The following is a 144,179-nucleotide window of genomic DNA, read 5'->3' as shown; positions in this document are numbered from 1 at the left end:
GAGGGGCCACGCTGCTTAAAGTCTTCCTGAGGGACCACTGCTTCCCCCGAGCCCCAGCCCAACAGGCCCCTCATCTGCCTTCTCTGCAGGGACTTTCTCTTCTGGGATTGGACTTTTACTCATAAACCTGCTAAAGGACTTTCATTGAGCTGAGGGAATAAAAACCAGAGAAGTAGTCAAGATCTTCAGGTGAGAACAGCTCAACAAAAACAAAAGGAGGCGCTGGGGCAGATGGAATGGAGCTGAGAGGACAGAGGTACCTGGGCTTGACACCCAAGAAAAATAAGTAAGAACATGAGGCCCTTTGTTGTTGTTGTTGTTGTTTTCCAAAGATATGATCAGTTTAGCTCAAATCTTGCTGATTTTCACATCTTTGGCCCCATGAGGTTTGGAGGTTTGCTGCCTCCCCTGGCATTAGCCAGGACATGGTCACCCGCAGAGACCTGGTGGTGGTAAAATCATTGCATAGCCCAGTTTGGCCTCAGAAATTAAGCTGTCTGGGCAGCGATTCTCATCTGGAGCAAATGTGGCAGTCCCCAGGGGACATGTGCACTGTCCAGGGACAGCTGGGTTGTCACAACTGTTGATCCTACTGCATTGAGTGGGTAGAGGCCAGGGAGGCTGCTCAACATCCTACACAGCACAGGACGGCCCTCTCCCCAAACAAGGAATTATCTGGCCCCAAATGTCAATAGTGCCGAAGCTAAGAAACCCTGGCTTGGGTGTCTAAGAGGCTGATTGGGGAATAAGGGGCTGTCTGGGGGTATCCAGGATCCAGGATGACACATCTGCACACAAGCTGATGTGGGTACCAGGGACCAGAGATGAAAGCAAAGGCAGAAAGGAAATGAGGGGGCGGGAAAGGCCATCAGGAGGGCACAGCCACACACAGACCCCTTTCACAAGCGAAGAAAGTGAAACTCTGAGCGGCGCGGTGACTTTTCCAAGGTCATGCAGACTTGGAACCTGATTTCAAGGTCAATGGCAACCCCTGACCAAGGAAGCAATTCTGCTTTCACTTGGCAGTGCCTGGCCCCAAATTTCCCCGTGGTGGTTACCAGCAGCAAAGGGCTGTCGGCGCTCAGGATTTTACAATAAGCCTCTTCCCAAGCCTGAAGCTGCTGTCCTTCCCAGCAGAAAAATTGTGTCATCCGGGAGGGCTCTAGAAATTGGGTGTCATCATCAGTTTCTGAACCAAGGGAGGACGACACGAATGAAGCGTTCTCTTAGAATATGTAACATCTGAAGAAACCGTGACAACACAGACCACAACCAAACTGCCCAAGAAATCCGTCAGTTGGTGACATTTAGGGTTCCTGAGGATGGCATCGCTGCCTTCCTTTTCTGACTCAACGTTCTTTCTCAGTCTTACACCTTGGGGTGCCCGGCTCGAACCTGTCTGACCCACTTCTGAGACACCTTTCAGCCTCTTGTAGAAAGCTGGACTGTTCACTCGGGTCCCTATTTGTGGATGTGGACTCAGGCGTGTGCCTAGTGTTCAGAGATGAATAGGGGCTGAAATCCCCATAAGAGGTGTAGGCGCCTTGACAGGATGATTTGAAAAGCCACAGTGAGCGCTGAGGTACACAGACGCACATTAGGAACAGCTTCTCGGCACCACGGTCGGGCTTCCAGCAATCACCTCCCCGAGGGGAAAACTCACACCGAAGAGTGGCCCCAACCTCTCGGGCACGGCCTGCCCAGTGCCGGACTGTCCCCCCCCCCCCCACCACCAACCGAGATGGAGAATTGGGAGGAGGGTGAGGGTGGCCCAGAAGCTTCTAGGAGCTGGGACTGGAGGAGGTTTCTCAGGGTGGGAGAGGTAGGAGAGGCTCAAGGTGAATGGACGAGGTGGGCAGGACAGAATGGTGGGAATTCTAAACAAGCCCTAAATAGTCCCCTCTGTGGTACTCGAGAAAGACAAATAGAGACCTGGAGTTACTCTGAGATATGCAGCAACAGCTGCTCCACAGGATGGGACAGACCATGGGCTGAGTAAAGCCCTTTGCTTTTTCTCTTTTTTAAAAGATTTTATTTATTTATTCATGAGAGAGAGAGAGAGAGAGGCAGAGACACAGGCAGAGGGAGAAGCAGGCTCCACACAGGGAGTCCGACGTGGGACTCGATCCCGGGACTCCAGGATCACACCCTGGGCTGAAGGGGGCGCTAAACCGCTGAGCCACCCAGGCAGCCCTAAAGCCCTTTTCATAGGCTAATCTCCCCAGGGACTGGCAGGCAGCCATGGCTACTGGGAGGAAGCTTTCTGCACCTGTTAGTGTCTCCTAGAGAGCGGGCCTGAACCCAGCTTTGAGGAGGTATCTGAGACCTGTGTGTGGCTCTCACTTTCCCCATCCTTGATGTGGCCTGGAACCCGAGGGGGCCTGAAGGGCTTTTCTCCAAGGACCCAGAGCAGCATGCTAGGGTCACTCACTGGAGCACAGTAAAACTATTCACCACATTTTTAAACCTGACACTCCACCCTCAATACGTAGATTTTTTTTTCAAAGTTTAAAAAAAATACTTTTTTTTTTTAAACTATATTTACTTTTTTTCCTACGTTAACCCTGCAGAACATAGATCCCCATTACTGTGATGCCCTCCCTGGAAAGAGATGAGGAATTAACAGCAGAGCTATTGGGACGCCTGGGTGGCTCAGCGGTTGAGCATCTGCCTTCCACTCAGGGTGTGATCCCAGGATCCGGGATTGAGTCCTACATCAGGCTCCCTGCGAGGAGACTGCTTCTCCCTCTGCCTCTCTCTGTGTCTCTCATGAATAAATAAATAAATATTTAAAACAAAACAAAATGAAACAAAAAACAGCAGAGCTATTATTCATGTGCTACCCTTGGGTCCAGAGAGGACATTCCCCTTCTACAGTAGGACTGGGCTGCATTTCCATTTTCCTGAACCAGCCACCTGCGCCCCCACACCTCCATGTGACCAATAACACTAGTATGTAGCTAGTGACCGGAAAAGTGTGGACTACAGCTTTGGGGTCTATATATGGATGGAGTCACTGTCCTGGCCTCCTTGAAGCTGTGTTTCTTCAAGATTGGCCTTGACAAAAAAAAAAAAAAGATTGGCCTTGACAAGGTGATCGGTCAGTGGTGGGTAAACTTGATATACTCTTCTGGCTCCATCGAGGCAGAGAAGGGAATGTTCTCCCATGGAGGGACTGGGTTTCAGATCAATTAGCCCCATTTCCCAAAAGAGCACCTCGCATAATTGGTCATGTGACACAGTGTATGGACCCCAAGAGAAGCTAGGAACCCTACAGAAGGGTCCCCCACCACAGTTCTAAGAGGAATGAGGCAGGAGTAAATGTGGTGCTACCCCTAACTTCCCCAGGCATCTGGCTCATTTGGGTATCAAATCCAACAATGACAGATACTGAGAGAAACTCATCTTTTTTGACACTGTAGTATTTCTGCTATCTTCTTATGTAGGCAGAGTAAGGGCTTCCCAAAGATGTCTACATCCAACCTCTGGAACCTGTGAATATACTACCTTATGTGGCAAAAACAAACAAAAAAACTTGCAGATGTGATTAAGTTAAGAATCTGAACGTGGGATCCCTGGGTGGCGCAGCGGTTTGGCGCCTGCCTTTGGCCCAGGGCGCGATCCCGGAGACCCGGGATCGAATCCCACATCGGGTTCCCGGTGCATGGAGCCTGCTTCTCCCTCTGCCTGTGTCTCTGCCTCTCTCTCTGTCTCTGTGTGTGACTATCATAAATAAATAAAAATTAAAAAAAAATTAAAAAAAAAAAAAAAAGAATCTGAACGTGGGGAGATTATACTGGATCATGTGGATGAACCCAATGTAATCACAAGGGTCCTTACAAGTGAAAGAAGACAGCTGGGTGGTCCAGTGGTTGGGGGTCTGCCTTGGGCTCAGGGCATGATCCCGGAGTCCCGGGATAGAGTCCCACATCGGGCTCCCTGTGTGGAGCTTGCTTCTCCCTCTGCCTCTCTCTGTGTGTCTCTCATGAATGAATAAATAAAATCTTTAAAAAAAAAAAAGTGAAAGAAGAAGTCAAGAGTCAAAGGAGATGTGACAATGGAACAATGTCAGAGTAGTGCAGCTTGACAAAGGCTTAACTAGCCAGTGCTGGCTTTCAAGATGGAAAGGGGACCACACGCCAGGGAATACAGAAGCCTCTAGAAGCCAGAAAAGGCAAGGAAACGGATTCTTCTCCGGAGCCTCTGAAAGGAATGCAGCCCTCCTGACACCCTGATTTTAGCCCCATGAGACCCATTCCAGACAACTGACTTCCAAAATTGTAAGATAATAAACCTGCGTTGTTTTAAGCCACCAAATTGGTCAGAATTCATTAGAGTTCATAGGAGACCATATACTTGCCTCAAAAACTCCTATGCTTCCAATAATAGGAATGAGAGCTTACTCCCTCTCTTTGTGATCCAGCAGCAAGGCCCTGCCTACAGTGGTGCTAACAAATATTAGTGGAATGAATCTACTTGCCCTCACTCCATGGAAGGAACACGTGTGTGTTATGGATAACACATGTGTGTTATCTATGTCATTTAGCCACCACCACACACATAATCACTTCGGACTTACAACTGAGTGTCCCCTAGTGTTTTCTTATATTAATGCACCTGGCTTCGATGAGAAGCTTCCTGAGGGGAAGGGCAGACGGGGTCTGAACGCAGGGCCAAGTGCTAACTGAGCCACAAGTGCCCTCTGGGATTTTTTAGTAACATGAGGCTAAAACCTGGACTGCTTCAGGATCAAGGAGAAGGAAGAAAGGAAGCAAAGGACATTCCAACTCTTCTAGGGAAAGTTTACCGGACCAATACAGGCTGGGAAGGACCTTCTCTGGCCATCGCCACAGTATTTGTGTGAATTACTGAAATTAAGTGTAGTGCATCACTTATCTCTTTTTTAGGGCCCAATCTCCCTATTTCCAAGGAAAGAGGCTGATGTTTATGAATTATGCCCACTGTTGAATTTCTATCTGGATCAATGTGCATCCTAAACCAGTTCTCAGTTTATTAGGAAAGGGTTTTCAGAGATTGTTGTTCCCCCTTGTAACACCTCAGTGCCTGCTATGCTGTCGACACCCCCAGAACAAGCTGAGACAAGCTATGCCAAGACAGCAAGCAGGGAAGTGCTAAACTTAAGTCCTCAATTACTTGCACCCATCCTGTGTAAAGATGAGAGTTCAGAACTGTCGCTCATTTTTGGCACGGATCCTTGGGCGCCTCTGAGGCCAGTTCCTGATATGAAGCAGTTCCCATGTCCTGGCTTTGAGATTTTGTGGGATTATGCATAAGGGTAGAAGAAATTGGAAGAGTTTAGGATAAATCCCAGGTTCCTGATGTGGGTGATGAGAAAGGGGGCGAGCTCCATTAACTCAGTGTGAAGACAGAAGAAAGAGTCTCAGAAGAAACACATATCACCACCATGCTGCATCCAAGCAGCCTGCAGCAGACCCATTTGGAAACATCTAAGCAGACGCTGGAGATATGGGGTGAAGGCCCCGGAATGGAGGTCTTGCATGGAGTAATCAATGTGGGGAGCTAATGCTGAGAGAACAGGTTCATAGATCAAATCTTCCAGGGTGGAAAGGCTAAAGGGCAGAGTCTGAATGCCTGGTCAACACCAACATTGCAGAAAACTGACAGAGGAAGAAGGTAGCAAAAGAAACTGAGAAGTTTGGTGTGTTGGTTAAAAGGGACAAGCGAGAAATGTGGTCTTTTAGAAGCTGAAGACCTTGAAAGAACATCTCAGGAAGGGGAGGGTCAGTGGTGTCGAATGTTTCAGCAAAGTGATGTGATGGCTGATGAGCCTAGAAAGAAGCCCCTGGACCAGACAGTGCCAGGGCACTAGCGACCTCTGCAGGAGCAGCTTCCATAGGAAGGGGGTGTGTGTGCGCACATGTGTACTCACGTATGGTCATGTACGTGTGTGTGCATGTGTGTGCCTGCACGTGTACGTGTGTGGGTGTATGTGCATGGCTGTGCACATGTGCATGTGTGGGTATGTGAGTGTACATGTGGATGTGTGCATGGCTGTGTGCCATGTGCACACACGTGTATGTGGGGGGTATGTACATGTACATGTGGGTTGCATGCATAGGTGTGGGTGCACGTGTGTGTTCGTGGGTATGGGTGCATGCATACGTGCATGGGTGGGGAAGGGCAGCAGAGAGGCCAGCAGAGAGGACCGGGGAGTAAACGGCACTGAGGCCAGTGGAAACAGCAGGATCTCTTGAAGGAGTTGGAAAGGGAGGAAGGAAAGAAAATCAATGGGGCAGTAGCTTGAAAAAGAATTGAGATGGAGAGGAGGTTTTGTTTTATTCTGTTTTGACTTATAAAAGGAACTTGAGAGTGAGAAACAACCACTGGATGAGGGAGAAAGATGTCAGTGAGTGAAGAATCCCAACACTGGGCTGGAAGGACACAATGAAATGAGACGTGAGTGTCCAAATTGGTGGCGACCAGGACATGACCTTGGGGCCGCCACCACAGTGCGAGAGCGGAGGATGGCTCCTCTCGGGGGGGGGGGGGGGCCCTCATGTGGCTCTGCCCCAACCACAGGCTCACCTCGTGGAGTTTGTCAGCCTTCTGGGTCTGCTTCTTCCGACTTCTCTGAGCAGCAACTCTGTTTTTTTCTCTCCTTCGGACCTTCCGATCATCATCCTCGGGACTCTGGGGGAAACGTCTGGTTAGGTGCATTGTCTGGCCCCTTCCTTGACCCTCTTCTGCCCTCTTTCCTCAGCATCGCTTGGCTTCACTATTTTATTTGCAGTCAGGGCCAGTGCTTGTTTCTTCATGGGAGGGACAGCAGTTCAGGAGCACTCACCACGTGTTGGGCTGGCCTTACATGTTAATACCCATGAGCACCCTCATGAGCACAAATGTGTGGTGTGACTGCCATTTAAAAGATGAGGATAAGAAACTCAGAGAGGGTAAGGAACTTGCCCAGGTATCACAGCTTGTAAGTGGGTAAATGGGAAGTGGAACTCAGGTCTGTTGGACTCCAAACCAACGTTCATAAACCTCTACCCCACAGGGTGTGTGCCTGGAAGAGGTGCGGTGTCAACGTCCATCTGAGAACAAGGAAGGCAGAAGGCATGTGCTATCTGGAACTTGCTGCGTGCCAGGACTTATGCCACCACACACAAACAGGTACTTTTGATGCCGCGTGCAAATATTACGCTTATAACCAACTGCAAACACACAACTCTACCAACACATCCAATGATCTTAAACACCACCTCATTTGAACAATACATGATGGACATTTTGTTTCACGGGTCAGAGTGAATCAGAAAGCAAGCTGATGAGGTGTCTTGAAAGCTCTCAGCTTTATATGAGATTTAACCAAGCCTAGTTGAATCTTTCAAGTGTTCTGAAACAGGCAGGCTAAAAAAAAAATGTACCTACCAAGGTAAAAACATTTCAGTCATAGAAAAACATGGAGAAGTAGAGTATTTGTTTTCCAGAATCCTGTGAGAAGGTACCAAACGGGTGAGGAGGGGGTATCCTGTTTTAAAGAAATAGTTTAAGAGGCAAGAGGTCGGGATGCCTGGGTGACTCAGTGGTTGAACGTCTGCCTTTGGCTCAGGGTGTGATCCCGGGTCCTGAGATCAAGTCCGGCATCGGGCTTCCTGCGGGGAGCCTGCTTCTCCCTCTGCCTGTATCTCTGCTTCTCTCATGAATAAATAAATAAAATCTTTAAAAATAAATAAATAAATAAATACCAAGAGGTTAGTAAGATACAAATACAGGAAAGCTACTTAAGTATTAATATTAATGGAAAGCAAATATTAATAATATGAAATAATGAGTAATTTCAGTTATTTTATCTGGTCTTGTATTCCTTTTTTTTTAATTTTTATTTATTTATAATAGTCACAGAGAGAGAGAGAGAGAGAGAGAGAGAGAGGGGCAGAGACACAGGCAGAGGGAGAAGCAGGCTCCATGCACCGGGAGCTCGACGTGGGATTTGATCCCGGGTCTCCAAGATCGCGCCCTGGGCCAAAGGTAGGCGCCAAACCGCTGCGCCACCCAGGGATCCCTGGTGTTGTATTCCAAATAGAAGAGGCACATATCTTCTCCCCAAGTTCTGATGGGTAAGGAATTTTCAGTATGTGGAGAAATGTAAGTCTATAGAAGGAGACAAATAAATAACATATATAAAAATAATACAGCAAATGGATGTGGTCTGGAAGTAATGCTTAAGGGACTGGCACAAGGTGTTAAAATGTAGTTTTTTAAAGGCAAAGAAGTCTTGGTTAACATAACCAGAACACCATAGGGATGAAATGTGATGTACAGGACAGAACTTTAGCTTTAGAAATACATAGCCCCCAGTTTTTTCTCTTACTGTCAGTATAGCCAGGGGGAAATGGGTTAATTTTTCCGAATGCTCAACTTTCTCATTTATTGTAAATGCGAGTCATTCATTCTTTCAAGAAGTATTAGCTGAGTACCTGCCATGTGCCAGGCACTGGTTTAGGACTGGAGATGCATGCCCTGAACAACTGATCAGTCATCTCTGCAGCAATCATTCTAACGGCCTAATGCTTAGGACTAGCATAGGATAAAATAAGATTTTTATCCTAAAGCTCCCAGGACAGAGTATGCCCTTAGTAACCTCTGTAGAGGTTGCTAGTTTTTGAGTCTCCCATAGTGCTTGTCACCAAATCATGCCTCTTCGTTCACAACCAAAAAGTCATAGGACACAAGAAAACAACCTGTATCCTGCCCTCTGAGAGTGGACACTCAAAACTGGATTTACCACCAATCCATATGGCCACAACCTGATAACCCAGCAGTAACATTTAAGCAAAACAAAAAGCGGGAAGCAAAGTGTTAAGACAGTCATAAATTATTAAGCATATCTTCATCAGTCCCCATAAAAAAAAAAAAAAAACCATGAGAGGTTATTATTATATTCATTTAACCGGTGGGGAAACTGAGACTCAAAGAAGCCAAGCAAAATGCCCAGAGCCACTCAGCCTGTGTGTGCTAAAGTAACCGAGGTCCAAACTCAGAAATGTGTGACTCTCTAGCGTCACCTGATGACACGATGTGCCAGGCACCGAAATGGAAAGGGGGGGCGCATAATGAGCCCGATGGGAAGTGCTCCGCTGGCCATCCCCGCGGGCCAGCTCGCCTGTTTCCGGAGCACGCAGCTGCACGTGCCGCCGAGGGTCCGCCGGGGCTGAAGTGGGCCGAGGGGTTTCGCCCCACTCAGGGCCCCCACCCTGCACCCTGAGGCCGACGGGCCCCGGGTTCCCCATTCGGACGGTAGATGCTGGAGTGCAGGGACACGAGCTGCCCCTCGGCGCGAACGTCCCCTGCGCGCACCCCGGCGCCCAGGGAGGGCCACGCGCGCCGGCGGGGGGGGGGGGGCAGCGGGCGCCGCGCAGGGATGGCGACGGCGGGGCAGCGCGGGTCCCACGTGCGGGGAAGCGTGGACCGTCTGCGCCCTCCCGCCTCCCCGCCTCCCGGGGCGCAGCAGCCGGGCCGCCGTCCGGACGCCGCGGGCCCCGTGAGCGAGCTGGGGACCCTCCCCGCGCCCCCCCTGCGGTCTCCGGCCCCCGCCGCGCCGCACCCCGGAACCCCAGCCCCACGTCCGCGTGCCCTCGGCGCCCCGCTCCCCGCGCCCCGCTCCCCGCGGGCCTCCCGAGCCCCGGCTCCACTACCTGCGGCTGCGGCTGCGGCTGCGGCTGGCTCCCGGGCGCCGCGACGCTCCTCTGCAGGACGCTGCCGGCCGCCGGGAGCACTTGCGACATGCCGGGCGCTCCTCCGGCCCGGCCCGCCCGCCCGCCGCGCAGCCTCGCGGAGGAGCGGCCGCGGGCCCGCCGCGCCCTGCACGCGGGCGCTGCCTACCGGCGCTCCCCGGGCGCCCGCATCCCCGCGCCCCCGCACCTGCCGCCTCCGCGCCCCGTCCCGCCCCGCCCCGCCCCGCCCGCGCGCTTCCCGCTCTCCCCCAGCCGCCGCCGCCGCCGCCGCGCCACGCGGGTTTCCCCACCCCGGCCGGCCCGCCCCTCCCTCTCGCCCCCGCCCCGTTTCCTCCGCTCCCCGCCCTCCCGCGCACCTCGGGGTCCCAGATCCCACCCAGGCCGCGGCTCCCCCCGCCCCCCGCGCTTCGTGGAAGTCACGTGGTGGCTCCGAAACCCGGGAGGGAACGCGAAGCCCCCGCCACGGGAGACGACGCTCGGGCGGCCGGGGGGTCGCAGCCCTCGGGGAACTCGGGCTGAGAAACCCAGGTGGGCGGCCTGGAGGGGGCGGCGTTTCCCGGACCCACCTCGACGTCTTCCTGCGCACCCGCCCCGCCTCTCCCTGGCGCCGGGGTCACGGTCTCCCGGGACTGTCTTCGCGGCGGTCGGTCACGCAGGCTCCACTCCCCGTCCGTCCCGGCCCGCGAGGGGCAGGCCAGGGCCGGGCCGCTGCACCCCCCACCCCAGAGCCGCGGCACCGGGGGGCCGGGGGGCCGGGGGGCGGGGGGGCGGGGGGCGCCTGCGGTGGGAGAAAGCGGGGCGGGGCGGCCCCGGGGTGAACTCCCTCCGTGGGGGCGGGCGGGGGGGAGGGGGAGGCTGTCCTGAGAGCGAATCTGCCCCCGCGGACGTCCCAGTAGCGGGTTCGGGGCTCTGAACCTCAGATGCCTTTTCAAGGTTAAAGTGGCAGGTGCTCTGCCTACAAGGTGAGATGCGAGCCTTGACGTCAGCCTGGGGACAGGGCAGAGGCACTGGCGGGCCCCCCTCCAGCTTGCCTGACGGTGCCAAGACACGAAGTACTTGGTCCCAGCAGAGACAAAAACCAGCGGTTTCGGGTTTGTGGTCTGCACACTGTGAGCCCCGGGAAAGAAACATAACCGCGAACCTAGAAGGGCGAGTGGGAACCAGCACCGGGAGGTCAGACGTGCCTTCCGACTGTGGTCGCCCCCGTCTTCAGGCGCTGGGGCGGCAGCGGGGGGCGGGGGCGGGGGCGGGGGGCGCTCCGGAGTCTCAGTCCAGCGCACTTGGCTCTCCGCCAGGATTCAGGACCCTGGCGACAGCTTTGGGTGCACTTGATCGCCTGGCCGGGAGCAGCAAAATAAGCGGACGATCTTGTCTGTGCGATCAGGGGCTGCCCAACCTACGGAGCCCAGGGCTGAGTGCAAGGCAGCGGGAGGACTGAGATGGGCGCGACCCCTTATGGGGACAGTGCTTACCCGCATAGCATCAGGGCCAGCCACACAGCGGAGCCACCTCTACATTCGGTTATCCGCCTACAGTTCTCTTCTCATCTCCTGTTTATCCTTTGCATCACGCTACATCGCTCACGGTTGCCCCGGAGCGATTACTTTTGCAAACCACACAGGTACACGCAATGGTCCTAGTACAGCGCTGCGCGCGCGCGCACACACACACACACACACACACACACGTGCGCAGTACAATCATTGCAGTAGGTCGACGGAGAGCCCTCAATTCCTGGAAACATAAGAACTCTAGCAAGATAGGAAAACTTCTGGGTCAAGTGGTCTTGAATTTTCAGAAGTGCTTTCATACCCCAGTGTTGTTTAGGAAGGGAAAGGGTGAGGTGAAAGCACAGCGGACATTTAGGTGCAGTCCCATCGTGCCTTCTGGGTATTGCCGCTGGGCTGTTCCCACGGAGCCACACCACACCCTAAGTCCCCTGGGGCTGTACCTTCTCACTCCCCACAGAGCCTGGACCCAGCAGAACTCTTCATATAGGCATAGGCCTTCTCTCTTAGGTTATCCAGGGGTCTCTTCAAACATATCTAAAGGAGGAGGCTTGGTTAACTAGTGAGCATTTAAGGAACAAGTCAGTTTGACCTACTGTCACATATCAAAATGAACAGATTAAATAATTAGATGCAGAAAACAAAATCAGGGAGATAAAACAGAATTAAATTCTTTATTAAAGCCCTGGGATAATACATCATGGAGAGACTTTTCTACGACAACATATGACAGGAGATAACCCTTGGAAAAATCTGAACTATACAAGAATGTTAAAGTGCTTTAGATGAGAGCATGCCCAGAAATTACAAAGACATGGGAAAAAATATTCTCAATAACTGTGATAAAGGGTTAAAATCTCTATCATATATACAGTCCGTAAAAAGGAAAAAGAAAGGGTGGCTCAGTGGTTGAGTGTCTGCCTTTGGCTTAGTTGATCCCGGTGTCCTGGGATTGAGTCCTGCATCAGGCTCCCCTTTGGGAGCCTGCTTCTCCCGCTGCCTGTGTCTCTGGCTCTCTCTGTGTCTCAAAAGTATAAATTGCACAAGGGACATGACCTGGCATTTCCCAACAGAGGAAATATCAGGGAAAATAGATATAGGAAAAAATATATATTAGAATAAAAAATATGTTAAAATACTAAATTAGCAAAATAAAAAGTATCAAATATTGGTGAGAGTATGATGAAATTGCTGCTTTCGTATTTCATTGGTATTGTAAATTGGCACAAATTTATTGGAAAGCAAATTTATTGTCATTTTTAAGAACCATGAAATAATCATCACCTTTGACTGCATTTTCCTTAGAAAAGTTCTAGAAAATCAGGCAGCCCTGGTGGCCCAGTGGTTTAGCACTGCCTTCAGCCCAGGGTGTGATCCTGGAGACCCGGGATCGAGTCCCATGTCGGGCTCCCTGCATGGAGCCTGCTTCTCCCTCTGCCTGTCTCTCTCTCTCTCTCTTTCTCTGTGTGTGTGTATGTGTCTCTCATGAATAAATAAATAAAATCTTTGAAAAAAAAGTTCTAGAAAATCATCACAGGAGGCTCATTGTAAATAGTAAAAGAGAAAAATACTATATGTACTGAAAGCTCATAATAGTTATTTTTAAGAGTAAAAAATGGTAAGCAACATAAATGTCCAATTATAGGGGAATGACTGACTAAAATATGTTTTAGTCATGGGGTGGAACAGTATGCATCTTCAAAATGACAGGCACGCAAAAAAATTGCCATTTGGAAGATTTATTGGATATAAGGCAAAGTGAGAAAAAAATCAGGTTACAAAAAGTGCAAGTATAACACGTATAAAAAGAGGTGTGTGTAACACTATGCTGTACTTTACACTTAAAAATGTCTAAAATAGTAAATTCCATGCTGTAGGTTTTTTCTTTTTCTTTTCTTCTTTTTTTTTTAACCACAATAACAGAGTGTGTGCATAAGAGAAAAAACTGGAAGAGAATATACCAAAATGCTAGCTTTTCTGCTGTGGTGGTGGGATTTTAAGTAATTTTCCTTTTCCTTTTTTTTTTTCTTTTTAACTTTTTGGAAAATATTTTGCTATATTAACATCGTAAAAGATTTTATATGTACAAGCACTAACTATTGCCTTCCCTGACTAAGCTCATTTGCCACACCAGAATGCCAACACCTCTTTGACCAGCCTATTTTCTTGCTTTTCTGGAATATTTTTTGGTTCGTTTTATTCTAGGTCAAGAAAGAGAGAGAGGAAAAAAAAACAATGAAAATGAAGGAAAGATAAACAAGAACAGACATTTTGAGTGTCTCCTTTTCTTCTTTTGCCTTTCTTTTTTATTCATAGTTTTTCCCTTGAACTGGGAGAAGAAATTACATGGTTTGGCAATTTCCTATGACTATCACAGTGACCCCGAATTACATCTTTCGGGACAGAGGAGAGGGTGCCAGAGAGCTAGAGCTCAGTGATCAAATCCTCTGGTGATTCACTTCACACGATGACAGTTCTTTATAAAAACGAGTTGCTCAGGATGCCTAGATGGCTCTATGGTTGAGCATCTGCTTTTGGCTTGGGGCATGATCCTGGGGTCCAGGATGGAGTCCCACATTGGGCTCCTTGCAGGAGCCCTCTGCCTATGTCTCTGCCTCTAGGTAGCTCATGAATAAATAAATAAATAAATAAATAAATAAATAAATAAATAAATAAATAAATATTTAAGAAAAAAAAGAAAGAAGCCAAATTGCTCAAATGCTAGAAAACTAGGTCACTACTTACTTTCTTTTAGGGAAACTGGCTTTCCAGTAACTCTGTTTTCCCTGCTTTTTCTCCAGAAGGGGTCCTGTGGGCTTCGGGTGACGCTAGAGGAAGGAAAGGTTAAGGCAGAGACCCCTGTGTTTACCAGAAGTCAGTCACCTGTGTCAGGCAGTGGACAAAGCAAAGATCCACACCTTAGGGAGCTCACATTCTAGAGAAGGGAGACAAACAATCAGCAAAATGTAGTAGTCAGGGAGAAAATATAGTATTTAGACGGTGGTATGTTCTATGGAGAAATATAAAGGAGGGATGAGAAACCTGGAATAGTGAAGGGAGGCCAAGCAAGGCTCTCTGAAGCAGGTAAAAGAGGGGGCCATGTGACTATCTGGGTGGGGTGGTCCAGGCGGCACACACAGCGAATGCAAGAGCCCCTTGGGAGTGTGCCTGACCATTCCAGAAACGATAGGAGGCTGAAGTGCAGTGAGGAAGGGCTGTGTACCAAGAGGTGAGGTCAGAAAGGCAAAGAGGTAGGCTTTTCCTCGAAGTGAGATGAAAAAACATTGGGCTTTTGAGCAGAGGTGCGACATGATCTAACTTTTTATGGGATCCCTTTGGGCAGGGTGTTTTTAGACAGTCCAAAAAGAGTAAGGAAGAAGCAAGAAGCGATGGCCATAATCCAGGAGAGCAGGGATGAGAGCTTGGAAGATGCTGAGAGCATTTGCCAGGAAGTCAATATGTGTAGGCTTTAAAATTCTTCACTTGGGCAGGCCTCTTTCAAGACCCAGAAGGGGTCTCAGCAAAGTGTTCATATGGTGATAGGCTATAGTAAAATTTGCAAAAGTAGGATATTTTAACGACAAATGGTTAGTACCACTGTCTTTTTTCACCCCAACCTCCTCTCATTGCCTTCATGTTTGGTGGTGTTGAACTCGCTGTGGTCATGTGGGGGACTTTGCCAAGGAGGGTTCATCAGAGCTGTACTTCTATATTGGGACACACAGAATATGTATGTATGTAAACCAAATGTACGTGGTTTGCAGTAGCTTCTGTGTAGAATCATATTATTGCTAGCTGTATGGCTGCCAGGAATATCCCTACTGACCCTCATGCTAACTCACCTGAGAAGGTTCTTCGTACTGAGAAATGAACATTTTCACACTGCCTAGCACCAAACCAATGTGGAAGGTGGTGGAGAAAAGTGTGAAATATATAGCCCCAGAAGCAAAACTGAAAATTCTTCAGATCATCATACATGCAAAATTGTAAGCAGGGAATCGAGTTCTTGTGTATGTCCAGTCAAAATAGTATCTCTCCTGCCAGGAATGAAATCCACAATACAGCCTACACAATTATAAATATACCCTCAGGGGTTTTTTTCTTTGCTAGGTGGCATATTTTATAAAGCTTGATTATACCATTTTAGTTGCTATTTGGAAATGTGTTCTGGAGTATTTTCAATAAAAGAAAATACAGACTCCTGATCTGTCCATATGTGCAGGGCACCATCCTTTATCATTTCTGAATGTATTTATATATTAAAGAACTGAAAGAAAAATATATAAAATTAATGAAGTGTGGAAAACAGGATAAAGATAAGCAATTAAAATCAATAGAAAATTTTCTGATATGAAAAAGCAAACTGTAAAAACAAATGTCAGATTATACTAGAAGCAAAGATGTCAGAAGAAAAGATAAGTGTCAGATGGAAGCAATGAACAGACTCTTATATGACCTGATAATGCAGTAATTAAGTAGAGTGGACCATGCCCATGATGGGAAAACACAATTCTTGCTGTTCTTATGGGAAATACTGACATTGACAAGTATAATGTATCCCTACTGTAAGGACATCGGTAATGATTGCTTGATGGGTGTCATCAGTTCTAAGAACATTTAGGATGAATCAGTGGAAAACAAAGGAAGTGCCCTTTGAAATATTATAACTTACACATTACAAAACTTAGAGGTTCATCCAAATGTGATAATTCTAAAAAATGACATTACTAATAATGCTTCGTAAAGGAAGTTATCTAAATATTTTTAAGTCAAATTTTCATTCACATGGAAAGACTGAATTATCTTTCTACTCCAGTTACAAAAGCACTATGTTACAGAAGCATTGTCTTAAGAGGAGAACAAAGAGTATACAGCTTAAAATTGTAAGAAAAAAAGTATTGTAGAGGTATGTCAGCAAGACAGATAATAATACGGCATTTTTCTGCTGGTTTTGGTGTTTGTCATTTTTTTAATTGATGATTTATTGTACATTTTTTGGGAATGAGAAAATTTCTTTCCTAATGTCAGCCCTGTTGTGCAACAGCCAGTGACATTGTAGTAAAGGTTAGCATGTAGCTGGCTAATAGCTAGCTGACTTTATAACCTTTGATACTTTTATGATTCTTGATAATGATACATGATAATAAAATCTAGAGTTGACTGAAAAGCATAAAAAAAGAAAGACTTCCCATTATCCATGCACCCATACAGAGATGACTATTAATATTTTGGCATATTGTGATAGTCAATTTTATATGTCAACCTTACTGGGCAAAGGGACACCCAGGTAGCTGGTAAAACATTATTTTGGGGTGTTTCTGGAAGAGATTAGCATTTGATTCAGTAGAATGAGTAAAGAAGATCCTGCTTCACCAGTATGAGGATTGTCCAATCCATTGAAGACAATCCCAAATGGAACAAAAGGGTGAATTCTCTCTTTGAGCTGAGACATCCACCCATCTTCTCCTGCCATTGGACATCTGAGCATCTGAGCTTCTGAGCCCCTGAGCTCTTCAATTTCGGTCCTTCCACCTCTGGAACTACTTATACCAGCAGCTCCCCATACCACCCTCAAACCCTGATTCTCAGGCCTTTGGACTCTGACTGAATTTTACCACCAGCTTTCCTGATTCTCCAGCTTCAAGATGGCAGATTATAGGACTTCTCAGACTCCATAAACATCTGAACTAATTCCTATAATAAATCCCCTCTTCTGTATCTCTCTGTGTATATCTTATTCCTTTTCTCTGTAGAACACTAATACATGTATATTATTTTCCCACATTTTTAAATGGAAGTATACACATATATGTGTTTACATGCATAAAACCATACTCCAACCTGCTTTTCCTCTCGAGAACATCATAAACCTCTTTCCATGACAATAAATATGCATCTACATCATCCTTTTTTAAAAAAAGATTTTATTTATTTATTCATGAGAGACACACAGAGAAAGAGAGGCAGATACACTGGCAGAGGGAGAAGCAGGCTCCATGCAGGGAGCCAGATGTGGGACTCCATCCAGGTACTCCAGCATCACGCCCTGGGCTAAAGGCAGGCGCTAAACAGCTGAGCCACCCAAGGATCCCCTACATCATCCTTTTAAACAGACATAACACTCCATTGTAGAGATATACCACAGCTGATCTACATATCTACTACTTTGCTGTTTTCAATTTTTCCTTATGGGTAAACAACATTGTTATAAATATCATTGTCTTAGTCAGCCAGGGCTGCCACAACAAAATACCACAGACTGGGTGATTTAAACAACAGAAATGTATTTCTCACAGTTCTAGAGGCTGGAAAGTCCAAGAACAGGTACTCATTTGAGTTTCTGGTGAAGACTCTTCCTGGCTTGTGGATGGCTGGTTTCTCACTGTGTCCTCCCATAGAGGGGAGAGAAGAAGAGAGATAGTCTCTCTTTTCCTCTTTTTATAAGGCCACAGTCTTATTAGATGGGGGACCCACCCTTATGACCTCATTTAACCTTAACTACACTCTTGAAGACCCAATCTCCAACTATAGTCACATTTGGGGTTAGGGCTTCAACATATGAATTTGAGGAGGGACACGATACAGTCCACATCAATCATTGTACTCACACAGTTTTGCACCTCTCATTATGGCCTTAGGTTTAATTCCTAGACTTGCTACCAAAGGAATATACCTATTTTCAAGGTATTCCACTTGTATTGCAAAAGGGCCTTACCATTAAAAGTCTCGCAGTGTATGAAAGTCCTACTAATTAGGGAACATTTTTAAGTGGACTGTGGTTCAGGGTCAAGAAGACTGAACTTGTTTCTCAGGTCACTTGTTGGACTCCTGGTAAAGAAGAAAAAGAAAAACAGGAACAGATAAATATAAGATGAGGACCTGCCCCAAAGAACATGTCAAGTGTTATTTTTAGCAACTTCCCTTCCATAGCCCCTTCTAGAAGGGGCTATCTGTTCCCTGGGGCCTCAGATTCCCCCAAGAGGCATGTAGCCGAAGACGACACTCTGGACTTTGCAGCCCAGTCCAAAACACATCAGGACATTTCCTCCAGGCAAATTCTCACCCCTCAGGCTTTTCTCTCCCTCACTTCTCAGAGAGGAAAGACAAAGACATCCAGCTAACCTAGGTGTTCATACTATCTCTACTGAAGGTATTTCAAAAGGAAAAAGTATTGATGATGCGTTCACACCAAGGACAAATATCAACTAGTGAAATTGTAGACTCCCTAACTCTATAAGTGGGAAGAGATTTGGGGAATGTGATTTAAAAATCACACTGTGTTAGGCTATTACCCTCTTACTCCTATGTGTAGAATTGGCACTGAAAAAAAAGAGAGAGGGTAAAGGAAAAAGCCAAAGAAGAAAAAGGAGGGAAAAGGGAGGAAAAGGAGGAGGTACTTATGTGGGATGCCAGTGAGTGACTCTAGAAGATTCTGGAATAGAGGCTGGGAATTTTAAGTTACTGGTTCATCATCCTCTCTCTCTCTCTCTCTCTCTCTCTCATCTCTGCAGCTCTGCCGGCCTCCTAGCCAGTGCTACCCTGAGCTCCATCCTCCATCCTTGGCCCTGTTTCTCCCATTCTGAGTCTCTCATTGATGGCTTACACGCTCCATATACTCTATTATATATATTTTTTTGGCTGTGTGCTCTTTGACCACCTCTTCTTATAACAATATATAACAAGGGCAGCCCCAGTGGCCCAGCGATTTAGTGCCGTCTTTGACGTGGGGTGTGATCCTGGAGACCTGGGATCAAGTCCCACATCAGGCTCCCTGCATGGAGCCTGCTTCTCCCTCTGCCTGTGTCTCTGCCTCTCTCTCTGTGTGTCTGTCATGAATAAATAAAGTCTTTAAAAAAACAATATATAACAATGCTTTTGGAAGTTATTTTCATAGAGAGAATAGAAAGATCATTCAATCTTTTCTTTGATACTATGTTATTGATAGCTGAGATACACAAATCACGTGACTCTACAGCGTGGTATATTTGCGGCTCACATACTCAAAATACAGGAGATCTGGTCAATTCTATTGCATCGAAACGTTTATTATGCATAGGGGCACCTGGGTGGCTCAGTTGGCTAAGCATCCGATTCTTGATTTCAGTTCAGGTCATGATCTCAGAGTTATGAGATTGAGCCCATGTCAGGCTCCACTGCTTAAGATTCTCTCTCTCTCCCTCTGTCCCTCTTCCCCTAAAAAAAAATAGGTTTATATATATATAATTGTGTCAGCTGCATCATCTGGTATATCCTGAACAATGAGGACTTCCTTTTTTAAAAAAATAATTTATTTATTTGACAGAGAGAGAGAGAGAGAACATGAGCAGGGGGAAGGGCAGAGGGAGAGGGAGAAGCAGACTCTCCACTGAGCAGAGAGTTCCAGCCGGAGCTCAATCCAGGACCCTGAGATCCTGACCTGAGCCTAAGGCAGGTGCTTCACCAACTGAGCCACCCACTGAGGTGCCCCAACGACTTACTTTTTGACTAAGGGTCCATGAGCACAGAATCTTCCATTGTTATAGAGCTAATAATTAGAAGGCTTGGCCACCAACTAGCTTGGGCTGAGTATATTTCAACCATCCACTGCCTGCTTACTTCTGATGCCAGCACCATAGGACACATTCACATCACAACAAATGCTGCCCTGCACCTTTGCATGTAAGGTGAGTTGGCATGGTGGGTATTAAGAGTATCCTGGAAGCCATTCCTACATCAGTCTCCTACCAATAATGACTCTACTCTGAAACTAAATGTATACCAACCCAGTTCCCCTTCGCTGTCTCTCAAAAAATGTACACAGTAGTCCCAGGGCCATCTGATGGGAGAGGAACTATGCCAGAGAGAAAGTTGGGGTGGAGAGAAACCACAGTCTTAATTAACTGCAGTTAAAATATCTTTCTTTTACTAATTTTATGAAAATATGTGACTGAGTGAACATAATGCTGCGATCCCTTGGAAAGGTCTATGTGATGGACTCACACTTCACGGGCTTCAGAGTAAATCCATCTCTGCTTCTATCTCCAAACTTCTCTGGAATTCCTCCCTCCTTTCATTTCCCCCTCCCACACATCCTCTTTCACCTGGACCATAGAACAGCCCTGTAATAGACTTTCCTTCTCCTGCTCTCATGGGCCTCCAGCCCACCTAAAAATGCAAGTTTGCCACATGACTCTTATATCTAAAACCTTTCCTTGTCACCAGGATGTCCTTTGTCATCAGGATGAAGCGCTACCCTTCTTGTCATCAGCACTACTCTTCTTGGCTTCCATGGCTCCCTCCATCTCTCTGACCTTCTCTTGTTTCTTAAGCCGTATCACCCCTTGTGCTCATGCAGTAGGACAGCTTGGGATCTTCCAGACCCTGCCAAGTGCCCTCCACTCTCTGTGGCTTTTGTCTTTCTGCTTTCATTTTCTTTTTTCCAAATGTAAGCCCTTCCCACTCCTAACTCAGTTGGCTGAACATCTACTCCTCGTCCATGGTATAATTTAAGCATCTCTCCCTCCATAAATACTTCCTTTGACAACCAGAATTAACCGAATATCTTTTTATTCTACTTCTCTTTTTTTTTTAAGATTTTATTTATTTATTCATGAGAGACAGAGAGAGGCAGGCTCCCCTCAGGGAGCCTGATGCAGGACTTCACCTCAGGACTCAGGGATCATGACCTGAGCAGAAGGTAGATGCTCAACCACTGAGCTACCCAGGAGCCCCTTAACTCCCTTATGAAGTTCAAATGTTTAAATTTACATAACAAACACATGGATACACTCCCATTGAAAAAAGGGGAGACTCAAACATTATGGATAAATTGAGAGTAATCACTGAATGACCCCAGTCATTCATAAAAGTGGCAGAATGGGCATTCAAACTCAAGTAGTTCATGCACCTACTAAAATTTTAATTGGTTAATATATAATGAATACCCACATTGGGGTGAGTTGCATTTGGGTTAGAAGAGTTGCCCTCAGAGAAGGTCCACTACATACCATCAAAGCAGATGGGAGTGTGCTTAATGACTTACGTAAGCACCATGGTAGCACACTTCACCAAAAATTAAGTGTTTGCGTTTTCTTTTTTCCCCTCCAATTTTGTTTCCTGTGGAAAGTCATCCAATAAAAGTGTTTTACCAGTTGTATAATGCTAGTATCGAGAGCAGCCCTAAATTATAACATAGCATGAGAATTATAATAGCCTAGTATCTGAAGAGGTTGCTCATTATTCTCTTTAAAGCAACGAATGAGACATTTGTGACTCACTTTTCAAAATAATTTCACTCATTCCCTTTACAATCTACCACTATCTACAACTAATTTGTAATTTCCTTGGGGGAAGCTCTAACTTCTTGTCGTGTCTAGCACAGAGCTGGGTTCAGAGTGCTAGTCCCATATCTGCTGAATGAATAAGCTATGAATGACTCTCACTGACTATGTGGTAGATTTCACTAGAACAATAGTATTGATATCCCCCAGACCTTCAAGATGAAGGACTAGGGTTGTTCCAAGAAATCTCATTTCTCTCTTAACAATCACCCATGCTCTTGGCTTGTTTAGGGTTCGAAGAGCCTTAGGTTTGTGTAAGAAAGCAGCCCAAAGTGTGTTTCTCAAAAGAAGTTTGTCAATTCCCTTCTGGACCTCAAATACACAAAACTGGATTAACCTTTATTCTTGGTTCCTTCTACTCTGTCATCACTGATTCATCAATGGACTCTTTTCATTATTTATTATTTTTTAAACTTATCAATAATATAGCAAATATCTCTAAATCCACGACTTAGGGGTGCCTGGTGGCTCAGTCAGTCAAGCATCTGACTTCAGTTCAGGTCATGATCTCAGGGTCCTGGGATCGAGCCCCATATTGGGCTCCCTGCTCAGTGGGGAGTCTGTTTCTCCCTCTGCCTTTCCCCTGGCTCCCACTCAAGCTCTCTGTCTCTGTCTTTCTCTCATAAATAATAAATAAATAAATAAATAAATAAATAAATAAATAAATAAATAAATTTTTTGAAAATCCACCACCTAATCCAAGAACCATACACTGACCATCTTTTTCATTCACTTTTATGTCTCTCCCTCTTCTCTCCCTTCCCCCTTCACTATCCTAAATTTTGGGTTTATCATTTTGCTGTTTTTTTTTTTAATTAAGCGTTTTATTTGGAGTTATTTTAGATTTGCTTCCAGTGAGATCCCATGTACCCTTTACCCAGTTCCCCCCAGTGGTAATATCTTATGATACGGTACCATATCCGATACTAACACTGATGCAGTCAAGATATAGAACATTTCTATCACCACAAAGATCATGAGTGCTGGCAATACCAGCTGTAGTCACAACCACCACTGGCTCATACTTGGTTCACTCCATTCTTAATCCCTGGCAACCACCAATCTGTTCTGCATTTCTAGAATTTTGTCATTTCAAGAATGTTGTATAAATGTAATCATACAATATATAATCTTTTGAGATTGACTTTTCTGCACTCAGCATAGTTCTCTGGAGATTCATCCAGGTTGTTGCCTGTATCAGTAGTTCATTTTTGTTGTTGTTTTGGTGAGTAGTATTCTATGGTATGGCTGTACCACAGTTCATTTAATCGTTCACCATTGAAGGGCATCTGGGTTGTTTCCAGTTTTGGGCTATTATGAATAAAGGCGTTATAAACATTTGTGTATAGGAATTTGTGTGAACGTAAGTCTTCATTTCCCTGGGAAAATGCCTAGGTATGCGATTGAATGTTGCATGTGGTTGAATGTTTAGTTTTTCAAGAAACTGTCAAAGTGCTTTCCAGAGGAGCTGAATCATTTTAAATTCCCACCAGTGATGTAAGAGTGATATCCTTTCTGGCATGCTCTCTAGCATTTCATGTTGTCATTATTTTTTATCTTAGCCATTTTGTTGGTGAGTAGTAATAGCTCACTGTGACTTAAATATGCATTTTCCTAATGGCTAATGATGTTGAATATCTTTTCATGTGTTTGCCATCTGTATGTGCCCTTCAGTAAAATAGCTCTTTATATCTTTTGTCCATTTTGTACTTAGGTTGTTGTTTGTTGTTTTGCTGTTAAGTCGTAAGAGCTCTTTATATATTCTGGATACTAGTCCTTCATCAGATGCATGGTTTGCAAACATTTTCTCCTACTTTGTAATCTGTCTTCCTATTCTTTTAACATGGTCTTTGCAGAATAAAATTTTTAATTTTAGTGAATTCCAACTTACCAATTTCTCTTTCTATTGATCATGCTTTTGATATTAAGTCTAAGAACTCTTTGACTAGCCTTGGATCCTATAGTTCTCTCTTATTTCTTTTTCTAAATGTTTCATAGTTTTTGCATTGCATTTTATACTTAAGCATGTGATCCATGTTAATTCCTCTGTAAGGTGTGAGTCTTAGTTAGGGTCTTTTATTTTTTTAAGTCCATGGATATCGGATTGCTCCAGCACCACTTATTGAAAAGGCTGTCTTTCCTCCACTGAATTCCTTTTGTATCACTGTCAAAAACCAGCTGAGCATATTTGTGTGGATCTATTTCTGGGTTCTTTATTGTGATATATATATCACAATATATATGTGTATATCTGCCAATACTACACAGTCTTGATTACTAAAGCTATATAATATCTTAACATTTGATAGACTGATTCCTGGCAGTTTCTTCCTCTTTTTCAAGATGGTTTCAGCTATTCTAGCTTGTTTGTTTGTTTGTTGTTTGTTGTTCCTTATAAATTTTAGGATAATCTTGTGTATATCTACAAAAAAAAAAAGTCTTTCTGGAATTTTTATAGGAATTGCCTTAAGCTTATTTACAAATTTGGGAAGAAATGGCATCTTTACTAGATTGAGTCTTCTAATCCATAAGCACAGTATGTCTCCCCATGTATTTAGATTTTTTTATTTCTTTCATCAGCATTTTGTAGCTTAGCATACAAGTCCTATATGTGTCAGATTAATCCCTAAATATTTCTCTTTTTGAGTTATTATAAGTGGTATTGTATTTTAAATTTTGGTGCCCATGTGTTCATTTGATTTTTGTAGGTTTATTCTGTGTCCTGTGAACTTGCTGAACTCACCTATCAGTTTTAGGAATTTCTTGTAGATTCCTTGGGATTTTCTATGTAAACAATCATGTCATCTGCAAATATGGACAGTTTCATTTCTTCCTTTTTGATCTGTATACTTTTTATTTTACTTTCTTGCCTACTACACTGATTAAATATTCAGCACTATGTTGAATAAGAGCAAACTTTCTTACCTTGTTCCAGATCTTATAGGGAAACGCATTCAGTCTTTCACCACTAAGTATAATGGTAGCTGTAGTTTTTTTCATAGATGTTTTTTTATCAAATTGAGGAAATTCCCTGTTATTCCTATTTTCCTGGGAGTTTTTATCATGAATCATTGTTGAATTTTGTCAAACAGTTTTTCCACATTAATTGATATGTGTGATTTTTCTTTTTAGTCTGTGAAGTAGGTTGTATTGATTAATTTTCAAATATTGAAGCTGATTTGTACCTCTGGAATCAACTCTATTTGGTAATGGTGTAGAATGCTTTTTTATATATTGCTAAATTCTATTTGCTACTATTTTGTTAATTTTTTCAGCCTATGTTCACAAAGTACTGATTTCGTCTGGTTTTGGTATCAGGATAATACCAGTTTCACAAAATGAAATGAGAAATGTCCCATCTTCTGTTTCCTGGAAGAGATTGTATAAAAGTAGTGTTAATTCTGCTTTAAACATTTAGAATTCTCCAGTGAAACCATTGGAATCTGGAGATTTCTTTGTGGGGGATTTAAAATTATAGTAAACTTCTTTAGTAGTTCTAAGGCTATTAAAATAGTCTGTTTCTTATTGGATGAGTTGTTGTAGTTCATGTTTTTCTAGAAATTGGTCCACTTCATCTCAGTTGTCAAGTCTGTGTGTGTATAATTGCTCATGGTATTCCTTTATTATTCTTTTGATGTCTGGAGTTTGTCTAGTGATATTCCCTGTTTAATTTCTGATATTGGTCACCTGTGCCTTTTTTTGTTTGTTTGTTTGTTTTTTACCTGTGCCTTTTTTTTTAAGATTTTATTTATTGGGGCGCCTGGATGGCTCAGGAGTTGAGCGTCTGCCTTTGGCTCAGGGTATGATCCCAGAGTCCCAGGATGGAGTCCCACATTGGGCTTCCTGCATGGAGCCTGCTTCTCCCTCTGCCTATGTCTCTGCCTCTCTCTCTCTCTCTCTCTGTATATTTATTTATTTATTCATGAGAGATACAGAGAGAGAGGCAGAGACATAGGCAGAGGGAGAAGCAGGCTCCTGGCAGGGAGCCTGGCACAGAACTTGATTCCAGGACCCCAGGATTATGACCTGAGCCAAAGGCAGACGTTCAATCACTGGGCCACCAGGCACCTCTTCTTTTTTTTCTTTGTCAGTCTTGCTAGAGGTTTGTCAATTTTATCGATCTTTTCAAAGAATCAGTTCTTTGTTTCAGTGGTTTTCTCTATAATTTTGTTTTTAATTTCATTGATTTTTATTATTTCCTTCTATCTTCTTGCTTTTGGCTTATTTTTCTCTTCTTCTAGGTTCTTAAGGTGAAAGTTTGAAAGATTTCATGCTATAAATTTCCCTCTTAGCACTGCTTTAGCTGTGTCATGCAAATTTTGATATGTCCTATTTGCATTTCATTTGGGTCAGGTACTTTTTAAAATTTCCCTTGAAATTTCCTATTTGACCCATGGGTTGTTTAAAATCGTATTTAGTCCACCTATTTCAAGATTTTCTTGTTATTGCTCTGTTATTGATTTCTAGTTTGATTCTATGTCGTCAAAAAATACATTCTGTATGATTTGAATTCTTTTTTAATTTGTTGAGGTTGGTTTCATGGCTCATCTTGCTGTATAGTTCATGAGCACTTAAATAAATATGTTTCTGCTATTGTTGGGGGGGTGTTCTACATATATCTATTTGGTTGGGTTGGTTGATGGTGCTGTTGACTTCTATATCCTTGATGATTTTTGTCTAATTGTTCTATTAATTATTGTCAGATGTCTTAATTTTTACTTGTCTAATAGGTGGAAATTGTTATTTTGTGGTCTTGACTGCATTTCCCTGAGTTCTATTAAAATTTAGGGTCAAATTAAATACTTTTCTTCCTCCCAAATTGCATTTTTTAAAACTTGTAGTTGAGACTCTTTACCAATTATTCAAACTTGTTTTTTTTTCTCTTATTTTTGTTTCGTGTTCCTGTTTTTGTTCTTACATATGTAGTGACCCTGGTGATGTGTCTGAGTAGAGAAGTCAGGAATATATCTCTGGATAATTCTTGTGTATCTCCATCTGGCATAGTGCCACAGCAATTAGATACATACTTAGGTCAAAAACCTCCAATGACTTCTCATTTTCTAAAAAAAAAAAAAAAAAAAAAAAAAAAAAAAATGCAGTCCTAAACCTTTACCTGGCATCTAAAGCCCATATGATGTACTTCTGATTTAATTAATCCAACTATATCAATGCCTCACTGTTCTCTAATAAGTTGGCCTCTGCCTCCACCCTTCTGCCCATGACTTTCCCTCTGCCTAAGATGTCCTTGGTCAACCAAAATCCCACCTATGCTCTCAATGTGGCTCAAATGCTCCCTCTATGGAGATTTTTTTTATCATTCCATCTGGAAGTGATTGCCCTTTGCATTGTCCTATATCATGTGTCCTATGATGGTGTATAGCTCGGTATCATAATGCACATATCTGATAAACCATTGGGTGGCTTCACGTCGTGATTCAGACCAGGACTGTGCTGTTGTTACTTTACATCTCTTTCTTGGCTTGCAGGCAAAGTGCCTCTCCTTTATTAATATTCTAGCTCACATGGTGAACATTGTTAAAATTCTATCTAAAACGACCAAATTCACCAAAAGTAGTATATTAAGCAAACTGCCAATTTGCTGAGCAGAATAGAAGAATAAATAATTTAGAATACTGATAAACTCATGCTCTGAAATGATTTCTATATATACACCAGCTGTGGGACATGTACTACCAAACAACTGAAAAATGTATTTTTAAAAATCTGATTTGTCTTATGGATGACACTTGACTGAGTTTTGAACTTTTGTTTCTTTAAGCCAGGTGATAGTTTCAGTAGACTGTTAATATGACAGGACTTAAAAAAAAAAAGTCTAGATAATACCCTATGTTATTTTTAAGGTAAGAAATTCAGACAACTTATCTACATAAAAGTAGCTGTGAAATTTCATATCTCACATTTTCATACATAGACAATTCCAGTCTTTTTTTTTTTAATTTTTATTTATTTATGATAGTCACACAGAGAGAGAGAGAGGCAGAGACACAGGCAGAGGGAGAAGCAGGCTCCATGCTGGGAGCCTGACGTGGGATTCGATCCCGGGTCTCCAGGATCGCGCCCTGGTCCAAAGGCAGGCGCTAAACCGCTGCGCCACCCAGGGATCCCGACAATTCCAGTCTTTATCAAAAATCACACTAGGGACACCTAGGTGGTTCAGCAGTTGAGCATCGGCCTTCAGCTCAGGGCATGATCCCAGGATCCAGGATCAAGTCCCACCTTGGGCTCCCTGTGGGGAGCCTACTTCTCCCTCTGCCTATGTCTCTGCCTCTTTCTCTCTGTGTCTGTCATGAATAAATAAATAGATCTTTAAAAAAAATCAAACTATAATTTTTTTAAGTCACAGAAGACCAGAAGAAATTTTTTTAGGAATTCTTGTGTTGGGATCCCTGGGTGGCGCAGCGGTTTGGTGCCTGCCTTTGGCCCAGGGCGCGATCAGGAGACCCGATCGAGTCCCACGTCGGGCTCCCAGTGCATGGAGCCTGCTTCTCCTTCTGCCTGTGTCTCTGCCTCTCTCTCTCTCTCTCTGTATGACTATCATAAATTAAATTTAAAAAAAAAAGGAATTCTTGTGTTACCATAAAAATGAAACCCATTTATTATAGAAAATTAGAAAATAACAGTGATAATAATTATTATTGATAATTAAAACTATTAGTATTTAATAAATAAATAATTAATGTTACCAACCATAATCTCTTTACTTGGTGATGACTATTGATAACATAGGACTTTATTTTTTTTTAACTATAGTGAAGATTTATTTTTAAATAATTATGGAATTTGTTCAGGGATACATAGTGTGTGTACATGAATATTCTAATTTTTTTTTCAATGTAATCATCTTGTGATATATAAATCTATGCAGTACAACAGTGTAATCAACATGTGCTGGTTGTTTTTTCATTTTAAAGACAAAGCCAAAATCAAAACCTTTGAACTTAATTATGCTTTTCAAACTGAAAGAATCAAATAGCTACCTTTCTAAAATAGCATCAATAAATCCAGTATTTTTCTTGTAAGGATCAACAGGCTATACTGAAACAAGGTAAAATATAGATACCCTACTCTGTACTTAATTTGAAGTGTTACCACTGAAATCAATTACAGATGTTTATTCTGAGATGCTACTATGAAGGCTGTAGACTCAAATGCTGATAATGGTAATCAAAATTAAATTTATGGAATACCCAGAAAACAGGCTGAATTGAAACCTGTACACTTTTAAAATATTCATTAACAAAAATTTCTGAAAGACATTTGGAAGGCTATTGTTCTCCTATAAATTGGGACTTTTAAAATCATCTCCCTTTAGTGTTTCAATTGTCACATGACCACAAACCAAAGACCAAATCATTTCAAATGATCACAAATACTATTTAGGCAAAAATTCTTATGTGTCAGTACTTTTAATGTTGTATACATCAAATTATAGTAAAAGGATGACTATAAACAACATGCAGCCCCTCTATTTTCACAAACAGCACAACAGATTATAATAAACGGAGTTTATATTCCACCATCAACTGTAGTTCTCTCATTAGTTCACTTTTTTTTAAAGATTTTATTTATTTATTCATGAGATACAGACAGAGAGAGAAAGAGAGAGGCAGAGACACAGGCAGAGGGAGAAGCAGGCTCCACGCAGGGAGCCGGATGTGGGACTCGATTCCAGGACCCCAGGATCACACCCTGGGCTGAAGGCAGGTGCTAAACCGCTGAGCCACCCAGGGATCCCTCATTAGCTCACTTTGTGACGGGTCATTAAGAAGATCTTCAAATCCAATAGTCTCATCATTACCCCTCAAAATATCCAGTGAAATGTTTGAGTTTGGAAGAAATGGAAGACGCTGGACCTGCTGCACTGCCTTGAATTCTATTTGTAATTTTAGTGGAGCAAACAGACCCTGGATGTTTCTTAGTGTAGAAAAATTCATTTTATCTTGGTTGAGCTGGAAATTTTTTTCTGATAGTTCAAGAGGATGACTGGGAAAAAGTTCATTTTTCACACAAGGGAGACCTTTGCGAAGAAGTTCATACTGCCCAAAAGGCCCACTTGCTGAAAGTTCAGTAACTGGAATACTGTCCTTCAGCTGAGATCCAAGTCCTCTGGCATTCACTGTCACTTGCTCTGTGACACTTGCTTGGTCCTGTTACTGTCAGCCGGCCCCATCACTCACTTCCCGGTAACATAGGACTTTGGAAAGGTGGTTCTAAATCTTTTTTGGTTCATGTTTAGACAAGACTATAACTGTTAGATTTTTTTTTTCTTTCGGTGAAGACTCTATACCTACCCTTGATGTTCCAGGACATAATAACACTGATGGTTGGCAGTGCTTCGTGTTTATTTTCAGTTCCACATGCTGTTCTGCAGACCCATTTCCTCTTGCTCTCTCCCCAGCACAGGCAGAGAAGTGTTGACCTCTCTCTTCCGCCTCAGAATCTTCCACAGAATGAAACCACTGCACCTCCAACCTGCTTTTCTCCAGGGTGAATCAATCATCATTCTCCTTGACATATGAGTCTTGTTTTCCAATTGTTTTATCATTTTGAAGTATCCCCAGAATCTTCTAAGGGCTGAGAGCAAGGCATAGTTTTCCTAACAACTAACTGACTTAGTTATTTCAAATTTTCTTTCCTGAGAGCTGGGGAACTGGATAGATGACTTTTGGGGCTTACTTTCCCTTGTGACTTCATGCATCTTCTTATGGTGCCTGAGTTGAGGATTCTACATGTGGCAAATATTTAGTAAGCCTTCCTGGCTGTCTGACTCAAGAGTGTGGTTCCTAATAAGAGCCACAAATGGTAAGAGCAGTTCCAGGAATTTGCTGGTTACTCAGCAGTGTTGGATCAAGTTGGGAAAACAAGGCATGCCTCTTGTCATTTCCCAGCCACTTCTCCCCACATTCATTGTGAAATGGAATGGATGATCACAAAGAATGATCTGAGGAACCCCACATTGCCCCTGGCAAGGTGTTCCCTGGCAGGGGACATGCCTTGCAGATTAAATTCTTCAAGGAGCTCGGGTTTCATAGGGAAACTTTACTCAACATGGAATAGAGCTCCAGGTCGTTGGGGCTCACCTGGCTTCCTCCTTCTGGTTTCATTTTTTCTTTTCAAGGAAGCCAGTTTTAAATGTGGTGTTCTTGAGGCTGTCCATTGATGCACTCTGGTACCCCTGAACCTGAGATACAGCCATGTTCATCCTGTGCCTCAATTTGAACCCTTCAGAAATGAATGGGAAGACCAAGGGAGCAGGAGCCCAAGCAGTGGAGTGGCAATGACAAAGTGATCTCTTTCTAGAGTCTCAGACTCAATAAATGTTCACTTTTGCAAAAGCGTTTCAGGCGCTGGAAAGCTTTTGCAGAAAATGCCTGGACAATTGTCAAACACCTTCCCAAATTGGCCCTCCATTCTTTGCAGTTATTCACCAACCCCTTTATCCGTCTTACCCTTGTGTTTTGGATTTTTCTTTTAGTTCATACTACTTGCCCAGAATATCCCCAATCAACCTCTATCTTCTCCTATCATTCAAAGGGTTTCTGAAACCACCTCTTCCAGGAAGTCTTCCCTGACTCACTAGAACAATGAAACCTCCTGGCCTCCCTCCACACTAACCACTATCCTCAAAGAACTTCCCCTTTGTTTCCACAGAACATAAATGCTGCAACTTATTTATTAATGTGTATTTTGAATAGATTCTCAGGAAAGATGCCTTCCTGAGGCATAATAATAGGTGATGCCTTCCAAGAAGTAGGATGCCTTCAAAGAAGTAGGATGGTATCTAACGGATGTGTAAATGACTCCAACACATAAGAGCAGCAAACAAGCATTGCTCTAGGTATAACTTTGCAGATAGTGTCTCAGACTTTGCCTCCAGAAATTGAACTATATCTTCAGTAGTGCTGCTTATCTATACAGTGTTATTAGCCAGATGCTTCAGTAGTAGCCATTCATCAGATGTGTGCTGAGAATCTACTATGAGCCAAGCATTGTGTTAGACACTGGAGATAGAGTGTAATGCCTATTGGAAGTTTTTTTTTTTAATTTTTATTTATTTATGATAGTGAGAGAGAGAGAGAGACAGAGACACAGGCAGAGGGAGAAGCAGGCTCCATGCACCGGGAGCCCAACGTGGGATTTGATCCCGGGTCTCCAGGATCGCGCCCTGGGCCAAAGGCAGGCGCCAAACCGCTGTGCCACACAGGGATCCCCTATTGGAAGTTTTTAAGACTACTATGATGGCCCATAAATGTGGTGGTCCAAATTGGACCATACTTCTCAGTACTCATGCCTTTGTGTAGCCCTCACACCCACCCCTTCTTGAATCTGAGTGGACCTATGACCTGCTTTAAATAATAGAGTATAGAAATAATGTGCCAGTTCTAGGTTTAAGCTCAAGAAGATGTGTCAGTTTCTGTTTTTTTTGTGGTTTGGGGAGCCCTGAGCTACCATATGAGAAGTCCAGCTACTCTGCTGGAGAGATCATGTGGAGATGCCACTTAGAAAGGTAGAGGTCCTGAGACAACAAGGAGAGAGACGCTCAGCCATCCTGAGTTCTGACTGAACTCAGCCTTCAGCCAACCTGCCAACTGAGTGTAGCCACATGATGTGACCATCACTAAGACCAGCAGAAGAATCACCCAGCTGAGCCCAGCTCAGATTGCAGACCTATGAGCAAATAACCATGCGGTTATTGTTTTAGGCCACTTTTGGGGGATGATTTATTTTAGAGTAATTGACAACTAAAGCAAAACAAAATAAAAAACAAAAACACCAGTTGTTCCTGGAAATAGGGGAGTACATGATCTTCCAAAGTGGCATTCTATGTTGATAGATTAAATGCTTCCAAATTTAACAACCAAGTATAATCATAGTAGCAAAAGATTTTTAAAAACAAGCCAATAAATTAGCCCATACTTAGTTCTTGGATAAGAGTTAACATGTTGGGGATCCCTGGGTAGCTCAGCAGTTTAGCGCCACCTTTGGCCCAGGGCATGACCCTGGAGATGGGGGATCAAGTCCCACATCAAGCTCCCTGCATGGAGCCTGCTTCTCCCTCTGCCTGTGTCTCTGCCTCTCTCTCTTTCTCTGTGTCCCTCATGAATAAATAAATAAAATCTAAAAAAAAAAAAATGAGCTATAAAATTAGTGTAATCCCAAAAATCACCAACAAGATTTTTTTTTTTTGGCTAAATTTCATGTGAGGAAATAAACAAAAGTAGCCAGGAACTTTCCAAAAAAATAATGATAATAAGTGGAGGAAGAGGAGTCTTAAAAGAGAATAAATATATCATAAAACTATAAAACTTAAAGCAATTTGGTGTGGGCATATGAGTATAACAGAATAGAAACAGACCCGTAATAGATACTAGATTTTATTTTAGATTTTATTAAATGGAAAATGTGGTATCTCAAATCAGTGGGTACTATTAAATAAATAGTGTCAGGACAGGTAGTTAGTGATTTGAAAGAAAATAAAAGGATCAGATCTTCCCTGTAAACTACTATTCTGTTGGGTGGTAGGAGAAAAAAAACCCACTAGCATTAGTCCAAATCTAGTTTTGTTTTGTTTTGTTTTTAAGATTTTATTTATTTATTCATGAGAGACACAGAGAGACAGAGAAGCAGAGACACAAGCATTGGGAGAAGCAGGCTCCATGCAGGGAGCCCGACGTGGGACTCGATCCCGAGACTCCAGGATTACGCTCTGGGCTGAAGGCAAGCACTAAACCACTGAGCCACCCAGGGATCCCCTGAAAATCTAGTTTGATTCAATTATTTAAAGACTTTTTAGGAGATAACTCTGGCTCTTCTGGATAATTTAGTATCTATTTTTCCTTGTTTCTCACTAAGATTGCATGTGGATGTGAATGTAGAGGGAAGAAGGGTTTCTTTTTTAAAAAATATTTTATTTATTTATTCATGAGAGACCCAGAGAGAGAGAGAAAGGCAGAGACAGAAGCAGGCTCCATGCAGGGAGCCTGATGTGGGACTCAATCCTGGGTCTCCAGGATCATGCCCTGGGCCGAAGGCAGGCGCTAAACCGCTGAGCCACCCAGGGATCCCCTGAAGAAGGGTTTCTAGAGCCATCCGTGCACGTCCCTATACTTTCTTTGGCCCCTCTGGTTTCCATGATGATGATGTCCCTGTCTACCTGGTCTCTGGGCATATCTGACATTGTGGGGTTTTTTTTGTTTGTTTTGTTTGCTTTTTAAAAATTTATTTGTAAGAGACACACAGAAAGAGGCAGAGACACAGGGCTGCACGGTGGAGCACCATCACAGCATTGATTTTACCCTCCTGTCTGATCATGGTTAGATGAGGGGCACAGGGTCAGTGTGCTTCCCGGCTGTGTCCTCTCAGAGTCCCTTCATTCCACTTTAGTCTGAGATCACTCCCCAGGAATGGGAAGTGGGGCTCTGGATCTACCAGCTTCATCCTTTTCATCTTCCCATAGTTCATCCCGGGCCAGAGGGGTGACAAAGAGGAGACAAAGGTCTCCTTCCTCTCCTAGACTGTGCTTTATAGTCAGTCTACAGATCTGGCTCTTAATGTGTGACATGGAGGTTAATAGAATTTTTTTTTTTAAGATTTTATTTATTTATTCATGAGAGACACAGAAAGAGAGGCAGAGACACAGGCAGAGGGAGAAGCAGGCTCCTCACAGGGAGCCCAATGTTGGACTCGATTCCGGGACCCTGGGATCACTCCCTGAGCCAAAGGTAAATGCTCATCCACTAGCCACCCAGGTGTTCTGGAGGTTCATGGAATTTAGAAAATCCTTTTATTTATGAACAAGAGAGGGCTTTCAGAACTTGCTTTGATGCCCAGTTGTTCCATGTCCCTTTCCTCCTAGCAGGGCCCATGGACCTCTGCTCATTACTGAGGGGCAGTAAGCCTCAGTACTCTGCCTTAGACGTGGAAGGCCTGGAGGGAACAAGGGTAAACTAGGGAAACAAAAATGAGTCAGGTCAGCGTTTTCAAGAGATCATTCTTGTAACAGGGCATAAATTTGGAAGACAGAGGGACGCCTGGATGGTTCAGTGGTTTAGTACCTGCCTTCGACTCAGGGCGTGATCCTGGAGTCCTGGGATCGATTCCCACATCGAGCTCCCTGCATGGAGCCTGCTTCTCCCTCTGCCTGTGTCTCTGCCTCTCTCTCTCTCTGTGTCTCTCATGAATAAATAAATAAAATCTTTAAAAAGAAGTTGGAAGACAGTTACAATTCTGAGCATCATCAACTAAAATTATTTCTTTTATAATTTAGATAAATATCACAAACATGCCAGCAAAGAGAGAAATGAATTAAATGTGTGGCACAGGGCAACCCTGGTGGCGCAGTGGTTTAGTGCAGCCTGCAGCCCGGGGTGTGATCCTGGAGACCCGGGATGGAGTCCCACGTCAGGCTCCCTCCCTGCATGGAGTCTGCTTCTCCCTCTGCCTGTGTCTCTGCCTCTCTCTCTCTGTGTCTCTCATGAATAAATAAATAAAAATCTTAAAAAAATAATAAAATAAAATAAAATAAATGTGTGGCACATAATTCCCCCCAAAACTTGATGACTCAACGTCTGTAAAGTTGCTTTAAAACCTTATCAATTCTCAGTTTCCCAGTTCAGAATTGTTTCTAAGTGTAATTCTGAACAGACATGATGGTTCATGAGGGAATGGTTGGCTAAGATGCTTTATACTTTTCAAGAAATTGACAGCAAAAGGACATACAGTGGCTCTGCCTTATCCTCAAGGGATGTGTTCCAAGGCCCCCAATGGATGCCTGAAACCATGGATAGTAGAGAATCCTAAATGCACTGTTTTCTTTCTATACATACATATCTGTGATAAAGTAGCTTAAAAATTAGGCACAGTTGAGACACCTCAGTGGCTCAGCAGTTGAGTGTCTGCCTTCAGCTTGGGGCCTGATCCTGGTGTCCCAGGATCGAGTCCCACGTCGGGATTCCTGCAGGGAGCCTGCTTCTCCCTCTGCCTATGTCTCTGCCCCTGTCTCTGTGTCTCTCATGAGTAAATAAATAAAATCTTTTTTAAAAATTAAGCACAGTAATATTATTAGTAGTAATAACTAATAACTAATAATAAAATAGAACAATGATAAAATACACTGTTATAAAAGTTATATGAATGTGGTCTCTCTCTAAATATCTTACTGTGCTGTACTCCCCTTTTTTCTTGTCATGATACACAATGCTAAAATGCCTATGTGATAAGAGGAAGTGAAGTGAATAACGCAGGCACTGTAATGTAGCATTGGTCAACTATTGACCTTCTGACAGTACACCAGAGGGAGGATCCTCCACTTCAAGAACATAGTCATCCACAGATAACTGAAATGGACAAAAGCAAAACCACGGATAAGGCGGGGGGAGACTACTGTATTGAATCTCCTTCAGATAATCAACTGCTTTAAACCACTCTGGGCAATTTCTTAGATGCTGCAATGAATCTGGCAATGTTAGCTCTTCATTAAGTCCTGGAAAATTGAGAAATGTTTGCTGTTAACAGATGTTATCCTAAATCATCAAAGAGGAGGAGAAGAAAGGGGAGGAGGAGGAGGAGGAGGAGAAGAAGAAGAAGGAGAAGGAAGAAGAAGAAGAAGAAGAAGAAGAAGAAGAAGAAGAAGAAGAAGAAGAAAGAAGGAGGAGGAGGAGGAGGAGGAGGAGGAGGAGGAGGAGGAGAAGCCTTTCAGAAGAAGAGGGAAGGAGGAACCAGTAAGGTGGCTGTGGTGTCATGGCACAGGTATCTGAGATCCAGGGCAAGGGGCCTTTGCTGTGGACCCCAGGGAGAGACACAGGCAGGGCTTGGAGTCACACAACCTTGCCCCCTTGTGAGATTCTGCAGACCCTTGGGAAAGTTGCTGGGTGTGCATTTTCTCTCCCATCTATCTCTGCATCATGAGAATGGAGATGCTCGCCTCTACCTCCTGGATTGTTCTGAGATTTAATGAGATGATGCACGTGAACCTCTTAGCATGTTCCTGACACTTAGGAAGCACGCCACACATGTAACTACTAGTACTTTATTACTATTAGCTTCAGCAAATAACTTTACAAGACTGTATTTAAACAGTCTTCATAGGAGATTCATAGGAAAGTATTTTTGTATAATCCTGGGCATATAGTGTACACTTCACAAGATTGTTTTAAAAATACGCTGCTTTCCATAGTTCTACAATTCACACTATTTATTAACGGACTTTCACCCAATCTTGCAGCACGGTTACAGTTGTGGCTTCACGGAATCTCTTCCTTTACTTTGGATTATCTTTATCTTTAACTCATGGTTGCTAGAACAAATCTGACACTGTGGGTTTGTTGAAACAATTTTTTTCAGATCAGATTTCTAGGGAGAAATGAAAGAGAAAAGGAGTTTGTTAGAGAAAAACATGGTTTCTGAGCATTCTAAGGCACTGAGCAGATGTAGTAAATAATGAAGGAAACCACAGGTTTCTCTGCACGTTGCATATACCACCTGATGAGCCCCCTGCCCCCAGAGAGTTTACCACCTTCACAGACAACATAGAGGTACACCTGACGACAGCCTGTGTTCCCACATCTCAGCATATCCCTCCTCCGTTTCTGTTCTCTGCGACTCACATAACAGCTGGGGGGTGGGGAGAAGGGGGTCTGGGCAAAACCCCCAGGCAAATTAAGTCCAGTATTTCAGGGAGGGCAGCAGGGAGTGCTGGGGTCAGGACAGAGGTCAGGGAGTCCATCACCCAGGCAGAGAGAATGCAGCGTTTACTTATGTTCTTGAACTTTTTCTTCCCTTTGAGTATAAAGGACAAAAGAAATGAAGATTCATTTTAGTAAGAAGTACTTCTAGAGAAGTAATCATTTGCCAAATCTGATGATTTCTAAAAGAAAAAGTCTTGGATTGGGTTTCTAACAAAGAGAAATTGCAGTATCAAAACTTGCCAGTAAAGTACCGGAATTATTTAATACCCCATCATGGTTGCTGAAACCAAACCAACATCTTGCAAGCAGATAATTCCTCAGAAGTCTCAGAAACCTGTGGGTTTCAGTCTCATCTTCCTTCTGGGAATCTGGAACCTCAGCAACAGTAAGATGTGTGTCCCTTCCACCCCCACCCCCACCCCCATTGCTCCCCCTTTACCCACTGGATTCTCCAGTGACCAACGGTACCTTGCCTATGGGCAGGGTCTGTGCCTTGGTGTACAAGGGCCTCTCCATGCACACCTTAGCACACTATTTGGATTCACTGAGGATTTGTGGAATAAAAGAAGGCGTGTATGAAAAATGATTTTAAAACATCGTGTGGCAGGGACTCCTGAGTGGCTCAGCGGTTGAGTGCCTGCTTTCGGCCCAGGGTGAGATCCTGGATGGAGTCCCAGGATCGAGTCCCACATCGGGCTCCCTGCATGGAGCCTGCTTCTCCCTCTACCTGTGTCCCTGCCTCTCTCTCTCTCTCTCTCTCTCTCTTTGTCTCTCATGAAGAAATAAATAAATAAATAAATAAATAAATAAATAAATAAATAATCTTTTACAAAAATATATTGTGATAGGATGCCTGCGTGGCTCAGTGGTTGAGCATCTGCCTTTCGGCTCAGGCCGAGATCCCAGGGTCCTGGGATCGAGTCTCACATCGGGTTCCCTGCAGGGAGCCTGCTTCTCTCTCTGCCTATGTCTCTGTGTCTCTCATGAATGAATAATTAAAATCTTTTAAATAAATAAATAAATACTGTATGGCACGTGAGTGGGAAAGACCACAAGGCTCTGAGGCTGGGACCTAGAGCAGAGGTGTCCTACAAGTTGCCCAAATGTTATTACACTGCTGCTGTCGTCCCCTAATCTCTACAACCTCACAGGTTCAGAGGGAGGCGGATGCCTGGCATATGTAGAATATGACAAATCAGTGAAAGTTCATACCCACCCTTATTTTAACCTCTTTTCCACCTTTTTTTTTTTTTTTTTTTTTTGATATGGGAGTGAAATGAAGCAGGATGCACAGGTAAAGCATCTCTCTTCTCCTTTTTCTACTTACTCTTCTAGTAGAGATGGTCAGCTGTAAACTGGCTCAAAAGAACAGGAGGTTCAAATGCAGGGACAAAGGAAAAAAAGCCACCAAGCCAACAGTGCAGCCAGGGGGCAGGGGAGGTAGGAGTAAGAGGCGGTTGGGGTGATGCAGGCAGCTCTGGGCCCTGAGGGGGGAGGGTAACCACTGGCTGCTTCATGGGGGAAACTAAACCTCAGAAGCGTTTGAAGGAACAACAACAACAAAAAAAGTGAAATGCTCTTTTGTATACTTATGGGCTGGTGAAGAGGGGCATGGAGGGGATTCCCATCAAGGTGGCACCCGGGGGACAGAGATGGACAGAAGGGCGTTCAGGTGCCATCACAGCAGAAGCGGGCTGCAGGGCCCCACTTGTGGGCCGCAAGGGAGGCCTTCAAATCTGATTAGGGATGAACCCAAAGGCCTGGAGCGGTTCCCTGAATGAGGCTAGTCAAGGTGAAAACACAGACGGCCTAATCCTTCACAGGCACAGGGACCAGCTGGAGCAGGGGACTCTGAGGAGCCTGGTGTTCTTATCTGGCTACATCAGGCCACCCAGAAGTCAAAGGAATGTAATCAAAGGAAAAGAGGGCCAGAGGGAAAATATATCTGCTAGAACCCTGGAGTCAGTCTGAGAGGTGTGAATGCCAACCTCTGCTCTGATGTCCTCAGGGATATGGGGATCAGACTCCAGCTTCAGCAGCCCAGAGACTCAGCTCTAACTCAGGCCAGTTTCCCAGGGATTTAGATCCCCCTTCCCCCACCTCCCATCTCCTGCAGTACTAAGCCCATCTTCTAAACTCAAATAACAATGAATATGAAAAAAAAAAAAAATGAATACGAGTGCCAAGGCGCTAATGTCTGAGATTGTGATCTAGAGGGAACTGACAGGTCAGAAATTGGCACTATGAAATCATTCATTCATTCAACTAATATTAGCAAAGCGCCCACAGGGTATAAGCAATGATTATGGGAAGACTCTTTAGCCCTAAAGTTTCAAATGTATAGGAACATTGGTTTCCCCCAAATTCTTTCATAAAATCACTACAACCTCTTCATGGTTCTCTAGAAAGATACTTTTTTTTCGTCCTTTTTGTACATAGAGGCTTTATAATAGAATCTATATTTAAAGCAATAGGTCAGGGGGGGAAAAAAACCTTCTGAAGAAACCAAAACTAAACTCTCAGCCAAAAACAAAGTCTCCAAATCTTATCTGAAATATACTGAGAGAATGGAACTGAAACCCTGCGAAAGCCTCTGGGGTATAATTTGTTTCTTAATTCTCAATGAAAGGAAGAATGGAAGATAGAGTCAAAGATTACTCATATTCACTTGTGTATTGTGTGAGTTTTTAAATCACTTAAAAGTCAAATTTATTTTTATGCAAATATTACATGCACATTAAGAATCAAATCTATACGGCGTATAACAGAAAAATATCAGTTCCTTGGCCAGCTTCACCCACCTAGGTACATTCACTTTTCCACTCTCTTAGCTGTTTGTTTGCTTTTCTGGTATTTGTCTGAATAATACCCATATTGTACTATTTTTTGATTCAGCTATTTCAGAGATTATTCACTGGCTTTTAATTGTGGTGAAGATTTCACTCCCCAACATTCCCATTTCATGGCCTATTCAGATGGTTAACAGTTCCAACCATAGGAGTTATTTCGGTATTACAAAATGGACTTCTGTGTTAGCTGGTACAGAGTTCCCTCCGTGTCCCCATCCCTGTCACCCTTGCTGCTCCAGTTCCTGCCCTGGGACACCCTGGACTTTCCCTGAAACCCAGCAGTTAAGGAGGAACCCTGAACCCAGCTCCAGTGCTTTGACCACTACCCGCCCTGACTGCTGAGTGCCCTTCCTCTACTGATTAATTCGTCTTTTCCAATATAACAGTTCCAGCTTTTTTTTTTTAAATTATTATATTCAGATTTAGGGTGTTCATTATTATGCCTATATAAACACTGGTCACTATAAAGCCGATTTGTAACTATGACTACCTTTCTTTACTTGTACAATTTTCTGCTTTTACTATAGTAATTGCCTGATTTCTTATTTGGTTTGTTTCTCCCAACATCTGAATGCCACAAAATATCTCCTTTATACAGTTTTCCAGGTGGTTAAAACTATCACTCATTTTGTCAGTTATATTTCCTCCTCCTGAAAATACTTCTTTTCAGATCCTGCGTATTCATAGTCCAACCTGGTCTGACTGGACTCCTCTCTGTTTGCTGACTAGCATCCTGTGGACTTGAGTTTGCTGCTCTCCCATCTTATAGCTGCTCTTTGCTAGATCCCACGGCTGTTGCTTTTTTGTTTACCGTGTGGAGTGGAGCACATCTACTAGGAGTGTCCCAAACAGCATGTTTTGGGGGTAAAATGTACATTTTTTAAAAAATTTTTTTAAAGACTTATTTATTTATTTATGACAGACATAGAGAGAGAGGCAGAGACACAGGAGGAGGGAGAAGCAGGCTCCATGCCGGGAGCCTGACGAGGGACTCGATCCCGGGTCTCCAGAATCGCACCCTGGGCCAAAGGCAGGCGCTAAACCGCTGAGCCACCCAGGGATCCCCAAATGTACATTTTTAAAGGCCGCACTTATTTAGATTTTGCGTGTCTGAGAATGACTTTAGGTTTACCTCTCACTTGGTTAATAGCTTGGCTGGATACGGATTCCTAGGCCGCAAATCATTTCTACTGAGAATTTCTAGGTTGTATTGCTCCAGAGACTTCTACATTAAAAATTACTGTTTAGGGGCTCCTGGGTGGCTCAATTGGTTAAGCATCTGCCTTCAGCTCAGGTCGTGATCCTGGAGTTCTGGGATAGAGCCCTGTGGCAGGCTCCCTGCTTCTCCCTGGCTCATGCTCTCACTGTCTCTCAAATAAAAAATAATAATAATAAAATAAATATTTTTTAATTACTGTTTAGTAATTTGATGCCATGCTAAATGCTCTTCATTTATGATCTTTCTTAGTGGAAGCTTTTAGAAACTTCTAACTTCTCAGTGATGTGCCCTGTTGGAAATGATTTTGTGGGTTTTTTTTTTAAGATTTTATTTATTTATTGAATTTATTATTGAATTGCTGGGTCACATGGTAACTGCATTATGTTTGATAATTGTGACTCCTTGGTTCTTTTCTGTACTTTCTGGAAAGGATACCAATCAGATATTGGACCCTCTGAATTTATTCTCTTTATTATCTTTTCTAATTGCTCTTACTCTTTTTGTTTTTACTTTTGGGAAAATTTCATATTATCTTCCAGCCTTCCTACTGAATTTCTTTCAACTTTTACACCTTTAATTTTCAAGAACTCTTTCTTGTTTTTCTTTTTAACAAATGGAATTATCTTCTGTTATCCTTGGGATAGTAATTATTCTGAAACTCATTTATCTGTAGGTTTTTGAGGTCCTGTTTTCTCTTTGGTTTTTGTGTGTTCATTTTCATTTATTCAGTTAACCAATATACACTGAGAAACTATCATATGCCAGGCACTTTTCCAGGTGCTTGGGATACATCAGAACAAAGATTTCTTCCTTTGTGGAACTCATAGTCTTTGTTCTCTGCATTTAATGGCCTCCCTCAAGGGGTGCCTGGGTGGCTCCGTCCATTCAGCATCTGACTCTTGGTTTCAGCTCAGATCATGATCTCAAGGTGGTGAGATTGAGCCCCATCTTGGGCTCCACACTCAGTGGGGAGTCTGCTTGAGATTCTATCCCTCTGGCTCTACCCCCACTTGAACACACTTTCTTTAAAACAAAAAAAATCATAAATAAATAAATGCCTCCCTCAAATGTCTGGTGAAATCTTGATTTGTGTTTATTTTTTTTAGATAAAACTTAAATGAAATAAAATATATAAATATGTAGCTACATAGTTTATATATACAGCCATGTGAGCAACATTCAGATCAAGATATAGAACATTTCCTTCACTCAAAAGACTTCCCAGTGCCCATCCACCCCCAATTAATTATCTCCCCCCTCTCCACGGATAATCACCATAGATTAGTTTTGCCTATTCTGATTTCATACACAGTATGCAATCTTTCGTACCTGGCTTCTTTTATTCGACATAATATCTCTAAGATTCATCCATGTTGTGTATTATCAGTAACTAATTTTTTAAAAATTCTTGGGTTAGGTTTCAATGTATGTAAATGCCACGATTTATTTTTTTGTTCTATTACTGATGGATATGTGCGTTAGCTTCCGGTTTTCTATTATGTCCACTTATTTTTTAGAGTGAAATACAAAAATGCTTCTGGAAGCTGTATGCAAGTGGGACTTAAACACTGAATGGCTCTGCAGTATAAGGTGATTGGACTGGCCTGCTGAAAATGTCGGTTGGGTTCTCCAAATATCACACTATTCACAGCTTTTTTCTTGAGTTGTTAAGTTTCTCTAAAGGATCATCTAAAATGTATAAGCCAAACAGCTGGTATTCTGAACTTCAAGTTTTACCATTCCAGTAGAGAATTTCATTCTGACCATTTGTTTATTCTGAGTTTCACCTTTACTCTCTAGGGCTCTTTATTTCCTACCCCCCCCCCCCCCCCCCCCGAAACAAGCTCCTCTGGCAGAGGCAATTACCTCTGGCAGAGGTGAGTGGAGGGGTGATGAATACAATCTCATTTTCAGGCTGTTCCATATGATCTCAGATTTTTGCAGTGCCCTCCATTTCTCAGTTGTCCAGAGATTCTGGGGGCAAATTGGCAAAATTCTCTTACCAATTCTCCCTCTGCGAACACTTAGATTTGATCTTCCTCCCATCTGCTAATTCATTGCTGTTTCCTCCATACACATTCCTTCTTCATATGCTATGGTCTGGGCAACAAACCTCCTGGTTTCATCATTAGATGACTGTGTTTCTCTCATTTTTACTATTTTGGGATAAATGCTACCCAAGGAAAAAAATGGATTCAACAGATTTCCCCTTCCTTTCCCCTCCTTTGTTGAAGTTGATGGCTCCTCATTGCCAATTCTAAAAAATACAAAGTTCTTAAGAGCTGACCCTACCTCTCTTCAAGTTCACCTACAACAAATCTTTTTAGATAAGACCTATATGTATAACCTTACCTGATGCTCCTCAGAAGGCCAAGCTCTCTCCCAACCACATGCATTGGAAAATTCTCTACATTGCCAGGAATCTTCCTGTTTTGCCTAAAATACTCAAAACTGCCGAAATGTCACATAATAGAAATACTCAAAGACTGCCATGACTTCTTCCCAAAATTTGCCACATTTACATTTATATAGCATTAACTGCCTTGCATGATCATTGTTTACATGATCATTCTCATTAGAATATGGGCTTCTTGAAGACAATGTTTATCCTAGGAGTGTTTTCTTTCATCAAACCAAGTAGTAATAATGCTTATAGAATGCTTACTATGTAAATTATGTGCAAAGTACTAGCCTAAGGACTTTATCACATTTACTTCACGTAATAACCCTATGATGTAGGTATTATCATCGTTCCCATGTTAGAATAGCAACTTGAGAGGTTAAGTAATAATATTAACTAATGATAATTAATAGATGATCTGGCTCTGAGACTATGCTCTGAACCTTTCTGACTTTTGAACTGAGCAGATACCTAACATGTATTTGCTGAATGGATGAATATGAAGAGAAAGAAGAAAAAAACATAGCCTTCAACAGAAGTCAAACAAATTCAGTCTTAGAGATAGCTGTATTTTGAAAAAAAAAAAAAAAAAAAGTTGGGATTTTACCGACTTTGTTCTTCATGCAGCCCAAGTCATAATGACCCAGAGAAGAAAGTCTAGGATAAGATTTCTATTGTCTACTGTTACAGACTGAATGGGTCCTCTCAAAATCCATAATTGAAGCCCTAACACCCTGTGTGGCTCTATTTGGAGATGGAGCCTCTAAACGAGTAATTAAGAGTAAATGAGGTCATATGGGTAGGACCATGATCCAATAGGATTAATGTCCTTATAAGAGATATCAGCACCATCCCTCTGCACAAAGGAAGAGACCTCATCAGAAACTGAATTTGTTAACAGTTTAGCCATGGACTTTAAGCCTCCAGAAATGTGAGAACTTACATCTTTGAAGCCATCCAGTCTAATATTTTGTTATAGCAACTCAAGCAGACTAATACAGTTTCCAATGGCTAATATTTAGAGAACAGATTTTCCTTCACTTCAGAAACCAGCTGCTTTAACAGTATTCTCTCTCTCTCAGAACTGGATTTGACCTCCTTGTGCTATACTTTTTTTGTTGAAAGCAAATTTTAAGGCTCCATCCAATCTCCAGTCTTTTTACCATAAGGAGGCCAACATTTGATTTTGGTTTTTCTTTTTTTTCTCATTAAACTTTTGTTTTAATGGGTCTTAAAATTCTGTGACAGATTTTCGGTCAAGTTGTTTCCATTAAAAAGTACTGATTTTAAAAACTAAGAACTTAAAACTGCCACACACACACACACAAAAACCAAATGGTCCACAAAACATTCTCCTTTCCTTCTGAAGGTTTTACAATGCATTGTTATCATTAACCAGTCTTTTACTATTAAACTTAAATGGCCAATTGACACAAACAGTTCTGAGACCGTTCTTCCACCACTGATTAAGACTGGGGTGGCAGGTATTGGGGATAATATTCATTTAACCTTCTGAGCTTTCTGGGTATACTTGGTGACTTTGCCAGCTCCAGCTGCCTTCTTGTCCACTGCTTTGATGATACTCACAGCAACTGTCTGTCTCATGTCACGAACAGCAAAACAGCCCAGAGGAGGATAGTCAGAGAAGCTCTCAACACACATAGGTTTGCCAGGAACCATATCAACAGTGGCAGCATCCCCAGATTTCAAGAACTTGGGACCATCTTCCAGCTTTTTTCCAGAACGACAATCTATCTTCTCCTTCAGCTCAGCAAACTTGCAAGCAATGTGAGCTGTGTGACAATCCAGCACAGGTGCATATCCAGCACTGATTTGGCCTGGATGGTTCAGGATAATCCCCTGAGCTGTGAAGCCAGCTGCTTCCATTGGTGGGTCATTTTTTGCTGTCACCAGCCACGTTGCCATGACGAACATCTTCGACAGATACGTTCTTGACATTGAAGCCCACATTGTCCCCAGGAAGAGCCTCACTCAAAGCTTCATGGTGCATTTCAACAGACTTTACTTCAGTTGTAACATTGACTGGAGCAAAGGTAACCACCATGCCAGGCTTAAGAACACCAGTCTCCACTCAGCCCACTGGGACAGGACCAGTACCACCAATTTTGTAGATGTCCTGGAGGGGCAGACACAAGGACTTATCAGTTGGACGAGTTGGTGGCCGAATGCAATCCAGAGCTTCAAGCAGTGTGGTTCCACTGGCATTCCCATCTTTACAGGTGACTTTCCAGCCCTTGAACCAAGGCATGTTAGCACTTGGCTCCAGCATGTTGTCACCATTCCAACCAGAAATTGGCACAAATGCTACTGCGTCAGGGTTGTAGCCAATTTTCTTAATGTAGGTGTTGACTTCCTTAACGATTTCCTTGTATCTCTTCTGGCTGTGGGGTGGTTCAGTGGAATCCATTTTGTTAACACCAATAATTAGTTGTTTTACTCTCGGTGTGTAAGCCAGAAGGGCATGCTCATGGGTCTGCCCATTCTTGGAGATACCTGCTTCAAATTCACCAACACCAGCAGCAACAATCAGGACAGCACAGTCAGCCGGAGATGCGCCTGGAATCATGTTTTTGATAAAGTCTGGGTCCTGGGGCATCAGTGATGGTCACATAATACTTGTTGGTCTCGAATTTCCACAGGGAGATATCAATGGTGATACCACGTTCACATTCAGCTTTCAGTTTATCCAAGACCCAGGCATACTTGAAGGAGCCTTTTCCCATCTCAGCAGCCTCCTTCTCAAATTTTCGATAGTTCTTTTGTCGATCCCACCACATTTGTAGATCAGATGGCCAGTAGTGGTAGACTTGCCCGAATCTATGTGTCCAATGACGATGATGTTGATGTGTCTTTTCCTTTCCCATTTTGGTTTAGGTTTAGCGGTGGTTTTCACGACACCTGTGTTCTGGCAGCAAGCCCGTTGCAAAAAATCTGATTTTGGTTTTTCTTCAACATTGCCTGCAACTATAGACTTTCTTACTTTTCATTATCTTAGTTAGCAATTCTTGGCTTATGCAGGAATTCAATTTCTCTTCCTAAAAATTTATACTTGGGGCACCTGGCTGGCTCAGATGGAGATGCATGTGACTCTTGATCTTGGGGTTGAGTCCAAGTCCCACATTGAGTGTGGAGATTACTAATATAATATATATGTATATATATGTATACACAACACACACACACACACACACACACACACACACACACACACACTTACCCAATAATTTTACTGCTATCAGGCCATGCTTATCCTAGTTAATAATGCTAATATACTGCCCTCCCCAGTAGTATTTCATTTGGAACTCTGCTCTGTGGAGTAAAACTGGGCTCTCGGGGATTTCAAGTTTCATTTGTCTGGGAACTTTAAAATAAAACTTTTATTTTAATTATAAAAATTTCCAAATAGGCACAAGAGTAGAAGGATGGATACATCACACAGATCCAACATTATTAAGATCTTTGCTACTTACTTAATCTATTCCTTTTCTCTCTTTGCTAACATATTTCAGAGCAAATCCAAGACATCAAGTCATTAAATTCTATGTATTTCAATATGTAGCTCTTAAAAAAGGAAGGCCTTTTTTTTTTTTTTTTTTTTATGATAGTCACAGAGAGAGAGAGAGAGAGGCAGAGACATAGGCAGAGGGAGAAGCAGGCTCCACGCACCGGGAGCCCGATGTGGGATTCGATCCCGGGTCTCCAGGATCGCGCCCTGGGCCAAAGGCAGGCGCCAAACCGCTGCGCCACCCAGGGATCCCAGGAAGACATTTTCTTATACAATGACAATGTAATTAATCGAGATTAATAATAATTGTTCTATTTACAGGCTACTGAAATGAAACAATTCATACAGAATTTTATACTCTAAAAAACATAGCAGTGTATTAGAATAACAATATTCTGTAGCTTCAAAACAATTTTAAAGGGAAATTTTAATGATGTTCTAAAATGCAGGATGCTTACCTACCATTCAACTAAAGCGGACTTCAAGACTAAAAAATACACAATATCAAGACTTCAGTCTTTGTACGTTATTTTAAATAAAAGCACACTACTATTACAAATACACAGATCTCAAATTGTAACATTAAAATACAGAGTGCAATAAAGTGGCTTTGCAAGTTTTCTTCACTGAAACAGACTTTCTGCCACATTTAGACAGTTATGATTGTTAAGACATAATAAACAAGAAAAGTATAATTTTCCAACATCATGATTAGCAAATTCCTCTGCAAATAAATGAAGTTATATTGTCATCCAAAGGAGAAAAGTTAGATGGCCCTGCCTCCACTGTATTAATGTGAGGAAGAGAGACAGTAAGAACTATAAGAAACTATGGTGAAATGTTAAAACTATAGGCGATAGAACTTTCTCAGCCTTCTACCAATAATATCTTTAAATAAATCTCCTTAAATGTAAAATAGTTCAGTATGACTATTTTTATATTTGTTCCACAATGACAGTTTATTTTTTAATCCAATATATATTGTTTAACTGCAATCATGTACAAAGAAATAATGAGAGATCCTGAAAAGAAACTATTCATCCCAAGTGTTTAAAAGTTGAAAGGCCTGTGGAAAACAAGAAACACTAGCTATATGCCAATTTTTATTTCTAAGAGAAAGTCTTATATAAATAAGTCATTTTCTTTGTTTTACAAAACAAAAGCAGAAAAATCCTAAAAATAATACCACAAATCCAAATTAGCTGAACTTGGAATAGCAGAGTCAAAGTCAGTCTTCATCATGTGCATGTCAATGTGATAAATCAAATTGCGTTGGAAAAAAAACTAAAACCTTATCTGCTGCTGGCTCCCACACAGAACTGATGATTACTTTTAGCACTTTTATAGAGACAACTGTGACACTGCTCTTTTTTTAAAGAAAGATATATACTAGAAATCCAACAGAATGTGCTACTTGTGATATTCCACAAAAGCTGTAAGGCAGCCAAGGGTTGATTACATTTAAGGGCAGTAAAGCTTGCACTCTCAATGCCTGCTGATGGGCTTTGTGTCAATATTTTAAAAATATACTTTTCATCTACTAAAGACGAAGTGATAAGGAAATAGAATTATTACATTATATCCCAGCGCAGCGCTACTATTTTTGTATAAAGGAATCGCTAGTTAAAGAGTTATTTATCTTTTTAAATGAAGTCCTTTCTAGGCATTAGGCTGTTGACAGTGCCGAATTTCAACTCTCAAGACAAACAAGAAGAGCTTATGTGTCAAGATTAATTCTCTTTGGCCGCAATGGATACCGTTTTCTCTGGGGGCAGTCTTCAGTTTGCCTTCTTTTCAGGACCACGTCAGTGGCTTTTCTGGTTGAAGTCTCTGTTGGTGTGGTTTCTATCTGTGTTATAAAGCTCTCAGGCTTAGTATCTGGTTTCTTATAACAGCCGGAAAAGACTTCTTGGTGGACTCTCTGGAGCTGGATAATAGGCTGCATCTTTAAAACTTGGGAAAATCCATCTCCTTGTTCAATTAATGCAGGTAAGGACTTAAACAAACAACAGTAATAACATTAATCTCAGGCTGGAACACAAACACACAGAGATAGAGACAACACTCTAGATTTTAATTTTTCAGGTCAAAGCTTTTCCTAAAATGTAATTATTTGGGTCATGGATATTCAGCTTTATCTTAAAATACTATTAGCTGAAGATTTTAACCAAAAATTAAAACTAAAAATATACATTCTATTCCTACAATGCCTGATAGTAAAATAAAACTTTGACCGCAGGAAGAAACAGAATTTCAGAGCCAAGGATTTAATGTCTGAAAATTCCATATTTTAGGATAGTAAGTATTTTAGAAATCTTGATCATCAAGAGCAAGAATCAGTACATTTTTCCTGTAAAGGGCCTTACATCTCTATCACAATCACTCAACTCTGCCACTATAATGTAAAGAAGCCACAGAAAATAAGTAAATGAATGGCGATAACTGTGTTCCAGTGAAGTGTTATTTACAAAGACTAAGTAGCAAGCTGGGTTTTTGCTTGCCCACCACAGTTTTCCAACTCTTGATAAAGAACATGCTATGAGTACCAGAAGAAAATCATGGAATCAATACAAACCACAGAAGAATGTTATAGGGCAGCCCAGGTGGCTCAGCGGTTTAGCGCCGCCTTCAGCCCAGGGCCTGATCCTGGAGACCCGGGATTGAGTCCCACATCGGGCTCCCTGCATGGGGCCTACTTCTCCCTCTGCCTCTGTCTCTACCTCTCTCTCTCCTCTCTGTGTTTCTCATGAATAAATAAATAAAATCTTAAAAAAAAAAAAAAAAGAATGTTATAGAAAATTATCAGAACGTGGAAGACTCAGAGGAACTTTAAAATAATTTCCATACACTAGAAATCCAAATGTTTTCCTATGTGCATAAAATAACTGGCAAGAATATAAACAATTTTATTATAATAATATTAGGACTCCAAGTTGGATATGCAGCATAATATAGCAGTTAAGAACATAGGCTCCAGGGGAGCCTGGGTGGCTCAGTCAGTTGGACATCTGCCTTGGGCTCAGGTTATGATTCCATATCGGGCTCCCTACTCAGCAAGGAGTATGCTTCTCCCTTGCCCTCTGCTCCCCCATTTTTCTCATGTGCGTGCTCTCTCTCTCTCTCTCTCAAATAAACAAATAAAATGTTTAAGAAAAAAAAAAAAAAGGAATATAGGGTCTGGGCCAAACATCCAAGGTTTAAGTCCTGACTTATCTGGGCAATCTATAGCCTCTCTGTGCCTCTGTTTCTCAACTATAAAATAGGGAAATTAGCAGTATCTATCTCATAGGATTAATGCAAGCATTAAATAAGGTAATATATGTAAAGCAGTTAGATAATATATGACCCATAAATGCTCGCTAAATGTTAGGTGGTATTATTATCCAGAATTTTTTGATAGACTGCTACCTCTCAGAATTCAAAAGTATAATCAATCGTCAAAGAAGCCAGATATAAAACTGGCACATACTGGTGCCTACTAAATGTTATTCTCAATGTTACTGTCACTTTAATAAATTCATTAAAGATCTACTTAAAAGACTACTGAGAATTCCTGTTACAATAGACTAAAATACATATGGATATTGAAAGCAAATACTTAGCTACATTTTGTTCATTTTATAACTTTTTAGCAGAAGCTTCTACCTTCATGGCTTCACTGATCTCCTTAGCTATTGTTTCTCCTCTGTATTTCAAAGTTTCCACACGAGAGGCTGCAAAGAAACCACCACATAGTATTTTAAGTTTTTATCTAATAACAAGTCATAAAAGACACAGACATTATTTTGACAAAAATCTGTTAGGACGATCCATTTTAGCTCAATCTTTCTTAGAATACTTTGTAATCTATTAAAATAAGTATCCTACTAAATTTATTTAAATAAAAAGACTGTGAAAATGTTAGAACAATAGAGTTAAACTAACAGTTTATAAGATGATAGGCAACAAGAGTTATATAAGAAGTAGTCTTAGCATTGTGTGCCACTAAAAGCATAATGTTTGTTCTATACATGATCTACCACTATGTTTAACATCTTTAAGTTAAAATAAATATAGGGCGATCCCTGGGTGGCTCAGCGGTTTAGCGCCGCCTTCAGCCCAGAGTGTGATCCTGGAGTCCCAGGATCGGGTCCCGCGTCGGGCTCCCCGCATGGAAGCCTGTGTCTGTGTCTCTGCCTCTCTCTCTCTGTCTCTCATAAATAAATAAATAAATAAATAAATAAATAAATAAATAAATAAAAGTATTTGATTTTTATATTATTCTGAATTTTACAGAAGTAAAACAAATTTGAATTTGGAATATATAATCACACTGCATCTAGGATACCTAGATGGGATTTCTGGGGGAAAAAATCTGGATTAGACTGTCAGTAATATTAATTTTTCTTTCCTTTCTTCCTTGATGCTTTTCTGACTCCTAATACATTTTATTTCCTTCCAATCTTTGTTATAAATGTTCACAGCTACTTCACAACAGAACTGTATATTCAATGATATAAAGAGATAAAAATCCTACTAAAACTCCAAGGAAAACTGGGTAAGAAAAGTCATTCCATTTTGGAATCATCTACAATTTAGTTTTTAGAAGAGTAGTTCTCACTAGAAATTACTTCAAGTCTAAGGAAATACATAACTATATTCGGAGAGCTACCTTACCGGCTTCAAGAAAGTGGCAAATAAGCCAAACAAAAAATTTCTTTCATAACTGCTATTTTTCTTTTCTAACTTTCCCTAGGTCAAAAAAGTGGGAACACATTTAGAAAAAAGGGAAATGGATAGCAAAAGTAACTGCGAGAAAAAAGGTACGCAAGAAAGAAAAAAGTAAAGGCAACAGGGTATGGCCTCAGAAAAAAGGTTCTTAACCATTTTTGCTACCAGATTTCTTTGGCAATTTGATGAAGCCTACAGACACCTTCTAAGAATAGTTCTAAATGTACTAGTTTTTAGATTGAGGTATAATTTACATACAGTGAAATGCAGACCTCAAGTTTAACATTCAGTCACCCGTGATAATATACATACCATGCATGGGACACTTCCACCACTCTAGAAAGTTCTCTGATACCCTTTCCCCAATCAACTTTCTCTAGAAGAAGCAACCATTCATCTGATTTCTATCATTAGGACACTGCTTTTGCTTTCTCTGGAATTTCAGAATATTTTATTTACTTTTTTTTTTCAGAATATTTTAAAATAAAATTTAAAAATACAATGATTACAAAGTTATAGATGGGTAAACACATGTGCTTTATTAATGGTTTAAATAACGAGATCAAGTGGCAGGTCTAATTACCATAATATGAAAATAACGAGCATAAATAATATTGTGAAGTACATGCAAAAACTAATATTGAAAATATCTATGGCAGGACGCTTGGGTGGCTCAGTGGTTTGGTGACTGCCTTTGGCCCAGGGCGTGGTCCTGGAGTCCCAGGGTCGAGTCCCGCATCAAGCTCCCTGCATGGAGCCTGCTTCTCCCTCTGCTTATGTCTCTGCCTCTCTCTGTGTCCCTCATGAATAAATAAATAAAATCTTAAAAAAAGAAAATATCTATGGCTTTTAATAGCAAAAAAGTTACAAGTACTGCTAATGCTACCACTATGACCTACATTCAATATTGAAGGAAATGTTTCAGTGTGAGGTTAGTAAAAATAATATAAGTTTTTCTATCCAAATTCATAATCCTTTATTCTAAGGACCCTTGCCTTGGAATAATATGCTAATTTCAATTATTTTTAAGATTTAGGGAGATCTCCCCAAAGTACTTAGGCAATTATTAAATTTCCTTCTGAATATTGGCAAATACGTAAGTGATCCATCTCTTGGTATTCTTGTGGCAATCTGGCTCCTGGCCAGGCCCACACTTATGCTCTCTCCCTCAAATTTACACACCTGTGTGGGAGTTGCCCATTCTTCCAACATTAATTATGTATTTTCTGTCGATTAGGCCCAGCACTAGGGGCTCAGTAAGGAAAAATGGTCTCGGACCCCAAAGAACTTTCAGCTTAGAGAGAGAGACACATAGAAAAAACAGAAACAAACCAGTACTTATTGAAAGCTCAAACTTTTTCTGTGCAGCCTCATGTTTCCATGATCCCTGCCATGAATTCTACCCTCTGCCTGAACTGAGCATTCCTCTGCTACAGACTGCCACTGAGTCCTGAACAATTCTGGAAGAACACCTGGAAGATTCATTGCAATGATTAGAACAGTTTCTCAACCGTATCAGACCCAACTTCCCCCTTTAGAACATATTTTGTAAAGTTCCCCTTACTATTCTAAAAAAAAAACCTCATAGATATTTCTGTACATATAAATAAAAATACAAAGGAAAAAACATAATAAAATACTATTTAATGTTTAATATGCTCATATCCAACCATATCAGAAAACACAATGAAGTACTCAAATAACTGCACCTATATCCTGAGTATATATGAATTTAAGAAAATTTATATTAGAAGTCATTCCACATAGAAAACAAAAGATCAGATAAACAGAAATAGAAAAATTAATGTTTTATGAGAACTAACAGGCTATATTATTTGAATATGATAAGAAGGAAATAATGAAGTATAGATAACCTACTGAGTGAGTCAAAGTACAGGCTGTTGAAATGGTGAAAATTAGAAAGTGCAGTATTTCTACAAATAAGATGGTCTTACTAAAAATGTCATATCAAAATAATTCCCTACATTATAATATGGGAAGGTGTATGACTAAATTCTACTCTGAAATTCCACCATAATGCAGACTACATTTAATATATACATTTACTTAAAAAGACTTCAGCAATAATACTATCAAAAGGCAATAAGGAACACAGGATAGACTAGACCAAACAAAACAAGAATATGACAAACTACAGAGAAGATATGTGGTTGATCTCTATGGATAGATTTTGAATAAGAATAAACACAAGTGACCCAAAATTATAATCAGAATTTTAAAGCTTTTTTAATATTAAAATCTTAATATTCACTTAATTTATCATTATATAAAAATAAAATTTTTTAGTATTTACTGTGGCAATAATAGGAAGTATTTTATTTTTTATTTTTTTAAAAGATTTTATTTATTTATTCATGACAGACACACACAGAGAGAGAGAGAGAGGCAGAGACACAGGCAGAGGGAGAAGCAGGCTCCATGCAGGGAGCCCGACGTGGGACCTGATCCCGGGTCTCCAGGATCAGGCCCTGGGCTGAAGGCGGTGCTAAACTGCTAAGCCACCGGGGCTGCCCAATAGGAAGTATTTTAAAAACACTTCTTGGGTGCCTGGATGGCTCAGTTGGTTTTTAGCTCAGGTCATGATCCTGTTGTGAGATTGAGGCTCACATTGGGCTCCACACTGGGCATGAAGCCTGCTTAAAATTCTCTTTCCCTCTCCCTTTGCTCCCTATCCCTGCTTGCATCCCCATGTGCACGCTCTCTAAAAAAAAGAAAAAAAATTATTTCTATTAATTTAAAAAAAATGAAATTCCTACATTTTGTTTCCATTAACTTAGTAATATTTGGTTCTAGTCCTTTTTAAAAGGACTCTCAAATCTTCTGTAACATATTTCCTACTAGCTTTGTTGCTTTTATAATAACCACATACTGTACCAAAATCCTTTTCAGTTAAAAATGCTGTTGGAAAAAAAAAAATGTTGGAAATGCTAAGTAATTCACGGTCCTTTGAAAATAAGGAGTATGAAAGTTGTAATTGAACCTAAGACATTTCATAAACTGATAAAATGTAGCTCTGGTTACAAAGATTTGTTTCTTTTTAGTTTTATTTACCTTTCCTGAACATGTTGACTAACAGAGAAAGAATATTTGAAGAGATGGGGTGGGGCGGGGCGCCTATGAGAATCCACTTTCTGCTCAGATCCTGATCCCAGGGTCCTGGGATCAAGTCCCATATCAAGCTCCCTGCAGGGAGCTTGCTTCTCCCTCTGCCTATGTCTCTGCCTCTCTGTGTGTGTGTCTCCTGAATAAATAAAATCTTAAAAAAAAAAAAAGACAAGAATATTTGAAGAGATATGATAATGTATGTGAGAACAGTAGTTACCTCTGATGGCTGGGGAGTACTAACCAGAAAGAAAGGTAAGGAAACTGCTTTGGGTAGTTTGGGAAACATTACACAGTACAGACTGTCCATGAAGTCAGGAAGCAGGATAAATATGTGTTAGTTACATTTTCAGATAATATGCCTAATACCTTTTTCTTTAAACTCAATGACCTTTTCAGGTAAAATACTTCTAAATTTAAGACAATGGGTCCAATTGTTAACACATAATAAATACACTACTTTCCTTGTTTCTAGACTTCTTGGATACTTCCAATTGTACTTATTGTATACACGAAAACATAATAGGCAAATTATTTGAAAATATACTGTTTACAAATAAGTTTGTCCGATGTTTCCCAACCGTGCAGAGGCAGCATATCTAGATCAAGGTGCAGTTACATGTGTTAATATGTACATGTGTGTATGAATTCATCAAGCTATGCACTGTGTACCTCAATATGTACACACAGCCACACAATAATGAACAGAATCTTTATTAACGTTTACTCTAGAAAACTATCTTACTTTAATTTATAGGATATGGGAATTTATATTCTTCATTGTTACTGCATAACTTACAAAATAATTTGTCCTCCACAGGATTCTTAATTTTTGTATAAATATTTACTATTCTTAAAACAAACAAACAAACAAAAAAAAACAAACAAACCTGTCTATAAACCCACACTGATAGACAACAATAGTGGTTATCTGGTGCACAAGCAATGACAATGTAAAAGTGCCAAGAGCAGTTTACGTGTAAAATGGAGTTAGGTCCTAAGTTTGGATAATCATGAAAAGATTTTCACACATGAATTTCTGGTGGAATACTCTAAAGTTGTGCAGGATATAAGACCTTTAGTGTTCCTGGCTCCTAAATACAAAATGTCAGCTATAGCCTCTCCATTACTGTGGTAATCAAAAGCTCCCCCCACTTTTTCAGAGGGGCCGCTAGGGGGCAGTACTGCCTCCAATGAGACCCACGATGTTCTCTTTTATAACTTCCTCGGGAACAAGAAAGAACCTCATTCTCTTAATGGTGGACACCCTAGTTTTGAACACAGTGCTTGACATGTTGAGCAGGTGCTCAACACGTATGATGGAACAATACTTTGACAAGAGTGTGCTGTGGAGGCACAAAGGAGGGTGAGGTCAATCCAACAGGGGAATTAAAAGAAGAGTAGAAGCTTCACAGGTGTTATAAGAGAGTTTCCATAAAAGAGGATCTGGTAGTTGGATGGCTGGGGTGAGTGGGAATAGGAGGTGGGTGGTAGAGGATGTGCTATACCAAAACAAGGGAATAAATCAAGAAAGAAGAAAACACAGGAACCAGGAAACATGATTCAAAACAGAAGTACAGGAAATTCCTAGGATGATGAGGACAGGAACAGATGGGACAAAAAGCCTTGCAGCAGGCCTAGAAAGCAACCAGTCTAGATTAGAAGAGGAAGATAAAAGGCTCCTAGAAGAATATTGACAAGAAAAAGGAAAAGGTTTTAAAATGGATTTGATGGATAACCTTACGTGTTTACCACACTGAGAGGAATTTTACAGTTCTATTGAAGAGTTTGGGAAAGGTTTAGTAATAGAAACAACAGCAAACAAAATACACAGAAAAGTAAAGCAATTATCATTCCAAAGAAGGATGGGAAGCTGTTCACGAAAAATAGACTCATAGTAACGATTACCTGACTCATACTGAAGAATATTTATACAGTCATAACAATATAAAGACTAAATACAACCGATTTGACAAAAATGAGAGATTAAAAGTGAAGCTGATGAATGCAGTTTATTCTTGGAGAAACTTGGCTATGAAAACAGGAGTATAGAGAAGAGAAACAAAATGGCATGGTAGCTGTCTCTACTTAATCCCCCGACAGCCCACTCCTATAGTAGTATGGGCTGGTATCCCCTGCCAATCAATCTTGTATAATAACCATTAGCAACCCTGTGAGGTAAGCAGGTTTCATCAGCCTCCTTTGGTAGATAAGAAAACAGAAGCTGTGAGAACTGAGAAATGATTAGAATAGAATTAGAACCCACATTTCCTAGAATTCAAAGCATATGCTCTTTTACATTCTAGATGTAACTTTCCAAAGTACCCCTTTGTCCAGAATTATACTATATTTATATACTATACTCATAACAAATGGTCAAAGTTAGCTCCAACATAATAAAAACATATTATGTCTGATAAAAAACTGAAAATAGAACAATTCTAGAGTTAACTCTGTTTTAACTATTAACATTACAGTACCCCCCCTTTTTTTTTTAAGTGAATTAAATTCCTTTCATTGAAAACTAAGGAACAGGGCAGCCTGGGTGGCTCAGCAGATTAGCACCACCTTCGGCCCAGATGTGATCCTGGAGTCCCAGGATCAAGTCCCACGTCAGGTTCCCTACATGGAGCCTGCCTCTCCCTCTGCCTGTGTCTCTGCCTCTCTCTGTGTGTGTCTCTCATGAATAAATAAATAAAATCTTAAAAAAAAGAAAAAGAAAAGAAAACTAAGGAACATTAATAATTTTAGAAATAAAACCAAGCACACAAAGATTTTAAAAAGCACTAAAGGGGGGGGGGGCAAACACACAATTAAAAATGATCACTAAATATGTGACTATGTTGCCTATAAATGCATCAAAGAAAGCATTTTCCAATGTTAATATCTGCTTAGAAAATTTCATATAAACTTTCACTCCCTCACTCAAGATTATTTTAAGTGGATTTTTCACTTAAATTAAGAGCATATAAAAAAAATTAAGAGCATATAGATACTCCTAATATACAAACATTTGACTGAAGAATGTATCATATGCAGATGGCTGGTCCCTCCCATGTAGGAAACTACAGATGGGCTTCCTCCAGAAGCGTTCCCAATTGCTTTCTCTTCATAGCCTTCATAGGAACATCTTTGTGACTCCACTATCCTCACACTATTCCCTACAATTCCTATTTAAGCATCTATAGAGGAACTCATGTGCATCTGAAATGTGATTTTCCTAATATTTTTCAACATAAATGTGCAGTATTTCAGCTACATTATAGGGAAAAAAATAGGTCTTTAAAGGGTAACCTAAAACGTACCCATTTATGATACCACTTGCAAATTTTTTCAGAGTGAAAATGCATTTCAAATTCCAAAGCTAAGACTGAATAAGAATTTTTGAAACATAACCATTTGTACGTGAGTAACTACCTGAAAATATTCTGACAGTGCCTTAAGCAAGTTGGCATGATTAGGAAAGAAGAGGAACTGTTTCTAAGTCGTCTTCTTGTAGGGTCAGCAAAAGAACTGGAAGTGTATCAAGTCTAATGTAGAGAAACTTAAAATAGCTCCTTGTCATCACTACATGTTTAGTGAAGGACAGGGGAAAAAAGGGGGTCTCTTCAATTAACTTCAAAGAACTTTTTAAAAAAGAATATAGAAGCAATTATTAGTTTTACTATTAAGATCACAAAAGGTTATAACTGACAAATGAAAACTCATCTTACTGGGAGACAACTAATCATCAGAAGATTGCTGCAAGGATATTAAAAAAAAAAAAACAACTTTGCTCTTAAAAATGTGGAAGTAGCACCCCTGAGGACATTGCCTTCCCTAGTCGCTTGCTTTCTAAAACATAGGGAAATGAAAAAGTGGAAATGAAAGATTGGGTAATCAACCTAGTTTTGCTTTCAGGTCATTGTACTGACTAAACTCGGAAACGTGAACTTCTAAAAGCCTGCACGAATGTAGACATTCAGCAAAAAAGCATTAACTGAGGGTTTCCTTTCTATTCCCAGTGTAACTTATGTGCATGAACGAGCAAACAAGCATGCATTACATAGGATGTCCGGCTTATCCTGGTCGCTAAGTGATAACTAAAGGCATGAAAAAGAATTGAAAAGTAGCACCCCTGGTGAAAATGAAACAACAAACTAAGCAGTAATTTATAACTAGAAAGTAAGTAACCCTTTTGCTACAACTTAAAACAGAGCTATTGAACACACCTGTTAGGTTGCCGATATATAATCCTCTATAACCATGCCCACCTGTGCCTCACCAGCATCCTCTGTATGGAAGAGTTGTATTTCTCTTAAGGTGCCATATATTTTCAAATTCCTAGCCTGTGTTTGCTGGCCTTGGCCAAGTCTCTTAACACTATCCTGTAATGTTTTTTCCCTCTATTCCCTCCACTATAGCCTCAGTGGCCTTTTATTCCATAAATACTCAAGCTCACTCTTGACTTAGGAAACTTATTCTAGCCTCTTCCCTAACTGAAAAGCTCTTCCTCTTGATTGTTCCCCAGAAAGTGTTTTTCATCACCTAAATACATCGTCCTACCACTAACTATTTACTTTTATATTTGTTTATAATTTTCTTCTCCCACTAGAACATAAGCTCCATAGAGCAGAGACTTTGTGTTGCTCAGCATGATATCCTCTACGGTGAGAACAGTTCTGGCATACAGTAGACATCTGATAAATATGTTGAGTGCGTGGATGAATTGTCACTCAATATTTATTGAGTATGGTGCTATATGCTGGTCACATATAATGCAAATGCAAAATAAAAAAGCTCATGGAGCTTTCAGTTCTGTGAGATCATAAACAAGGAAATACACAAATATATTGTAAGAAGTGCTTTAAAGAAATAAACAATTATTATTATAGAGTACTGGGGAGAAGCTATTGTCATTAAGGTGGTTAAGGAAGATCTCTCTGAGGATGTAGCTTTAAATGAGAAAGAAAAATTGAGAAGATGACAACTTTAGAAGCACCAGGGAAAAGCACTTTCAAAGAACTGAAAGGTGGACCATAGGGCTATGGCAAAAAGGAAAGTGCCTAAAATGAATTTGACGAGGTAGGTAGGGGCCAGATCATGTAAGGGAATGTTAAGAAGTTCGAAATGTATTACAAGTATTTTTTAATTGGAAGATTTTAGGATTTTTAAGCAGAGGAATGAAAGCTGATTTGTGTTTTTAAGACTATTGCAGATTTCTGGTCAAGTTGGGTCTTGGAAATTCACAAAATTCCCCCACCTTTGTCCAAAAAAAACATTATTGGATAAATATAGAAAATTAGAAAGATGTCTCAAAGCATATACAAAATAAACATTTCTATGGATCATAAAACAGTAGAAAAGAAAAAGCTGTAAGTCAGGCCAAAGTTGCAGATCCACCAGTAAGCATGAATTTGCTTCCTATAACATAAAAGAGGCCCAGTACTCCAGAGGAGCAGGAAAGAGTCTGCTTCACTCTATTCTTCAAGGGCTAAGAAGAGCTTTCCTACCTGGAAAAGGAGGCTGAAAAGGACCTGCCATTAACTATGGCCAAAAGCTGAGGCATACTTTATTTATTTTTTTTAATTTATTTTTTATTGGTGTTCAATTTACTAACATACAGAATAACCCCCAGTGCCCGTCACCCATTCACTCCCACCCCCTGCCCTCCTCCCCTTCTACCACCCCTAGTTCATTTCCCAGAGTTAGCAGTCTTTACATTCTGTCTCCCTTTCTGATATTTCCCACACATTTCTTCTCCCTTCCCTTATATTCCCTTTCACTATTTTTTATATTCCCCAAATGAATGAGAACATATAATGTTTGTCCTTCTCCGACTGACTTACTTCACTCAGCATAACACCCTCCAGTTCCATCCACGTTGAAGCAAATGGTGGGTATTTGTCATTTCTAATAGCTGAGTAATATTCCATTGTATACATAAACCACATCTTCTTTATCCATTCATCTTTCGTTGGACACCGAGGCTCCTTCCACAGTTTGGCTATTGTGGCCATTGCTGCTATAAACATCGGGGTGCAGGTGTCCCGGTGTTTCACTGCATCTGTATCTTTGGGGTAAATCCCCAACAGTGCAATTGCTGGGTCGTAGGGCAGGTCTATTTTTAACTGTTTGAGGAACCTCCACACAGTTTTCCAGAGTGGCTGCACCAGTTCACATTCCCACCAACAGTGTAAGAGGGTTCCCTTTTCTCCGCATCCCCTCCAACACTTGTTGTTTCCTGCCTTGTTAATTTGCCCCATTCTCACCAGTGTGAGGTGGCATCTCATTGTGGTTTTGATTTGTATTTCCCTGATGGCAAGTGATGCAGAGCATTTTCTCATATGCATGTTGGCCATGTCTATGTCTTTGAGGCATACTTTAGAAGTGATGGGAGCCAGATAATGCCTCAAAACCTGGGCCTAGACTAAGCTGCCTGCTGACTTAGTGACTAGATCCACAAACTCCTATGATACAGTGGAACAGAAGCCCCATGCTGCCAATTTAAGATCGGCTCTTTGTTGAGACTATTCAGGGGCCAGATGAAAGACAACCACAAAACTGCTAGACAGGAAGAGGAGGAAACAATGACAAGAAAATAAGCACATAAATAATCTTAGTGAAGGAGAATTTGCAAATCAAAATTCCAAAATATATGAAGGGGCACCTGGATGCCTCAGATGTCTAAGCATCTGCCTTCAGCTCAGGTCATGATCTCTGGGTCCTGAGATCAAGCCCCTGGTCAGGTTCCTAGCTGAACGAGGTGTCTGCTTCTCCCTCTCCCTCTCCCCCCTGCCCATGCTCTGTCTCTCTCTCTCTCTCTCTCAAGTGAATAAATAAAATCTTTAAAAAACAGAAAAACGAAACACATGAAGAAATCACAACCATGAATGACTGCCAATATAATACAAGTAAGGTGAGAAACTTACTGTAGATGGCATAAAAAATAGAGCAATCTAAAAATAATTTTTAAAGTTTAGGATCCTCTCATAGCTGAAGGATATCATAATAGACATTACAAAAAAATAAATTATCAAGTAAGAACAAGAATTATAATATAAAAATAGAAGAAATGATAAAGAAGCAAAGTTGAAAGATTAAGTTAAAGATTTTCTAATATGTTGGCAAATCAAACTTCAATAAAAACAAATGAAAAAAAAAAAAAAAAAAAAAAAGGAGGGCAGCCCCAGTAGCTCAGCGGTTTAGCGCTGCCTGCAGCCTGGGGCGTGATCCTGGAGACGCAGGATCGAGTCCCATACTGGGCTCCCTGCATGGAGCCCGGTTCTCCCTCTGCCTGTGTCTCTGCCTCTCTCTCTCTCTCTCTCTGTGCGTGTGTCTCTATGAATAAATAAATAAAGTCTTAAAAAAAAAAAAAAAAAAAGGAGGGATGCCTGGGTGGCTCAGCAGCTGAGTGCCTGCCTTCAGCTTAGGGGGTAATCCTGGAGTCCCAGGATCGAGTCCCACATCAGGCTCCCTGCATGTAGCCTGCTTCTCTCTCTACCTGTGTCTCTGCCTCTCTCTCTCTGTGTCTCTCATGAATAAACAAATAAATAATCCTAAAAAGAAAAAAAAGATTTTCTAGAAGATGGGAGTCCTCTGATTGAAGGTATACTTGGCCTTGTAAGTGGAAGATGGGAGGGAAAAGGATGCAAGCCAAACAAAAAATCCGACCCCCTAATGTATATGATCTATTAAAATAAAATTGCGTATGTACCAAGCGCAAAGAAATTACCATAATATGCAGAATTGAACTACTGTTACACTGCTGAGTAAAAAAGTCACGGAATGTATCATGTAATACTTTTTTTTTTTTTTTATGTAATACTTATATAAAAAAATAACTCAAAACCCCATGTGCCTCTCTGCTCACTTACAAATACACTGATAAATCAGCATATCAAACTGTCAAAGTAATGATCTATTTGAAGGTGTGTGGGATCAGGGAGACGGGAGGATTTTCATTTACTACTATATATACATCATTGATTAGTTAAGATTTCACAGTAAATTGAGATTTACTATGAGCACAAAAACTGTAAAAACATAACAATTGGGCAGCCCAAGTGGCTCAGCGGTTTAGTGCTGCCTTCAGCCCAGGGCATGATCTTGGAGACCCGGGATCGAGTCCCAAGTCGGGCTCCCTGCATGAAGCCTGCTTCTCCCTCTGCCTGTGTCTCTGCCTCTCTCTCTGCATCTCTCTGTGTCTCTCATGAATAAATAAATAAAATCTTAAAAAAATAATAACAATTTAAAATACAAATACAGATCTATATGGCAGCTGAACTGGGAGGATTTCCACCATATACTTACGTTAAAAGAGTAAGCTGCAAATAATTTGAATACATGAATCAATTTTCATAAGATAAATGACCTGCAAATGTCCAGCATATTCCTATATGACACATAAGTAGAGAAAAATGGGTAAATGGTTTTAAGAGTGGTTAATGATTGGGTATCTGAAGGTTAAGATTGGATATCTACAGGTGTAGTGAATGCAAGGGAGAGAGGAAGCCAAAAACAAAAAGTAAAAAATGGAATACTATCCTTATTTCTTTTTAAAATGTATATGATCAACTTATATAAAATTACATATTTACTTCATAAATACTTCTTGAGTGTACAATGTCAGATAATGATCTTAGAGAACTAGATAGGGGATACAGAAATACAAAACAAAGTCCTTGCTCAGGGGTAGTTTATAACACAGTGTGTGTGTGTGGGGTGAAGACGATAAAATAAACAGAAATTATATTCAGTTAAGTGGTGAAAAAACAAAAGCAGATTAAGGGGACAGAGTATGACCAAGGGGGTCAGGAGGGAATGTGACACCAGTTGTCAGGAAAGGCCTCTCTGATAAGGTAACACTCTGAACAGAGAGCTGTGAAGTGAGTCAGGCAGATGGTTTCAGATAGGAACCAGGGAACAGCAAGAATAAAAGCCACAGGGCCAGAGTGTGTTTGGTTTATCCTTGGGGAAACATAAGAATGCTAGCGTGGTTGCAACACAATATTAAAGCAAGATGAGAATGATGAGACCAAGGTCAGTAATGAAATCAATGAAGCAGCCAGGGACCAGGTCAGAGAGGATCTTGTAAACCAAGGGAAGTAGGAAACATTTCAAGAGTTCCTCAAAAAGCTAAACTAGAGTTGGGGCGCCTAGGTGGCTCAGTCGGTTAGGTGACCCATTCTTGATTTCTGCTGAGGTCATGATCACAAGGTCATGAGACTGAGCCCCATTTCGAGCCTCAAGCCAGGCTCTGTGCTCCGTGCGGAATCTGCTTGACATTCTCTCTCTCCCCCTCTCCCTCTGTTCCTACCACTGCTTTCATGTACATTCTCACTAAATAAAATCTAAAAAAAAAAAAAAAAAAAGCCTAGAGTTACCATATAATCCAGCAATCCCATTCCTAGTTACATATACTTAAGAGAATTGAAAACATAAAAAAAAAAAAAAAGAGAATTGAAAACATATGTCCAAAAAAAAAAAAAAAAAAGAAAAGAAAACATATGTCCACACAAAACTTGTACATAAATGTTCAGAGTAGCATTATTCATAATAGTCAGAAGTGGAAACAACCAAAAAATGTCTCTACCCTCGGGGTGCCTGACTGGCTTGGTCAGTAAAACATACAACTCTTGATCTCTGGGTCATGAGTTCAAGCCCCACTCTGGACATAGAGCTTACTTTAAAAAAAAAAAAAAAGTCTCTACACTGATGAATGGATAAATAAAAAGTATATATATAAAAGGGAATATTTATTCAGCAATGAAAAGCAATGAAGTAGTGATACATGCTACAACACGGATGGACCTCAAAAACACTATGCTAATTGAAAGAAGCTATTCTGGGGCAGCCCCGGTGGCGCAGTGGTTTAGCACCACCTGCAGCCCAGGGCGTGATCCTGGAGACCCTGAATCGAGTCCCACCTCAGGCTCTCTGCATGGAGCCTGCTTCTCCCTCTGCCTGTGTCTCTGCCTCTCATTCTCTCTCTGTGTATCTATGAATAAATAAATAAAATCTTTAAGAAAAAAAAAGAAGCTATTCTGAAAGAACTATATCATATTGCATGATTCCATTTGTATGAAATGTCCAGAACAGTGAAATATATAGAGACAATAAGCAGATAAGTGGTTGGCTAGGGTCAGGGGAGAGAGATGAGAGACTGGGGGAGAATGGCTAAGGGGTATGAGATTTCTTTTTGAAGTGATGAAAATGTTTAAAAATTTATTTCAAGTTGCACACTTTAAATTTATAAATTAAGGAGGTTCCTGGTTGGCTCAGTCACTAGAACATGCAACTCTTGATCTAAGGAATTTTTTTTTTTTTTTTTTTTTGGATCTCAGGGTTTAAGTTTGAGCCCCATATTGGGTGTAGAGTTTACCTAAAAATATTTTTTTAATTAAATAAATATATAAATAAATATGTAAATTGGTATGGTGTATGAATTGTATCTCAATAAAGCCATCTAAAAAAGGAATGTCAAAGATAATGATGTAGTATATTTCCTATGGTAAATAAAAATAAATAAAACAGTTTAAGAGCAAGATGATATAAAAACTAAGAGAGTCTACCACCCACAGATTTTTTACGCAAAGTACCTAAAGAACCATATCAGCAAGAATATTGAACCTATGGGTACCTGGGTGGCTCAGTGGTTGAGCGTCTGCCTTTGGCTCCGGTCATGATTCAGGGGTCCTGGGATGGAGTCCCACATCGGGATCCCCACAGGGAGCCTGCTTCTCCCTCTGCCCGTGTCTCTGCCTCTCTCTTTCTCTCTCTAACTCTCATGAATAAATAAATAAAATCCTTTAAAAATAAATAAAATCTTTAAAAAAAGAAACAAACAAACAAAATGGAAATAAATAAGCATTAAGTGTACTAGGATTAGGGCAGCCCAGGTGGCTCAGCAGTTTAGCAGCACCTTCAGTCTAGGGCATGATCCTGGAGACCTGGGATCGAGTCCCACGTCAGGCTCTCTGCATGGAGCCCGCTTCTCCCTCTGCCTGTGTCTCTGCCTCTCTCTCTCTGTGTCTCATGAATGAATAAATAAAATCTTAAAAATAAAAAGTGTACTAGGATTAGAATAGCTAGCTAAAGGCTAAGTCAGATAACACCTTAACCGCCCTCTAGGCTCAGACAGTTTTATAGATGAGGCTTATCAATTCTTCAAAGAACAAATACCTCTATCTTCACACTGTTTTATGAGGGCAGTAAAATCTTGATGCTAAAATTAGAAAATGTCGGCATGTTTTTAAACACCACATGTACATTTCTCTGTGTGTGACTACAGATGCAAATAAACTAGAGGTAAATATACTAAACAAAGTATAAGAATAAAGTATAGGTAAACTTAATTCCACAGTGCATGAAAAAAAAAGTGGGGTTTTCTCTATGAATGCAAAGGTAACAGAAAAATCTGTCAATGTTTATTCACCATATTAATGGAGTTAGAGACAACAAAGCTTATGAACTAAGAGCACCAAGGAATTTTAAAAATGATAGAAAAGGCTCCATATCTGAATTTTGGTGATGGTTACATAGTTGTATACATTTGTCAAAATTCAAATTGTATGCATAAAATGGATGTATTTTATGTAAATTATTCCACAACAAAGTTGGTTAACAAATACATGATCTCAGTTTGTGCAAAAGAAGTATTTGATAAAATTAAACACTTATTCATAATTTTAAAAAATGACCCCCAAGACTACTACTAGTCATCATTATACTAAAGATTCTAATCAATGTAGTAAGACAAAAAAGGTGTGTAAAGTTAGGAAAAGGATAAAAACCCATCAATCCTGCAAATGATACGATTATCTACATTTTTAAAAATCTAACTGAAACGATATAAACCATTAGAACTAAAAAAGAGCTCAGAAAATAAAAATCAATGGTGTTCTTAAACATTGACAATATTCAATTATAATGTGTAATCCCAAAATGGTACCATTTACAGTAGCTACAAAAAGGTATCTAGGAACAAATAAAAGATGTGTAAAACCTATATAAAGAAATTTATAAAACACTTTTTTTCTTAGAACTATCTTTAGGGTATCCCTGGGTGGCTCAACGGTTTAGCACCTGCCTTTGGCTCAGGGTGCGATCCTGGAGCCCTGGGATCAAGTCCCACGTCCGGCTCCCCGCATGAAGCCTGCCTCTCCCTCTGCCTGTGTCTCTGCCTCTCTCTCTCTCTACGTCTATCATAAATAAATAAAATCTTTAGGGATCCCTGGGTGGTGCAGTGGTTTAGTGCCTGCCTTTGGCCCAGGGCGTGATCCTGGAGACCCGGGATCAAATCCCACATCGGGCTCCCGGCGCATGGAGCCTGCTTCTCCCTCTGCCTGTGTCTCTGCCTGTGTCTCTGCCTCTCTCTCTCTCTCTCTGTGACTATCATAAATAAATAAAAAATTAAAAAAAAAATTAAATAAAATCTTTAAAAAAAAAAAAGAACTATCTTTATTACATGTTTTTAAATACTTCTCCACGTCACTATAGAATGCCTATCATATTCATTCCCTTAAACAATACTGTTCTAGAGAAACAAGCGGGCAGCACTCTTACAATCATCTTTAGTATATGTGTTTATAAAACACAATTGAAGGACATTTTGAAAAACCCAAAGTGAGATTATAATAGGTTCACAAATAGGAGGACGTACACTGTTAAAAATGGCACTTCTTTCTAAATTAATCTATAAATAAAAGGCAATTCCAATCAAATCCCAAAAGATTTTTTCATGTAATTTAAGAAGTTGATCCTAATAATGCCTATGAAAGAGTAAAGGGCCAAGAACAGGCAATACAGTTTTGAAGGAACTCTAAGATTTCAAGACTTCTTAGAAAAGTACAGTAATGTAAAAAGTGCAGAGACAGCCACGTCAACCAATAGAAATAAAGAGAGTCCAAAAAAAGACCCCAACATATATGGAAACAGCATATTAAAGAGTAACATTACAAAGCAGTGGACAAAAGATGGGACTACTGCTCAATCAATGATGCAAGGACAACTGGCTATCAGTATGGCAGGCATTAGATTCCTTCCTCATAAAATGAAAAAAAAAAAAATTCAGATGGATTTAGGACCTAAACTTGATAATCAAAACTCTATAAATATCAAAGATCTTTCCTTTTTTTTTGTCTATATATTTGTTTTATTGAAGTTTGATTTGAAATATCAAAGACCTTTATGTTACTTGGGTAGAAGAGTTCTTAAGGACACTGAAAGAACAAATTAGGGACACCTGGGTGGCTCAGCGGTTGGGTGTCTGTCTTAGGCTCAGGGAGTGATCCTGGAGTCCCAGGATCGAGTCCCACATTGGGCTCCATGCATGGAGCCTGCTTCTCCCTCTGCCTATGTCTCTGCCTCTCTCTCTCTATGTCTCTCATGAATAAATAAATAAAATCGTTTAAAAAAAATTATAAGGAAAAACAGTAAATCTGACTACATTAAAATTCATGATTATTATAAAGCTAAAAGACAAGCCAAAAATTGAGAGCAAGTATTTACAGTGCTTATAACCAAAGGATTAATATCCAAATGTGTGTGTGTACATGTGTGCATGGATATGTGCCCATATGTATAACTCTTAGAAATAAATAAGAAAAGTTCAAACAAATCAACAGAAAAATGGGCAAAGAATATATATAGGCATATCAGAGAAGAAACCCAGGCATCCCTACTCAACCTTTAAATACTACTGTATGCCTATCAAATTGGCAAAAGTAAAAATAAATGTATGTGTATGTGTTTATATATATAGAAAGCCTGACAGTAAATAATTGTTGGGAAAATGTGGGAAAGCAAGAACTTCTAAACACTGCTGATGGGAATGTACACTGATACAACTACTTTGGATGAATAGTAAAGTTCAAGTATAATGAAACTGAATAAAAATAAACCTCATGGGACACCTGGGCGGCTCAGCAGTTGAGCATCTGCCTTTGGCTCAGGTCATGATCCCAGAGTCCTGGGGTTGAGTCCCACATCGGGCTTCCTGCATGGAGCCTGCTTCTCCTTCTGCCTATGTCTCTGCCTTTCTCTGTGTGTCTCTCATGAATAAATATATAAAACCTTAAAAACAAAACAAAAAAAAAACCTCAAGACCTAGAAATTCTGCTTCTGGGAATCTACTCCAGAGTATCTATGTCATGTTTACACTATACAAGAAAATAGTTATAAGGATGTTCATTGTAATACTATTTTTAACAGCAGAAAAAGAAAAAATCTAAATGTCTCTCAATAGAGGAATGGCTAAGCAGTGATGTGTTCATACTCTGAAATACTATATATTAGCTCAATGAATTCAAAGCTTTGTGTACATACAATGTCAACGGGGAAAAGGTTGCAGAATATGATCAGTATGATACAATTTATATAAAAATTTAAAAACAAATGCCATACGTTACTTATGTTTACATAACCTATAAAGTAAAAGCATAATAACATGGACAGTAAGGATCCACTTAGCTTGAAGATAGTGATTCCTTGTGAAGTAGGAGGGAACAGAATAGGACAGTGAAGGAGTACAAAGAAGTTTTAAATCCATCTATAGCTTTTAGTTCCTGAAAAGGTTTGAAACAAATTTGGCAAAAATGTGAATGAATAGCCTTTAAATATGAGTGGTAGCAACAAAGATGTTCATTATGTTATACTCTATATTTTCTATGTTTGGGATATTTCAGCATTTATTTTTTTAAAGATTTATTTATTTACTTACTTATTATTTCAGCATTTAAAAAAAAATCAACTCTGCCCTACATATATACACATATATATGTATATATATATAATGGGAAAGAACAAGAGTGAAACAGGAAGACCTTCTAGAAATAGAAAGCATGTGTAGAAACCCTGGCTAAAGTGGTGATGACCTAGATCAGAAGTGCTAATAGGATGAAGAGAAACAGATGAATGTGGGATTATATTTCAAATGAATAATTTGTATGGATATGAGGACTACAGGGGAGGAGAGGATCAAGGCTGACTTCTAACTAAAGCAATAATGTAGATGAATGTGCTATTTACTCAGGGAAAACTGGGAAAATAACCAATTAGAAGGTATGAAAGAATTGTTTTATGGTTATCTCTTATTTCTTTTACTCAAACATAAGCTCTTTAAGGGAAGAATCTGTCTGCTTTTTCTCTGTATACCCAGAAGTTCCTAACATAACTGCCAAATCAACGTTATACAAAATGCCTAAGTATTGCTTCTTGAAAACTAGACAGACTTTGAAAATGTCAGCCTTCAAATAAATCTGACATTACTTAATATTCTAATAACAAAAAGAAAAAACTTGCAAGAAGTTCCCACAAAAATTTTCCCATGCAGCTTATTCAAACTTTTAGGTTCTATACAAATTTATGCCATTTTCCCAAGCCATTTTAATTAATTTTGTATGATTTTACCAGTTAGATGTATTATAAGCTATGCAGTATTATAAGGTATGCCATCGTAAATAAGATTAGGGGCGCCTGGGTGGCTCAGCGGTTAAGCGCCTGCCTTTGGCCCAGGGCCTGATCTTGGGGTCTCAGGATCAAGTCCCACATCTGGCTCCCTGCATGGAGCCTGCTTCTCTCTCTGTGTTTCTGCCTCTTTCTCTGTGTCTCTCATGAATTAAAAAAAAAAAAAAAAAAAGAACTGATGCAATTCTAAGTTTATGAACATTATGATAATGTATAACAACAAAATCTCAAAATTTGGGACGCCCGGTGGCTCAGCAGTTTAGCGCTGCCTCCAGTCCAGGGTGTGATCCTGGAGACCCGGGATCGAATCCCATGTCAGGCTCCCTGCATGGAGCCTGCTTCTCCCTCTGCCTCTGTCTCTCTCTCTCTCTAACTCTCTCTCTCTCTCTCTCTCTCTCTGTGTCTCTCATGAATAAATAAATAAAATCTTCAAAAAAAAATCTCAAAATTTATCCAAAAGATAGTTTCTAACTATTCCTTTAATTGTGAAGTCAGAATCATATGATACAGAGGATTTTTCCAAAATTACTACATAACTGCAATGGTAGAAATATAATCATGTAAGTAAAGATCATTTCCCTCCTAAGATCAAAAGATTACAAGTATTTTTAGTGGATAATTATATCAAAAAATAATTCTTGGGGTGGGGCATCTGGCTGGCTCAGTTGTAGAGCATGTGACTCTTGATCTCTGGATTATGAGTTGGAGCCCTACACTGGGTGTAGTTTGCTTAAAAACAAAAAAAGTAATACTTAGGTAATTATGGTACCACAAGTTTCAATTATTTTCTTTAGGTTGTTCAAAATCAAAACAAGTGTATGTCAACTACTGCATTTTGGCAACTCTCCCTTTTTTAGTGAGTCACGAAATTAAACATTAGGTCCTAAGTCAATTTTTATTTGTCAAAAGGGTGAATGCTGTGATTTTAACAAATTTCTGAGTATCTATATGCTTGTACATCCCCCTCTTGGTTTATCCTCATTGGCTTTGGGAGATTTAGGAGGGGGAGAGGACATGTTAGAAAGTAGTACACAATTTGACAAAGATAAAGTACTCAAAACCATAAGTTTAAATAGCCCATACAAATAAATCAATGTTTTAACTGTTTTTCTAATAGTTCAGAAATAATACTTTTTAAAAGGGGGATGTGGCGCCTGGGTGGCTCAATTGGTTGAGCATCTGACTCTGGATTTCAGCTCAGGTCATGATCTTGGAGTCATGGAATCAAGCCCCACATCGGGCTCCACAATCAGCACAGAATCTGCTTATCCCTCTCCCTTTGCTCCTCCCCTGGCTAACACAAGCATGCATGCATGCTCTCTCTAATAAACAAACAAACAAACAAACAAAATCTTAAAAAAGAAAGAAATAGTACTTTTGAGTGTCAAAGGAAAACACCAAAAGGTCTCTTAGGAAACCTGTTACAAATTTTCAAATGTGAGAATAGAGCCATTTAAAAATATATATGACCCACATTAGCAATGTAAATTCTACTGCTGGATTTACATAAATTTGTATCAATTTAATTTCTCTGAATTTTAAAAGATGCATCTAAATGGAAACAGAATGGATTTCAAAGGTATATCAAGTATGCATGTGTGTTCTTAGGTTTAAAATTATATTTTCATTGGGTTTTTTTTTTAATTTTTATTTATTTATTCATGAAAGACACACACACAGAGAGATAGAGAGGCAGAGACACAGGCAGAGGGATGAGCAGGCTCCATGTAGGGAGCCCGATGCGGGACTCGATCCCAGGTCTCCAGGTTCACACCCTGGACTGAAGGCGGTGCTAAACCGCTGAGCCACCTGGGCTGCCCTGGGTTTTATTTTATAAACAATGAGAAACCAATGATAGTTATCACACTAGAGAGTGACACCGTGAATGCTTTAATAATGTAACTTTGGCTGTAATACAAAGAATGGACAGCACTTAGAAATGGGAGGGTACTATAACAGAAGTTTGAGATTAAGATGGTGATGTAACAGTCTAATTGAGGATAGAGCTTTATAAAAGTTCAGATTCCTAGGACCTACTCCTGGAAATTGTTGAGTCAGTGCAATTAGAGCAAGGTCTCATAATCCTAGAGAAAAGTGAAACACAGATGACTGGTAGTAAGTTAGAGCATCAAAGGGAAGATACCCTTCATGCTGACACCTTTAAAAAAGTTTAGGAACTCATAAAAATTACACACTAATGTTTCACTTTTACCACAAATGAACATTGACTCACCTGGGTCAGGGTCATATTTTAGGTCCAATGGATGTACAACAGGGCAGTACTGCTTCTAAACATATAAATTAAAACAGATTTAAATTATTCATTCAATCTTTCATGTAAATATTTCCTTCAACTAATATATATCTTATTAGCTGGTAGAACCATTCTTAAAGAAAAAAAAGGGGAGGAGGACGTGCCTGGGTGGCTCAGTTGGCAAGTGTCTGCCTGAGACTTAGGTCATCATCTCAGGGTTCTGGGATAGAGCCCCACATCAAGCTCCCTGCTCAGCAAGGAGTCTGTTTCTCGCTCTCCCACTGTCCCTCACTTATCCCCGTGCTTGTGCTCTCTTTCACACCCTCTCTCTCAAATAAAATCTTTATTTTTGTAAAAAAAAAAAAAAAAAAAATTTATTTATTTATTCATGAGAGACACAGAGAAAGGCAGAGGGAGAAGCAGGCTCCCTACAGGGAGCCTGATGCGGGACTCAATCCAAGGACCCCAGGATCAAGACCCAAGCCAAAGGCAGACACTCAACCACTGAGCCACCCAGGTGCCCTAAATAAAATCTTAAAAAAAAAAAGACAAAAGAAAAGAAAAGATCCTGAAATACATAGGAAAAGAGGGGAAAAGAAAAGATCAAACTAAGTCTGAATTATACCTTTTATAGTATTGTCATCTACTACATGCACTAAGAAATAGCACCATTAAAAAAGTCTAAGAAAAGCAAACAATCAAATTAAAGGCACAGAGACTGAATTTTGTGTTTAAAGTACAATGTAATTGCCAAATTATGAATAGATTATTTTTCAAAAGTTCACTTTAAGACAAGTGTCTGGAACTCAGAAAGCCTATAGAAACTCCCTTTTCAAAGTGGCCACTACCATGTCTGCCCACTGCAGCCTACACACCCTGTGATATACTGAGACGGTAAGAGCAGAACTATAGCAAAGGATCCATGGGCTTGCTTCACAGCACATACGATACAGAGCAGGTTACACGGCCCCTGTGCAAGGTTGACTTAGAAAAAGATCCACACTTCAGCAAAAAGAGTAAAACGTTCCTCCTTACTCCTGCCCGAAGCCAGCAGGAGACAAAAAATATTTTCTAAAAGAACTACCTTTAGTGTCCTCATCCCATCATCCATCCATTTTGCATCTTTTTAAACTTCCACAGCAGTGCCCTACCTAGGTCAGCCAGCTTTCTTTTATGTAATACTGATTACCGATTAGGTTTTTTCCAGGAAAGAAGGGGGTAATAGGGAGAGAAAAAAATACATTTTGAATGTTTTTCCTGCAGAAATTTTAAAAAGCAAGGGAGGGGGGGTGGTAGGAGGATAGAATAGGGCATTTCTTTGAAAACACTTTGGAAGAAAAAAAATCTGCAAAAATATCTGCTTATATTTTTTTCTCAGAGACAGCATTTACTGTCTAAAAGGATTCCTGACAAAAAAAGCAACTGAGAGATTTATATGTGAAAACATGCTAATTTCAAAAATTAGTGACAAAGAATATAACATAATTTAAAACAACATGGGTTTCTCACTCCAGAAGCAGTATCATTCCCAGCAAACCTACTCCCAAACCCATTATGATTTTTAGAGTAAAACTACACACAGGTCATACAGCAAATCAGTGTTCTGAACAGGTATTCATTTTTTTAACGATTTTATTTATTTACTTGAGAGAGAGAGAGAGAGAGAGTGAGTGAACGAGCACACGTGTGCACAAGCAGGCTCCCCATTGAGCAGGGAGCCCGACTCAGGTTAGATTCCAGGAACCCGGGATCATGACCTGAGCCGAAGGCAGGCATTTACCCGATGGAACCACCCAGATGCTCCCTGAACAGGTATTCAATCCTCATCACCAATTTAAACTAAAGGGGACTTCCAAAATATATAATCATATACAAATAATGTGCCAAACACAAACGACACACAGAAAGAAAAGGCTTCAGAGGTAAATTTATAGGGGCACCTCACTTAGGTGTCCAACTCTTGGTTTTAGCTTAGGTCGTAACCTCAGGGATTGGGAGATTGAGCCCCAAGTCAGGCTCCCTGCTTAGCAGGGAGTCTGCTTAAAGAGAGAACCTTTATGGGACGCCTGGGTGGCTCGCAGTTGAGCATCTACCTTCGGCTCAGGGCGTCATCCTGGAGTCCCAGGAACAAGTCCCACATCGGGCTCCCTGCAGGGAGCCTGCTTCTCCCTCTGCCTGTCCCTGCCTCTCTCTCTCTGTGTCTCTCATGAATAAATAAAATCTTTAACAACAACAACAACAAAAAAAAAAGATAAATCATCTTACCAGAATTTCTTGTTTTGCTTTTATGGTTTTGATGACGCACTCAAGGATCTTTCTAGGATACTGCTTACGTTTTGTGGCTATATCTACTATGATTTCATCAAACTGATCTTCAAGTACTTTAATATCAGAATCTATTTCAAGAGAAAACAATATCAAAAAATTTCTTAAAACACATTGCTTTTAGCCTGTATAGAAATATATAAGCTAAATTAAGAAAACAAAAAATAAATAAGAAAAACAAATATGATAAGTTAATGGATGCCCTCACTTAGTGATTAATTCATTTATTAGTCATTGAAAAATCAATTACTGAGCACCTATGGGAAGCCAGGCCTAAATTAGAAAAATACAAAGATGAATATAACATGATCCCTGCTCTCTCAGAGTTCAAAGTTCCCTAGAATAAACAACTGCAACACAACTTGATATATGCATTTGAGGTATGAACTAAATGTCATTCAGATGCACAACAATGAACACTAACTCTGCTTAGGGAACTTTAAACAGAAAGCAACATTTGAGCTAAGCCTTGAAATATAAATGTAAATCCATGGGATTAAAAAAAGGTGGGACAAAAAATAACACGCAGTAACATTTTAGGCAGAGGAAACCATATTTACAAGATCACAGAGGTTCTGGGAAACTCTTTTCCAAAGCTAAAAGTTCTAAATGACTGCAGGATAAAGTGTAAGGAAAGAAGCATGATAATATATAAAAGAACTAGACTGTAAAGGGTATTTAATGTCAGACTTTCTAACATGTTTTGGATTATGTGCTGCACCAAAGCTTTAACAGTAGCAGAGTAGAAAAGCTAAATCTGAAATAGACACAACTGGATAAATAGTAGGAAAAAGTAAAAGACACGGTGACTGTACAACTTCTTTGATTTAACTAAAACTATTTTATCTGTTGCTTTCCTGTTTGAAAATAGTGAATCTTAGACTTCAGCAGAATACTTACATGGGGAACTTGTCAGAAGTGCAGAAATTCTGATTCAACAGAGGCCTCTGGAATGGAGTCCCAAAATTAAGCACCCCAGGTGAATGAATGCAGGTGGTACATCAACCTTATTTTGAAAATCATCTTTAAGAATAAATAATTAAAAATACTAAAGAATGGGGTGCCTGGGTGACTCAGTCAGTCAAGCTCAGATCTTGATCTTGACTTCAGCTCAGATCATGATCTTAGGGTCAGGGGAATCCAGCCCTTTGAGGCTCCGTGCTCAACAGGGAGTCTACTTGAGGATTCTCTCCTCCCTCTGCCCCTCCCCCTGCTCATCTGGGTGTGTGCACACACTCTCTCTCAAATAAATAAATAAATCTTTAAAAAAAAAAACTAAAGAACTCGGTCATTGGCTTAACTGGCCTCACATCACACATTGTTATGGCAATGTCTGTGCTAGAAATGTATCTATTTTATTGAGTAGAAACTTCATTAAGAAGTCTGAAACAGGGGCACCTGGGTGGCTTAGTGGTTGAGTGTCTGTGAGATCCCAGGAATCCTGGGATCGAGTCCGGCACCGGGCTCCCCACAGGGAGCCTGCATCTCTGTGTCTCATGAATAAATAAATAAAATCTTTAAAAAAAAAGTCTGAAACAGTGAAACATATTTTTGGAAACTTTCAAACATTGCTGATATATTTTAGCATATATATACGTACTGGGTAAAGATTAATGAAGTACATCAAGTATCTCTCATTCATGTAGCAAATATTAAATCCAAATAAACTCTTTTGAGAGTATTATGAGAAAAATAGTCACTGCTTACTTTGAAAACATTTAGATGAGCAGCCCTTTCTAAATTTTAATTTATCCATTTAAAAAGTTCAATCATTAGCCTGAAATAATGTACTATTTCACAGTTAAAAAAAAAAGTCTCCTAGCTAAATCTTCTATGTAGGAGAAAAATGGTTTTTCAGCGCCACCTAATGATAAAGCTACAAATCTGAAATGTATAAACAATTTGAGGGCAGCCCGGGTGGCTCAGCGGTTTAGCTGAGCCTTCATCCCAGGGCGTGATCCTGGAGACCTGGGATCGAGTCCCACATCAGGTTTCCTGCATAGAGCCTGCTTCTCCCTCTGCCTGTGTCTCTGCCTCTGTGTCTCTCATAAATAAATAAATAAAATCTTTAAAAAAAAAAAAAAAGAACAATTTGAGCAGGGAAGATCTTGTCACCAATTTAACAAGTTTACCATGTACCTACTATGCGCCAAGCTAAGTAATGAAAAACAAATACATAGCCCCTGTCTTGAGGAACTTACACTTGGATTTTTTTTTTTTAAGATTTTATTTATTTATTCATGAAACACACAGAGAGAGAGAGAGAGAGAGGCAGAGACACCGACAGAGGGAGAAGCAGGCTCCATGCAGGGAACCCGATGTGGGACCTGATCCCAAGTCTTCAGGATCATACCCTGGGCCGAAGGTGGTGCTAAACTGCCAAGCCACCTGGGCTGCCCTACACTTTGATTCTTAAATGTACCTGGTCAAGCCTGAAATCAAGTCCCTTCAGAGTAGTTAGAGAGGAAGGGAAAAAGTTGTTTTCACTTGTATATTCATTCTTTCATGTTTTCACTCATTTCTACAATGATCCCAGTGAACAAAACAGACAACCTCTATCCTTGTGAAGATTACTTATTGCTTCTATGCATTAGATGAGATACAAACCCTTTTAATCCTATCTACTGAACCATTTTCTCTTTCCTATTGTCTTAGGGCAGGTCTTTACCATCTCTTACTGTACTATCACAGTAACTTCCCTAAGATCAGCCTGCCTTAAATTTCTCCCCTCTCCAATCCATCCCCTAACACAGCCAGCAGTGAACTTTCTAAAACACAAAGCTTCTCATATAAATTCTACTTTAGAAATTACCACTGGTGGGACGCCTGGGTGGCTCAGCAGTTGGGCATCTGCCTTTGGCTCACGGCATGATCCCGGGGTCCAGGATTGAGTGCCACATTAGGGTCCCTGCGTGGAGCCTGCTTCTCCCTCTGCCTGTGTTTCTGCTTCTCTGTGTGTCTCTCATGAATAAATAAATAAATAAATATAATCTTTTTTTTTTTTTTTTAAATAAATATAATCTTTAAAAAAAAATTACCACTGGTTCCCCATTGCCAAAAGGATAACGTGCTAATTCCTTAGCAAACTCTCAGGCTCTTTGTAATCTGGCCCCAACTTATCTCTGGCCACACCTGCCATTAGTTTTTCCAATTCAGTTCTGACATTTTCCAAATATATCATTCCTTTGTGCATTTGCACCTGCTCTTCTCTCTGCTTCGAATGTCCTTCCTCCTTTTTTTTTTGGCATTTTTTTAAAGGTTTATTTATTTACTTATGATAGACAGTGAGAGAGAGAGAGGCAGAGACACAGGAGGAGGGATAAGCAGGCTCCATGCCGGGAGCCTGACGTGGGACTCGATCTCAGGACTCCAGGATCGCGCCCTGGGCCAAAAGCAGGTACCAAACCACTGAGCCACCCAGGGATCCCTCCTTCCTCCTTTTTATCTAGCATGCTACCATTTATGAAATGCATTTAACTACAATCTACTCTGTTTGGTCTTCTCCCCCTCTCCAAACAGTAGTAATTCCTTGTTCATTTACTTCCATTAACAATGAGTTCCTAAATAGTAAGGACCATGTATTTTCATCTATGTCTTAAAACTTGGTATAGTGCCTGGCATTATCAAGTGCCTGTGAAGGAAGGTAAAATTTTAGTATTCTCAACTATTTCCCCTCACAGTTATAAGGAGAAAAAGGGACAAAGACTAACCATATTCCACCCAGGCTGCCAACCTATTAGAACACACATATCTTAATCTATAAATTGATGAATCATATTGCTAAAGGCAGCCTGGAGCAAACAATAAAGTAATTCCAAAGTGACTTCACAGAACAAGAGTCAAATAAAGACACAGGAAAGGCTGTGTAGTTTAAAAATACTCTTAGATGACTGTGATAAACTCCCCCTCTCTTGCAAATTGGCAATCATTCTGATGTTTGGGAAATTAATGTTATTGCTTTTACCATTTCAATATATAAATCAGAATGTAAATTTTGGTGACTTTGAAGAGATAACTATAATAATCCCAAGGATTAGACAGTGAAGTTTTCTGGGCAAAGTATTATCTTAACATGTTGAGAAGAAAAATCATAACCACAGAGGGTTACTTGATGTGCTTGGAATCGGCTCAAGGTATAACTGGATAGAAGGTAATATCAAGCTGGGACACAAAGGTCTGCTGTTCAGACTATAATATCACTACGGGTAAAGATAAGACACCGACTCCTTGTCAGGGTAGCCCTCCCCTAGACTTTGCTGGGGACTTCTGCCCCTTCTCACACAGATCATTCTTTTTTTCCTAACTTTTTTCCTTCTTATACTGACCACTGACTGTTTTCTTTCCATTAAAACTTTGATTTCTGGGATGCCTGGGTGGCTCAGCAGTTGAACGTCTGCTTTGGGCTCAGGGCGTGATCCCAGGGTCCAGGATCCAGTCCCATTTTGGGCTCCCTGAAGGGAGCCTGCTTCTCCCTATTTGTCTCTACCTCTCTCTCTCTTTCTCATAAATAAATAAAATCTTTAAAACAAAACAAAACTTTGATTTCTTTAGATATGTCAACATATTAGGGTATAAGTATGCTTTGATTATAAGGTTTCTCTATATATTTACCTCATCCTTTACATGGTACTCTTAACATTTAACTTCATACCTCTAAGGGTACTTCACTATCTACTCTAAGGATCACTTGTAAAACTATAATTTGACTTATAAGGTATTAATCACAGTAATACTCTGGGCCTGTTTCTTCATCAGGAGACAGCTGTACAGTATTTTCCAGTAACCTACTGACAAGGGTACTTTCAAAGATTAATCAGATCAAAGTCTTGTTGAGAATGCCAGACAGCACATATAAAAAAAAATCAAGGTACCTACTGTGTAGTTTGCCTCAGATTATGACTTCAATAGTCTTCTAGATTTGTTTACTTTTTTCCCCCCAAAGAAAGAAAAATTTTAACAGAAGGGACACTGAAGATGGGGATTAAAAATTAGCATTCAAGGGATGCCCAGGTGGCTCAGTCCGTTAAGCACCTGCCTTTGGCTCAAGTCATGATGCTGGAGTCCCAGGATAGAGCCCTGCTTTGGGCTCCCTGCTCAGCAGGGAGTCTGCTTCTGCCCCTCCCTCCTTCTCTCTCACTCACTCTCTCTCTCAAATAAATAAAATCTTTAAAAAAGCAAAAAAATAAATTCTAAAAAATTAGCATTTAAAATAAAATTAGCCACAAAAATAACTCAGAAATTAATGAAAGGAAGTTAAATAACATACCTATTAAACTATCTGAAGCTTCCTGCCATGCTTGCCCATTAATGCTGACATTCTCTTGCACAGCTGATTCAAAAGTCTGAAATAAATTCATAATACTCAAGTCACTAAAAATAACTTTAAAGATTGAATTAAAACATTTTGGCAAAGTAAGAACTTCAAATTTGTAACAGAGAATATTAAGAAAAGTAAACTAAACTAGCTTATAAGTCTATTCTTCTCAATGAAGATTCCATTTCAATTATTGACTAAACCTACATATTAGCTTTGATAACCATTATGCTACCTATGAGAAAATTTGATGCAAAATTTATATACTTCTTAAAAAGAAAAAAAATACAAGCTAACAAAGTTGAGCTCAGCTGAATCTGAAGGGTACAAGTACTACACAGGCTGCTGAAAGAGCATCAGTGTTAAGGGAAAAAAATGCTTAAAACAAAGTAAAATTAATTTCTACTGCATAAAGGATTGTATTTTTTAGAGATGTTCACTGAGGTAGATAGAAAAGAAATGGCATGAGACCGGGAGTTTTTTTTTTAAATAGAAAGTGTAGGGAAGCCCCAGCGGCTCAGTGGTTTAGCACCGCCTTCAGCCCAGGGCGTGATCCTGGAGACCCGGGATCGAGTCCCACATCGGGCTCCCTGCATGGAGCCTGCTTCTCCCTCTGCCTGTGTATCTGCCTCTCTGTGTGTCTCTCATGAATAAATAAATAAAATCTTCAAAAAAATAAAAATAGCGTAAAGGGACACCTGGCTACTTAGTAGAGCATGCAACTCTTGGTCTCAAGGTTATGAATTCAAGCTCCATCTTAGGCATGGAGCCCACCTTAAAAAAATAATAAAATAGGAAATGTAACATTTTTGATAACTGTTAAATTTGGTGATAGATACATGGGTGTCCACTGTACTAGTCAATTTTTAATACATTAAAAAATAAGAACTAAAGGAATTGGTAATATCATTAAAATTTTAAATATACATTTAAAATTTAAAACCTATTGCACAACAATTACACTTCTAGCAATGCATCCTCAAGAACCATTTTCATAAAAACATAAAAAGGATGGGATGTCTGGCTGGTTCAGCAGTTGAGCATCTGCCTTTGGCTCAGGTCATGATCCCGGGGTCCAGGATTGTGTCCCACACTGGGCTCCCTGCGAGGAGCCTGCTTTTCCCTCTGCTTCTCCCTCTGCCTATGTCTCTGCCTCTCTCTCTCTCTCTGTCTCTCATGAATAAATAAATAAAATCTTAAAAAAAAAAAACAAAAAACTGGGATCCTTGGGTGGCTCAGCAGTTAAAGCATCTGCCTTCAGCCCAGGGCCTAATCCTGCAGTCCCAGGATCGAGTCCCATGTCGGGCTCCGTGCATGGAGCCTGTTTCTCCCTCTGCCTGTGTCTCCACCTCTTTCTCTCTCCTCTGTGTCTCTAATGAATAAATAAATAAATAAATAATCTTTAAAAAAAAAACTGACAAATAATAGTTGACAGATTTGGTGGGGGGAGTTAATTGCTAAATTAGTTTAACACTCTTAATGCAAAAAATAAACAAAAAACGAAAACAACAAAAAAGCCATAAAAAAGAATATATAAGGGATACCAGGTGGCTCAGCAGTTGAGCTTTTCTACTTTCTGCTCAGGGCATGATCCTGGGTCCCAGAACCAAGTCCCAGGTCTGGGAATCAAGTCCCGCATCAGGCTGTCTCCCATGAATAAATAAAATAAAATCTTTAAAAATATATATATATATATTACACCCTCCATGGGCCTTCCAAAACAGTAAGTTATTTCCAAAAGGAAGAGGGATGGGGGGGGAGAGGAATTCTGACTTTTGCTTTATGCTGTTTTTTTTTTTTTTTACAAGAATGTACTTTATAAGCTTTGTAGAAGAGCATAAATCAAATCATGAATGATAATCATGAGTTAAGTTATGCACTCTATACTTTAAAGATTTTATAAAATAAAATCCTTACTTTATATAAGGACATTTACAGATTATCTCAGAATACAAAGTGTAATAATATTCATTACACAATCATATCAATACCATCTTTTAGGAATATCCATTATCATATTATGTGGTTTCAGATTAAGAGACATAACCTAATTAAAGCCTCTGCCTTTTATCTGCTCTTAATATAAAACACAAATGAATTCCCTGGTAGTTTAAGCCTTCAAACCTTTATCTTCTAATTCACTTTATCATTCATTAGATAAGGTATAACAGGTTAAGCCAAGCTCCTCTTTTTCTGTAATGTTCTAAGTAGGTCAGTACTTCCTAGAAAGGGGGAAATACTAGACAGATTTTTTTTTAAGATTTTATTTATTCATAGAGACACAGGGAGGGAGAGAGAGGCAGAGACACAGGCAGAGGGAGAAGCAGGATCCACGCAGGAAGCCCGATGAGGGACTCGATCCTGGGTCTCCAAGATCAGGCCCCGGGCAGAAGGCGGCGCCAAACCACTGCGCCACCGGGGCTGCCCAGAAAGAGGGAAATACTAAAATCCTTTACGCAAAAAAAGTCTTTCCCCCAAGAACTACTAAAAACGTCCTGAGGTATGTCTCTATTCTTCCTTTCCTTGCACGAAGGCAGGAATAGCCTTATTGTATCCAAAACGGGAACACAGAATCGCTACCCAGGGGCTGTTTCTTTATTCTTCTTCCATTTGACATTTATTTTTATTGTTTGCCCTGTGGTCATTCCCACTCGCAAGCATGCTGCGTTATGAGCTTTTAAACTTTTTCTTCCTACACATAGATTGTATGCTTCCTTAAGGCAGGTACCAATGCTTCAATAATACGTTGTGTCTTTCCTCAAAAAAATAAAAAATAAAAAATAAAGAGAGAGAGAGAGAGGATCCCTGGATGGCTCAGCGGTTTGGCACCTGCGCAGGGCGTGATCCTGGAGACCCGGGATCGAGTTCCACGTCGGGCTCCCTGCATGGGGCCTGCTTCTCCCTCTGTCTCTTGTGAGTAAATAAATAAAATCTTTAAAACAAAACAGGGCAGCCCAAATGGCTCAGCGGTTTAGCACCGCTTTCAGCCCAGGGCGTGATCCTGGAGACCCGGGATCGAGTCCCACATCGGGCTCCATGCATGGAGCCTGCTTCTCCCTCGGCCTGTGTCTGTTCCTCTCTTTCTGTGTCTCCCATGAATAAATAAATGAAATCTAAAAAAACAAAAACAAAACAAACCCTAGCTTCTTCAGAGCTTTGCAAAAGATGTGAGAAAGGAAGGGGGAAAAGGTTATGAGGGCCGGTGAAGTTACTAACCGAGACAGCATCCTTACCCACTTTAGACTTGTAGGGAAAATGTTTCCACGGACTTTACAGGAAGTCCTAAAACAGGCAAAAAGGAAAGACCGAACCGCTAGCGCGGTGCCCGGCTGACTTCCAGGATTATTATTATTACCCTTTCCCGGAAAATTCCTGCTAGGGTCTGCGTCTGCCCTGCCCAGTAGGGGGGCCACTAGCCAGCCACTTTCTGAGGTTCCCGAGGTCTTAAAAGGCGGGCAGCCCCAAGGGAGATGGGCTCTAGGTTCGAGCAGCTTAGCACGAACAGAAGAATCAGAGGAGACCGCGTTCTTTTTTTGTTGTTGTTGTTGTTTTTTTATCATCACAAATTAAAACGGCATCTTGGATAGGGCGGGCTCCATAAAGCATGACATTAATTGCACCTATTTTTTTTTTTCCCCTTCCTGTAATTTCCGGTTACAGCCCCAGCTCGCCCCTCTACGTTCCCACCGGCCGGCGCGGGTCCGAGCCGTTCCTAAGATCCGGATGACGCCGCGGCAGCTATTCCGCCTCCCCCCGCGTTTCTCGGGCCGCCTCCGCGAGCCCAGAGCCGGGCGCAGGGGGAAGGGGGTGACGAGGCCGGAGACGGCTACGCGCCCGTACCCACTGCACATCCCGCAGCGCAGGGCCCCGAATCTCCTCCGGCAGCGCGTCCCCGAGCTTGTCCACGAAGCGGCCGCACAGCTCTACCATTTCCGTCACGGCCCGCTTCGACGTGCAGCGCACCCGGCAGTCCTCCCGGGAGCTGGCGGCGACCGACGCCCCGTCGTCCGGCCGCGCCTCTCTCTCCACGCCCCGCGGACGGGAAGGGACCCCCGACACGGGAGCCCCCGCCATCTTTCCAGTTTGAACCGCGGGCGGGAACTGTGGGAGCGGAAGGGCGGGAAGGGGGGCGGGAAACACGAGTCCGGCCGGAAGCGCGAGCCGCCGCAGCCGAAGCGTTCCGGCTGAGGCTCCCTGGAGACTGGAGCGCGGCGGTGGCTGCGGCCATGGGGGCGGTGGGCGGCGGGGCGGTGGACTGTCACTGCCACCTCTCGGCCCCGGACTTTGACAGCGTATGTAAGGGCGAGGCCCGGCCTGCGGGAGCGGGGAGGCCCCCAGTCCTTTCCCTCCAGGTTATTCTTTTCTCTCTACCCTTCGGACCAAGCCTCGCATGGCCCCAGCTCGTGGGCCCCAGCTCGTGGGCCTGAGTGACTTGCTCCTAACTTCCCTGCTTGACCTCGGTCATCCCGATGTTCCCTTCCGATCCTGAAGAGCGACGCCCGCCATCTCTACACGGCTCTTATTTGGCCTTCCCGTTTCCGAGAGGGTTTCCCCACCCCCACCGGCCTATCGGTGCCTGGCCTGGCCGAGCATCCACTTTTCCCGGGAAAAGTGTGCTTTCGGGCGCTTTAGCCGCGCACCGTGCGCTCCGGGCCTCGTGGGGGGACAGAAGCAGGCCGAGGAGGACACACAAAATCAGACTTAAAGTGCTTTACGCGCTGCCCTGGAAACCGGGGGGCTGGTATAAGACAATGAAGGGCAGAGTCTCTTAAGGGGGAAAACCTCTCCAGAGGTGACGCCGAAGCTGGAACTGGAAGGGCAAAGGGCCAGCCGGGCGAGATGGTGGGCGTCTTGCAGACTCCAGACAGCGTGGGATTTGGCTAGCTGGAGCCTGAGGAGCTGGAGAGGGAGCCATTGACTGGAGGTTTGCAGGGGATAGGTGAGGTAGGTAAGGACAGTGTGAATCCAGTAAAGGGTTTTTTTTTTGTCTGTTTGCTTGTTTAAGGGAGAGCGACAAGATATGATTTCTGCTTAAAAACCATTTTGCGGGACACCTGGGTGGCTCAGTGATTGAGCATCTGCCTTGGGTCCAGGGCGTGATCCTGGAGACCCAGGATCAAGTCTGGCATCCAGCTCCCTGCATGGAGCCTGCTTCTCCCTCTGCCTGTGTCTCTGCCTCTCTCTCTGTGTCTCTCGTGAATAAATAAATAAAATCTTAAAAAAAAAAAAAACACACACACACACACAAAACATTTTGCTGAGACCCTTAGGTGGCCCAGTGGTTGAGTGTCTGCCTTCTGCTCAGGGCATGATCCCAGGGTCCTGGAATCCAGTCTTGCATCAGGTTCCCTGCAGGGAGCCTGCTTCTCCCTCTGCCTGTGTCTCTGCCTCTCTCTCTCTCTCTGTGTTCTCTCTTATGAATAAATAAAATCTTTAAAAAAAAAAAAAGCCATTTTGCTGTTGGAGAGCAAATGTAGACCTTAGAAAACCAATTTGGAGGCTTTTGCTGTATGTAGACAGGAGGTGATGGTGGTTGCAGGGGAGTTTGAGAAAAGCCGATGGATTCAGTGTGTGTGTGTGTGTTTTTAATATTTTATTTATTTATTCATGAGAGGGGGGCGGGAAGAGACACAAGCAGAGGGAGAAGCAGGCTCCATGCAGGGAGCCTGACATGGGACTCCATCCCAGGTCTCCAGGATCACGCCCTAGGCCAAAGGCAGCGCTAAACCGCTGAGCCACCCCGGCTGCCCTCAGTGTGTGTTTTAGAGATAGACTCAATGGTATGGGGTAAGAAATTGGATGTGGAGAGGGAAGGAAAAAAAGGACATCATGCTGTAGGGAGGATGGTGGTGCTGTTTACTGAGAGGAGGGAAGATTGAGACTGGGGAGGGCAGATAAAAGGTCTGTAGAGACAGCTGTGTTTAGTACATGTTTAAGTCTAATATCCATCCAAGTGGAAATGCCCTGTATTCATTTTTAAACGTCAGTCTTGGGCTTAGGAGAGAATTCTAGGCTGGAGATCAAAACTGGGGACTCATTAGCATAATGATGGTATTAAAACCTGTGGATGAGATCACCTGGGGTGTGTAGGGAGAGAGGAGCATAGGGTCCTGAAATCTGATGGAGGAGAGAGCCAGCTAAGGAGACTGGAATTAGCAGCTAGTGGAGGGTGGTGTTTGCAGGAGAGGGGTATTGCAGACGCCAAGAGTGGGAAGTATTTCAGGAAAGGAGTGAACGGGTGAGGACTTCTTAATGCTCCTGATGGATAGAGTAAGAGGAGGACAGAGAAATGTCCTTTATATAATTTACAATAACAGTTTCTGTTTTAGTGGAGTAGGAAGAGAAGCCAGATTTTAGTGAGAGAAAGGAAGAGTAAGCAAAGCGAGTCAGTGTAGCTCTTCACATTCTATCACACTGTTCCTTGCCATTGTTGTCATTCTTTATGGCTCCTTGACTACGTTGATAGACACTTCCAAAGAGCAGTTACTTATTCATCTAAAATAATTGTGATTACCTATGCTCATTTTAGGATCTGGATGATGTGTTGGAGAAAGCCAAGAAAGTAAGTCAATATCTATAGTTGCCCTCTGTTTCAAGGTAGAACCGCTTGAAATTTAGATACACTATGCTTATCTTGCTTTGTTAATAATAAGTAGCATTAATTAACTGTGTAGTATGTGCCAGGCTGAGCTAAGCCCTATCTGTTCGTTATCTCATCTAATGTTTGGCAGCATCTGTATGAAGAAGCTACTATTTTATAGCCAACCATTACCCATTTGATAGAGAAGGAAATTCAGGCCTAGAGATTTACTTACCTGAAGATACACTGCTAGTAAAATGATAAGGACAAGATAGTCTGAATCCAAAACATGTCCTCACATCTAGTGTGCTTACCAGTTAACATGGAATAGATTGATCTATCTGTCAGTTCCTAAAGGAGCGTTATTCCAGAGATCTTAGAGAAATTACAAGTTTTCTGAGACGTTTTGATTTGTTTCAGAAAAAAATTACTAATTTTTATTTAACTATTACTTTGTAGCCTTCCCTTAAAGTGATAGAAATGGTTGCCAATACATTATTACACACACAGCCATCATTCAATATGGCAGCTTAATTAGGGGCATGGGCTCTGGAATTGCATAATGATCTTGAGCAAGTTATCTGACTCCATCCAAAACTCTTTCCCGACCTATATGATGAAGTACAGCAATGCCTACCTCATAGGGTTTGTGTAGATTGAGGTAATGAGGTAATATTTATATTCACTGAACATAGTGCCTGAAACATAATAAGTACTCAGTGATAGCCATCGTGATTATATTGATGGAGTATAAGTGAGCAAGAATAACTTAAAGTACAGAAGACTTTAAATTTCTCTTCAGTTATGTTAGATATAGATTGTTTGAGATTCTAACTGTTCCGTTCATTTTTGTTTCAGGCCAATGTTATGGCTCTTGTGATGGTTGCTGAACATTCAGGAGAATTTGAAAAGATTATGCAGCTTTCAGAAAGGTGCTACTTCTCATCAAGAATTTAAAGAGTTGCTAATAAGGTTGCAGTTAGTAGGTCATATTTATACTATCAAAGATCATCCATTTTTAAAGAAAATCACATCAACATAGCCCTAAAAAATTCTTTCATGTTTGTTCTTTAGTGTAACATTGTCTAGTACTTTAATATTCCTGCTTTCTTAATGTGTTGTACATTTTTAGGTATAAGGGCTTTGTCCTGCCATGCTTGGGTGTTCATCCTGTTCAAGGAGTTTCACCAGGAGACCAAAGAAGTGTCACATTAAAGGTAAAAGTTGTATAAAACAAAAATCATTAAAAAAGTGATGCCTTTTGACTCCGTAATGCTCCTCTTTCTGATTATATTTTAAGGCAATAATCCAGAAGAAGGAAATACTACCTTTCACAAAGGTGTTTGTTGCAGCATTATTTGTAGTAGAGAAAAAACAGAAATAGCCTCAAGGCTCGGAAATAAAGGAAAAAATTAACTTGTAGAGTATTAAATATATGTATGCACTGAATGCATGTATGGAAAATGAGAACTATAAGGTTTATTTTATGTAGCAATGAGGAAAATGTTTATAGTGTAATACAGAGAGAAAAGCAGGATGCCAAATTGTTTACTCCCTAGTTGTAACATCCGTGTAAAAATATATTCAATGAGGAAAGGACTAGAGAGAAAAAGACAGAAATTACATTAGCTGGGTTGCCTGGTTGGCTCAGTCAGTTAAGCATCTGCTTGTGGCTCAGGTCATGATCCCAGGGTCCTGGGATCAACCCCTGCATTGGGCTCCCTGCTCAATGGGTAGTCTGCTTCTCCCTCTACCTCTCCCTCAGCTCATGCTCTCTTGTGCTCTCTCTCTCTCTCTCTCAAATAAATAAATAAAACCTTAAAAAAAAAAAAAAAGAACATTAGCTGTGATGATCAAGTAGAATTATGAGTCACTTGTTTTCACATTTTTTTTACCATGTTGTCATACTGCTTTGGCAAAAAAAGTGATAAAATATCCAGAAAAAGGAAGATACAAATTCATAGATGTAGTACCCTAAGGGGACAGATGAGTTCAAGTACACAGTATCTTCTTGAATGTTAAACCCTCTCTAAAGGAATGCTCTTGATCTATTAAACTGCACTGCTTTAATACCGGCTCTAAAAAAAAAAATCCTACCTATAAGATCTCACTGAGTCATAATAGCCAATATGTCTCATATTTCAGACTTGCCTCCTGACTCAGAATCAGGAAGATACAGTTTCTTAAGAGTTTTATTACATAATGGGATTGATAGCCAACCCCCATTTGGAAGAAGTGAAGACTTTTTGTTGCCTATGAATAAATTAAAATACAAGGTCTTTCATATTTTATAAAAATGAATCTGTATTCATACATTAGGATACCCCAGGTAGCTCTATTTTGAAACAAAAGTGCTTTTAATTCACTTCAGGTAAAAATAAATATTTGTCCTGGTAGTTTTCCTGAATTATTCTCCTAATATGATAAAATTAGCTAAATTGCCGGAGAGATACGGTTCTCAAAATGTTGGGGATCATAGCAAGACAGCATTTCTTTCATTTATATAGAGATTTATATGAATAGGCATTCATTTAGTTAGTCAGCAAGGGGATCCCTGGGCGGCTCAGAGGTTTAGCATCTGCCTTTGGCTCAGGGTGTGATCCTGGAGACCCGGAATCGAGTCCCACGTTGGGCTCCCTGCATGGAGCCTGCTTCTCCCTCTGCCTGTGTCTCTGCCTCTCTGTGTCTCTCATGAATGAATAGTCAGCAAGTGTTTAGTGAGCGCCTACTGAATTCTAAGCACTGCTCTAAGCACTATAGAGGGAAATCCCTCCCATGGAAGCTAGATTCTAGTTGGGGGCAGACAGACAATCAACAATTAGTTACAAGAACAGGTAAACTTTAGATAGTACTCAGTGCTTTAAAGATGAAAGATAATGTGATAGGGATTGTGGATGTTGGTTTTTCTGTGTCCAGAAGCATAATTATAAAATCTCCTGCTGCTTCTGTTTTACCTCCTTTTTCTTAATTCTTCTTTGTTCTGATTATCCACAATAGACATTCTTAGCAATTTACATATCCTAAGACTAAAACCCTCAAAGTAGTTTAAAAGATACCTAGAAGCAAACTTTCCATATATTTGTCTTTGCCTTGTCTTACAAGGGAACCCTCACAGAGTGCATTCTCTTTAAATGGAAATAGTAATATCATGGAAACTAATGGTAGTTACTTCACTAGTTGACAAACAAGCATATTTGTGATAATTAATGTTTATACTCTTGAATTGTTAGGACAAAAATAGGCTAAGCAGGATTATAAAGACAAAAGAAATCAGTGAAAATAGTGAAGAGGATGTATGAGATTATTGCTATTAAAAAACTTAAAAACCATTAGCATCCTAAGAGGAGGACATAACACAGTGCACTCCCAGAAAGCTGAGTTACAAAGGTGACTACCTGTTGGCTTTCTTTTCTCTTGGTCACCTATTCCAGGAGGAAATCCAAATCAGTCCTACATGTTAGGAAATTCCTCCTAAATATTAGGTAGTGTTTAAGTGGGACTTCTCTCTCTCTTTTTTTTTTTTTTTTTTTGAAGATTTTATTTATTCATGAGAGACACATACAGAGAGAGACAGAAACATAGGCAAGAGGGAGAAGCAGGCTCCTCACAGGGAGCCCAGTGCAGGACTTGATCCCCAGACCTGGAATCACACCCTGAGCCTAAGGCAGACACTCAACCGCTGAGCCCCCCAGGGGTCCATATGAGATGTTTCTACTCAAATTTCCAAACAGGACTCACTGTTACAGAAGGATGACTATCACTACTTCTTCAACTGGTTAAAGGTATTGAATGTATGTAAAGGATCCAGTATAGTATAATGCCTGGCATATAAAAGTGTTATCTAAAGTATCAGTTCCCTTACCCTTCTGTTTAAACAAATTTACTTTTTTTTCTCCCAGGATTTGGATGTAGCTTTGCCCATTATGGAGAATTATAAGGATCAATTGTTGGCAATTGGAGAGGTAACATCAAATAGCTGATCAAATGACTTCTAATCTAGACTTTCATATGATATATAAATATAATCTTCAGTTCACTATTGGTGATTATAACTGACTTAGATAATTATATTCACCTCATTTAGCTGGATAATAATTTGTCAAAAAATAATTTTTTTTTCCTCAATAAGCAAAAGCACTTGGAGACAAAAAATAGAAAGTCCCACCATAGACTTAGGTTAATGGAAGAAAACTACTTTATTAGCATTTCTGTGTACTTTGTTCTTTTTTTTTTCCTTTTCTTAAACAGAGTCATCTCTGTAGTTAGTTAACGTAGTATGTATAAACATACACTAAGTAGGCAATGGGCAGCCTGGGTGGCTCAGCAGTTTAGCACCGCCTTCAGCCCAGGGTGTGATCCTGGGGACCCAGAATCGAATCTCACGTCAGGCTCCATGCATGGAGCCTGCTTCTCCCTCTGCCTGTGTCTCTGCCTCTCTCTCTCTCTGTTTCTCATGATAAGTAAATAAAATCTTAAAAAAAAAAAAAATAGGCTAAAGTTTGTTGGGGCGCCTGGCTGGCTTAGTTGGTGGAGCATGTGACTCTTGATCTCAGGGTTCTAAGTTGCAACCCCACACTGGACATAGTGCTTACCTAATAAATAAATTAAATATTTTTTTAAAATAGGCTAGAATTTGTAATAAACATTTTTTATTTAATATACAGTTGTGAAACATTTTTATCACTTATAATAAACTCCACTTTTAATCAAATACAAAAGATAACACTTAAATTTAGAATATAGACTATAGCAATATCTGCCAAAATAGTATCAAAGAAAACAGTCTTTGATAATCTTCACTGTCCAATGTAGTAACCACATACAGCTGTTCAGCACTTGAAATGTGACTGGTCCAAAATGAGATATGCTATAAATATAAAACACACAGGATTTCAAAGTCTTAGTACCCAAAAAAAAGAGAAAATAAATAATGCAATCATTTTTATATTGATTTTGTGTTGAAATAATATTACTATATTATAGTAATGATGATTTGGATGTATGGATTAAATAAAATACATCATTAAAATTAATTTCACCTGATTCTTGTTAGTGTTTTTAATGTGGCTACTAGAAAATATAAAGTTATGTATGTGACGTTCATGTATGGCTCCTATCATATTTCTCTAGGACAGCACTGCTCCATAGTATGTCTTTTGAATTTATTGAGCCATAAACATGTAAATCTGTTATATTTTTCTACTACAGGTGGGACTAGATTTCTCCCCCAGATTTGCTGGCACTGATGAGCAGAAGGAAGAGCAACGACAAGTCCTAATCCGACAGGTCCAGTTAGCCAAGAGATTAAATTTGCCTTTGTAGGTTAATTAATCAATCTTCTTTTGATATTAATAGCTATAGAACAAATTAATGGTTCTCCTAATATGGAGCTCTGCATTTCTTTTTCTCTGAATTACTTTAATAGAACAGAAATAATGCTTTCAGATTAAGAACCTAAAAGGAATTTTTTTGTTGTTAAACAGAAATGTTCACTCACGCTCTGCTGGAAGACCCACCATCAGCCTCTTAAATGAGCAAGGTATTTAGGTTCTGAAAAGAATGGGCCTAATATTTAAGTTTGATGGTTCCACTCCATTTTCTCATAGAATAAACCATGTTTCAATTTGATTTCTAAAAGGGAAGGGAATGGGGCAAGGGTGGAGGTGTAAATCAACTAGGGTGATTTTGTAAGTCAGCCTACTTTCAAGTGTTTTGATGATATTTAGAAGGCCAGCGTAAAGCAAATGAAAAACTGGATCAAATAATTTATATTCCTTAATTTAAAAATCAACAGCTCCGGGACGCCTGGGTGGCTCAGCAGTTAAGCACTTCTACCTTCCACTCAGGGTGTGATCCTGGAGTTCAGGGATCTAGTCCCACATTGGCTCCCTGCATGGAGCCTGCTTCTCCCTCTGCCTATGTCTCTGCCTTTCTCTCTGTGTGTCTTTCATGAATAAATAAATAAAATCTAAAAACAAAACAAAACCCATTTTTAAAAAATTAAATAAAAATTAAAAAATAAAAAAAATAGGGACACCTGGTGGCTCGGGGTGTGATCCCAGAGTTACAGGATCGAGTCCTGTGTTGGGCTCCTGCATGGAGCCTGCTTCACCTCCCTCTGCCTATGTCTCTGCCTCTCTGTATGTCTCTCTCATGAATAAATAAATAAAATCTTTAAAAAAAAAATCGGAGCTGTCGATTTATTTTTATTTTTATTTTTTATTTTTTTAAGATTTTATTTATTCATGAGGGACACAGTGAGAGAGGCAGAGACACAGGCAGAGAGACAAGCAGGCTTCATGCAGAGAACCAGATGTGGGACTCGATTTCGGGACTGCAGGATCACGCTGTGGGCTGAAGGCAGGTGCTAAACCTCTGAGTCACCCAGGTGTCCCAACAGCTCCAGTTTTTTAATCAGCTTAACCACCTGATTAATGGGAGGAAAAAACAAACCAGAGATGGGTTACTTACTGTCTTGCATGTTTTCTGGCTGCTGCTTCAGAAAATGTTATTATGCAGGTTGTGGCCATCATACCTAAAATATAGTCATCTTGATTAGTTGCTCTAAAGTAAAAACATATCTTACTACTTTTCAGACTTTTTAAAGTGTCATCCACAGTAAGAAATATACTTTGAGTTGCAATATATACACATATGTATTGTTTTTGGTACTAAAAGGTTATTTTGAGACTTAGTATATATACATACAGAAATCTGACCAAGTTTGAGAAGCCGTATTATCTATGTGTATGTTCAGATAGGCATATATAAATGTGTGCACATACATATATGCAGACACACATACATATAAGCATATGCTGGTAGGTCATGACCCACTAAATTGATTTCATAATTCATTTATGACTGTAACCCATTAATGATCACACCTACCATTTGAAAAAAACAGTATCGAATAGTAAAGTAAATGTAATTGCAACTAGAAAGCAGTGTGTTTCTCAGTGATGAGAATCACTGGAATTACTGAGAATATGATTTTTATGATTACTGAGCAGCTATCCGGTAAGAACTGGAGGTGACTGTGAAGCCAGCCCTGATTATTGAGTCTCTGAGTCTTTGAGCATCCTGTTTCTTCTTTCACTAGCATTATTATTTTTTTAAGATTTTATTTATTTATTCATGAGAGACACAGAGAGAGAGAGGCAGAGACATAGGCAGAGGGAGAAACAAGCTCCACGCAGGGAGCCTGAGGTGGGACTCAATCCCGGGTCTCCAGGATCACGCCCTAGGCTGAAGGTGGCACTAAACCGCTGAGCCACCGGGGCTGCCCCACTAGCATTATTATTAAGGATAATTCACTGCTTAAAAACCTAGTAGGAACAATAATTTGACAGTTTATAAACTTCTAGAAAAGGTTTGATGGTATAAGAAGTTTTTTTCTTTTTTAAAGATTTTTTTCTTTAAATAGGTGCTGACAAAGTGCTTCTGCATGCATTTGATGGTCGGCCATCTGTAGCCATGGAAGGAGTAAAAGCTGGGTACTTCTTCTCAATTCCTCCTTCTGTTATAAGAAGTGGACAGGTAAGTTATTGCTTAACTAAGCCTCATTGTATGCTTTGTGAAATACAAATATGAGCTTATGTTACACACTTGTAATACTATTCCAGTTACATTACAAAAATTAATCATAGGTCCCTACCTCACACTTACATGAAAATTAACTCAAAAATGGATCAAAGACCTAAACATAAGAGCTAAAATTTATAAAACTATTAGAAGAAAACAGATCGAAATATTGTAACCTTGAAATAGGCAGTGGCTTTTTAGATATGATACCAAAAGCACAACCAAAGAAAAAAATAGATAAATTGGACATCATCAAAATTTAAAACTTCCACAATAAAACAACTTTTCAACTTTAATTTTTTTAAAGATTTTATTTATTTATTTATTTATTTATTTATTTATTTATTTATTTGAGACACAGAAGGCAGAGACACAGGCAGAGGTAGAAGTAGGCTCCCCACAGAGAGCCCAATGTGGGAATCGATCCCTGAATTCTGGGATCACACCCAAAGCCAAAGGCAGACGCTCAACTGCTGAGCCACCCAAGCATCCCCATCTTTTGAACTTTTATGCTTCAAAGACACTATCAAGAAAACGAAACGATAACCCACAGAATGAGAAAAGGCATTTACAAATTGTATCTGATAAGAGTCTAGTATCCAGAATTTTAAAACACTATTACAGCTCACCAACTAAAAAGACAAATATATGGGGGGCCTAGGTGGCTCAGTTGGTTAAGCATCCAACTTTTGGTTTCAGCTTAGGTCATGGTCTCCGGGTGGTGGGATTGAGCCCTGCATCAGGTTCTGTGCTTAGCAGGGAGTCTGCTCAAGATTCTCTCTCTCAAAAAAAATAAAAAATAAAAAAATAAAAAGCTTCTCTCTCTCCTTCTTTCTCTTCCCCTCCCACTCACACTGTCCTTCTCTCTTTCAAATTAAGTAAATCTTAAAAAAATATATATTGGATGTTGTCAAGTTTTTTTTCTTTTTATTTATTTATTGTTTTAAGATTTTATTTATTCATGAGAGACACAGAGAGAGAGACAGAGACATAGGGAGAGGCAGGAGAAGCAGGCTTCCTCCTGGGAGCCCGATGTGGGACTCTATCCCTAGACTAGGATCATGCCCTGAGCCAAAGGCAGATGAGTCACCCAGGCTCTTTTTAAAGAAACTTTATTTCTATCAACCTAATTTCCATTTTTTGTTTGTCAAATGTTTGTTCTGCCTCTACTGAGATGATCATATTTGTTTTATTTTCTTGGCCTGAAAACTGTATTGATTGATTTTCTAATGTTGAACCAACCTTGCATTCCTTGGGTAAATTCTGCTTGGTCATGATCCAGACATACCTCAGTGATGATACGAGTTCAGTTCCACAGTGCTGCAACAAAGCAAATATCACCGTAAAGCAAATCAGATGAGTTTTTTGGTTTCCCAGTGCATACCTATACTGTAGTCTATTAAGTGTGCAATAGCAATGTGTCTAAAAAAACAATGTACATACCTTAATTTAAAAGTTTTTAGGGATCCCTGGGTGGCACAGCGGTTTGGCGCCTGCCTTTGGCCCAGGGCGTGATCCTGGAGACCCGGGATCAAATCCCACGTCGGGCTCCCGGTGCATGGAGCCTGCTTCTCCCTCTGCCTATGTCTCTGCCTCTCTCTCTCTCTCTCTCTCTGTGACTATCATAAATAAATAAAAATTAAAAAAATTTAAAAAAACAGTTTTTATTGTGGGGCGCTAGGTAGCTCAGTCAGTTAAGTGTCCCAACTCTTGATTTCTCTCTTTTTTTTTTTAAGATTTTATTTATTCATGAGAGACACAGAGAGAGAGAGAGAGGCAGAGACACAGGCAGAGGGAGAAGCAGGCTCCATGCAAGGAGCCCGATGTGGGACTCGATCCCAGGTCTCCAGGATCACACCCCAGACTGCAGGTGGCACCAAACCACGGCGCCACCGGGGCTGCCCCCAATTCTTGATTTCAGTCAGGTCATGGTCTCATGGTCATGGGATCTGGCCCTTTTTGGGGCTCCATACTCAGTACTGAGTCTGCTTCACATTCTTTCTCTCCGTCTGCCCTCTCAGCTGGTAAGTGCTCACTCTCTCTCAAATAAATAGATAATTTTAAATAAATACATGTATTTTATTATTAAAAAATGCTAACCATCATCTGAGTTTTCAGTGAATCATCTTTTTGCTGGTGGATGTCATGCCTCAATGCTGATGGTTGCTGACTGTTCAGGGTGGTGGTTGAAAAAAGCTAGGGTGGCTGTGGCAATTTCTTTTCTTTCTTTCTTTTTTTTTTTTTGGTGGCAATTTCTTAAAATAAGACAATGATGAAGTTTGCAGCATCCATTGACTTCCTTTCATGAATGATTTCTCTGTAGCATGTGATGCTCCTTGATAGCATTTTGGCCACAGAACATTCAAAATTGGAGTCAGTCCTTTTAAACCCTATCACTGCTTTATCAACTAAGTTTATATAATATTCTAAATATTTTGTTGTTATTTCAACAATCTTCACTGCATCTTCACCAGGAGTAGATTATATCTCAAGAAACTACTTTCTTTGCACACACATAGGAAATGACATCTCATTCATTCAAGTTTTATTGTGAAATTGCAACAGTTTATTCACATCTTCAGGTTCCACTTTTTTTTTTTAAGATTTTATTTGTTTATTCATGAGAGACACTGAGAGAGAGAGAGAGAGGTAGAGACACAGGCAGAGGGAGAAACAGGCTTCATGCAGGAAGTCTGATGTGGGACTCAATCCTGGGTCTCCAGGATCACACCCTGGGCTGAAGGCGGCGCTAGACGACTGAGCCACCTGGGCTGCCCCAGGCTCCACTTCTTAATCCAGTTCTCTTACTATTTCTACCACATCTGTAGTTACTTTCCTAACTGAAGTCTTGAACCCTTCAACGTCTAGGAGGGTTGGAATCACCTCTTCCAAACTCCTGTTACTGTTGATATTTGGACCTCTTCCTGTGACTTACAAATGTTCCTAATGGCATCTAGAATGGTAAATCCTTTCCAGTAGGTTTTCAGTTTACTTTGCCCGGATCCATCCGAGGAAACACTATCTATGTGATACTAACTGTAGCCTCACAAAATGTATTTCTCACAATAAGACTTGAAAGTCGAGGTTATTCCTTGATCTACAGACTGCAGAATGGATGTTGTGTTAGCAAGCACAAAAACGTTACTTCCCTGTGTGGAGCCTGCTTCTCCCTCTGACTATGTCTCTGCCTCTCTCTCTCTCTGTCTCCCATGAATAAATAAATATAATCTTTAAAAAAAAAGCTCTTTGGAGAATTTAACGAGTTGATATGTTTGAATCACCCAAAATACTGTCTGATAGTGTGCAATAAATGGCAAGTTTTACTATTATTAAAAAAAAAAAAAAAAAAAAAAAAAAGTTACTCTATACATCTCCGTCAGCGCCCTTGGATGACTAAGTGTGTTGTCAATGAGCAGTAATAATTTCGAAGGAATTTTTTTTGTCTGAACAGGGGACTTAATATTTATCAAATCATATTGTAAACAGATGTGGCTGCATCCGAGCTTTATTGTTCCATTTATAGAGCACAAGCAGAATAAGTTTAGCATTATTTGTAAGGGCCCTAGGAGTTTTGGAGTGGTGAGTAAACATTGGCTTCAGCTTAAAGTCAACCAGCTGCATTAGCACCTAACAAGAGAGTCAGCCTGCCCTTTGAAGTTTTGAAGGCAGACATAGACTTTTTCTCTTTAGGTATGAAAGTCCTAGATGGCATTTTCATCCAATAAAGTGGTTCTGTCTACATTGAAAATGTGTTGTTTAGCATAGCCACCTTCATGAATTCTCTTAGCTAGATCTTCTGGGTAACTTGGTGCAGCTACTACATCAGCACTTGCTGTTCCACGTTGCACTTTGATGTTATGGAGATGGCTTCTTTCTGTAAATCTCATGAACCAACCTCTGCTAGCTTCAAGCTCTTCTTCTGTAGCTTCCTCGTCTCTCTCAGCCTGCATAGAGTTGAAGGACTTTGTTCTGGATTGGGCTTTGGCTTAAGGGAAGGTTGTGGCTGGTTTGATCTTCATTCCAGACCACTCAGACTTTCTTCATATCAGTAATAAAGCTGTTTTGCTTTATTGTCTGTGTGTTCACTGAAGCAGCTCTTTTCATTTCCTTCAAGAACTTCTTTGTATTCACAACGCAGCAAACTGGCCTAAGAGGTCTCACTTACAGCTTATCTTGTTTTTTTGTTTTTTTTTTTTTTCACCAGGCTTAATCATTTCTAGCTTTTTATTCAAAATGAGATATATATGATTCTTCCTTTCCCTTGAACACTTAGAGGCCACCATAGTGTTATTAGTTGGCTTAATTTCAGTATTGTGTGTCTCAGTAGGAAAGGGAGAGAGACAAGGAAATGGCTGGTGGATGGAACAGTCAGAACACACTCAACTTTTATCCATTAAATTTACCATCTTGGGGCAGCCCTGGTGGCTCAGCGGGTTTAGCGCTGCCTCCAGCCCAGGGTGTGATCCTGGAGACCCGGGATCAAGTCCCACATCAGGCTCCCTGCAAGGAGCCTGCTTCTCCCTCTGCCTGTGTCTTTGCCTCTCTCTCTCTCTCTGTGTGTGTCTCTGAATAAATAAATAAAATGTTTAAAAAAAAAAAGTTTACCATCTTTTATGGGTGCAGTTCATGCAAAACAATCACAGTAGCAACATCAAAGATCACTGATTATGGATCAGCATAACAAATAGAGTAACAATGAAAACATTTGAAATATTGCAAGAATTACTAAAATGTGATAAAGAGACAGGAAATGAGCAAATGCTGTTGGAAAAATGGTGCCCACAGACTTGCTCAATTCAGGGTTGCCACAAACCTTCAATTTGTAAAACAAAACAAAACAGAGAAACACATCAGTATCTTTGAAACGCAGTGAAACAAGGTGTGCCTGTATATTATCCTTTTCATAGTTTCATTTTATAGTTTAAGGTAGAACTTTAGATTATTTATTTAAAATCTTTTTTGGGGTGCTTGGATGGCTCAGTTGAGCATCTGCCTTCAGCTCAGATCATGATCCCAGCATCCTAGGATCAAGTCCTATGTGGGGATTCCCTGCTCAGCTGGAAGCTTGCTTCTCCCTCACCGTGCCACACACCCCTACTCCCCTGGCAAGCTCACTCTCTCTCAAAATAAATAAATACAATCTTTAAAAAAAAAAAAAGTCTTTCCTATTTTGAGGGGCACCTGGATGGCTCTGTCAGTTAAGCATCTGCCTTCAGCTCAGGTCCTGGGATCGAGCCCTGAGATTGGGCCCAACCAGGTTCCTGCTCACTGGAGAGTCAGCTTTTCCCTCTCCCTCTGCACCTCCCCCCATGCATGCCCTCTCTCACTCTCTCTCTCAAATAAATACATAAAATCTTTAAAAATAAATAAAATCTTTATTTTCTAATATAAACCTTTAATGCTATAGTTGCGTTAGCTCTAGCCAATTCTAGTAGTTAGAATCCATAGATTTTTGATTGATGGTGTATTTTCACTTTCTTTCAGTTTGAAATATTTTCTTTTTTTTAAGATTTTATTTATTTATTCATAGACACAGAGAGAGAGAGAGCCAGAGACACAGGCAGAGGGAGAGGGAGAAGCAGGCTCCATGCAGGGAGCCCGACATGGGACTCGATCCCAGGTCTCCAGCATCATACCCCAGGCTGCAGGCGGCGCCAAACCGCTGCACCACCGGGGCTGCCCAGTTTGAAATATTTTCTAATTTAACTTATGACTTCCTCTCTGACCATAGTGATTATTTCAAAGTGTTTTGCTGAATTTCCAAATACTTACGAGAACTTGTGGATATCTGCTTGTGTCTCTAAGTATGGATCGACCTCATCTTTGAAGTGATTGCATAGGGACCCCTGGGTGGCTCAGCGGTTTAGAGCCTGCTTCGGCCCAGGGCATGATCCTGGAGACCCAGGATCGAGTCCCATGTCAGGCTCCCTGCATGGAGCCTGCTTCTCCCTCTGCCTGTGTCTCTGCCTCTCTCTCTGTGTGTGTGTGTGTGTGTGTGTCTTGTGAATAAATAAATAAAAATATTTTAAAAAAATAAAGTGATTGCATAATACTCCACAATGTGGATGTAACATAATTTATTTAATCATTATCTGAAGCAAAGGTTAAGTCATTTCTAGTTTTTCACTGTTACAAACAATGCTTTAGTATTCAGACATAAAAAAGAATGAAATATTGCTATTTGCAACAAAATGGGTGGACCAAAAGAGTATTATGCTAAGTGAATCAAGTATCATATGATTTTACTTATATGTGGAATCTAAAAAACGAAACAAATGAACAAACAAAATCAAACAGACTCATAAGAGAACAAAGTGGTGGTTGCCAGAGGAAAGAGGGTGAGGAAATGGGCAAAATAGGTGAAGGGGGTTATTAAGAGGTACAAACTTTTCAGTTACAAAATAAGTTATGGTGTTGAAAAGTACAACATAGGGAATATATTCAGTATACTGTAATAATCTTGTATGGTGACAGATGGTAACTACATTTATTGCGGTGAGCATTTAGTAATGTATGTAGTCAATTGAATATGAAAGCATGAATTTTAGGTTCCTACAGAGTAGTTTGCGTTGGTACATGGGTTTAATGCAACTTTTTTTATCTTTATGTCTCATGTTTTAAACTGACTGGCTTTCTCTTTTCTCTAAGAAGCAGAAACTTGTGAAACAGTTGCCTTTAACTTCAATTTGCTTAGAAACAGATTCACCTGCACTAGGACCAGAAAAACAGGTAAGTGATTATCTAATTCCTGCATTATTTAGATTGTATCTTTCTTTTGAGCTATTTTCAGTTTAGCTGTGTGTCTCTCATTGCAGTGTAAATACAATGGAGTCCTATTTTAAAGCTTGGTTAAGAGGTTTTATTCATCATATAGCTGTTGTGCTCCAGCAAATATTACCAGATATTGGCCAGGCCTTAATTTACATAATAATGAGAGCCAGGGCAGTATAGTAAAAAAGCTCTGTGTCTAAGTCAGAAAAACCTGGGTTCAAATCCTGTCTCTGGAGGCACCTGGCTGGCTTAGTCGGTTAAGTGTTTGCCTTCAGCTCGGGTCAAGATCTCGGGATTGTGAGATTGAGTTCCTTGTTGGACTCCTTACTGAATGGGGAATCTGCTTCTCCCTCTCCCTTTCCCTCTGCTTGTGTTCTCTCTCTCTCTCTCTCTCAAATAAATAAATAAAATCTAAAAAAAAAAAAAAAAATCCATCAGGTCAGGCAGGCAGATCACCAAGTGTCACCACCTGCAGGCTGCTTCATATGCTAGGTGCCAGAACTTCGATGGTAATATGCCAGGGCTCTTCTCAAGAGAAATACTGACTTACAGCATTGTGGCTGTAGCTCATAAGCTGAAGTTCAGGGCTTTCTCTGCCTTTCCTGCTTGCCTCCCCTAACATTACATTAAAACAACAAAAACCAACTCATTGTTTTTTTACCAACTCACGTTGCTCTGTTTTATCTGTGGTCTCCAGGATGGCTTCCCTTGAGTGTCATATCTCATTCACTTTCTGCTTTGTTCTGTTTCAGGTACGAAATGAACCCCAAAACATTTCCATTTCAGCAGAATATATTGCCCAGGTGAAGGGGATCTCAGTAGAAGAGGTTATAGAAGTGACAACACAGAATGCATTGAGACTGTTTCCCAAGCTTCGGCAACTGCTCCAGAAGTAGCTGCAAAATCAAATCTGCTGCAGGGAACAGCATTTGAGAGAAAGAAATGTTCTGAGTTAGAGTCTGAACCGAAGAAACCATTATATAGGGATAATGAAGATTATGATTTTAGAGAAATATATCTCCTAAAACCAGGCTAGGATCCTGAAACCCTGGGTTCTGATTCTACCTTGTGCTTCAATTAATGGGGTCCTAACAGGAGATTGAGAAACACCACTGCTTCTTACCTCACCCCACTTAGTAGAACCACCATATGAACTGAAACCATTTCTTCTGGCAAAGGAGGCTCCCCGAGGTAAGACATGATCGCTACTGGGACAGCTAACATTTGATCCTTTACCACCATAGGATTTATGTAGAAAATAATCATCTCGTTTCTTACACTGTCAGAGGTCTATTTTCTGGATTTGTAAAAAACTGAGTTGTTAGTACTTTGAAGTGCTTCTTAAGAGGAAAATGTATAGGTTTTTGTATCAATCCTAGATTTTGACTTTTGAGGCCAGTGGTTTGTGCAATCATTGTTAAATGCCAAGCCCCAAGGTTTAGGTAATAATAAACTGAGTTTAAGTTCTAGTCTGAATTTTGTCGCATGTTTAAAATCTACATAGCTTTATTAAAATGTATCTATTTTTGCATGCAGTGATATTTTATATTTTTAAGTTTTAAAAACCTTGGCTGCAGGGACACCTGGGTGGCTCAGCAGTTGAGCATCTGCCTTTGGCTCAGGGCATGATCTTGGGGTCCGGGATCCAGTCCCACATCAGGCTCCTTATGAAGAGCCTGCTTCTTCCTCTGCCTGTGTCTCTGCCTCTCCCTCTCTGTGTCTCTCATGAATAAATAAAATCTTTTTTAAATAAATAAATTGAGGGCAGCCCGGATGGCTCAGCGGTTTAGCTCCTGCTTCAGCCCAGGGCCTGACCCTGGAGTCCTGGGATCGAGTCCCATGTCGGGCTCCTTGCATGGAGCCTGCTTCTCCTTCTGCCTGTGTCTCTGCCTCTCTTTCTCTCTGTCTCTCATGAATAAATAAATAAGATCTTGAAAAAAAGTAAAAATAAATAAATATAAATTGAAAAATAAAAATGAATATCAACTCTTTTCTTTTGTTGTTACGTGACCAAGGGCTCATTTGATCACCTTGCTCCTAGTTCTGTCTTCTGCCTACTAGTTCATAATCCTCCACTGATCTCTTGCTGTCACGTTTCCTTCCTCTCTCCCAGATACTTCTTCTAAAATGAACATAAAGAAGAGTTTTGTTTTTGGGTGCTTGAGCTATGTTCATACTTCAGAGTTGAATTTTTTTATTTGCCCTTTCTTTCTTTGGAGCTTTTGATTGAATATTTTGGAGTGACATGCATGAATTGACATTTCATTTACAGGATCTGACTAACTTACAAAGGGTTTCCAGAAACTGTTCTGTGCTTTTTAGACTTTAACTTTCCAATCACAAGCAAATCTCACTGTCCTTTTTATTTTATTTTTTCTTCACTGTCCCTTTAAAATTATGACAGTCTGGGGCAGCCCTGGTGGCTCAGCGGTTTAGTGCCGCCTTCAGTCCGGGGCCTGATCCTGGAGACCTGGGATCGAGTCCCACATCGGGCTCCCTGCATGGAGCCTGCTTCTCCCTCTGTCTGTATCTCTGCCCCTTTCTCTCTGTGTCTCTCATGAATAAATAAGTCTTTAAAAAAAAAAAGAATAAAAATTAAATTATAACAGTCTGTGCTAATAATTACAAAGTCACTCAAAAAGATAGAGTGGAAATAAATTAGATTTTTTTTTTTTCATGAGAGACACACAGAGAGAGGCAGAGACAGAGGCAGAGAGAGAAGCAGGCTCCATGCAGGGAGCCTGATGCAGGACCCCATCCCAGGACTCCAGGATCACAACCTGGGCTAAAGGCAGGTGCCAAACTGCTGAGCCACCCAGGGATCCCAAAATTAGATAATTTAGGGATTATCAGTGTTACAAGCTTAAACATGAGGCTCCAGGCAAAAACCTCCCCGTAGGCCCTCCTTATTTTTGGCTAATTCCATAGCAAGCTCATGTCCAAAAACAATGACTTCTTTGGTGAGCATCCTTATAATACATGAACAACCTGAGTAGTATTTATACCTTGCATGTTAAAACTGGTGCAAATAATATTTCCCAAGTTAATAGTTTAATAAATATAGAGAACCATGCGTTGCATATAAAAGCAGAAAGTGGGGGATCCCTGGGTGGCTCAGCGGTTTAGCGCCTGCCTTTGGCCCAGGGTGTGATCCTGGAGTCCAGGGATTGAGTCCCGCATCGGGCTCCTTGCATGGAGCCTGCTTCTCCCTCTGCCTGTGTCTCTGCCTCTCTCTCTCTCTCTCTCTCTCTCTCTGTGTGTCTCTCATTAATAAATAAATAAAATCTTAAAAAAAAAAAAAAAGCAGAAAGTGTTAAAAGTCTAAAAGAAAAAAGAAAAGTGTTAAAAGTCTGATGTCCTCTGTACAAGACCTTTCTGTGGATTGCTTCTGAAACCCAAGTAATTTAAATGAATTATATAAATGCTCACAGCTTATGTGTGATACATTTAGAATTATAATCCCCTGCACAACCCAGGTGGCTCAGTGGTTTAGCGCCACTTTCAGTCCGGGGCCTGATCCTGGAGTCCCGGGATCGAGTCCACATCAGGCTCCCTGCATGGAGCCTGCTTATCTCTTTGCCTCTCTCTGTGTGTGTGTGTCTCTCACTCATGAATAAATAAAATCTTTAAAAAAAATAGAATTATAATCCCCTGATTTCCATTTGAGCACTTTTTTCCAAATATCATAGTGCCTCCCAAGTTGATCTCTACATTAGTTTAACATTCTTCAAAAGCCATCCTTCGGATACTTCAAATCAAGAACTCTGAATTTGAGTGGATAGGCAGTAGCTGAGGGAAGCAGTAGGGGAGAGAAAGGGTCTTGAGGTTCATATGGATGGACATCTTGATTATCTTTTTTGGCCACCACACATGTGAACTGCTTTCTTTAGAGAATCTCTCACCTTGTAGAAGTTGAAAATGCCAGGCAGTCACTTTCCAGCCTTCTTTGCAACCAAGGCATTATATTATGGCCCACCCTCAATTTTGAATTATTCTAGGGACAACGAAGAGGCCTGGACTGACTCGATTCCATTCTGGCAAGAGTGGCCAGTATAGCAGCGAATTTGGAGTCCAACTTGGCAAGACTGGCAGTATTCACTGCAGGGTCTATGCCCAGTGGCTGTGGCAATAGTCATTATGCTTCTAGTTCAGTGGCATGAATTTGATTTTTCTGTCCTCATGGAGACTTTAGGAACTATCTGATAACCTTCAGTAAGTTCATTTCCTTAAATTTGCCAGATTTCGTTTCTGTTGCTTATATATATTTTTTAAGATTTTTATTTATTCATGAGAGACACAGAGAGAGAGGCAGAGACACAGGCAGAGGGAGAAGCAGGATCCATGTAGGGAGCCTGACATGGGACTCGATCCCCGGTCTCCAGGATCATACCCTGGGCCGAAGGCAGCACTAAACCGCTGAGCCACCGGGACTGCCCCAAAATTTTTAAAAATAGAAAACTTTTCACTGGGTCAGATATTTGGATTAGCTAGATGTGTAACTCTTGCATGAATTAGATATATTTTTAAATGATTGGAAAAACATCAAAAGAATATTTTACAGCATGTGAAAATTATATGAAATTCAGATTTCAATGTCCACAAAGGTTTCTTGGAAGACAGTTATGCTCCTTCATTTCCTGTGTCTGTGTTCATTCTACAGGGACAGAATTGCCTAGTTGCATCAGAGATCACATGGATGTAAAGACAGAAATACCTGTTAGCCTTATATGGAAAATGGTTTGCTGACCCCCGGCCTATACATTTCAGAATGATGCTTGAGACCCAGGGTTTCTTCTGGTCTGGAATTCAACCCCCTAAAGAGGATCCTTTCAACCTGAATTTAACTGGAAGGTTCCCTCAGTCCCAGCCAGAGCAGCGGTTCTCATTCCTGGCTGCACATCAGTATTGCCAGGGGAGCTTTTCATAAATTCCCCTCACATTTGGCCCAACCCAGGTAATTTAAATGAGAATTGCTAGAACCGGGATCTAGGGAAATGAATTTTTGGAAAGCTCACTAGATGTTTCTGAGGTGCAGCCAAAGGTGAGAACCATGTGCAGGAAAATGGAATGACTCCAAGAAAGGTGTTTGTGGGTGTGCCTTAAACTGCAATGCTTTTCAAACGTCAGTGTATATAAGTCAGCTGAGGGTCTTGTTAAAAAACAAATTCCAGGGGATCCCTGGGTGGCTCAGCAGTTTAGCGCCTGCCTTTGGCCCAGGGCAGGATCCTGGAGTCCTGGGATCGATTGAGTCCCATGTCGGGCTCCTTGAATGGAGCCTGCTTCTCCCTCCTCCTGTGTCTCTGCCTCTCTCTCTCAATCTCCACGTCTATCATGAATGAATGAATGAATGAATGAATGAATGAATGAATGAATCTTAAACAAAAAAAGACATATTCCAGGAACGCCTGGTGGCTCAGTGGTTAAGTGCCTGCCTTCGGCCTGGGGCATGATCCTGGAGTCCTGGGATCGAGGTTCCCTGCAAGGAGCCTGCTTCTCCCTCTGCCTGTGTCTCTGCCTCTCTCTCTCTGTCTCTCATGAATAAATAAATCTTAAAAAAAAAAAAAATTTCCATTTCAGTAGAGCTGGGGTGAAACCAATGATGAGGTCCACAGCAGGGTGCCCCCCAAACATACCACTCTGCAGTATTATTTGTTTTTTGTTTTTTTTTAAACTTGACAGAGAGCACAAGCAGGGCGACAGTAGACAGAGGGAGAAGCAGGCTCCCCTTGGAGCAGAGAGCCTGATGTGGGGCTTGATCCCAGGACCCCGGGATCATGACCTAAGCTAAAGGCAGATGCTTTACCAACTGAGCCACACAAATGCCCTTTATTTGGGTTATCTTGAATCAAAGTTACTTAAGAAGCAGTGGTGCGAGCAGCTCGGGTGGCTCAGCAGTTTAGCGCCACCTTCAGCCCAGGGCATGATCCCGGAGTCCCTGGATCGAGTCCCGTGTCAGGCTCCCTGCACAGAGCCTGCTTCTGTCTCTGCCTCTCTATCAATCTGTGCCTCTCATGAATAAATAAAATCTTTTAAAAAGAAGCAGTGGGGAAAAAAAAAAAAAAGTGGTGCAAGAAGGACACTCAGCCTCCTCTGTCCCCCTGCAAGCAGGAAATAAATCTCCCCTGTGAAATGTACCCTGCTCCGAGCCCCACAGCTCCACAGCTGCCTCCCTCCCCTCCCCTTTTTGTATAATTTAATAAAGAAATGGTCGCTTTTCTATTTAAAAAAAAAAAAAAAGGTACCCTCCCGAATCAGGAGGTACAGATACATCTTTATCACCAGAGACAGGGACTTCAGCTCCAAGAGGGCATACAAACACTTGTTTCTTCTTCACCACTTCAGTACCCCAAGCCTGGACTTATTAATTCCTCACAAATTTGTTTCTTTGTCTGAAAAGTACAAAAGTTTTGCTTTGGTCATTTCCTTTTTGGCCTCATGTTTTGTGAGTTCCCACCTGAAATTAAATTTTTCTCTCTCCTGTTAATCTCTTACATCAATTTAGTTATTAACCAGCTAAAGAACCTACAAAGGAAGAAACGTATTCCTCCCCTATACCTAAGATCACATATTTCAAAAAAAACTCCCAGATATTGCTATGCTGCTGGTCCGTGAGTAGCAAGGCAAGGGCAAGGACTTCACTGAACGTATAGAGCATATCCTGTGACTTTTAACTTTTGCCTGCTTAGTAATGAGTAGTTGCACAAGAGTTTTCTATTTTAGATATGGTAGTCAGTGAAGGCCTCTGAGGATGTGACCTGCTAGGTGAGTTGCTAGAGGGTGAGAAGGGGCCAGATGTGAGAAGAATGGGGAAAGAACTTCCTTCCCAGGCAGAGAGGAGCTGATGTGATGGCCCACAGGCAAGAGGGATTCACTTTGAATGACCTGTGTGATCACAGGGTGACAGAGGTGATGCTCTGTTTCCTTAATGGGAAAGATCACATTTAAAAAGGAGATGCCGGGGATCCCTGTGTGGCTCAGTGGTTTAGTGCCTGCCTTCAGTCCAGGGCGTGATCCTGGAGACCTGGGATCGGGTTCCACGTGGGGCTCCCTGCATGGAGCCTGCTTCTCCCTCTGCCTGTGTCTCTGCCTCTCTCTCTCTCTCTCTCTGTCTCTCATGAGTGAATAAGTAAAATCTTAAAAAAAAATAAAAAAAATAAAAAGGAGATGGCTTGGGATGCCTGGGTGGCTCAGTGGTTTAGCGCCTGCCTTTGGTTCAGAGCGTGATCCCCGGGGCCCTGGGATCCAGTCCTATGTTGGGCTCCCTGTGGGGAGCCTGCTTCTCCTTCTGCCTATGTCTCTGCCTCTCTCTGTGTGTCTCCCATGAATAAATAAAATCTTTTAAAAAATTTGTTGGAAATAGGGACGCCTGGGTGGCTCAGCCGTTGAGAGTCTGTCTTCAGCTCAGGGAGTGATCCAACAATCCCAGGATCAAGTCCCCGCATCGGGCTCCCTGCATGGAGCTTGCTTCTCCCTCTGCCTCTTCTCTGCCTCTCTCTGTGTGTCTCTCATGAATAAATAAAATATTTTTTAAATTCTTAATAAAAATAAAATAAAAAGGCGATGCCTCCATTCATCCTTATTGGATATATATCACCTTGAAATCAGTTCTTGAAATAGAAAATCAGAGGAATTGAGTCACCTGAGAAGGAAAGCCATTCACAGGAAGATGGGACACTGAGAGGAATAGTGGGACACAGGGAGGAATAGTGACAAGCTTAGCTCTGGTTCCTCCCTATCTCACACCTAGTTCATATTACACTGTAGTTATCGATGGTGATAGTTCTCTTCCTGGAGCAGATCCTCTATCTAAATTCTTTCAGGCAGTTAGGGGGAAGGTCAGGGTTTCTTCCTGAGTCTTTTAGGCCTTGATGGTTTTCAACTCAGAGTAACCTTATTCTACAGGCCAAAGTGGCACATCTTAGGACCCCTACATTCTGAACCCCTACGGCAGCTTCAGTAGCAATGGGGACCACACTGAAGTCGTCATTCTGGAGTACCAGGAGTGCCATGGGAGGCCTTCCTGCATAAGCATTAGTGGCCTTGACTTGGAAACTCACCTGCAGACAGCCGTACAGGGAGCCAGAGCAGAGAAGGAGGAAAATGCTGGTCCCTACATGTTTATGAGGGAACAGGTGCGTCAACAGATATGAAACATTCCTGGGAGGGGGTAGAGGAGGTGGCTAGACTTATGATTCCAGGTAGAGTCAGAGTCCAAAATATATATGGTTGTGTGACATTTGAGTTTCTGGTTTTATCCCCGCCTGTTGTAGGGTGTATAGTGAAGGAGGATGTGGAAACACCAACTAGGGAAAGGGGCTGGGGAAGGGAAGGCTTCCAGGAGAAGGTGGCATTTAAACTAAAGCAAGCCAAAAAAAACAAACAAACAAATAAATAAATAAATAAATAAATAAAATAAAATAAAATAAAATAAAATAAAATAATAAAATAAAATAAAATAAAATAAAATAAAATAAAATAAAATAAATAGGGATCCCTGGGTGGCACAGCGGTTTAGCGCCTGCCTTTGGCCCAGGGTGCGATCCTGGAGACCTGGGATCGAATCCCACGTCGGGCTCCCGGTGCATGGAGCCTGCTTCTCCCTCTGCCTATGTCTCTGCCTCTCTCTCTCTCTCTCTCTCTCTCTCTCTGTGTGTGTTACTATCATAAAATAAAATAAATTAAATTAAAATAAAATAAAATAAATAAAATAAAATAAAGCAAGACAAGTGAAGGGAGGATAGCAGAACAAGGCGAAGAACCACCAATAGTTCCTTAAAACCTGGAAGGTAGGAGGGGATTACCTACCTACCATTTCCTAGGGGAAATGAGGCTAGAAGGGTGGTTAATTATATAGTATATCACCTGACACTCATTCACTATGTGTTGATTCCCCAGGACTCATCCTAGATTGAACCCAAGGAATGATGTATCTAATACGTCTTCATTTGGGCTGCTCCATGTTGGGAGAGAATTCTACACAGAACTCCTGTTTCTGCATGTCTTGGGAGCAGAGGCACAGACAGGTTTTGTTCCAGACTATCTCTTCAAGGGTCATTGTAGCCAAGGACCTTGGATGACAGAAATAATACTCTTACTGGAACAGAGAGCAGGTTTATTTATCACCCAGTATAATAAACGTTGGGTTTCTTAAGCTCAGGGGTCCTCTGGTGTCAAGCAAAACCTCTGGTGGGTGTGGCATTTATCTGGACTGTTCCATATTGCCATGGGGGGTGGTGGGAGAGGGCAAGGGGGACCCCCCTAAACACAAGGCTTGTGCTACTTGCTGTGCTCCGAATAATAAAGTCCTTGGCCTTAGAACCAAGAGTCTTTTGCCTTCTGTCAATGCTCATGAAGCTTGCCTTTTTGAGAAGCAAAAAATTAGTTTGGGATCTGGCTTTTTTTTAACATACCTTCAGAGTTAATGAATCTTCCTGCACTTGTATAGCCCTAGCTAAGGTAGGGTTTTAGGCCAGTTGAATGATCCATAATCCTTTCTGATACGAAAATGCATTGGTTCATGAATCTGAGCTTTCTGCGGAGACAATGGGCAACTAAATACAAGGTGAATATTTTACTGATATAAAGACAAATGCTTGGAGCCTGGGTGGCTCAGCAGTTGAGCATCTATCTGCCTTGGGCTCAGGGCATGATCCTGGTCCCAGAGTCCAGTCCCACATCGGGCTACCTGCATGGAGCCTGCTTCTCCCTCTGTCTGTGTCTCTGCCTCTCTCTGTATGTCTCTCAGGAATAAATAAATAAAATCCTTAAAAATCTAAAAATAAAAAAATAAAAACAAATGCCAAAAAACCAGGCAGTGCTTGGCTTACCAAATGAAATCGGTTATGACCTCAGACTACCTACATTAGTTAAATTGGAAAATAACTATCCAGGAAACAATGACACAGAGGTGATGGTAGCCAAATAGGGTTTGGCCACTAGAGGGTTCTAGCAATGCCCTCTTTGGGGATGGGCAGTGAAATAGATCAAAAGTATAGGCACCTTGTATTACTTTCTCAAGTATGTACTTCAAATTATCAGGATCGTAGCTTTAACAAAGTAAGTTAATACAATTAGGCAATAGAATCAAGTGTTAACTATGAGAAACTTTAGCCTCTGACTTGTTTAGTAGGGATTGGTCGACACATGCTACAAATGTTCAAACTATTTAAACATTCTAGGTTAAGAAATAATTATAATAAATTAAAAAATAAACATTCTAGGTTAGTGGTGCCTGGGTGGCTCAGTTGGAAGAGCATGTGATTCTTGGTCTCAGATTTGTGGGTGTGAGCCTCATGTTGGATGTAGAGATTACTTAAATAAATAAACTTCAAAAAAATATTTTATTTTATTTTTTTTAAAGATTTTATTTATTTATTCATGAGAGACAGAGAGAGAGGGAGGCAGAGACACAGGTAGAGGGAGAAGCAGGCTCCATGCAGGGAGCCTGACGTGGGACTCAATCTGGCGTCTCCAGGATTAGGCCATGGGCTGAAGGCAGCGCCAAACTGCTGAGCCACCAGGGCTGCCCCCCCAAAAAAATATTTTAGATTATAAAAGAGAAGACGAGGGTGCCTGGGTATCTCAGTCAGTTAAGGGTTTGCTTTTGGCTCAGGTCATGATTCTGGGATCCAGTCCCACATCATCGGGCTTCCTGTTCAGCAGGGAGTTTGCTTCTCCTTTTGTACCTCCCCCTGCTCATGCTCTCTCTCTCTCTCTAATAAATAAAATCTTAAAAAAAAAAAAAAAAAAAAAAAAGATCATCACTGTAAAAGTGAACTTTTTGGTCATTCATCCTTGAAACTATCTTTAATCACTCAAAACCTTTCCAAGACATCTAAGTCTAAATAATGGGATGGAATGAATAAAGGTCTATTTTATATGAAATTAAAATGTTTTCTTGGTGATCTAGTGAATAATTATTTTACTTCTTTCATAATTAATATTTGTCAATAAGACAGACATTGAAGAAGGATCAAAGAAATTATATTTCTGTGTGTCTCTGGAGATGCACTTTATCCAAATATGGCATTATCTGAAAAATAAAAAGTAAATAGTTGTTATATAATGTGTAATACATTTCATAGTTCTGGAATAACCCCGAGGGCAAGGAGGATGAGTACTGCTTCACAGATACAGAACATAAGGCTTAGAAACACTAAATGAGGGGATCCCTGGGTGGCTCAGCGGTTTAGCGCCTGCCTTTGGCCCAGGGCATGATCCTGGAGTCCCGGGATCAAGTCCCACATCAGGCTCCCTGCATGGAGCCTGCTTCTCCCTCTGCCTGTGTCTCTGCCTCTCTCTGTGTCTCTCATGAATGAATAAATAAATAAAATATTTTAAAAAAGAAAAAAAAAACACTAAATGACTAAGCATATGACCCTCGTCAATGGCAGCAGCAGAACGTGAACCCAGGTACAATGGAGTGAATGTTTGTGTTCCCCCACCTCCCCAAATTCCTATGTTAAAACCCTAATCACAGTGTGTCAGTGTCAAGAGCTGGGGGCCTTTGGGTGGTAAGTCATGAGGGTGGAGTCCTCATAAGTGGGATTAGTACCCTTAGAAGAAGAGGCCAGAGAGGGATGCCTGGGTGGCTCAATGGTTGAGCATCTGCCTTCAGCTTGGGTCGTGATCCCGGGGTCCTGGGAACAAGTCCCGCTTCTCCCTCTGCCTAGGTCTCTGCCTCTCTCTCTCTGTCTCTCATGGATAAATAAAATCTAAAAAAAAAAAAAAAAAAAGAAAAGAAAGAAAGAAAAGAGGAAAAGAAGAGGCCAGAGAGCTAGCTAGCTCTTTCTACCATGTGATGACACAGCAAGAAAACAGTCCTCTCTAAACCAGGCAGAGGGCATTCATCAAGAACCCAAACATGTCAGCACCCCAATCTCAGACTTCCAGCATCCAGAACTATGAGAAAGTTTGTTTATGCACCCCATCTGTTGTGATTTGTTATAACATGCTGAACAATGACACCTGCATCTTCAGCTTTTAAGGCTAATATGTTCAAGTAAGACTGCTCCTCTTTTGGCCTCGACATCTCCAGGTGAAAGATTGAAAAAAGAGCTTAAAGACCTCTGGCTAAGAAAACTCATTCCCTGGTCTTCATATTACTATTGATTGAAGCAAAGACGAGTTCCCAGAACTCCAAGTGCTCTTAGCAAAGTCCCCAACCTTTTTCATCTTTAACACTAGTCGTCTCACCACCATTTGGGACCATTAAGACTACTCTCATTCTCTTCCTTATTCCTGTTAGTTGACTATCTCAAGAAGCCAGGAGTTCTGAGAGAGACACAAACCGAGAAACAGACTCTAAACTATAGAGTCCTAGTATATGGTTACCAGAGGGGAGGTGGTGGGGGGGATGCGTCAAATAGGTGATGGAGATTAAAGAGTATACTTATCATGATCAAAATAATAATAATAAAACAAATAAAAATAATGGGGGAAAAAAAAGAAGCCAGGAGTTCTGGATTGGCCCACATGCCCTAATGTTAACCACATAGCTCTATGAGCAAGAGGGCATTCTCTACCCAGAACTTCTATTCACTCCCATCCTGCTGCTTTATGTTTCTCCAAAGCTCTTACCTTATAACTACCTATCTCTATCTATCAAGTGGATCCACTCTATCACTGTATTGCCAAGCTCAAACAGTGCCTGGCAGAAAGCAGATACTCATTAAAATTTGCTGAAAGAATTGTGTTTCTTCCTCTAACATAGGTATATACAAAGGAAAAGAGTAAAGTACTTTCTAATCCTTACTGTATATACCCAGCCAAATGTACCTTCTTATTATCCTCCTCCATTCCTGAAGAACCTGGACAGCAACAAACATGCCATGAGAAACTCTAAGTTTGGGAGCCATCGCCCAAGGGCACACCTACTGGTTTCAAGAAGAATAAGGTAAGATTTACCATGACTTCAGGAAAAATACATTCTATGTCTCAATATCTATTCAATCAGATGGGTATTTTCTGAGTGCTTTATCAATCCCAAACACCATTCTAGGAATGGAATGGAAAAAGCGATGAAGAAACCAATATTGGGATCCCTGCATGGCGCAGTGGTTGGCCATCTGCCTTTGGCTCAGGGCATGATTCCCAGTCTGGGGATGGAATCCCTCATCAGGCTCCCTGCAAGGGGCCTGCTTCTCCCTCTATGTCTCTGCTTCTCTCTGTGTGTCTCTCATGAATAAATAAAATCTTTTTAAAAAATGTTTTTTGAAAAGAAAAAAGAAAAGAAACCAATACCATCAAGGAGCTAAATTAGGGAGTAACAAATATCATTGAAGAAAAGGACACCAGGTGTGGTGTTGCAAGATATTGGGAAGTTCTATTTATATAGGGTGATTTTTTAAAAAGATTTTATTTATTTATTCATGAGAGACACAGAGGGAGAGAGGCAGGCTCCCTGTGGGGAGCCCGATGAGGGACTCAGTCCCAGGACCCTGGGATCACTCCCTGAGCCAAAGGCAGACACTCAACCACTGAGCCACCCAGCCGTCCCTATATAGGGTGATTTCTGATTAATTGGTTTTTGAACAAGAGCTGAATAAAGTGAGGGAAGTAGAGTTCCAGACAGGGGAACAGCATGTGCCAAATCCCTAATGTGGGAACAGGAGTGCTGTGTCCCAGGAACAGGAAGAAAGCCAAGGTGGTTAAATGAAATGAGTCCAGGGAGAGTGGAGAGATAAGGGTGAAAAGGTAAGCAAGGACTTGTTCATGGAGAGCCTTTAAGCACAGGATAAGGCGTGTGGATTTTACCTAAGTGTGGTATGAGACCATAGGCCAGTTTTGACTAATGAATGACGTATCTAATGTAGGTTTTATAAAGTTCACTCAGGAGGTCATGTAAAGAAATAAATTTGAGAGGCATCAAGAATGGAGGCTGGAGGGCAAACAGCAGGCCCATGCTATCCTTTAGGAAAGAGATGAGTATGGTTTGAAACAGGGTGGCAGCTGTGGTCAGATTCAGAGACAGATTTTGAGGGAGCAGTTGACAGGACTTGCCGACCAATCAGATGTAGGACGGGAGACAAATAAGAGAACCAGAGTTACTCCTAGATTTTTGACCATTTTCCAAAATGAAAAGGCAGGGGTGAGTATTTATGTTTAGGATTAAAGGGTAGGAATTCTTTTTAGGCAATGGGTTAACATCAAGTAGAGGTGGTAGTCTGATACCTGCAGTCTGAGGGATATATAAAACTTCTCAGAAGAAAGGTCAGGGCCAGAAATAGCAATGTGGAAGTTATCAAAATAGAGATGAGATTCTTCAAGCCCTGTAAGATTGAAGACCAGCAATCTGTCTAGTTGGGATCACCTAAAAACTAAGCATAGATGAAGAGAAATAGGCCATCTTATAGAAAGAGGATATTATTTTACAGTTAATGATGTTTATCATTCAAATCAATACATATTTGTCAATGGTTTACAGGAGTAATATGTTCATCAAATTTTATTTTTTTAAAGATTGATTTTATTTATTTATTTATTTATTTATTTATTTATTTATTTATTTATTTATGAGAGAGAGGCAGAGACACAGGCCGAGGGAGAAGCAGGCTCCCTGCAAGGAGACTGATGTGGGACTTGATCCTGGATCCCAGGATCACACCCTGGGTCAAAGGCAGATGCTCAACCACTGAGCCACCCAGGCACCCCAACTTTCACTGCTTTTAAGTCAATTTCTCCCAAAAAGATAGTCTTCCAGGAACAAAACCAATTTTTACCTCTATCTATCTCTCAATTGATATAAACTCAGGAACATAATACTTTCTAAAAGTATTTAGAAAAAAAAAACTCAAAAAAATGTCAGCACCCTTCTCTATACCCACATGCTTTCTACTTGTGAAAATAATAATAATAATAATAAGCCCCCAATATCTCTTATTTATCCTTGATTAAAATTAAAGTTGAAATCAAAGACCTTAGAGATTAATGAGAAAACCATGGGAAAAGATTCTAATAAGCTTTTGGGAATACACAGCACTGTGTCAATAATTACCTACCACTTGTTCAAACAAATGGTTCTCAAGGTTTTTGGTCTCAAGATCCATTATATTCTTGAGAATTATTAAAGACCCTATCACGGTTTTGTTCATTGTTATATATTTCAATATTTATCACATTAGAAATTTAAATGGAGGGGCACCTGGGTGGCTCAGTGGTTGAACATCTGCCTTTGGCTCAGGTTGTGATCCCAAGGTCCTAGGATCAAGTCTCGCATCGGGCTCCCCATGGGGGAGGCTGCTTCCCCCTCTGCCTATGTCTCTGCCTCTCTCTCTCTCTGTCTCTCATGAATAAATAAATAAAATTTAAAAAAATTAAATGGAGAAAAAATTTAAAGCTCAAGAATACAAGTCCACATTCCATCTAATGGTCAGAAGAATGATGCAATTGCATGTCATATTGCTTTTGGAAAGCTCCATTGTACTCCCATGAGAGTAAAAAAGGTAAGTAATATCTGAGCATCATTATGAAAATAGCTTTGACCCTATGGGTCCCTGAAAAAGACCTGAATGCGCAGGGGTCTCCAGACCACCCTTTGAGAACTACTAATTTTTTAGACTAAAATAGAAAAAGCATGTATTTACATGCTAACTACTGTAACATTTAAATCAGGTTTATGCTTATTCTGTATCTTGTCATCATAAAGTTGAATGTCTGTTTGAGTCTATTTACTTAAGAGAAACAAAGAGCTTTTCTGCAATATTCAAAGGTTTGTTTTGGGACACCTGGGTGGCTCAGTGGTTGAGCGTCTGCCTTCAGCTCAGGGCATGATCCCAGCATCCTGGGGATCAAGTCTCCCACCCCCACTCGGAATTCCCACAGGGAACCTCCTTCTCCCTCTGCCTATGTGTGCCTCTCTCCCTGTCTCACATAAATAAATAAAATCTTTTTAAAAATTGTTTAATAAATAAAGGTTTGGGGATCCCTGGGTGGCTCAGTGGCTTAGCGCCTGCCTTCAGCCCAGGGCCTGATCCTGGAGACCCAAGATCAAGTCCCACATCGGGCTCCCTGCATGGAGCCTGCTTCTCCCTCTGCCTGTGTCTCTACCTCTCTCTCTCTCTCTTTTTCTCTGTGTGTGTGTGTCTCTATGAAAAATAAATTTTAAAAATCTTAAAAAAAAACACTTAAAAAATTAACTATCAAAAGAGCATCTGTTTGAACAGATAAACTTTAAAAAAATTAAAAAAATAAAGGTTTGTGTGAATGTTCCAGGATTGTTGGTTTATAACCTTGACGTCCTTAATGTTGGCTATTGAAATTACATTTGTTAGACTCTGTTTTGTAGAAAACCATGTGTATTCACAAAATGGTAAACTATGTTTGTCATATAAGGTGGATATTAGTCTCCACCATTAAACTTGTGAGGACTAACCTACTAGTGGTTAACTAGTGTGGCTTAACTCATCTGGTTCCAAGTAATTCAAGCAGAATAAAAGATTATCCAAATCACTTAGAGCACTAAAGCGATTCTTCCTTGTAATGAGTTATGTTTTGAGTAAAATAAACACATGGCTATTACAGATTAACTTTCAAACACAGTGGAGAATCTGTTTCCCATGCCACACTGTATCACCTCTCTGTATCACTTACTAAGATCATGGGTCAAATGGAAAGTCGCAACCACCTCATCAAAGAAGTCTCCAAAACAGTGATTCTTTTCTTTCTGATCTAACTTAATCATGCTGTTTTTATTTAATATAATTACACTTTTTTTTTCCAAATATATAACAAAATACCATCAGTTGCTTGTCTTGACTTAGAAACAAGTATTCAAGGATGCCTGGGTAGCTCAGCAGCTAAAGCATCTGCCTTTGGCTCAAGGCCTGATCCTGGAGTCCAGGGATCAAGTCCCACATCAGGTTCCCTGTGTAGAGCCTGCTTCTCCCTCTGCCTATGTCTCTGCCTCTCTCTGTGTCTTTCATGAATAAATAAATAAAATCTTAAAAAAAAAAAAAGAAACAAGTATTCACAATCAAGAGTAGTTACCCTTTCTCTTCTCCCTCCTGCAAAATAATGTCACCACCACCACAAACCCCTATGCCAACCTCCTTCCACATTTTATAATTGTTACTCAGGGCTTCTTGTTTGATATTTGTCATCAAAATCATTTCTATTGAATCTCAATTTTGTACGTGAAATTTTTGCAGAGGCAACAGAAATTGGTGAAATAGGAAGTCTCTGGAGGGTTTTTTTGTTTTTTTTTTTTTTGTTTTTTTTCTATTATAAGTATCTATATCAACTTTTCTCAAATGATGGTTCTCAGGCTCTCCTTAGTCTGCTGAAAATGCAGATTCTGGGACCTAAAGGAGAGCCTACTGAATGAGTCAGCCTGGAAGTGAAGCTTGGGATTCTCTAAGCATAAGAAACTGAGAATCTGGTCTATTGTTACATCACCTAACCTCATTGATTGATGCTTTTTACTTCAGACAGATTTCCTTTAAACTATCCCAGAGTGATACTTACCGAAACTCTCTCAACCCCAGAAATTCTCCTCAAGTTTACTTATAAATACCTCCTGTCAATTGGGTGGGAATCCTACCATAACAACTTACTTTTTGCAGGAAAGTGCTTTTTCTCTGGGTGAGCAAGGAGACTCCGTTTAATCCAGGAGCTCCTGCCACTGTCAGGAACAGATTCTTTAATTTGAGTGTGAGTAGAGGACTGATAGGCGGTGCTGAAATGCCTCTTTTGAACTCTCAGTGAGCTAACTTGATTGCTTCTTTCCACAAAGCAGTTGGATTCACGCTTTTCATTTATTTCCTCCAGGAGACGTTGTCTGCTTGCTTTAAGCTTTTCAATTCTTTCACTGGTCCTGTTTGTAGAAGTCATTGTGCTGGCAAAGGAATCATCAAATGATTCCTGCTGTCCTGCAAACAAATGACAAAGTACCATCAGTGGCTGCTTAACCTTGAAGTCAGTATTACAGTCCACTCCTCTTTCCCCTCCTGTAAAATGCCACCACCACCACTGTGCCCCTCACCCCACATCTCATTCCATTTTTATCCTTGTTTTCAAAGCTCTTTTTGTATTTTGATGTTTCCTCGGGAAATAAAGATCAGAAAAAGAAGACCTGAGTAAGAATATATGTTGTCAAAAAAAAAGAATATATTTTGTCTTTGAAACTAATACAGTGTATTCATTCTTGATTTTTAGGGACTCTTATTGCTTCTTTTCATTCTAAAATAATATATATTCATTGTAGAAAATGCAGGAAAGCATCAGGTAGGAGACGCCTGGGTGGCTCAGTGGTTTAGTGTCACCTTCAGCCCAGGGCCTGATCCTGGAGACCCGGGATCAAGTCCCACATCGGGCTCCCTGCATGGAGCCTGCTTCTCCCTCTACCTGTGTCTCTGCCTCTCTCTGTGTGTCTCTCATGAATAAATGAATAGAATCTTTAAAAACAAAAAACAATCTCACATTAACATTTTATATAGACGAACAGAGCTTTCTTTTAAGTGACTATGGTGGACTAGATTATTCATTCAGACATAGCTCCCAGTGGAAACTACTAAAAATTCTGGGGAAATTTTTAAATTTGTTCATGAAATGATAAGAGAGTTAGAAAATATCAAGTCCAAAATGAAAGAAAGCAAGAACGAGGACATAGAGAGGTAGACACAATCTGTGCTTGCCTGAGGACATTTTCTGATCCTGGAGGTTAGAGAAGTCATTCTGCTAGCCTACCCTACAAGGGACAGAAAAATCAAAGCCCAAAGCTATGCACCAGTGAAGAGCCTAAAGCAACCTTTTCCATATTAAGTTGGCCTCCAAAAGGTTACGCCCTCAGGGTGAGAGTGGATAAGAAATAAATTCACATTCCATCACCAACTTGCCGGAAGAATGTTGCTTTAGCACTAAGCACAGCTCTGGGAGAAAATCCCTCCATGAAAAGTTTTAAGTGCTTCCTGACTCACATGTATTTCCAGCCCAAATTCACAACTAGAGCAGTTACAAGAAATGTCAAGCTGAAAAACAAGAATGGTGCAAGAAACACCAAGCTGAGAAGCAAGGGTGGTGGCAAGAATTTAGCTGAAGGGGTTCCAGGCTAGGATGACACCCAAGTGATTGACAGAAGGAAACTCAACTCTTTTTTGGAAGAACTCCATCGTAGGCTTCTGGGAATTCCCAGTAGTACTTTTTCAAAGATAACAAATAGCACATAGCCAACGATAATCAATCAAGCACTAAGGTAGATGAAGCATCGTAAAGTGAGAACAGCAGCAACAAAACCATGAAATCTACTATGTGAGAAGCCTGGTATGAATTACAGAACAAAGACACATACTACACTTATTTTTTTACATACTACACTTAAAGAAACGAGAAATCAGTTTGCAGCTATCTTCAAGAAACAAGAAGCCAAAGAGAACTTCTAGAAATGAAAAATGTTATTCAATAATATTTAAATGTAGGTTTAGCAGCAGATGTGGATTCAGATGAAGAGATAGAGGACTGTGGGATAAATCAGAGGTAATTATCCTGAATGCAGCACAGAAGGACAAAAAAGACAAAAAGTATGAAAAAGTTAAATTTGTGGAGGACACAGTGAGGTCAAACCTACATGAAATGGGAAATCCAGAGGACAAAAATGAAGCAGAGACAAGATTTAAAAAGATGTTTGAGAAATATCCAGAATTGATAAATGATACTATTCCATAAACTCAAGAAGCTCAAAGAATAGCAGTCAAGATTTTTTATTTTAAGATTTTATTTATTTATTCATGAGGGAAACAAAGTGAAGAGGCAGACATAGGTAGAGGGAGAAGCAGGTTCCCTGCGGGGAGCCCAACACGGGACTCGATCCCAGGACCCCAGGAACCATGACCTGGGCCAAGAGCAGGCACTCAACCACTGAGCCACCCAGGTGCCCAAGATTTTTTTTAATCCACACTTAGGGGCACCTGGGTGACAGTCTGTGACACGTCTGCCTTTGGCTCAGGATCCCCAGGTCCTGGGATGGAGCCCCACATTAGGATCTCTGCTCAGGAGGAGTCTGAGCTACCTCTCCCACTGCTTATGTTCTCTCTTGCTATCTCTCTCTCTCTCTCTTCTACTCTCTCAAATAAATAGAAATAAAATCTTTAAAAAAATAATAAAATTTCAAGATGGCAATAGCAGAGCATTAAGCCAAGTGCAGGGTCCCTTTTGAGCATGGGGTCCCTGTGTTAGTGCAGAAGTCGCATGTCTATGACTCTGTGTATGACATAACAACAGGATGATTTCTGATTAATTCACCCAGTTTTACAGTTTTTTAAATGAAGATAAGTAATACGCATAATCTATGGCTTTTTTTAAAAAAAAGGATTTTATTTATTTATTCATGAGAGACAGAGGGAGAGGCAGAGACACAGGCAGAGCGAGAAGCAGGCTCCATGCAGGAAACCTGCCCAGTGTGGCACTAGGCCATGCGAATCCGGGATCACGCCCTGAGCCAAAGGCAGACGCCCAACTGCTGAGCCACCCAGGCGGCCCTAACCTATGGCTTTTTAAAGGGATTTGAGTGGCCCCTGGCTGTCTCAGTTGATGGAACACACGACTCTTGATCTCAGGGTTATGAATTCAAGTCCCATGTTGGGTGTAGAGACTACCTAAAAATAAAATAAAATCTTAAAAACGACAACAACAACAACAAAATAAAGGGCTTTGAAGGTAGCTCCAGTGGTTCAGCGGTTTAGCACCGCCTTCAGCCCAGGGCCATGATCCTGGAGACCCGGGGTTCGAGTCCCACGTCGGGCTCCCTGCATGGAGCCTGCTTCTCCCTCTGCCTGTGTCTCTGTATCTCTCATGAGTAAATAAATAAAATCTTATAAACAAGTAAATAAATGGCTTTGAAAATATTAAGCATATATGTAGAGAACATCCTTATTATTAATGGATTTCATATTTGCAAATTTGCCTACTCATAAAAATTTGTTATCTCAAAATCCATACACGTGGCATTTTCATCATCATTCCCAGAAATGTACAGAACTGCAAAAATCTGAGTCTCCTTGATGTGCATATTCCCAGCTAAGGTCAAACAAAGGGACACTTTGCCTTCTTGCTCTAGCCCTCATACTATAAACAAGTGTCTTTTCCTGATCTATTTAGTGTCTTTTTCTTAGGATGCCCCCCAAGTACAGCGCTAAAGGGCTTTCTAGTGCTCCTAAGCAGCAAGGCTGCTGTATTGTGCCTTACATGCCTTAGATAAGCTTTCTTCAGGCTTGAGTTATGTCATACTGCTTTAAGTTGTGAGTTCAATTTTTTTTTTTAAAGATTTTATTTAGGGTAACCCGGGTTGTTCAGTGGTTAGTGCCTGCCTTCAGCCCGGGCATGATCCTGGAGACCCAGGATCGAGTCCCTTGTCGGGCTTCCTGGGTGGAGCCTGCTTCTCCCTCTGCCTGTGTCTCTGCCTCTCTCTGTGTCTCTCAGGAATAAATAAATAAAATCTTTTTATTCATGAGAGACACACAGAGAGACAGAGACAGAGAGGCAGAGACACAGGCAGAGGGAGAAGCAGGTTTCCTGCAGGGAGCCCCATGTGGGACTCTATCCTGGGACCCCAGGATCACGCCCAGGGCAAAGGTAGCCGCTCAACCCCTGAGGCACCTAGGCATCCCTGGGAATTCAATGTTAATGAATCAACAGTAAATATTAAATAATGTGCCTCTAGGGACACCTGGGTGGATCAGTGGTTGAGCATCTGCCTTTGGCACAGGGCCTGATCCGGGGGACCAGGATCCAGTCCAACATCAAGCTCCCTGCAGAGTCTACTTCTCCCTCTGCCTATGTCTCTGCCTCTCTCTATGTGTCTCTTATGAATAAATAAATTTTAAAAAATAATAACGTGCCTCTACACAAATAGATACATAAAATAAAGTTACATATCGATTGTGACAAAAATGTTATGACCAGAGGCTCATAAGAACCTAACCCTGTATTTCCCCTAGGCGCCGGGGCTATTTGCTAATTCAATGTTTGAGGCCTCTTTACAGAATATAACTACTACAATAACAAGAATCAACTGTATATATAGAAAATATACTATTGCTTCTACAGGTATGTTATTATAAATTACCTTTAATGCACAGCAACCCAAAGCCTGTTTGAAGTCCATTGGTTTGGATCAGCCTACTGAAATGTTACCCTGGTGATAGAACATCATGACCTAAGGCATTCCAACTTTGTTCTCTTCATAGAACCCTAATTAAGAGAAATTTTGGAGTTAGACCATTTATTTATCAGCCATGTATCCTTGAATAAATTGCTAAATCTCAATATTAATTTCTTCATCTGAGATAAAGAGCTATATTTCATTAAGTTGTATGTTTGTGTGTATACGGTAAAAGGTAGGGAGGAAGTTGGAATTAAATGAGATACACATGTAAAGCTCTTTACATTGTGTCCGGTATCAATTTATTACATGTACTGATGTTTCTTTATTTTTTTATTTTTTTATTTTTTGTTTTTGTTTTTGTTTTTTGTTTTTTTGTACTGATATTTCTTGAACAGGTACTCTGTGCCTGGTATTGTTCTGGGTACTGGGGATAAATGGGCACCTAACCCCATGAAGCTTATAGTCTAAAATTTTAAGGTAGATACATAGCTATTTTTGATTTTATTAAAACCTCATCTTTTACTTAGGAATTATTTTATTATATCTTTTTTCTCAGAAGAGGAAGCCTACACACACACACACACATGCACACACACACATGCACACACACAAATCTTCAGAAATACACTTCAAAAATACAAAAGTCATAATTTATTTATCTCTTTACAGGAATTTGTGAGAGAAGAAATAGAAATGGTATTGGTAGAAATAGAAATGGTAGATCACAATGACAGAGAAATGAATTCTTTAATAAACTATATGAAGGATCAACAAAAGAAAACCACCCAGTTCTGATAATACTGGGGTAAAGAAAACCATTGAGACTAATGTAGGGCAACTGCTGTATTTTGCCATTGTTGTTTTTGTTTTGTTTTGTTTTTTAGCAAAGATCCTAGATAATCCAAAAGGCTTATCAAAAGACCTAATTAGTTGGGCACAACCCTAGCATCTGAGGGCTAGGTGGTATATTCAAATCCTCTCAGAGTGCAGCCTGGAGGAAGATTTCTACATCTGTAGGCTTCAGTATCCTTAGCTGTGAAATGGATTTTTATCAGCAAAGAGCCATTGTGAGGATTTTATGAGATAACAGATGAAGGGACTTATAAAGTATATAAAGCAAGGTTGAAGAGGAAAGATTTTTCTCTGCCCTCAAGGTTCTTCTAGCTGGTCTAAGAATTAAATTGACATGAGACAGATAACAGGAACGAACCAAATTTAATTTATGCATACGAAGTCCTACAGACATGACCAAGACAGGCAGCTTTATTTATTTATTTATTTTTTTTTTTTTTTAAGACAGGCAGCTTTAAATAAACAATAAATTAGTGAGGAACTGACAGGATAAAGAAAACCTAAAAAAAAAAAAAAAAAAAAAAGAAAAAGAAAAAGAAAAAAGAAAACCTATGTTTGGGAACATCAACTAATAAGGAATTCTTTTTCTTTCTTTTTTTTTTTTTAAAGATTTTATTTATTTATTCAAGAGAGACACAGACAGAGAGAGAGGCAGAGACACAAGCAGAGGGAGAAGCAGGCTCCATGCAGGGAGCCCAATGTGGGACTCGATCCCAGGTCTTCAGGATTAGGCCCTGGGCTGAAGGGGGCACTAAGCTGCTGAGCCACCCGAGCTGCCCCTAATAAGGAATTCTAACAGAATTTGGACAGAGGGTAGTAAGTTAATAAAAGTAACAAGGTTTGTTTATATAGGCCTCTTCACCCTGAATTCTCTCTGATAATAAGGATGTCTCTCTATCTCCTGATGCAGGAAAGGTACCATTCACATGGGAGATTAATTTCTTCCTTTCTGAAGACAAAGGAGTGTCAATGTGTCTGTTTTGCACTGGCTGTTTCTTAAGTAACTTTAATTCAAAATAATCAAAATGCTAATGTGGCATATTTTGGGGTAGCCTGTCCTGAGCCCCAACACAAGCATTACGGGTTTATCTAAAATGTGCATTGATTAGGTTATCATTTCAGAAAGTTCTGTGTGTATCCAAGAGTAACTCTCCATCATTATTTAACAGTGCAATTTTTATCACATAAAAAAGCCAACTTGAATAATTCTTAAGCCAACAATTTTCCCTCACTCAAAGGTTATTCTCCCAGTAATGATTTTAGGCTACATCCTAAGCTATCATACCTATCCCCTTTTTCTTGGATTTTCTCTGGTTCGCTAAGGTGAGTTTAGGGTAGGCCACCATAGCATGTGATGCTTTAGCATGAGCATTATTTTGAGCCCAAAACAATCAATGCACATAAGCATGAGGGCATACCCAACGCCATAGGATGTAACTGATATGAGAAATATGCTATAGGTTGTATCTAAGAGGCAAAGTATTGTCCTAGAATGCTTGTAACAATGCCATTATTTTCAGGGCAGTATAGATGTAAAGATTTGCTAAAATTAGGTAAGCTGAAAGTTGGGTGTGTTGACAATATTAATTTCCAGGCTTTAAAGGAGGGTAATGTCTCTGAAGACCAGGAAATGGGCTCTGGCGTGGTCTCTGGAGAAGAGCACAGAGATTTAGCAAAGTCTACAAAATCAGGAATCAGGCTGTCCTTCAAAATTTACATAACCACTTATTTGTTTTGGGGACAGGGATGAACAAAATTGACTCAAGGTGTTTTAGAGTCAGCCTTAGAATGCCCTGAGATCTCTCATGTCCTAAGTAGATAACAGTTGTTTGTACCATTGAAGTTTAGATCTGGAGGCTTTATGGCCTCATTCAGCCTGTGCCTTCAGGAGCATGAGGGAGTCTATAAAAGTTCCCTGCTCAGTTTGATTACCCTCTGATTAGAATCAGAGGTGACAGGCAGAGATAAATCCTCCAAGCAGATGGTAGAGAAAGTCACATGAGTGTCAATTAAGAAATCTAATTCCTGATCCCCTACCTTAAGGATAATGGTTGGCTCTGGGGAGTGACTGAGGACTGGCTGACACTGTTATTTAAAGGGGAATTGTCTCTCAAGAGAAAAAAAATTTTTTTTTGAAAAACAAATTTTCTGAGAGTGATGGGGTTTAGGGAAATTGCTTCTTCAAATTTCCTTTTTTTTTTTTTTTTTTTTTTTTAAGGATTTTATTTATTCATGAGAAACAGAGAGAGGCAGAGACACAGGCAGAGGGAGAATCAGGCTCCATCCAGGGAGCCCGACGTGGGACTCGATCCCTGGTCTCAGGGTTAGGCCCTGGGCTGAATGCAGAGGTAAACCGCTGAGCCACCCAGGCTGCCCTAAATTTCTTTTTTCTTAAGCACAGGACAATTTCTCTTTCAGTGACCTGGATTCTTGCAGTGTCAGTGATTGCCTGGAGGTGAATAGGGGAGAGCTCGGAATGGGCCTAGCATTGCTCTCAGGGTCAGGCTTTGGCCTTTCCAAAGATTCAAGTTGCAATGCAAGAATTGCTGCTATGAGTTCTTTGTTTTTCCTGCTTTCCTGCAAGCTATTTTCCAATAATTAAGTAGCTGCCTCCATTATTATGCTTAGTGGTTGCTCTGACCAACCAACCGTGTGGATTTGTTTTTTACTATCAGGGAGAAAATATCCCACTAAAGCAGAGATTAAAAGATTGCTGTGTTCCACCGCTTCTGGATTTAACAAAGTTTGCCTTTGAAAAGTTTATATAAAACATTCAACAAAGGCTTTTATGTGCTCTTCCTTCTAAGTACATGGTTCTGCCTCAGACCAATTTACTTTGAGGGGGAACACCTCTAACATTGCTCCTGTACTGAGGCCTTGATACCAGCCTCTAGTTGAGCTGTTTCCTGGTCATGCACAGGAGAGCCTGGGAAAGGCTCAGGCCATCTGTTTCCTCTGTGAGGGGGTTTTCTCCAGGGACCATCTAGCCTGTCTCCTGACTGATGGGGAACAGGGCTAGGTGAGGACAAAGCACAGGCCGGGCAGCACATTGACAAGTCCTTGAAACAGGTAGAGGGACATTCCTCTACAGACTCAACTGCCTCAATGTTCATACTTTGCTAAGGGCAGAAGGCGATCTTAGCCAACCCCTAGGAGCCTGTAAGTCTGCTTTAACATATTAAAATTCCTTAAGAAATTTCCTTTGTCTTCGGGGCACCTGGGTGGTCCAGCGGATGAGTGGCTGCCTTTGTCTCAGGTCAAGATCCCAGGATCCTGGGATCGAGTCCTGCATTGGGCTCCCTGCAAGGGGCCTGCTTCTCTGCCTATGTCTCTGCCTCTCTCTGTGTCTCTCATGAATGAATATATAAAATCCTAAAAAAAAAAAAAAAATTTCCTTTATCTCTACCCCCCCCCACAAAAGATGCGTGTTGGCAATCATCCCCCCAGCACGTGGCCCACCGATATACATCTGAAGGGTCTCATTACCTCAGACAGTAATAAGTGACCTTTTCCCAACAATAGCTAGCTAGCCCCCTAGAGGTCCTGGAAACCTTGCTTGAAAAACTCCTTAGAGAGTACGCTATCCCCAGACCACCACCAACTCCCAGGTCTACAATCAGCCAGTCTCACAGGCCCCAGGCAGCCTCTCTTCCTGCCCACCGGTCCTGTCCCTGTGTTTTAATAAAACCACCCTTTTTGCACCAAAGATGCCTCAAGCATTCCTTCTTGACTGTTCACTCTTGAACCCTAACATTTTCACATCACTCTGAGAGCAGAGGTAAAGAGGGTTTATAATTTAAAAGATCTGCTGCTGTCCTGGGGACATGAATTCTTTGCCCTAGGAGCCCAGGATACCTCCACAAAGGACTCAGCACAGGAATGCCTGAAACTGCCAGAGCTTTGGAAAGTAGAAGTTGAATTACAAGGCATAGGAAAGCAAGCCCCGTTGCTCTTCTGGGGCACTTTTGCTAAATCACTTCCTGACATTCAGTATTTACATAAGGACTACATTAAAATTTAAGGAAATACATTAAATTAAATACATTAGAATTTAAGGAAATTGGCTGAGGAGATGGAGCTGGATTTTGAGATAGGGAGTTTGTTTGTTTGTTTGTTTGTTTGTTTAGACCAGGGACCCAGATCCAAAATATCTAAAGGGTCAGAGACAAGAAGTGGGGGATAAAGGAGAGAAAAGGAGGGTTTACGTCAGATTTGGTTTTTAATTTTTCTGTTCTAAGTCTGACTTTTGTTCTTTCGTTTTATTGATATCCTGAGGTTAGCTGTTAAAATTTTATTGTGTTTTCCTTTAAATGTGACCCTCCCATAAATACCAGAAGGGCAGCTGCTTGGAATGAGAGCTCTCTAAAAAATTTTCCAAAAATAGAAGATTTTCAATTCAAAAGATACATCTTTTGGCCATTAAAGAATAGGATCTCCATAAGTATATTTATTCCAATAGTGACACAAGTCTTTTCATGGGAGGTCCTGGAGCTAATTTCCCAAGTTTAGAATAAATCTTTACCATGGACACAAGAGGTGTCCCTACAGTGATTGCACACATGATCCAAAAACTTTACTCCAAAAAATAGACTAAGATAGCAAACGCTTTTTTTTGTTGTTGTTGCACAGGCAGCAAGGATAGTGTAGTGAAAACAGTGTCTCTAGTCTCCCATGGGAACATGAAGTACCTCTAGGCAGATGCTAATCTGTGACACCAGGCAGGTACTACTGAAATGGGACTTTGCCAGAACTAACAAGCAACGAAGTTGGAGATAACAAAGGCCCCTGTGTTCTGGGACCCCTTATGACAAACGCCTCTGATTGCTGACACAGCCAAAGAGCATGTCTTAGAACCCCACTCTATTCAACTGGCCACTAGGTGCACCCCAGTAAGTGCACCCTACAGATGGTGAAGACCAGAGAGTGTGTTTTCACCAGTCATAAAAATAAGCTTTCAGAGTGTAGAACAAGACAAAAGGAAAACCGTATTTGGTTTTTTCTTGTGTACATATTAACAGCTCTAGCTAAGCTGTGGGTCTCTCAGAGGCAAATTAATATCTAGGAGAGATATGCGGCAGGGTTGGGAAGTATGTGTTGTTTTACAGTATACCTTATTTCACAGAAGTTTCCATGATGATCAAGTTTTGGAATATAGGTGAGGTCCGGAACTTACGACCAAGAAAGAATTCTTGATAAATCTTTGGTGGAAGATAGTGGCTTCATTAAAGCATGGGGGCAGGACCCATGGGCAGAAATAGCAGCTGCTCTGGGCCTGTGAGGAGTAGCTGATTACATACCCAAGAGTTGGAGAAGGTGAGCAAAAGGGAGATTCGAAAAGGATTTTCATATGCTAAGGAGGGCTTACAGGATACTGGAGGCCTTGCCATTGTCAAGATAAAGATTGCTTTTTCTCTAGCAAGGCATTGACTTCGAACAACTGGAAGCTTCCTGAGGAGTCACACACATCCCACCCTGGCTGGGGATCCCTTGTGGGATTATGACCTACTCTCAATCTAACCCATTCCACGACCAATTTATCCTAACACAGTGTCTTTGGATTAGGTAAGCCTTCTAACAGCTCTTAAGTGCTCAACCTGTGCCCACCAGTTTTGTGGCTTTAGCTTCCAAGATGTCCCTTGGCAAGAGCCTTTACCTCTTGTGCATATTAACCCAAAGCAACGTTTGTCCAGTTATTCGGTCTGGTGAGAAACATGAACTCCCCGGTCTGTGAGGTCAGCCCACGGTAGGCCTGCATTCTGCCCTACGGGTTTCCTCTTTATGATAAACAACACAAAAGACAAAAACAAGGAAAAACTGCCCATTCCTGGGAGGAAATGGATCAGTAAAACCAAAAGGACTCTACCAAATTTACGAAAATCACTAAGCCTAAGGAACTAGTTACACAAATACTCTCTACTGCTGATCTAAATATAGAAAGAGAAACAAAAAAGAGACTCTCACTGATGAGGAACAGAAGACCAGCTAAGGACAAAAGACAAGCTCACGCCCTGTAACCCCCGTCCCCCAGGCGGGATGTGTCTGACATTCCTCAGGCACTCTGGGCTTCCCTAAGCAGTTTTGTCAATAACCTAGCTTCCAGAGGAAATGTAGAAATAATTAAATGTCCTTATAACCTGCAGCCCATTGACAGATACTGAAGTGGGCAGAATTATAATGTTCCTCCAGGGAGCTTGTAATTAATTAATGTTAATGACTTGCTGGAAGGAAAAACAAGCTTGGGCAGCCCCGGTAGCTCAGCGGTTTAGCGCTGCCTTTGGCCCAGGGTCTGATCCTGGAGACCCAGAATCGAGTCCCACATCGGGCTCCCTGCATGGAGCCTGCTTCTCCCTCTGCCTGTGTCTCTGCCTCTCTCTCTCTCTCATGAATAAATTTTAAAAAATTCAACTGAAGAAATTTTAAGGGTCTAATGGGGGTGGAGGTTGTAACTGCAGCCAGTTAGGTAGTAAGCCTTGGTTTACTGACTTGGGGTCTTAACATAAGTGATGCTATTTGGGGGAGATGGTTTTCTTTCTTTCATTCTTTTCTTTCCTTCATTTATTTGACACAGAGAAAGAGTACAAGCAAGGGGAGCGGGAGAGGGAGAAACAGACCCCAGGACTGTGAGATCATGACCTGAGCCAAAGGCAGACACTCAACCAACTGAGCCATCCAAGCACCCCCCACTATGGTTTTCTTTTTAACAGTTCCCTTCTTTTGATCAGACTCTGGCTTACCTGAGAAATGTGATCAAAATTTAAAGCATTAGCACTACTCTCAGCCACTGCTCTGTAGTTCTTGCAGTTTATGTTTCCCTTTGTATGGTATCCACAAGTCGTTTTGATTTTGCTTAACTTCTGTAATACTTATGGGTTACAACTCTAGGTTCACAATTTTACAGTCATTTGTTCTCTTTATTTCTTGTTTTTGATGTTCCAGTCTTAGGAAGATCATTTGCTTGGTGGTTAGGATTGGTCAATGTGCTGCCCTCGGCTTGTGCTTTGTCCTCAGCTAGCCCTGTTACCCATCATTTCCCCCCCTGAACAATTTTGACCTTTAAATCTTTAAAATTGTTGATGGTGGAAGATCTCATCTTCTGTAACTTCTTCGTGCTGAGTTGGGGCATAGAGATGTCCCTACCTATGGTTAATATTGGTCAGTTGGGGAAGGTATGGAGGACTTATAAAAAAAGAGAAGGCAGCTGAATCCAGTGAGAACAACACATGAACCTCCTTGAGAAGATAGGATCATCTGTCAGCTGGAAGTCATGGCAGTGAAGGAGTCTTCACAGTAGGCAGAGAGGCACCAGGATTAACAAAGTAAGGTTAATGTTACAATGGGAAAGTGAAGCTCTTTGACAGTTGACCTTTGATAATTCTCCTCTAGTCCAGGAGTTTAAAGCAATCACTAAAGGAAAGAGATTATTTAAAGCACCATTTTGAGTATTTATGTTAGATAGAAACCCAGAAATATTTTTGTGGTAATCTGGAATGTATACACAGCATTCCGTTTTTTATGATAGTGTAAAATCTACCTTGTGCCACAGTTAAAACATCTAATGCCATTCTATTTTGTAAACCTGCTTCATGCATTTGTATGACTTTAGTATTTAATAGAGAAATTCTACATTGAGTGTCATTTAGGGCTTTGACCATGTGTTTAGTAAGAGTTTCCATGTTCCAAAGGACATCCTCTGGTCTCAAAGAGGGAACAAAGATGGATTCTAGGTAGTCATAACAATGAAACAAAACGTGTCCACTGTTGTTTTAAATTTGGATGGTTGGCTGGGTTGGTAATGGTAATGATGCATGTGTGTATCCAGGCAAAGCCCCAGAGTACAGTGGCCTGTCCAGACATGGTCTATTGAAGCCAAGGCCATGAATTAGAGTAGCATAGCCATTAGGTCACATTAGAAGACAGTCATACCAAAAAAAAAAAAAAGACAGTCATACAATTTTGGGCATCCCTTAATTGTATCATCCAATCCAATCATAAAGAAAGTAGGGGGGAATGCCTGGGTGGCTCAATGGTTTAGCGCCTGCCTTCGGCCGGGGGCATGATCCTGGAGTCCCAGGATCGAGTCCCACATGTGGCTCCCTACATGGAGCCTGCTTCTCCCTCTGCCTGTGTCTCTGCCTCTCTCTCTCTCTCTCTGTGTCTCTCATGAATAAAGAAAAATTAAAAATCTGAAAAAAAAAAAAAAAAAGAAAGTAAGTAAGGTCATCCATTATCTCCATGAAGTCCATAGTTAACCCTAGAGTGGGGTATGTTCTAGTTTTTAGGGAACTGATTGTCATCCCAGCCACAGAGAATTGGTTAGAGTGCTAGCTGGGTTATACAACTGTTGGAAAATCAATCCCATTTTTTAAAGCTGTTTAAATAATCATATGTCCACGGAGTCCTGTTATCCCCACAGAATAACAAGAAGATTGCCTATACATCAGCTATTGAGACAATTTCTCTGAGGTTTACCTTAAGTTGTCTAGGTTTGGTTAAACACTTAAGACAATCAGAACTAGAGCTTTACATTTGCAAAGCTGTGCTATTGAAAACAAGTTTTCTCTCTAAAATAATCCTCATATCCAGAGATAGTCAAGTTGATTTGTTTGCTAAACAAGTCCAATTTTAACAAACTTGGCCTAATTATTTACATAAGTTCAGCAAGAATGATGATTGATCATATATATCTTTTAGAATCTGCTTTGCTGGGACTTTTTTTTTTTTTTAAGATTTTATTTATTTATTCATGTCAGACACAGAGAGAGAGAGAGAGAGAGAGAGGCAGAGACACAGGCAGAGGGAGAAGCAGGCCCCATGCAGGGAGCCCGACATGGGACTTGATCCTGGGTCTCCAGGATCACGCCCTGGGCGGAAGGCAGGCACTAAACTGCTGAACCACCCAGAGATCCCAATAGGGAATACATTTTCTTATTAAGAGCAGACCAACAATTCAAGAAAACTTGACTTTTGAAACCAAGAGAAAGCAGACTTTTAATCTTACACCTGTATACCTTTAAAATTAATTAATTTCAGTCAGTCCATCCTGACCACAGCTAAAATTCCTTTCCAAAGATTTCCCTTCACAAACCTTCTACAACTTTCCTTTGTATGCAGATTTTGCCCCAAGCCATTTCTTCTCAAACAAGTCTTATTTAGGACAAGACGTCCTTCCTTTACCTTTAACAAAAATACATTCCAATTCTTATATCTTTCTTACATATCTCCAACCTTTCTACAGAGCTGTTTCCCTTATCCTCCATCAGTCTTATTTACATTTAGCAGAATTTTTTAGTCTTAGAAACCTTAGTCTCCAGTAAAAACTAAGTAGTAACCAATAGTGAACTGTTATACCAAAACTCTTTAGATGGCAAATTTATGGATCTATGAAGTGCAAAGCATGTTTACCAACAGACTCAAATATCCTTAGTCTCTCTACAATAAGAAGTCAAAAGCACAAACCTACATCCAGTAATCAATGCTTTAGCACTTTATCCTATTTGGAAAAGACCTAGATATCCAATGAATTGAATCTCAATTACTATCCAAGCAAATAAAGTCGTAGGTCATCAAAAACTTTGAAAGCTATCTTAACAATTACCTATGAAAACTTTTGAGACAATTAACCATCATTCAAGTTATCTTTTTGCTAACAAATTGCAACAGAGATAACATGAGCTTATTTGACTTTAGCAAACCTTGATAGAATAAAATTTCATATCTATCTTAAATCAATAAACTTTAGTTCAAATACTGAATACGTTTGACCTGGGTCCACTTTTTTTTTTTTTTTAAGATTTTATTTATTTATTCATGAGAGACACAGAAAGAGAGGCAGAGACATAGGTAGAGGGAGGAGAAGCAGGCTCCATGCAAGGAGCCTGATGCGGGACTTGATCCTGGGAATCTGGGATCAGGCCCTGAGCCAAAGGCAGAGGCCCAACCGCTGAGCCACCCAGGCATCGCAACCTGGGTCCACTCTTAAAAATCACTTTGTTCCCCATTGCTAATTTTTATCTGAGACGCTAGTGGGGAAATCCGGAGTGGACAGTGTTAAGTCTATGGGGTGCTCTTCTTTGCTGTTTGAGAGCTAGAGTAGTAGCCAATGACACCAAGGATGGTATAAAAGCCAGTTATGCAGTCTGCACCCAAGGTGGTGCAGAAACAGGAGGAGGGGGAAGCAGAAGAGGTGAAGTGCTGCCAGAAGGCAGAGAAAGGTTTCCGGGTTGTAGAGCTCATCAGCCTCAACAAAGGAGCAGATGGCATGTTTTCCTGCCAACAAGGGGGAACATGCATTCCAAGTTGGGCTAGGGAAAACAAGGAATTTCCCTGAAACAGAGAGTTTCCGCAATTGCTTGGGAATATTCCTTGAAGTCCCTGTCCTAAAGTAGACTAACCACAGTTGACTCCAATTATAGCCATTAACCAGGAAATGAGTGAGGGAGGAGCCCCCACCACTATTAGGAGGAACAGTGAGAGAGTAAGAGTCAGAGTCCTCTTCGACTGGGATGGCCTGTGTTTCCTCCAGCACCCTGGATTTGCTCGGAGAAGGCCTATGTAGATCATTATTATCCAATGTCAGGAGGGACTTTACTAGCCAACACATTTGGGCCATTTGCCCTATTTCCTGCAGAGCAGATCTAACAGATGGATCCCACTGAGGCCATGAAGTGTTAGAGGAGTTCAGTTCTTTCCTAAATTCTGCAATCTGAATTGTCTCCAGTGGGCTAAAAGGCACCCTAAAGGAGAGTCTGTGGGGACTGAAAAGAGAAGGTCTTGGTGGCAAAGCGACCCAAGGCATCCCCTGAACAAAACTACTATGACCATCACAGTCGTTAAAGGCCCCTGTAGGAGGGAGACCTGCCCTCCCCACCCCCACTTCCCCATCGCATACTAGGCTAGGATGGGTGCCAGCATATGGACCAAAATACTGTGCCTTAAAGGTCATGCCTTATTTTACCTTGCTTGATGGCAAATCCACCATTTTTTATTTATTTTTTTATTTTTTAGAGATTTTATTTATTTATTCATGAGAGACACACAGAGAAAGAGGCAGAGACACAGGCAGAGGGAGAAGCAGGCTCCCTTCAGGGAGCCTGATGTGGGATTCAATCCCTGGTCTCCAGGATCACACCCTGGGCTGAAGGCGATGCTAAACCACTGAGCTACCTGGGCTGCCCAAAACCCGCCATTTTTAACCATAAAGAACACTAGAAAAAATTTACAAGGGGAAATTACCCAATTCTGTAGCTTAATTAATTAGTAGAGGACATTGACAGAAAACAGGAAAGATAGAAATTCATCAGGGTCTAAGCAACATTCTAGCACATGTAGTCTTTACAGCCAAGTTCCCTAGGAAACAGCCCCCATTTGTGTTTACTTCTTTTTTTTGGGGGGGGGGTTACTTCAATCCTCTACTGATTACCACCTCCTCCCAGTGGAGGTCTCACGACCAGATGTGGCTAGACCAGGGATGTGGAGGGGATCATGTTAGGCCAATAAGGAGGAAGCTTCACACGGGAGTCTTAAAACTGGCAGCCATCCTGGTGACTTAGGTGGCTGTCCCATGGCCAAGACAGACAACTTTATATAAGGACTGGAATTAAGAGAAGGTATCAAGTTTCTGGATCTTAATACCATCTCAACTGACTTACAGTCAAAAGGCAGGGTTTCTCCTCCCTGTAGAGTACCCCTGGGTTAGAGGATTGCAGCCTGAACTATCAGCATCAAAGTGTTCCAGTAAGAGCATACTCCTTGAAGGGCCCTTGGAAAGAGAGTAAAAGGGAGAGAAAGTACTCTCCAACTTTGTACCAAAGCTCAGAGTCCAGATATGAAGACTCAAAGCCCATGTTCAGGCGCCAAATGATGAAGTTTTGGAATATAGGTGAGGTTTGGTGGGGTGAGGTCTGGAGCCCACAATCAAGAAAGAATTCTTGGTGCTAAAGGTGGTTTTATCAAAGCCCGGGGACAGGGCCCATGGGCAGGAAGAGCTGCTGCCCCAGGCTTGTGAGGGGTGGCTGATTTTACACCTGAGAGTTGGGGGCGGGGGTGTCTGGGGATAGAGTACTCTAAGGAATTGGAAGCAAGGTTTCCAGGACCTTGAGGAGCCTAGCTATTGTTGGGAAAACATCACTTATTACCGTCTAATAAAACCTTGGTCACGAGACTCTTCAGATGTGTATCGGTGGGCCATGTGCTTGGGGGATGATTGCCAACACGAATCTTGGGGGGGTTAAAGATAAAGGAAATTTCTAAAGGAATTTTTATATATTAAAGTAGTCTTGGGACTCCTGGGTGGCTCAGCAGTTGAGTGTCTGCCTTTGGCTCGGGGCGTGATCCCAGATCCTGGGATCGGGCTCCCTGCATGGAGCCTGCTTCTTCCTCTGCCTGTGTCTCTGTGTCTCTCATGAATAAATAAATAAAATCTTTAAAAAAAATAAAATAAAAAATAAAGTAGACTTACAGGCTCCTAGGGGTTGGGCTAAGATCACCTTTCACTCTTAGCAAAGTATGAACATTGAGGCAGTTGAGTCTGTAGAGGAATGTCCCTCTGCCTGTTTCAAGGACTTGTCAGTGTGCTGCCTGGGCTTGTGCTTTGTCCTCAGCTAGCCCTGTTCCTCATCAAGGAATGCTTGGTAAAGTCCCTTTCGATGGGGTTCAAGGGCTATCTTTCCTTGATAACATTTTCAGATTACCTAAGTGTCAGGTTCTAAACCATGACCAACAGAATCCTTTGAATTGGAATCCAGGGAGGCTTCTTTAATCTGTGGATGACAGGCATTAGCGACTTAACAGTAGCTGGATATTGTAGCACAAGACTACAGTGGTCAAGAGAAAGTAGTATATTGCTAGAATTTTAAGAAGTTTTAAGGCTTTTATTAAGGCTCATGTGATTTGCCCAGTGAAGTGGGTGCCCCAATCATTAGAGATTATAGAAGGTGTACCCCAAATGGGAAGTACATTTTTAAACATATTTTTTTTCCATTGTAAAGGCAGCAGACTTGCTGTGGGGAACAGCTTCAACCCATCTAGAAAAACATACAAACAGAACAGGGACATATTGACAGCCCATATCAAGTGGCAGTTGATGAAGTCCAGCTGTAGGTGTTCATAGGGTCCAAAGGGAAGAGGTCTACGGTCTCTGGAAACAAAAACAATTTTTTTAGCATTATGGACCTGACAAGTCAGACATTGCTTATGATCTGTCCTTGCAATATTATAAAAGTCCTCCCACCAATGTCTATTTATAATTTGAGTCATCTTAAATGCCTTAATGTGGGTAAAAGAATGCAAAAATCAAAAAAATGAGATTTGCCAGGGAGCTGGGAAAAACCAAGCAGTTGTCCTGGTTTTCCCATAGCCCTAATGATTGTTTGTTTAATTTATATCCATTGTTCAATTTCTCAGATTTAGGAGCAGACTGTTGCTATGTTACAAGGATATCAGGATGGCAAAAGTCTGGTAATGAGGGGCCACTGTTTGTAGAGGCAGAATGGACTTGTCACATGTGCCCAAATCTTACAAATACAACATAAAGAAAACTTAGTATTACTTCTTCTTCTTTTTTTTTTTTTTTTATGATAGTCACAGAGAGAGAGAGAGAGGCAGAGACACAGGCAGAGGGAGAAGCAGGCTCCATGCACCGGGATCCTGACGTGGGATTCGATCCTGGGTCTCTAGGATCGTGCCCTGGGCCAAAGGCAGGCGCCAAACCGCTACACCACCCAGGGATCCCAAGTATTACTTCTTATTTGGCAAATAATTTAACATATCAAATGAGCCTACTTAGTTTAGCAAATCTTTTGGAATGTTCCAGGTCAAAAAAACTTAAGCAGGTACACCTGGTGGCTCAAATGGTTGAGCATCTGCCTTTGTCTCAGGTCATGATCTCTGGGTCCTGGGATCTCCACGTGGGGATCCTGCATCTCCCTCTACCTGTCTCTGCCTCTCTATATATATCTCTCATGAATAAATAAATTAAACAAAACAAAACTTAAACAGATTAAAAGTCTTAAAAAAAAAAAAGCAAGCAAACTTTTGTTCTTGTAACAGACAGAAAGCCAAATTTTAATTTTAGGGACACCTGGGTGGCTCAGCGGTTGAGCATCTGCTTTTGGCTCAGGGTGTGATCCTGGAGTTCCAGGATCGAGTCCCACATCAGGTTTCCTGCATGGAGCCTGCTTCTATCTCTGCCTATGTCTTTGCCTCTGTGTGTATGTGTGTGTCTTTCATGAATAAATAAATAAAATCTTTTAAAAAAGCCACAGATTTTAATTTTATACCAACTTACTTTTGATAGTAAAAGTAAAATCTTAGTCTCGACCACCCATAAAATTCCTTTCCAAGGGGCTCCCTGTGTGGCTCAGAGGTTTAGCACCTGCCTTTGGTCCAGGGAGTGATCCTGAAGTCCCGGGATTGAGTCCCACATCAGGCTTTAAAAAACAAAAAATCCTTTTTTCACAAATATTTTGCAATTTTCTTTTTTACATTTGGATTTTGTCCTGAGGTTTCCTTTTTTTCTTTTTTTTAAGGATTTTATTTATTGGGGCAGCCCCGTGGCTCAGCGGTTTAGCGCCGCCTTTGGTCCGGGGTCTGATCCTGGAGACCCAGGATCGAATCCCACATCGGGCTCCCTGCATGGAGCCTGCTTCTCCCTCTGCCTGTCTCTGCCTCTCTCTGTGTCTCTCATGAATAAATAAATAAAAATCTGTTTTTTAAAAAAAAGGATTTTATTTATTCATGAGAGACACAGAGAGACAGAGACACAGGCAGAGGGAGAAGCAGGCTCCCAGGGGAGCTTGATTCAGGACTGGATCCCATGACCCCGGGATCAGGACCTGGGCTGAAGGCAGATGCTCAACCACTGAGCCACCCAGGTGCCTCTGAGGTTTCCATTTTTATTTATTTATTTTTTTACTTTTTAAAGATTTTATTTATTCATGAGAGACAGAGAGAGAGAGAGGGGCAGAGACACAGGCAGAGGGAGAAGCAGGCTCCACGCAGGGAGCCTGATGTGGGGACTTGATCCCAGGTCTCCAGGATCAGGCCCTGGGCCGAAGGCAGCACTAAACTGCTGAGCCACCCGGGCTGCCCTCTTTTTTACATTTCATAACAGAGATTACATCAACTTATTTGACTTTTAGTAAACCCAGACAGAATTAAAGTTTTGTTTTTGTTTTTGTTTTTAAAGATTTTATTCACTTATTAATGAGAGACACAGACATAGAGAGAAGCAGGCTCCCTTCAAGGACTCTGGGATCTCCGAAGGCAGATGCTCAACCACTGAGCCACCCAGGCATCCCCAGAATTAAAGTTTTAATTTTAATGCTGATACCTCTAATGACACATCTATTTTAATTAAATCAACAACCCAAACCAGTATTTTCCCAGATTACGAGAACTTGGAAAAAATTCATTTGGGTTAGTTTTTATCTGAGAGTTTTAGGATGTCCAGTCCTTACAAGTGCTGGCCTTTAAACCAACAAAATAGAGTTTTGGGGGGCAAATTAACTTTAGAGTACTACCTGGAAGTAGAACAATATGTCACATTTATTATATGTATGCAGAGAGACGTACACACAGACAGATGCAAAGACCCTGCAGTGGAGGGTCTTTGTGGAGAAGATTTTTTCAGATTTCTATGTGTCTCTGGAATTAATCTTAAGGAGACTGCCAGAGTTCGGACACAAGAGACCTTTCAGCAGTTTGTATGTGAAAAAGGCCTCTTTCCCTTTTTCTTCCTTCAGTCCCAGGTAATTGTGAGCCGTACTTATATTATATTTTATTTTTTTTAAACATTGTATTTATTTATTCATGAGAGACAGAGAGAGAGGCAGAGACACAGGCAGAGGGAGAAGCAGGCTCCACACAGGGAGCCCGATGTGGAACTCGATCCCGGGTCCCCAGGATCACGCCCTGGGCTGAAGGTGGTGCTAAACTCCTGAGCCACCTGGGCTGCCCCTGTATTTATATTTTAAATACATCATAAGATGTATAACTCTCAGGGACAGAGAAAGAATGCCAGTTTTGTTTTGCTTTTAATAATTTTTTTTTTTTTTTTTGACAGAGAGAGAGAAAGCACAAGCAGGGGGAGCAGCAGAGGGAGAAGAAGGCTTCCTGTGGAGCAGGGAGCCCTGGACCCTGACCTGAGCTGAAGGCAGATGCTTAATTGATTGAGCCAGCCAGGCGCCCGTGGTTTCTGTTGTTGTTGTTTTAAAGAAGGACTTTGATTTCTTTCTTTCTTTTTTTTTTTTTTAAGATTTTATTTACTTATTCATGAGAGGCACAGAGAGAGAGGCAGAGACACAGGCAGAGGGAGAAGCAGGCTCCATGCAGGGAGCCCAATGTGGGACTTGATCCCAGGACTCCAGGATCACAACCTGGCCTGAAGGATGCACTAAACCGCTGAGCCACCCGGCTGCCCTGGACTTTGATTTCTTAAAGCAAGTAATTTACAAGTCATGTAGTAGGGGAAGTTTTTGGGTTGGTAAAGGAACAGGTAAGCTTTGAATTGCCTTTAGAGGTGCATTTCCAGTTTTGTAACCTATTCAACTACATTATCTTCAATTTACTTTTTCCCTCTGGGTACATAGATTTAATTTTAAATATTTTTGACAGTATTGAATAACCCCCCTTTGGTGTAAGAGGATCAAAGAAGGTGCAAAGGATATTTATTACTTTCCCAAAACCCAGAGTCGCTTCTAATGAGAGCCAAAAGAAAGATCAACAACCTGCATGTCCCAGGCAGAAAGAAAGCCAGGCCCAGTTATGAAAATGAATCAAGCAAGAAGACAATAGCTTTCCCTGGGAGAGAAAGGAGCAATAATCAGTAGGTCTGGATTTGAAGCAAAGGGACAATGTGAAATTTTATTGTCTTCTCTTGACTGGGCACCACAGAGAGATTCGGAAGAGCTAATTCTGCTAAGAAATATCACCTTTTGCTGGCTTCTCCCAGATATTCTGGGATCCCCTCTGCAGGCTACCAGTTTCTCTACCAGTTTCTCTTTGGCTGTTTAAGGAAATAACATAGTAGTTTTCCAGAAAATCCCTCAGTTTTGATACCTCTGGGAGGGACCAAGTGGGGGCTCTCCTTTGAAGAGGAGTATCTGTAAGGCCAATAACTTGCTGAAGTTCTTTTCAAGGTTGTGTAGTCTATTTAGAGTGGAAAAACAATTTAGACAGGATTAGAATGAACACTCCAAGGAGGAAAGAGGGAACCAACAGGAGTTAAGTCAATCTATGGTCTTTTAAGTACCTCTTACAGCTTTAATTTTTTTTAATTCATTTTTTTAAAGATTTTATCTATTCATGTGAGACACACACAGAGAGAGGCAGAGACACAGGCAGAGGGAGAAGCAGGCTCCTCATGGGGAGCCGGATGTGGGACTTGATCCCAGGACTCTGGGATTACACCCTGGGCTGAAGGCGGCGCTAAACCACTGAGCCACCCAGGCTGCCCAGAACCCTTGCTTTCAAGTGCATTTCTTAAATGATTGTATCTAATTGGAACCTTCCCTGTAATGGCCATTGCGCTTTTTTATTTATTTATTTATTTTTTTTATGAGACACAGAGAGAGGCAGAGACACAGGCAGAGGAGAGAAGCAGGCTCCATGCAGGGAGCCTGCTGTGGGACTTGATCCCGGGACTCCAGGATCACACCCACTGGGCGGAAGGCAGGCGCTAAACCGCTGAGCCACCCAGGGATCCCTGTGATTTTATGTTTTAATAGACATAAAAGGGCTGGCAGCAGTTTGGTAGGACCTTGGCTCCAAATGGAGTTAACCAACAGACATTTCTGTCCATGCTTATTTTGGGATCCTCAACCTGATGGTTACTGACAGAAGTTCCTCAGGACACAAAAGAAGCTTAGTAAGATTTGCTGGTTTTGCAATTTCTGGGACTATAGTTCTTAGATATAAAGTAAGCAGGTATGCTGAAAAGTGGCACACTGGACTCTAGGATTTAAGAATACCATTCACTAAGCCTTTGGGTTTCTCAGAGACAAAGTAATACTTAAAAGGAACATGCCACTGGATTGGAGGTTGTGTTTTATAGTTGCGTTGAAGTTTTCTTGAGGTTGCCAGCTAACCTAGTGTCAATCTAAACCATTCTGTGATCAGCTTATCCTACCACAGGAGTCTTGTTGAGGTGGCTAGACCTCTAGCAGCCTTTAAATGCTTGACCCATGCCCACCCATTTTTGTGGCTTTTAGGGCCTCTGAGGTCCTCTCTAGCAGTAGCCTTTATCTCCATAAAACAAGACAAACAAACATGTGCACCTTAAAGTATGGGCAGTAACCAAGAGATGTTACTTCATCCTGACCGCAAGAAGGCCCTGTGTGCATACCACCAATTCCCATGGAATCTTGCTGAGGTTTTCCCCTGGGGATCTCTGGTCTGAAAGGCTAGAACCTTGGCTCCAGGCAGACCCTTCCTAGCTCAGTCAGGTCACCAGCAAAATTGTCAGCTCTACTGAGCTCTGGGCAGAACTGCCAACTCCGCTGGGCTCCAGACAGAACTGCCAGCTCAACTGGGCTCCAGGAAACTATGCCAGCTCAGCTGGCTCCAGGCAGCTCAAGCTGACCTTCCCTGTAAAGGAAAGCCAATTAGATAGGGAGCTCAAACACAAAGAGCAGAGCTCAGAACCAAGGGGAACTCAACGATAGCCCTTGGAAACATGAGAAAGAGAGTGAACTCAAAGTGTCCGTGGATACCACACCTGTTTCCCCAAATGCTGCCAGAAGTTCACTTTGGATTCCACTACTGCCACCGAATCTAACAGGAAAAAATTCAAAATTTAAAAGTGTAATTGGCTTTATTAATTGATTCATGAATCGGGCAGCATCCGATCTAGCAAGTAGAGGGGAGGTCCAACAGGCTACAGAAAAGGAAAGGTTTTCTAAAGTAGGGAGGGAGTAGGAAAAAAGGAAATTATTAGCAAAGAATTCATTGTTTTGGGCAAGGTCATCCTCTTAAGTAAACATCCTACTGCTAACCAGGAAATTCCCTTGTTGACTGGCTAAAGGTTCAGGTTAGGTATTAAGCCTTGGTTTACTGACTTAACCTCAGCAACACCATGTTGAGCCTGTGATTTTCTTTTTAACGATCCAGAGAAATAAAGGAAATTGGAGCTAATGTAACTGGATGGGCAGATCAACCCCTTGTTATCATTTATGCTCCAACTGAATTCCTTGGGGAAAAGAATAGACAGCAACTATCCTTATATTACACACCTTTACTAAATTAAAAAAAAATGCAGCTCTAGGGATGCCTGGGTGGCTCAGCAGTTGAGCGTCTGCCTTTGGCTCAGGGCGTGATCCTAGAGACCTGGGATGGAGTCCCACATGGAGCTCCCTGCAGGGAGCCTGCTTCTCCCTCTGCTTATGTCTCTGCCTCTCTCTCTCTCTCTCTCTCTCTGTCTCTCTCTCTGTCTCTCATGAATAAATAAATAAAATCTTTTAAAAAAAAATGCTGCTCTAGAGGCAATACAAAGTCCATCTATTCCTTTTTACTGATCCTAAAACTTCACTTATTTTTCTCATAAGGCTTATAAAATTACTGGCCTTAAAAAACCAAAGTCCTTGGAGGAACTTACATTCTTTCTCTGTCCTTTCAAGATATAAATCTTACCTTGTATTTGAAATATAAACACCCCAGGAGATATCTAAAACAATGCCAACCCTAAGACTAAAGGGGAGAGGGGAGTAGGGACCTTTTAAAAAATACAAAGTGCTCCACTGCTTCTATAAGATTACTTGTCAAGGACAAATATAAATCATGTGCCTTCTCCACAAGTATTACTAGTAAAAAAGCTTTAGCTATGCAAGCAGATAAACTTAACTTACACACTAGTGAGTTTTATATTGTTATACCTGATTCATAGTT

General features: G+C 41.0%; 4 protein-coding genes across 12 annotated transcripts in view; 1 reads left to right on the top strand and 3 right to left on the bottom strand.

The window, feature by feature from the left end:
* Positions 1 to 9,836, bottom strand: part of BATF3 (basic leucine zipper ATF-like transcription factor 3) — a 12,811-nt gene extending 2,975 nt beyond the window's left edge. Inside the window, exons 1-2 of the mRNA XM_077902177.1 lie at positions 9,678 to 9,836; positions 6,568 to 6,672 (exon numbers count right to left, since the gene is read on the bottom strand). Coding sequence (XP_077758303.1) covers positions 6,568 to 6,672; positions 9,678 to 9,767 — 195 coding nt within the window. The 5' untranslated portion in view covers positions 9,768 to 9,836. The remainder of the gene's footprint in view (positions 1 to 6,567; positions 6,673 to 9,677) is intronic.
* A 33,031-nt stretch (positions 9,837 to 42,867) lies between these two features.
* NSL1 (NSL1 component of MIS12 kinetochore complex) lies at positions 42,868 to 84,661 on the bottom strand. 3 transcript variants are annotated; one of them, XM_077902168.1, is made up of 7 exons: positions 84,259 to 84,386; positions 83,652 to 83,700; positions 80,371 to 80,446; positions 75,045 to 75,175; positions 72,759 to 72,813; positions 50,891 to 50,958; positions 42,868 to 49,241 (listed from the first exon to the last, which is right to left on the bottom strand). In XM_077902168.1, exons 1-7 carry the CDS (start codon positions 84,267 to 84,269, stop codon positions 48,963 to 48,965), a joined length of 669 nt encoding a protein of 222 aa, XP_077758294.1. In that variant the 5' UTR covers positions 84,270 to 84,386; the 3' UTR covers positions 42,868 to 48,962. The 3 variants fall into 3 exon arrangements, with proteins under 3 accessions (XP_077758294.1, XP_077758293.1, XP_077758292.1); XM_077902167.1 differs by lacking the exon at positions 83,652 to 83,700 and having other exon boundaries at positions 84,259 to 84,540; XM_077902166.1 differs by lacking the exons at positions 80,371 to 80,446; positions 83,652 to 83,700 and having other exon boundaries at positions 84,259 to 84,661.
* Positions 84,558 to 102,829, top strand: TATDN3 (TatD DNase domain containing 3). Of its 7 annotated transcripts, none has more exons than XM_077902172.1 (10): positions 84,560 to 84,710; positions 86,948 to 86,980; positions 87,857 to 87,930; positions 88,131 to 88,215; positions 90,898 to 90,960; positions 92,207 to 92,316; positions 92,482 to 92,537; positions 94,425 to 94,537; positions 101,234 to 101,311; positions 102,106 to 102,829. In XM_077902172.1, the coding sequence occupies exons 1-10, from the start codon at positions 84,645 to 84,647 to the stop codon at positions 102,247 to 102,249; spliced, it is 822 nt and encodes a 273-aa protein (XP_077758298.1). In that variant the 5' UTR covers positions 84,560 to 84,644; the 3' UTR covers positions 102,250 to 102,829. The 7 variants fall into 7 exon arrangements, with proteins under 7 accessions (XP_077758300.1, XP_077758298.1, XP_077758297.1 ...); XM_077902171.1 differs by having other exon boundaries at positions 101,231 to 101,311; XM_077902169.1 differs by having other exon boundaries at positions 84,581 to 84,770; positions 101,231 to 101,311.
* Positions 102,830 to 112,257: 9,428 nt separating this feature from the next.
* SPATA45 (spermatogenesis associated 45) lies at positions 112,258 to 123,535 on the bottom strand. Its single transcript, XM_077902176.1, has 3 exons — positions 123,411 to 123,535; positions 118,906 to 119,220; positions 112,258 to 112,385 (listed from the first exon to the last, which is right to left on the bottom strand). Exons 2-3 carry the CDS (start codon positions 119,180 to 119,182, stop codon positions 112,366 to 112,368), a joined length of 297 nt encoding a protein of 98 aa, XP_077758302.1. The 5' UTR covers positions 119,183 to 119,220; positions 123,411 to 123,535; the 3' UTR covers positions 112,258 to 112,365.
* Between the last annotated feature and the right edge of the window lie 20,644 nt (positions 123,536 to 144,179).

This window comes from Canis aureus, chromosome 6, assembly GCF_053574225.1.
Source record: "Canis aureus isolate CA01 chromosome 6, VMU_Caureus_v.1.0, whole genome shotgun sequence".
NCBI lineage: Eukaryota > Metazoa > Chordata > Mammalia > Carnivora > Canidae > Canis > Canis aureus.
This window is presented reverse-complemented; position numbering and strand designations above follow the sequence as displayed.

What these genes read in the sequence shown, in the direction of transcription:
- TATDN3 (XM_077902169.1), top strand. Translation starts at nt 84,645, where the DNA reads ATGGGGGCGGTGGGCGGCGGGGCGGTGGACTGTCACTGCCACCTCTCG. An exon ending in ATTATGCAGCTTTCAGAAAG is followed by an intron (nt 87,931 to 88,130) that starts GTGCTACTTCTC and finishes GTACATTTTTAG; the next exon opens with GTATAAGGGCTTTGTCCTGC. An exon ending in AAAGAAGTGTCACATTAAAG is followed by an intron (nt 88,216 to 90,897) that starts GTAAAAGTTGTA and finishes TTTTTCTCCCAG; the next exon opens with GATTTGGATGTAGCTTTGCC.
- SPATA45 (XM_077902176.1), bottom strand. Translation starts at nt 119,182, where the DNA reads ATGACTTCTACAAACAGGACCAGTGAAAGAATTGAAAAGCTTAAAGCA. An exon ending in AAAGCACTTTCCTGCAAAAA is followed by an intron (nt 112,386 to 118,905) that starts GTAAGTTGTTAT and finishes TTTATTTTTCAG; the next exon opens with ATAATGCCATATTTGGATAA.
- NSL1 (XM_077902166.1), bottom strand. Translation starts at nt 84,646, where the DNA reads ATGGCCGCAGCCACCGCCGCGCTCCAGTCTCCAGGGAGCCTCAGCCGG. An exon ending in AAGCAAAACAAGAAATTCTG is followed by an intron (nt 72,814 to 75,044) that starts GTAAGATGATTT and finishes TTATATGTTTAG; the next exon opens with AAGCAGTACTGCCCTGTTGT. An exon ending in AAAATATGACCCTGACCCAG is followed by an intron (nt 50,959 to 72,758) that starts GTGAGTCAATGT and finishes GTTTCTTTGCAG; the next exon opens with CCTCTCGTGTGGAAACTTTG.